Source organism: Balaenoptera musculus, chromosome 11 (assembly GCF_009873245.2).
Source record: "Balaenoptera musculus isolate JJ_BM4_2016_0621 chromosome 11, mBalMus1.pri.v3, whole genome shotgun sequence".
Taxonomy (NCBI): Eukaryota; Metazoa; Chordata; class Mammalia; order Artiodactyla; family Balaenopteridae; genus Balaenoptera; species Balaenoptera musculus.
The window spans coordinates 31,360,889-31,500,230 of record NC_045795.1 but is presented as its reverse complement, the minus strand read 5'-3'; the positions used below and the strand labels follow the sequence as shown (position 1 = coordinate 31,500,230).

Here is a 139,342-nt window from a genome sequence, read left to right as displayed (position 1 = left end):
TCAGCAAGACCCGCATGGCAGTGACTCTATGGTCCCCAGCTTCCCTTGGGCCGGGGTGGCTGGAGGACCGAGTTGTGGCCAGTGGGATAGAAACAGTGTGTGATTTCTGGGAAGTTTCCTTAAAGGGAAGAGTCAGGCTTTCTTCCTCCTTCCCTCTGGCTGGAGCTCCAGTGGCTGAAGTGACCTTGGAAATGGAAATGACACCCAGCAGATCAATAAGCTAGAAGGGGCCTGGATCCATGACAGCACATGGTTGTTGAACCCACCTTCGAGTACAGGAGCAAAAAATGCACGACTGGCTCCTCAAACTTAACTCTAATAGGCCCTTCCTCTGGTGGAATCACCTCAAGACTCATGTGTGCCTGGGGCGGGTGGGACAGATGGCGTGCCTGGGAGAGAGGAGTTGCCCGGGATGTGACATCCCCTCAAGGAGCACTTCCTTCTGCACGAGCTGCATGGCGAGGAGGAGCCCTGTTGGGAGGACCTATCTCCAAGAGGAGCTGGGGATAGATGGGTGGGTGGATAAAAAAAAAAGGAAGGAAGCAAAGAAGGAAGGCAGCAAAGAATCAGGTAAGTGGGTGAGCTGGGGAGAGATATCCAGAAAGAGGGAAATACCCTGGGAAGATGTTTCAGGTGACAGACAGCCAGGCTTGGGATGCGGGGAGAGGAGGATGGCCAGCCTGACCCACTGTTTGTGCCAGATTCTCTGTTTTCCCATCTGTGCTTCGGGAATGGGTCTTACCACCTCACTACTCAAGGGCAACGAGCAGTGATTTTTTTTTTTTTAAGACCAAAGCATCAGTGTGGCATTGCGCCAGTACAGCCCCCAGCCTGGAGCCCCTCTCTGTACTGGGATTCCCCCCGCATTGGAGCCCCCCTCATCCAGGTGTCACGAGGATTCAGGGAGCTGACTCCGCAGTGTGCCTCTCACAGCGCCTGGCGCAATGCAACGCACAGGAAACCCTAGGAGCTCGTTACTGCCGCGCTCCTGAAATCCTACCCTGGGGTGTGAGGAACAGAGTTGCCACCAGGTGACCTGTGGTGTGAGCCTAGGGAGAGACCTGGCTGGGCTCCTCATCCCAGAGCAACAGCCCCAGCCCTAAAGATCAAGGACCGTAAATGCCCTGGGAGAGCCACCCTCCCTCCCCATCAGGACCCCGAGGACGCAGGCGGGCATGGGAGTAGTGGGGAGACCTGGCAGGGTGGGGATGGCTAGGGCATAGCCTGCTGTCCCACTGCAGTGAGACCAGACCCTCGGCAGGTCCATGTTTGGTCACAGGAAGCGGGCGGGAGGCCACGCAGGGCAACAGAGGCCATGAGGAGGGTGAACACAGGCCTGAGCAGAAGGGGAAAGGCATTGGCTTGTCCTGCCTGGGGAGGGGTAGCCTTGGGGTCAACCTCAATGCCAGCTTCTGCAGCTCCATGAGCTATTGCACAGGGATGCCCTTCCTAAAACTCCCCAGAAAAACCCCGGGGGTTATAATATGAGGGAGACCGCTACTCAGGGTACGAAGGGACTTTACCAGGGGAACTGAGGGCTGTCATATCTCCTTGCAGCAGCAAACAAGAAAAAAATGATCTTACCTAAAAGTCACCGTGACTCCAGGTGGCCTAAGGGAGAACTGTGACTGCCCACGAGGTGATGAGCCCTGATGCAGAGGGAGCTCTGGACAGTCAGGAATGAAAGGGTCCCGCACCCTAAGCGGAACCTCCAGCCAGCATCTGAGCCTCCCGGCCTCCGCTCCCACCTCTACAGAACCACACAAGGTAATGATTTGGGGATCACTGGGTTTGGCAATCATACAGAGGTGAGTTTGAAGCCACCTTGGACAAAGTTACTTAATTGCTGTGCCTTTGTTTCTTCTTCAGTTTAAAAATTTTTTAAAAATAAAAAATAAAAACAAAAACAACAACAGAGCTGGGCTCAGAGGGCCACTGGGAGGATTAATTAAGTGGATGCCAGATGAGGGCCAGGGACCCATAAGTATTCTCTAGTGGGCCGCTGCTATTTTTCTCCTGTCTGGGCAGAGATCAGGCTGAAAGTGTCCCTTGGAGTCCTTTTCAAGTCTAGAATTCCTTGATTCCACAATCCTGTGGTTCCCGATTCTGACTCTGGGATCTGAGGACTAAGAATGACACATCTGCACAGCTCTGCCTCATGCAGCCCCAGCCCAGAACCTGACAGTCCAGCCTGCGGCCCGCATCATTTTACTTCCACAAGTGGGCTTCACCCTGCCCATCATGTGCCCCCAGCCTCATGGCAGTCCTGTGACAGCCCCAGGGCCCCAGGTGGCCCTGCCAGTTATCTCTGACCCCCTGCACTGTGCCCTCACCTGGAGTCGGGGCAGCACGAGCCCCTCTGGCTGACTTCCTCACACCTATGGTCCCCTGACAGTGTCACATGCTGTGGAAGTTGGCAGGCCCAGAGGGGCCACGGATGCCAACATAAACACCATTCCTATGGAAGGAGAAGAGCCTGTGGGGGTTATTTTTAACCTGTTGATCAGAAGCCACAGCTCTGGCCCTGGGAGGCCCGGGGCTGTGGGCTCTCAGGGGGAAGTGCGTGGCCAGGCCTCACGTCAATGACCCTCAAGGGCACTGGGCTGTGGGGACCCCAGCTCTCACCCCACTTTGATGGAGAAGGGGAGAGAGAGACGTAGAACAGGACATGCCCTATCTTGTGCACTGGTTTCACCTGGGGTTGAGCTCAGCCAGGAAGAGCAAGGGTATTGTAAATCACAGATTGGTGACCTGGAGATGGGGCCTCTCCCGTCCCCATCCTACAGGTAACTGAGACCTGAGAGAGGAGGCCCAAGGTCACACCACTGGTTAGCACCAGCTCTCTGCCCCCTTGTGCACCTGAAATCTGACATGCACATCTCAATAACTCTCCGAGGCTGCATCCAGGTGGTCACCTTGCCCTTCCCCCTGCCCAGTCTGTTCCACCCTGGTGGACCCAGCCCCTGACAACCCCAAAATGAAGTCCCCAGGCCCTGACTCACCCTGCAAGGACTTCCCAGGTGCCCAAGCAGTGCCCCCTGGAGTCCAGCCGCAGCAGTGGCCAGCGCAGCGGGCAGCGGGCAGTGCCATGGTGGCTGGAGGCCCAGGCGAGGACGTGCGGGCCAGGGCGTGCTTGCGTGGGGGAAGCAGGAGCAGAGCTTCTGCCAAGGGCCCGCTGCCGGCTGCTGGTGAGGCTGTGCTCACCAGAGGGGGGCGGCGGGCAGACAATGGACCCCACAGCCCAGTCTCCCGGCCTTGGCCCCTTGAACTGGGCAGGCGGCTGCCGGCTGAAGCAGCCGCCTCCGCTGGCCCCTTACACAGCCCACGTCCTGCCTGCTGGGTGGCCTTTATCACCGGTACGTGCCAGGAGCCCACATGCCCACACTCTGCGGTGGGGAGAGGACTGGAAGCCCGGGATGGATGGAATCAGTGGGGAGTAAGGCTTTCTGCTCCCCCCTGCCCCCCAAAACTCCCAAGGAGGGGCCTGCACATGCCCAGAGAACCCCTTGGGGAATGTCCCACCCCCAGAGAGACTTAGCCCCATCTTGCCAAGTCCCAACTCTCAACCACTCTTCTTCTCTTGGACTGAGGGGGTTAGGGTGGGGGAGAAGGAAGAGGCCGACATCTTCATGTGATTACTCTGGGTCAGCTCACAAATACCCATTATACCTCCATATAATAAGTACTATTACATTATACACATTTAATACATAGGGAACCAGAGGCACAGAGAGGTTGATAACTTACTCACAGCCACACAGCTGGAAGGGACAGTCAGGATTCAAACCATGCAGGCTGAGTCAAGAGCCAAACCACGTCCAACAGAACGCAGCAGGAGCAGGGATGGGACTGGGCAATGCTCAGCCTCCTACCCTGTGGGAATGAGGGCTTTGGGGTCTGACAGATATGGGCTCAAGGCCAGGAACTGTGTGCTCTAAGCCAAGTGAAGACCCTCTCTGGGCCAATGTTTCCAGGCACGTAAAACAGGCACAGTGATGCAGTGATGAAGTACAGTGGCCTCACACAGAGAAGGTACTACTGCCTTCACCTAGCAGAGCTCTGAGTGTCCTTCCATCGAGTGATTAGAATGTCCTCTAGAATGTCTGGCCAGTTGAAGTGTGCCATCCCAGCCTCCCTCGGGCCAAACCCACAGAGTGGCTCCATTCCCTGGCACTCGGGCTCTGCTGAAAGCCACAAGCATGTCTAGCCAGGCAGCTCCAATGGCATGGCCAGCTCAGCCCGAGCACTGTCACGTAACCCTCCACAGCTATTGGGTTCTCCCTGTCTTCTCCCCAGGGAGACCGTGAGCACCTGCAGGGAGGCTGAGGGCAGAGGCCATGGCTCCCCCATCTGATCAGAGGGTCTGAAGGAAGACAGGAAAGGTGCTCCCTCAGACACAGACACCCCAAGTTGGTGCCCTCCGAGAGCAGAGGCCGAGCAAGCCATGCCATCCAGGCTACTGACCTGGGGAACATGCATAGTCAGGCCCTGCTCCATTTCCAGTCCACCACCTAAGAGCTGTTCCTCAACCTGAGGGTTGAGCATCTGTCCCTCAACCACCTGAGCAGGTCCCTCAACCTTTCCGTTTTCTCACTTGCCAAGTGGAGATTACGTTTCCTGTCTACATCCCAGGCTACTGAAGATGAGATGAAGCCACATGTGTGTGTGTGACACCCTCCCTCCTCATGATCTCTGCGGGTACATTAGGACTACAGTATGTGTGTGTGGGCAGGGTGGGGGCCGTCCTGACTGGGAGGACATGGGAGACAGGCATAGACGTCAGCGAAAGAGGGAAGCAGAGGGATTTCCCCACCGTGATGTGGGGCCTGAGGCTGCTCAGGCAGAGGAAGAAAGGCTGAAGGAGCTGAGTCACCAGCGATGCAGGAGATGCTGGGAATCTGCTGCCTTTCCAGCCACTGAGAGTGAAATGACCACAGGAGGGACCACAGGAGACACCGGGAAGCCAGGGAGGAAGGAGGGAGTGGCCAGAGAGGACAGGAAGGGAACTGCAGCTGACCTGAGTTCCAAGGACCCTGGAGGAAGCAGCCTGAGCTGGAGACTCAGCCCTGACTTCATAGGGACCCCAGGTTGATGGGGACACACAGGTCTGCCCTCAGGAAGCCCCAGTCTGATGGGGAGAGAGAGGAAGTCTGCCTTCAGGGAACTCCCTATCTGATGGGGAAGTTGTACTGACGTCTGCCCCCAGGAGTTACAGTGTGATGGGGAGACTCAGCCTCTGCTCTTAGGGAGCCCCAGCCCTGGGCGTCTATGTCTGAGAGAGCACCTTTCCTTCAGAGCCTCTAATTTGATGGGGCAAATGTGGCCTCTGCCCTCGGGGCACTCTCTACCTTAAGCACTCAGGCTTAAGCGAAAGGTGTGCAGGCACAGGTGAATGCCCTGTGTGGAACCCCCTCGGGGACCACCCGCCTGATGGGAGGAGATAACTCCTCACAGTAGAGAGAGAGAGTCCTCTGTCCGCCCAGGGCTGGGGCATCTTCCCCAGAGGTGCTTCTGAGCACCCGGACCATAGAGGGAGGAGGGAAACAGAAGTGCCGCCACATCTGGTCTTGGGGTGGCTGGGCCCGCTGCCCTGCACAGCTGGCCCACATCTGGCTTCCAGACATCCACCTCTTGCTCGGTGATTCACTCCCACCCCACATGTCTGCAGAAATGGGAGGACGTAGGCTTGGAGTTACACAGGCTCCTCCACACACGTGTGCGGCCCCAGCGCACACAGAGAGGGCAGCGGGGTGGGGGGTGCCCCTTCTTCTCCTACCTCTGGCTCTCTTGTCCCCTCTCACACAGCCACTGCTGTTGGGGCGAGGGGGATCCAGTCCACCCTGGAGTCACCATGACTCACTCTCCCCGCCTGGAACCCTCACACTCAGCTTCACAGGTTTCATGCAGGGACCATCAGCGGGCTTGGAGTCAGCAGGCAGGAGGCGGCAGAGTCAGCCCAGAGTTCCTGATCCCCCTCACACCCCCCCGCCATGCCCTGACCAATCCTTCCTAGGAACGAAAAGCTCCAGGAGAGCAGAGGATGGGGCTGGGGAGGAAAAGTAACACGCCAGGGAGGAAGGAGGGAGCATAAGGCATTTCCCCATCAAGTGGGACATTGATGGCAGGGCTGTGTCTCCCCTCAGACTTGGGCTCCCTGAGGGCAGGGCTTGGTCTCCCCTCAAACTGGGGCTCCCTGAGGGCAGGGCTGTGTCTCCCCTCAGAATGGGGTCCCTGAGGCAGGGCTGTGTCTTTCCCATCAAACTGGATCTTCTTTAGCTCTGTAACAGATGACTCATGCACCACCTACATCACTGGGGTTTTCAGACTGGTTGGAGGGTTGGAGGTGGGAGGGCGCATCTTCCCAACAGAGCCGCATCCTGAGGAAGGCCAATTATACTCACTGGCAGGGGCTCCCCCAGAGAGCAGCCTGCTCGCAGTTCACCCACTCACCTCTCTGGGTGGTCCCTCCCACTTTCTAGCCCCAGTCTCTCATGCTAAATCACCTGCTGGGCAGGGTAGACCCACAGGACATGTGCAGGACGTGGTGGGGGTCCAGCTGAGAGAGCTGGCGTTCTCTGGCATCACATCCAGCAGCCCTCAGCTGGAGGGGTCTGCAGGTCCAGTTCCCCCTAGATCTGCAGTTGAGCATGGGGAGGAGCAGACAAGCCAGTGGGCATCTGTGGCCTGGGGAGGCTGGACTAGGCAGGCTTTTACCTCCATGAGTTCAAATCAGCACAGGAAGTGGCTCTCAACTCCTGTCAGCTCGTCCTTATCCTGCACGCTACCCCGAGAGATTAGAGGAGAGGCCTCCTAGCCCAATGGGTCACTGCAAGGGGGCAGCCCTACCCTGGAGTGGATACTTTTGGTAGTGAAGGAAGCAGGAAATGGGCTGGACGGGCCTGGGAATCCCACCCCACACTCTTAATCTCCGTTCTATACCAGGAATAGGGCTCTCCTCAGCCTTCTACCCCCACTCCTCCTCATCACCTCTTTACCTCCTACACCTCTTTCAGGGAAATGAACCACAAAGCCATGTAGCGCTAGGGCTGGTGAGGTCACACCAGAGGCAAAGACTTCTGGGTGGTGTTGGAGAGTCTGTACTCCCCACCGAGCACTGAGAATTGAGCATCACCATGGCTGGGAGCACCCTGAGCTAGCAACCCACTGTACAGAAGGGGAGACTGAGGCCTGTGACTTTGCAGAGCCAGAGTAGATCCAGCCCTGGAGTGAGCTGGCCAAACCTACGTCTGCCTGTGTCAGGGTGGCCCCTTCCCCAGTGGGACTGTGAGCTCCCTGAGATCAGGGACTGTCTCCAGCTTCCTGAAAAGGGCTTGCTAAATGAGGGCAGACTGAGTGCAGAGCCGGGTTGGCCCTGGGGGGTGGGGGATTCATGCAGGAAGCCTCAAATCAGGGTCCTCTCATCCGTGTCTCCTGTCCTAGAGAACACACAGGAAGCTCAGAAGATTCTCCAGATCCTCTCCCCCTCCCCTTTGCTTTGCACTGCCCCCTCAGCCTGACCAGGTTGGCTGCAGGGCCTCCCCATCTCTGGTCCCCTCCTGGACCACAAGTCCCCCTGCTTGGTTCCTGGCAGAGGCGGGTGAACAGGCAGGCCTGCATCCAGACCAGATTGGGCTACCTGCAGAAGTCCCCAGAGCCTGGTGCAGGAGCCCTCTCCCCCAAGCTGAGAGAAGGGCAGGCAGTAGCCCATGTGCTCCAGCCAGTTGGCCGTGCCTGGTCCAGCTTGGCCAGTGCCCCCCCCACCCCCACCATCCCTCTTTCAAGTACAGTCCTTGCTCCAGCCAGATGCCTGAGCACAGACTTGTCCCGGAGAAATCCATGCCCTACCCTACCAGTTCCTGCTCATCCTGCCCTCTCTCCCTCCTCTCCCCACACAAGCCATCTTCCTGGGGCCACCGGGCTCACCACACTCTCTGCAGAGCTCTTACCCACGTGGAGAGCCAGCCCTTCCCCAGCCCAGGGAAGGGTCTCAGCAGAGGCAGCCGGGAAGGGGCCACGACTCAGCTTCCCCATAACCTCGCATGTCTCTGTATTCCACCCAAACCACTCTCCTCTCTGTCCCTGTTACCAGCCTATGCCATCTTTCAAGGGAGCAAGTTCGTTAGGTCTGTTTCCCATTGTGTGGGCGAGGATGTGGTCTCTCTCTTTTCGGATGCCAAGACTTGCTGCAACCCGACCCTGCAGCAGAAGGAGTTGTCATCAAGCCCAACCCTCAAGTTCATACTCTGTAATCTAGAGAGAGGCTCTCCCAGAACCTGCCGGTTTCCATCCCTAGCCCTACTTTACACAACTTTTTGGTCAGGTAGCTCTTTTTTTAAAAAAAAAAAAAACATTTTTTTAATTGTGACAAAATAAACAGAACATAAAATTCACTATCTTAATCATTTTTAAGCGCACAGTTCAGTGGCATGAAGTAATTCACATTGTGTGCAACCACCTCATCCGTCTCCAGAAGTCTTTTCATCTTCCCCCAACCTCTGTACCCAACAATGACTCCTCATTCTTCCCTCCCCCCAGCCCCTGGCAATCACCACTCCACTTTCTGTTTCTATGAATGTGGTACCTCGTTAAAGTGGAGTCATACAGCATTTATCCTTTTGTGACAGGCTGATTTCACTTCGCATAATGTCCTCAAGGTTTGTCTGCATTGTAGTGTGTGTCAGAATTCCTTCCTTTTAAGACTGAATAATATCCCGTGGTATGTATATATCGCATTTTGTTTCTCCATTTGGGTAGCTTGTTGATTTCTTTTAGAAAATCAAAGTAATATATTCTCAGGGTAAAAAATCTGAGGATTTCACAAGCAGATAAAGGCAAAGTAAAGTTCACCTCAGCCCCACCTTGTTCTGCTCAGATTGAATCCCTGAAATTTCCAAAGCAGGGGGCAGATAGACTTATATCCATTTTTTACACAAATAGTGACATACTACTCACCAGTATTTCCCAAACATGAAGTCAGAATCCTCTAGAGAGCATGTTAAAACAGACTGCTCGGGGGCTTCCCTGGTGGCGCAGTGGTTGAGAATCTGCCTGCCAATGCAGGGAACACGGGTTCGAGCCCTGGTCTGGGAAGATCCCACATGCCGCGGAGCAACTGGGCCCGTGAGCCACAACTACTGAGCCTGCGCGTCTGGAGCCTGTGCTCCGCAACAAGAGAGGCCGCGATAGTGAGAGGCCCGCGCACCCCGATGAAGAGTGGCCCCCCGCTCGCCGCAACTAGAGAAAGCCCTCGCACAGAAACGAAGACCCAACACAGCCAAAAATAAATAAATAAATTAAAAAACAAAACAAAACAGACTGCTCGGCCCCAGCCCCAGGTTCCTGACCCACTTGTTCTGAGCTCCATCCCACCCTCCCCATCCCACCACCCCTGAGGTTCTGGGTCTCTAACAGGCTTCTCAAGATTCAGTGCTGCCCAAAGGTATACCCTTTGTGGACTAGTACCGTCAGAGCAGTCCTGCCACTTGCTTTCCCACTTAGTGAATATCAACCTATAAAGCTGGTCCTCCTTCTTTTTAATCACAGCATGCAACTCTGGTGTCCGGATGCCCCAGAACATAGCTAATCAGTGCCTTACTGATGGACTTGACGCTGCTTCCAGTTTTTTAGATTAGGAAATAAAACGGCAATGAATGCAGTTGTACATAGACTTTAGACACTTGCGACATTTGGGACAGTGTATCTGATAAATTCCTAGATATGGAGCCCCTGAGCCAACAGTTTGAGAATTAATTCTTTCCGGGTAATTGCCAACCCCCCTCTTGGGTGCAGTTGCCTTCCCACCAATTCCGAGGATGCCGGTGTCCACAAAGCGAGGGGACCCCGTCTCAGTTGCTGTCCATCATAAGGGGGAAAGAGAATCTTATCACTTCTTACTTTTGATTTCTTGTATTTTGACTGAGGGTAGGAATTTTCACCTATTTATTAACCATTAGTGTTCCCTTCCTTGTTCATGCGTTTTGCCCCTTTTTCTATTTGCTTCTCTTTTCTTTATTGACTTGTATAAACTCACTTGTCATATAGAGTGAAAATATTTTTTCTCGTTTGTTATTTGCCTTTAGACTTTAAGCTATTACATGTTTATGTAGCCAATTTTAAAAAATCTTTCCCTTTGTGACTCCTATATTTTGTGTCCCACTTTCCCCAATTCAAGAATATACATTTTAAAATTTTTGTTAATGATTTAAATATTTGATCCATCTGGGACTTACTTCAGAATAAGGAATGAAGTGGAGAAGTGGCTTTTTTTTTTTTTTTCTTGAACAGCTAGCCAGTTGTCCAATTTGATTGCATCTTTTCTCCTCTGATCTAAAATGTCACTTTACCATATATTCAATTTCCATTTGTTCATGGGTGTGTGTCTGGGCTCTGTTCTGGTGCTTTGATCTGACAGTCTGTGTGCGGTACCCAGTGTCTTATTACTGAGATTTATACAACATTTTAGTAGCTCTAGTTGCCCCTTATAATGCCTCTTCTCCAGAATTTTCCAAAATCTTTTGCATGTTTATTTTTCCGGATAACTTTTAATATAATTTGTCAAGTTCAGAAGATCGTTTGTTTTTCACCTCTTCTAACAGTGTGATTTTCGGGGTTTCTCAGCCCACAGCCAGAATAGAGACAAGTGGAGAAGAGATGTGGCGGGGGTGGTCTGCCTGAGGCAGTGATGGTGGTAAGTGGCAGCTAATAGAGAGTTGCTAAGTGATAAAGAACCTATGCAAAGTAGTCATAAGAACTATGAAAAAACAGACATACAGGGAAGGGGCCATAGTGTGCGGTCAAAAAGACCTTGGATTTTCACTGTATTACAACCAGGATCGTGAGGGACACTTGTAACCACAACTCTGAGTCATAAGGACTCACATGTTCTATAACGTCTGAATAAGAAGGCAGGAAAGTGTGTAATACCCACTAGTGACTTCCATCCAAAATATCTCTTTTTAAGGTCTCGGATATTAATGTCTGGAAAACTAATGTGAAATGGTTCATTCTTGGATGATGACAGAAGTATGACATGTTACTGGTTTCTCTATAGTTTTCTCAAAACCCACCTCCAAATTCCAAGGAATTCTGGGATTTGAATTCACTCTATCCGTGGAAATTCATCTGAGGGAAATGTTCCCAGCCTTTCAGCCAGTCCACACACAATTTAAAAAAAAAAAAAAAAAAATTTAGCTCTTAGTGAGCATCTGCCTCCAATACATGAAGCATGTTATATGCAGACTACATTTCAATCCTCAACAGCCCCACTAGGTGAAGGCTGTGCTCCCATTAGACAGGAAATTGAGGCTTGGAGAGGTCGTCTGGGCACATGCAACAAAGAACCCTCATCCACCTTCACCCCACATGCCACTAACCAGTCCCTTTCAACTCACTCCCCCCACCCCAACCAACAGGAGGTCCAACAGGCGATCAATCCAATTCAAACACCCCTTTGCAAGGCCCTGCACCTGCCTTGCCCAAGGCTCTCACAGCTGGGAGAGACACATCCCATGCCTCTGAGTGGTAGGGAAGGTGGAGTGAGGTGCCAACCTGGGCCATCTAGGGAAGGAAGGAGCAGCCTCCAAGCCACCCATTTTCCAGCCCCCAGGATCAGGGGCTCAGAAAGTGGGGAGGGTGCCCCGGGGACTCAGAAGACACCTCCAGATGAGTACTGTATACCCCAGGTGGCATGGCCTATCCTGTCCCAGGAGACAGACTCTGTGTTCAGCATACCACAACCTTCGCCACGGGCTGGGCAGAGCCCAGTCCTGTCCTGGACGTCCCAGGGAGTGGGAGTTGTGCAGGTGACATACAGAGGGAGGAGGTGATAGAGGAAAGGCACTCCCTTGGGAGCTCCCCATCCCAGCAGAGATAAGGTCAAAGAACTCATTTGTTTTTCATTGACAGCCACTTGTCTAGGGTTCTAGGGGCCTACCCTGGATCCAGGTACAGAGAGGTCTAAGGGTGAGGGCTCCAGGCTGAGAGCTCCTGAGGCCAAAGGTGGGACTCTAGGGTTGTGAATCTACGTCCCCAAAGGACCAGAGTTTTCAGCCCTCTATGACCCCCAGCCAGGACCCAGCGACTGTAGAGCAGTGACCCAGAGGATGAGGAGGGCGAGCGAATCAATTCATTTCAGCACCCTGTCACCATGAAGCGCCCTACTGCGGGTGAAGACCGAGCGATTCGGGGGATGATGAAAAGGGGCCCTGGGTAAGGTTGGGGTTCGCTGGAAGGTGGACAGAGTGCATGGGAGGCCCCAGAGCAGCGGGGACCCCACCGCCGAGCATCCCCAACCTCAGCGCGCAGAAGAGCCGCGCGCTCCGGGGCTCCGCGCGCGCGTTCGGGGCCGGCGCCGCACGCGCACGCGCACCCGCAGCCACTCCCCCGCCCGCGCGGCTCTGGCTCCCGCGCGCGCGCACTTGAGGCTTCCCTTGTGCGTCTCCTCCATTCGCTACGTGCAGAATGGTCCGTCGGCAGCAGCTGCAGCGCCGGGTGGGAGGGGGAGGAGGAGGGGAGGGGGAGGCGGTGCCCAGGTCTGGAGGAGGGGCCGCGGCGGACCGGGCGGGGGAAAGCTGGGGGAGAGGGCTTCAGGGAGCCTGGGTGGGCGCAACGCTCCCTCCCTTCCCCCTCCCCCCTCGCCGTCGCTCCCTACTTCAAGGCCATTCCGGCCAGCCCCTGTCCCTGCCCGGACGTCCTGGAACCTAGCCGACCAAGAGGGATTTTCTCCGTGTTGTCCCCTCCCCAAAACCCAGAACCCAAACCCAAGAAAGAACCACTCCTGCTGTCCCCTCTCCCCTCTTCCCGTCCCAATCACATTCCCAGGCTTTTGTGTGAGATAACCCAACAGCAAGCCCTTTCCCACTCCGCCTTTCATGGATGGGGTCCCTAAGAAGTACTGTAGCCTCACTCTTCTCTCTCTTACCACTCACCTGGAGGAAGGGGAATGGACAGCATGGACACTAGAGCCTAGCTCCCAGAATTTCCACAAGGGGAAGCCCAGCACCTGACACGCGAACTCGGAAAGGATGGCGGAAAGGGCTGGTGGCCCAGAAGAGCAGGCTGCTGCCCAGGACCCTAAGTCCATGTCCAAAGGAACGAGTGTCAGGAGGGTCCCCCGCTAGATTGGCGTGAATTCACCACAATACGGGGCTGTGTCCTATACACCTGTGTGTAAAGAGCTCCCCAGGAATGTAATGGTGAGAAGCCACCAAGGGGTGGACGGTATATTCCTTGAGGATCCCAAGCAGACCAGCTCCCCTTGCTGCCAGGAATCCAGATGTGGCCCAGATGTCCACAGCAGTCCCTCCCACAGGGTGGGACACCAGCTATTCTATGCAGCCCCTCCCAACTCTTCTCTCAGGGTCAAGGGAGGAGAGCTGGCGACCTCCAGTGCCCCTTCCCCATTCGGGCTACTGGGAGGAGGCAGCTCCCTCATCCTCTCCATCCTGCGCAGGCCACCTGGGTTCACCTCGAAGGCAGCCGCCTGGGTTTAAGCTGTGGTCTAACCTCTAGCCCTCTGCTGACAGGTTAAGTCTAGATCGCCAGGAAGGAAGGCGTCCTGGGTCAGTTTCAATTCACACAAACGAACCCATGAGCCTGGGCTTTGCACAGTGCCTGGATCCGGGGAAGCGGATTCGCTTCCTCCCTGATACCTCCGTCTTTTTGGAGGCGCCCTCTGCTGGCCACTGGGAAATGCAGGAAAAGAACAGAGTCTTGCAGATGCACTCATGGAGGGTCTGGAGAAGGGGACAGAAGTCAAAGAAGCAAATGAAAACCAGGAGCCAGCGAACAGTGGCGCTGGCATGGCCACAAATAAGGGAGGTATGCTGAAGCCTTCCTGAAGGTGGGGAATTTTGAGCCAGCTTTCCCTGGACAGAGAAGGGCAACCATGCTGGCAGATGGGGGTTCAGGACACCCCAGGGGCAGCCCTGCCTGTGTGCAGAGTCCTGCCCCTGCCCTGGATGGCTCACACCCCCGCTGACTCTGATGACTGCTGTGCCCTGCCAGGGGGCCCTCCCTCACTGTCAGCCTCTACTGGGGTGGTGGGCTGGGAGAAACAGCCAGGGCTGGAAGCCCCAAACCTTCTAGTCATGGCCTGGCTCCTCGGGGCTGGGAGAGAAGGTGACCCCAGAGAGAAGTCTACAGTTGACAAATCCACCCCACATACACAGGTCCTTGGCATGGCGGGGCTCAAGGTAGGGTACGGGCCTGAGTCACAGCCTGGTGTGGTACTGCCCAGTCTCAGGAAAGGCCAGCTTGCCAAGAGGTGAGACCCGGCTCAACAGCCCATCACCCTGCCTCTGGCCACTGGCCATCCTCCCCATCACGTCTCACACGTGGGGCCAGGGTGGTGCCAGGGAGGTGTCAGGGCGGTGCATGCCCTGCTAGCGCTGGGGCCTGTGCCTCAGGGCCATGGAGGGCAGGAGGAAAAGAAAGAAGGGGTTCTCACTGCAGCGGGAGGAGCTGGGTTAGAGAGACAAGGGACTGGATGGACCCCCAGGCGTCCAGAGCCTCTCCTGGAGTGTTGGGTGAGGGAGCAGCAGGTGCCACCAAGGACTGGCAGCTTCATGAACCTGCCCCACAAGTCCTCTGAGGAGGGTCGTCCTCAGGGCCTCAGCATCTGCACAGGGCTTCACGACGGTCTTACCTCCAAAGGCATCCCAGGCTCCCAGCCTTCCGAGGCCCCACAGGGGGCCCAATCCCCAGACCCCAAGGAAGGTAGGGGCCCTGGCGGCCCAGACCACTCCCCAGAAGTAAACGGCACTGTGGGCTTCCCCTCCCCCACCCCGCCCAGCTCTACTCACTGATTCATTGATTCCACCTTATTGGCCAGGCTCCCTTCCAGACCAGCCAGAGTGAAGAGGACTCCCAGGGTGGGGATTGAGGCCCAGGAGGGAACAGAAAGCATGGCGATTTAATTAGAGGTAATTGGTTAATTTACTCTGAAAGCAATGGGGTGGGGGGAGGGGAGGGGATAGAGTCTGTGGCCTAATAGGGCTCAGACTCTCAAACTGGTCTCTTTCCGGACCAGAGCTGACCTAAGCAAACTCACCCGCCCAGGACACCCACTCTTTGGCCAGGTCAGAGCAAGGCCCAGAGCGGACTGGGGTGGTCCTGCAGAAAAAAAACCAGGTGCCCTGGGGTGGTGGGAACAGGCCTGTTGAGGTTAGGAAGGTGGGCACTGGCATGAAGAGGACTGGGGAGGTGAAGGGAGTTCTGGGATGGGAACTGGTCCGTCTCCCCTCCTCTCACTATACATTATACATCCAGCCTTCCCAAGGTCATTGCCCCAACCCCACCGCCACCCCCGCCAAGGCCCACCCCCTCCTGTGGTCAATGACCTCCCAGGGCTGCCCATCCTAAGGGAACAGGGCCTGAAAGCTATCTTCACCCCCTCCTGCTTCAGGAAACCATTCCAATAACCAAGGAAAGGGACGCCAGCGGGGAGACCCCTGCCGGGCCCCAGGAGGCGTGTCTCGGCCCGACGCGTCGCCGCCGGCGGCGCGGTGGGGACTTTGGCCGGCAGCCTCCCGCGCCCGGTCCGAAGCAGCTGACCCGCTGGCGGCGGGCCAGGTCGCGGCGGGGCCGGGAGGCAGCAACGTGCGGCGCGGCATGTCGCGGGCGCAGCGGCAGGGAAACGTGGGGGGCGGGGCGGCGCGCCGCCCCCGCCCCCGCCCCACGCTGGCCCATTCATAAAACCCGCAGGCGCTGCCCGGACCTGGCAGCCTCTGTTCCTAATTGCAAATTCATTAAGGAGTTTGCATCTTATTTGCATGGAAATCATTTCCTGGCCCTAAACAGAGAACGCCCCCCTTCCTTTGGCCCCCTCTGCCCTGCTCTACCCATCCACACTCTGGGAGAGGAGAGGGGGCATAGCTCTGCCCCGAGCCCCCTCCCTTGCCGCATCCCCCATCCCCTTGTTGAGGAGTGGGGGAGGGCGGTTAGCAGAGCACCCACCTAGCTGGGAGCCGTGCCTGTGCCCCAGGTGAGCCGGCCCTGCCCCAGTGGGTCCAAGTGAGGGGAGGTGCCCGCCAAGTCATATGCCCCCCGGCCTGGCCAGGCCCAGGGAAGGGAGGAGGCGGGTGGCGGGCAGCCGCAGCAGCTGGTTGTACCTGGCAGGAGTAGGGCTGGTAGGTGAGGCTGTTCGTGCCCAGCCTCACGTACTTGCCCAGCCACAGGCTGTGCCCCCACTCCCACCCCCACACCCCTCACCCCCACAGAACAAGCACCCAGTGACTGCGGAAACAGACACCCAGTCACAGCACACAAAGGCACCCACACTGGGCCAGCCACCATGGCTGCCGCCCTGGCAGCCACCCTGGGGGGCAGCCAGATGTCTTCACAAGCCATGTGGTCCTTTCCAGCACCCAGACAGGGTTGGGGGAAAGGGGGCTTCTCTCAAGACTTCTCTGAGTAAGGGGGGGCTCACTTCTGTACCCCAGATGCAGCCTCTTGCCCCTCCTCTCCTTCAACTCCTATTCATGGAGGCCCCCAAGTGCTGGTCCTGCAGGAGGACCTGCCCAGGCAAGGATGACACAGGGGCCTCCAACCCAGGAAGGGCAGCGGAGGATGAAGCCCCTGAGGAAGGGGCACCTAAGTCGTCCCCCGCCGGACTCTGTCCTTCCTGTCCCAAGTGTGTGTGTTGGAAGGAGTGCTCCCAACTCGGGGCGGGGGCGTGATGTTTTAAACTGTTGGAAACAGAACAGAACTACCTGAAGGACATGAAATCAGATAACTACCTAGGACACAATGTGCTGGTTCTATATGTCCCGGGGCAGTGTAAAAAGTAATCACAAAACTTTCAGCATCAGGGTCTAAAGTAAAAACCTGCTTCTTCTCCAGGTCATCGGAGTCCCTCCCTGACATGGCCCTGCTTGTGCTTCCTGTCTGCCCACTCTCCCGCCCTGCTGTCCCTGAAGTTTCTCCCTTCCATTGCTAGGGCATGAAGGGGTGGGCAAGGATGTTCCAGAACACTGACCATACTTCCATCCTGAGCTGGGTTGGACTGACTCTACCCTCCTGTTTCCTGGAGCAGTTGGGTCTAAAGTGCCGTTGGCGGGGGGTGGAGGGGTTAACAGAGATGCAGGAGGAAAATATTAGGACATCTATTTTTTTTAATCTCATCTTTTTTCATTCAGTGTGAGTGTGTTTTACAAGGTAAACAGTATGAAAACATGCTTATATTACAGGTGCACGCTCAGCAATTGTTTTATTGCTAGGGGGCATGATCAAAAAACTTTGGATCTAGGCTTAAGGTGGGGGGTTGCAGGTGAGGGATGGCCTGTCTTGTCCATCTTAGTACCTGACCTGAGGAGTGGTCAGCTCACAGCCCAGCAGGGCGAAGGAACAGGGTATTGGATGAACAAAGTCTGCCTGTAGAATTGACAGGTGAGGAAACTGAAATAACACTGGGGTGGGAAGTTTGCTCCAAGGAGCACATGTGCAGGTAGTGAGAGCCTCTCGTTGCTGTTGTGTCTGCAGCCTGCCCATGCCCACACCCATCATGCACCCAAACCCCACTTCCACCCACCCCAGTGAGCACAGCTACCTCCCCAGCACACTGGCAGCAGGCCTGTCTGAGCTCCTTGCTAGCTCCTGATTACCAGAGCCAGGCAGGGTTGCCACCTGCCACATCCTCTCCCAGCCTGATGGGAAGCCCATTACAGGTTTCCTGTCCTCTGAGTAACCCGGTATAGGAGAAAGAATTTAGGCTGTAGACAGGCCTCAATCTTGTCCAGCTAGGTGACCTCAGCCCAACACATAATCAGTATGAGCCTCAGTTTCCTCATCTGTAACATGGGACTAATGATCTTACTATACCAGGTTGTTGTGAATACTGAGTGGCCTATGTGCACAGGGTCTGGCACAGAGTAGGTGTTCAGTAAGATTCTTACCCCCCCTTGCTTCCCCCCCACACCCATCCCCCAACCCCCCCACTCCCGTGTGCAGCAGGTGCCCCATAAAGAACCTGTTGACCTGTGATTTGCCATCAGCATGGGAAGGAGAATTCTGAAGGCGGACAATTGAACCTTTGCAGATCACCTTCCTGAGGAAATTAACAGCCACCGCAGCAGCCTCGGGCCCTCTCCAAGTTCACCTACTCCCCGGAAGGGCATCTTCCTCTTCTCCACCCAGCCCCTTTCCCTCCTTCTGCACTGCCTTCACTTCAAGCATGAGCTGAGGGTGACACCTGGTGGCCATTTCTATATCTGCAGGACCCAGACCAGTGACACCTCCTAACAGGAGGTCCGAGGGTGAGGGAGCCATTCTTTCCAGCACTTTCCCTGCACCTCCCAACTCCCTCTCAGGGCCCAGGGAACCTCCAGGATGGCCACTACCCCACTCCACCTGAGAGTAGCTGGAGTTCTGAGGGTTGCACCTGCCTGATGGATGAGATGATGGAGGCCTCTGCCCAGACACTGGCCCCAGGCAGAAGGCAGAAGGACAATGGCCACCCTTCCCCCGCAGTGCTGCTGGGACCTTATAAGCATCATCTCCTTCTATTCTTATCACTAGGGCCTATTATCACCAGGCACAGCAAGGTTAAGCAACTTGTTCAGGGTCACACAGCTCCTAAGTGCCCAAATGATTAAATGAATGGGACACCCGGCAAGCCTCCAGTGGATGGAGGAGGCTGAGAGGAAGTGGCCTGCCATGGGGTTAGAAGCCCCAAGTTCCAACCCAGTCCTGCCCAACTAGTGAAGTTACCTCCCTCAAGGGCTTTCTGCTGGCAGATCAGTCTCCTTGACAGCACCATGGGGCATCAGATAGAGCAGTGATTCTCAAACTGGCTGGACATGAGAATCACCTGGGGAGAATTTTTTAAATGCAGATGCTTGCCCCAGCCCTGGCTGATGAAATCAAAATCAGTAGGTGTGGAACTGAAGTATGGTATTTTTAAAAATCTAGGTGATTCTACATGAAGCCAGGGTTGAGAATGGGGCCCCTGGGAGTTCCTCATCTCTAGACTTCACTGCCCTCTAAAGATCAGCTCCCCAGGGCTCCCCGCTGCCCTGAGGGCTCTCCAGAGAAACCAGCCCTCCCTCCCCAGCATTCCCTGGACATCTTAACTTGTCCGCGCAGACCCCCAGCACAAGCTGCCTCCCCATCCCCCAGACCCCAGGGAGAATTCGGGCCCTTCCCAGAGGGGGCCCAGCAGGCATGAGCCTCCTCAGTCTCTGACCCCAGGCCTGGCCTCTGGGGTGGGGGCAGGGAAGGCCATGGGGAGCTTAACCCCAACAGGATGAAGGCGCCATAATCAGGATCAGGCGGTTGGCTCAGCCTGCGGAAATCCCCAGCTTAGTAGGGATGGAGGGGCTTCAGCCTGGGAGGGGGTACAGGGCAGAAGTGAGGGGGCAGGGGAGCACAGGCACACGGAGATCCCAGGGCCCCTAGCCCCTAGCCACCTCCTGAGAGGGCCCACTAGAAGCTCAACATAGTTCACCCCACACTGGGGCTGCTGACCCCCCGTCGGGGGGAGGGAAGGACTGACCAGCCCCCCAACCCCAGAGGCCCTGCTGCTCCTCCAGGCTGGTTTGTGCCAGGATCATCCCCCTTCCCCGGCCTTTGGCAGAAGGAGGGCACCGATGGGAAAGGGCTACGTGAGCGTTCCCAGGGCAACGCAGACTTCTCTCCAGCCTGTAATCCTCAGGCCTTGAGTGAGGGATCACTTTCCTCTGTGGAATTTAACACCGAGGGGACAAAATGCGGCAGAGGGGACAAAATGCGGCCAGGGCCAGGCCCCAAAAAAGCCCTCCAGGAATTGGCAGCTGCAAAGAGAGGAGGGATCACCCCCACCCCTAGCTCACCCCAGGGTACAAGGTCTTGGGCTGGGCTCTAGCTCCTAGCAGACCCCCACCCAGAGCTCTCACAATGGGGGGCCTGGGTAGTCACCTTTGCTAACCACTCATTTGCAGGGGAGGAAACAGGTTCTGAGAGATTAGAACCAGCTAAGGTCATGCAGCGTCAGAAGCACACGTAGAAGCCCCAGCTTCCCAAGAGACTGCCCAGGTGGGCCAGCAAAGACTGAAACCTGCAGGCTCAGGAGTTCCCACGCTCACCTGGGCCGGAGTCCCTCTGCCTCCACAGCTGGGCACCCCTCCCTCCTGCCCTCCAGGGTCATAGTCTGGGCATGGCAAGCAGAGGGCAGGCGCATGCCAGTTACCGCGAGCCTGTGATGGCTGGGACCGAGGGCCAGCCCGGTGGCTCTCTCGTTGAGATTCAACACTGATTCCTCCAAAAAGCCTTCCAGGCTGATCCACAAAGGGCCAGAAGTCCCCCTCCCCACACCCAGCCGTGACCTCCCAAAGGATGTCCTCCCCCCCCCCGCCCCACCCCTGGCCCATCATGTAGGTCCTGCCTGGGCCTCAGTTCTGCTCACTGTGGGCTTTCCTTGACCCAGGAAACCCTGAGGGCAGGACCGTGTAGGCACAGAAAGTACTGTGCCCAGCACAGCACCAGCTGCAGAGAGGCTTTGGAGTGAGAGGCTCTTGGAAAAAGAGCAGAAGTCGGCTCAGGTCATAGAAACTGGAAAGAACCTGCAGTGGGAAGTGACCTCAAAAATCATCTGGTCCAGCCCCTCATGACCTCCCAGCTGCCTCAGCACCTGCAGAGACAGATGTCTCTTCATTCATTCACTCGGTCAGTCATCCAATGAACCTCACTCAGCCAGCTCTACATCTCAGGGGCCGAGGCAACCCAATCCCTTTTCAAGAGCACGAGCTAAATCCCTAGCAAGTAGAGCCAGGGGTCCATCAACCACTCTTCCTGGACCTGGCACAGCGCTAAGGAGAAATAGAAGATGCTGACCAGCAAGCCCACACACACATCTATGTTGCACGGCGGCGTTTACACACAGCACACCCCGGGTTTCATTTCAGACTCAGCAACCACCCCAGGTGCTGGTGGCCTCCTTGACAAGCAGAAGCTGAGTCTGAGCAGGGGATGACTTTGCAGCCGGAAGAGAAGTACAGCCAGGACTCAGCCTAGGCAGCTGCACTCCCAACCCAGTTCTCACTTTACACACACACACACACACACACACACACACACACACACGCTGGGCCCTCCACCAGCTGGGGTTTCATGTGAAAGACAGGCTTTGCCTGGGGGGAAAGAAAATGTGATTTAAGCTCCTAACTATAAAATAATAACAACGAAGACGGGCCAGAGGCCTGCTGGGTCCCAGACACTGTGCTGTTTGTTAAATGCAGGGGAAGCAAGTAGTGAACCGAGAACTCCCACCACCCCTCCTCTGGGGCCAGGCCGGCGCTGCCCTGGGCTGGCACAGCCGGCACGTGCACACACGCACACATGCACACCCCCAGGTGGCGTGAGTCCCTGCACGTCCCAGGAGACGGGGTGTCCCAGCCCCTTCACTCCCCTCTGATAAGCCAGTGCCTTCCAGCAAGACAGGCACGTACCCCTCAGGCTGGCCACGTCAGGCACATGCCAGACTAGCTGCCAAGGCCCAGTCTCCAGCCCCTCTGGGCCCTAGAGGGCGACCTCCTCCATGGCTGACTCAGCTCAGCCTCAGGAAGCGGGGGCGACAGCCCTGGATGTGAGGCCCAGAGCACCCCCCAAGCCCCACCTCAGCCCCATGTGTGCTTCAGGGCTGGGGCTTAATGAGGAGCCTCAGGCACGCTTTGTAGGCACCCAGCTCCTGGGCACACTCCAGGGAGGTGCAGAGAAGTGAGAAGAGGCTGGGATGGGGAGGGGGCAGATGGGGCGCCACCAGGAAAGGGGGCGACAGAGGGGAAAGCAGGAGTGAGCCTGGGAGAGGCGGAGGTGTCTGTGTGAGGTCGAGGTTTGGAATCGAGACAGACGGAGAGGGCTTGGCCAAGGAACGCTAACAGGGTAGGTGGAATTTAGGAGGGAGGCCCCATGGGGGTGTGGGAGAAGGCGATTAGGAAATGGACTCTGGAGCAGGCGGAGCTGGGCTGGGATCCTTGTCCTGCCACTTATAAGCTGGGTGACCTTGGGCAGGTGGCTCAGTCTCTCTGAGCCCCTCCGTATCACCTGCAAAAAGGGGGTAGTCATCGTACCCACCTTGCAGATTTGTGGGAAGTAAATGAGGTCAGGAGTGTAAAACACCTGCACAGCGCCTGGCCCATGGGACCTGCTCTGTTCACAAGAGTTTTATGAGGAAAGTACAGAAAGGCTCTGAGAGCAAACCCTGGGGCTATTAGCAAGGTGGTTTACAGGGCAGAGAGGCAGTGGAGGGCCTGGGGCCACAGACTCCGGGTGACCTCTGCCCTCAGTTCCCCAACCCTTGAAAGGTGTGGAGGGACCAAGAAGAGGGGAAGATGCCACTGCTGCCATGCTGGCAGCGTTCCCAGAGGGTCTTGGGAGAACTTATCTCCACCCCAAGCTCTCACTGTTCACCGGGGACCGGGGTCCAGAGAGGAAGAGGGACTTGCCCAAGGTCACTCGGAGAGCAAGGACAGAAGGCAGGTCTGCTAACCCCCAAGCAAGCCTCCCTTCCCTGTGAGGCGTACTGGCCCCTGTTCAGAAGGAGAAGCCAGGAGCAATGACCACTCAGTTCCATGAAAGGGAGAGACCTAGAAGGCATGTTCCCTGGAAATGAAGATGAGAGGCTGGGCTCCTGTTCCTGCCCGGGCTTGAGCTAAGACCTTGTTGAGGCCTGGAGAACGCTCCTGCTTCCTCCAAAGCCCGGATCAAAGACACCTCCTCTAGGAAGCCCTCCCTGCCCAGCATTGGCAGTGGTCCAAGACTGCGTCCTGCAATGCCCTCTCTCTGCAGCTTCAGCCCAGCCACCACCCTGGGCAGTGGACATGCTCTTTCCCCGCACTGAGCAGGTGTTTTTGAGGCCACGGGCAGGGTCTTGATCAAGCTGGAGGCCCCAGGTCCAACATAGTGATCAGCCTAGCACTGGTGAGTGTGGAATGAAGGCACCCTGACCAGTTGAGCCCAGAGGCCCTAACCAGGGAACCCAAGGGTTAGGGCCCTGGGGCAGCTGCCATCCTGCCCTGGCCCGTCCCTCCCTCCCCTGTGCCCGAGCCCTGTGCTAAGAGCAAGTTCCTGGTGCAGGTTGTACCCTGTTCCGGATGCCTGGCATTTACCAAAAGGGCAGAGACAGTGAGAAGGGCCTCACCTGTGCCATCCGCTCAGAAAGGAACCGGGAGCAGGCAGGAAGGAGAGGAGTTAGGTTTCAAAGTTCTGGAGGATGACAGAATGATGGCGGATACTCACCATGTCAAAACAGACAAGAGATTAATACCTAGATTAGAGGATACGAGGAACGCCTGCATAGCGACAAGAGGACAGCGGCCCGACCCCAACATGAACAAGCCGGGAAAGGAGACATAGGCCCCCAAAGCTAACAAGCATGAGAAGAGACACAGACAATCACAGACATCACCTCTGGTGGACGGGCAAAAATGAGGTAGCAGGCTGAAGCCCAGCCGTGCAGGGGTGTGGGGACACAGGGACCCTCTTCTCTGTGCCGTGGATGGGGGTCAGCTGTGCTTAATCAAATGAAATACGAGCGTGCCTGGGACCCAGCAGCTCCACTCACGATTACCTCCCAGGAATCTCAGCCCTGTCCCTACCCGGCAGGTAAGCGGGGGGTCATGGCAACTTGTTCATGGTCAGGATGAGCAGAAAATTGTGGGTCTGCACATCTGGGGTACAATGAAGCAATTGGAAGCAACAAGGCTAGACTTTTAAAACAGTGCTGAGTGAAGGAGGTCTATCACACAATGACATTTACCAAAGTAAAAAAAAAAAAAAGTTTCCAAAACAGCAGCACCCATTTGCAGGAAACATACCAACAGAAAGATGGGCATCAAATACTATGAGAGGAGAGGGGAAGAGTGTGGGAAGGGAATGAAAAAGAAGAAGCACACACACAAAACAAGAAGGCCAGTGATGCCCTCGAGCCTGCCGTGAGCAGAGTGAGATGAACTCTGGACCCAAGGTCCGCGAGGGGAACTGTCCCCAAGGCCTGAGGACCCCAGAGGTTGCCCCTGCCCCCGCCCTCCCAAGGCAGCAGAGGGCCTTTGCCAGAGTCAGTCCCCTGCACACTCGAAGCCCCACCCAGCTTGTGCTGCTTTCGTGCCTGGAAACGGAAGCAGAAGGAACCTCAAACCCAGAGCCATGAGGCTCCCCTGAGCTGGATGCAAGGCGGAAATGAATGAGAATCGGGTTCTTGCCTTCACAAATGTCTCCGTAATTAAGGGGTTTTCTTTCTCTGTGGAGGGTCCTTATCTTTAGATACATTCAGAAACATTCGTGAGATACTGTGTCTGAGGTGTGCTTCAGGATGATCTGGGGGTGGGGACAGGGAGAAGGGATGGGGGATTGGCCTTGAGCCTGAGAATGGGTTCATTATGCTTTTTTTAAAACTGTTTATATTGAAGTATAGCTGATTACCAATGTCATTATGCTTTGTTCTCTACGCATGCGTATGTTTGAAAGTTTCTATAATAGAAACTTTAAAAAGAAAAAGTTCCCAGTAAGAAAGTCTCTCATGTGAGGAGACCAGTGCCTGACCTCAGGGACCCGCAGTCTGATGGGGGGAGACACAGCCCTGTGCCCTCTGTGTGGCCAAGGACTCCCTGCATCTCCTCAGCACCCCCGACCCCAGCCAGGGACAGAGGCACAGGCCAAGGGCTGAGCCCCTGGACCTGGCCCTCGTGGCTGAGGCCCAGGGTCAGGCACTGGAACCACATCTAAGCAGATCTGGTTCCAGGTCCAGCTCCACCTGCACGTGGCTCTAGACTTCTCACCTTAGCAGCACCTGCCTGGAACAGAGGGAACACCCAGTGAATCCAGCTATTTTCAGTGGGGAGAAGTTTCCACTAGCCCAGCCCCTCCCTGATGGAGTCTGTCTTGTCTTATTGCAGTTACTCACCTCTTGCTACGGATTAAATGAGGCAGTGTTTCATAAATGTTCATACTGTCACCAGGACCAGGGGAGGGAGCTGGCCAGGGTCACACAGCGAGGTAGTGGCTGAGCTGGCTTAGTCACAGCTGCAGGACACACAGCCAGCTGTCATCCCCCAACCCCCACCATAAGGCTTGCAGGCTGGCAGACAGAATGTCCTCATTCAGAGTCCAGGGCGGTGTCCCTGGGACCATCCCCTCCAGCCCCCAGTCCCCTTCCTAGAGCCTCCCACTCAGGGGAGCCCCAGGAACATTGCAGGGGCAAGATGCAAGCCAGGGGTGGGAAGTGGGGAAAGAGGGAGGCAGAAGCCTTTATCCTGCCCCACAGGAGCACAGAGGAGTCCAAGGTCATCTGTCTGGGAGAGTGCATCCAGACTCAGGGCCTCTATCAGGGGCTGCTGGCTGACTCCTAAGCCAGGAGTCTTAGCCGGGTCTTGACTCACCTTTCACAACAATAGTAATGAGTAATAATATAGCCAACCTTTGTATAGTTCCTACTACATACAAGGCAGTCTTCTATCCTTCTTCTACCTTGCGTGTATTATCTCATTTAATTCTTACAACAATCCTAAGAGACCAATGTTATTATTGTCCCCACTTTATAGATGAGGAAACTGAGGTACTGAGTGGGTAAGTAACTTTCCCAAAGTCACTCAGCTTGTAAACAGAAGAGCTAGGATTTGATCCCAGGCTGTCTGCCTTGGGTCTATGCACTTAATCACCCCCGATACACTCTCAGAGAGCAATTGCCTGGCTTCTCCTGAGCCGGTGCTTCTCGTTTCCCAGGGGTCTGGTAGTTGTTGATACTTGGGGCAGGGCTCAATCACAAAGGGGCACAGGCCATGCCTCTTCCCCCCATGGGTGCCTGGGGTACCTGCTCCCCATCGGCCTCCTGGCAGCTCAGATGGTGGGGAGACCAGGTAAGGCAGTAGCTGGTACCCCATTTGCACCCACATGTGTGGGACGGGGTCTTCACCTGGCCCATGGGCAGGACTTCCACAAATCTCTCGCTCAGGAAAGCAGAGTAGGAGTAAGTGAGCAGAGAATGACAGTATCAGAGGGATGGACTTGAATTCTCTTTCTTTTTTCCTTCTTAATTTGAATCATTCCCACAAGGTTGACCAAGGTCAGTAACAAATTACTTGTGAAACACACTCACAACCAGTCCTTCCTTGAACGGGAGCATCTGGACATCCCCTTCCCCCTCCCCCCAAAGTTTGTCCCTCTGTACGTATTAGTTAACCTCTCTGGGCCTTAGTTTTCTCATCTGTAAAGTGGGGACGATAATAGCATCCCCTCACAGAATTGTTACAAGGTTTAAATGAAGTAAAGTATGTAAAACGCTCAGCTCGGTGTCTGGCACGTAGTAGGTACACAACACTGGCTGCCAGCATTGCTACTGCTGTCAACACCAGCCCCAAGCAAGCTATGGGCTCCACTGGGGAAGGAACTGCATCTTGCTGATCTTTGTCTATCTCGGCATTTTCCAAAGGGCTTGGCACACAGTAGATGCTCCATGTCTTAAGCTGAATTTTCCAGAAGCAGATCCGGAGACGGGATTCCAATTTCCTAAGGGAGTGCTCCCAGGGGACATGAGAGGGACTGGGGAAGCAGGAGGGGAGAGGAAGAGGCCAATAAGGGTGCAGAGGACACCTTCAGTCTGTCCCACATGGGGGACTTTGGAGTGAAGGTTGTCCCCATGCCAGGCAAGGGAGCTGGGTCTTCCCTCCCCCACATCCCAGTCATTGGCTAAGGGTCACCTTGGGGGGATGAGCTTCCAGGCACTTCTGCTGCTCCAGAAGCTGAGGGCAGTCTGCAGAGAGCTCGCAAAGAAGGGAAAACTCACGGAGGGCAGGGGGTGCTCGGAAATGGAAAAGGGGTCCCAGGGGATCTGCTACACCCCATAACTGTCTTCTGGGTTGAATGGAAATGAGCCCCGACCCAGCCTTGAAGGGTCATGGTTCCCTGTAGAGTCCTGGGTGGTCGAGGCAGAGGGCAGCAGCTCTAACTTATCCAGAGTCCCAGCTGGGCAGAGCCAGGAGGGTCCCCCGAGCAGCCAGCATCTCCCCTCACAGAGCAAGGGCGGGCCTGGGGCTGCCTGAGGTGGTCTAAGAGCCCCTACTATATGCCTGACATGGATGCTAAGTTCTTTACCTGGTTCACTCATTTCATCCTCACATCCTCCTTTGGTGTATCCTGATTTGGACATGAGAAAACAGGCATGGAGAGAGTGAGGTACCCACAAGGAGTTAACAGTAAACGTGATTAATGTCATTAGTCATTAGGAAAATGCAAACAAAACCCACAATGAGATACCATTTCACACCCACTAGGACAGCTATAAAAAGGAAAATGACAAGTGTTGGCAAGGAGGTGGAGAAATTGGAACCCTCGTACACTGCTGGTAAGAATGTATAACGGGGCAGCTGCTGTGGAAAACAGTTTGGCTGCTCCTCAGGAAGTTAAACATAGAATTACCATATGACCCAACAATTCCACTCCTAGTAGGGACCAAAAAAAATTGAGAACAGGTGTTCAGACAAAAACTTGGACACGAATATTCATAGCAGCCCTATTCACAATAGCTAAAAGGTAGGAACAACCTAAGTGTCCATCAGCTGATAAATGGATAAACAAAATGTGGTCTATCCATGCAGTGGAATATTATTCAGCCATAAAAAGGAATGACGTTCTGATTCCTGCTACAACGTGGATGAACCTTGAAAACATCATGCTGAGTCACCTGCTAAGCCAGTCACAAAAGGCCACATATTGGGGGTTTGGCTCAGTGTTTAAGAATCCGCCGGCCAATGCAGGGGACACGGGTTCAAGCCCTGGTCCGGGAAGATCCCACATGCCACGGAGCAACTAAGCCCGTGCGCTGCAATTACTGAGCCTGTGCTCTAGAGCCCATGAGTTGCAACTACTGAGCCCACGTGCTACAACTACTGAAGCCTGTGTGCCTAGAGCCCGTGCTCCGCAACAAGAGAAGCCACCGCAATGAGAAGCCCGTGCACTGCAATGAAGACCCAATGCAGCCAAAAACAAATAGGTTAAATAAATAATTTTTTTTTAAAAAAGGCCACATATTGTGTGATTCTGTTTATATGAAATGTCCAGAATAGGCAAATTCATAGAGACAGAAAGCAGATCAGTGGTTTCCAGGGGCTGGGGGAGGAGCAATAGGGGGTGACCACCCAGTGGGTACAGAACTAGATAGTGGGGAGGGTTGTACAGCCCTGGAACGTACTAAATGCTACTGAATTCAATACACTTCAGTGAATCAAACTGTACACTTTTAGGTGGTTAAAATGGTAAATTTTATGTTATATGCATTTTACCACAATTTTTTTTTAAGTTAAAAAAGAAGTGACTGAAAGACAGAGCCTGGACCAGACCAGTTCTTGTCCCTTCCCTTCACAGGCCTGGGGGCGGCCAACACGCTCAGCCGTGGTGTTTCAGTATGGACAGAACAAATAAAAAACAAGTCTGCTGGACACTGTGCTGACACAGATATGGGACCCAAGTGTTTTTGGTTTCTTGTTTTTTGTTTGTTTCTTTGGCCACGCCACGCAGCATGCGGAATCTTAGCTCCCCGACCATGGATCAAACCCGTGCCCCCAGCAGTGGAAGCGCGGAGTCCTAACCACTGGACCACCAGGGAATTCCCCTCAAGTGGTTTTTAAACATTTCTGGGCCTTGGCCTGCTAGAGAAATAACAGCTCCAGGCTTGAGTTCAGATAGACGTGGATATAAACGCTGGCTCCAGCACAGGCTGTGTGACCTTGGACACACCCTGTGTCCTTTCTGGGCTTCAGTTTTCTCATCTAGAAAATGGACAGAAGAAGAAGACGCTCTCCATGTTGTTAGGAGAATTCAGTGAGTTGACACACGTGGGAAAGCCCAGGGGATAGTGCCTGACACATAGTGAGGGCTCAGCAAGCCTGCCCCTTTCCTCCGTCTCCTGTCCCTACATGTGCCCATGACATTTATCCCAACCAGATGTCATCTGGACAAACACGGTCCTGGAGGTCGTCCACACACCCAGCACTTATCCAGCTACCCTGAGAGACCCTGCCCATGGGATATTTGCACTTTCAAAGAGAAAACTAGTTAATCCACAGAAAGTCTAAGTGATATAGAGAAGTGGAGACTTTCTGGATTCATCCAACAAATATTTGGGTTGCGGGAAGCACTCCCTTTTCCCTCCAATCACACCACTTAGGTAGCTACCTGCTTTCACACCTCTATCCTACACACACACACACACACACACACACACAAGCTTACACACATATACATACCCCCAAATCCCCAAGCCAAGAATTCCTTTTTTTAAAAATTTTATTTATTTATTTTTATTTATTTACTTTTGGCTGCGTTGGGTCTTCGCTGCTGTGCGCGGGCTCTCTCTAGTTGTGGCGAGCGGGGGCTACTCTTCGTTGCGGTGCGCGGGCTTCTCATTGAAGTGGCTTCTCTTGTTGCAGAGCACGGGCTCTAGGCGCACGGGCTTCAGTAGTTGTGGAGCGTGGGCTCAGTAGCTGTGGCTCTCGGGCTCTAAAGTGCAGGCTCAGTTGTTGCAGTGCACGGGCTTAGTTGCTCCGCGGCATGTGGGATCTTCCCGGACCAGGGCTCGAACCTGTGTCCCCTGCACTGGCAGGCGGATTCTTAACCACTGTGCCACCAGGGAAGTCCCCTAAGCCAACAATTCTTAAGAGCTGATCCCTGACCAGGTTCTTACCTGCCCACAGCTCAAAATGTCAGCATAAGAATGCCTATCAATCTTCTGGGGAAAGACTATTCTTATTTCTCTTTTTTGGTATTAAAATGTTCATTTTTTTTAGAATGTAAGAATAAGAAAATAATTTTTTAAATTATTCTTACGTCTTTACTTAACAAAATAAGATGCCATCAGCCCTTACATCAGTTCCCAAAATGACTTTTTGAAATTTTATTGTAAATCCTCAAACCCAAGGAGCATGGCTTTCTCTACCCACCCACACTCCCCCACAAGTCTCCCTCATCCAGCAGGGGGTGAATCCCACCTCACTAGCTCAGTGGGTGGGTAGAGGGCAGGGCCCTGAGGTCTGTCCCTGCCTGGGTGGCTCTCTCCAGCCCCTCCCCCGCATCCCCACAGCAGCACACTGATTTCAGGCTGCGTGCCACAGCCCCGAGGGCCAGCCTCTGGATACCAACAGACTGGTTCCTGCTTCCTGGTGCCAGAGGCCATCCTCCAGCAGTGGAGTGGGTGACACAGAGCCATGGCACTGTCCCCTTTACCAGGCCTCTGGTTCAGCTTAAGAAAGGCCAAGCCATGTTCAGGGACCAATTTGCCTGTGAGCCAAATGAGGCTTCATTAGACTGCGTGGACCCCACTCAGCCTGGGCAACTCACAGCCCAAGCTCCCCGACCCGAGAGGGGCTGGTGGGCATCACTGGGACCTCCTGCCCTCTCCAAGTGGTTGAGAATCTGCCTGCCAATGCAGGGGACACGGGTTCGAGCCCTGGTCTGGGAAGATCCCACATGCCGCAGAGCAACTAAGCCCGTGTACCACAACTACTGAGCCTGCGCTCTAGAGCCCGCGAGCCACAACTACTGAAGCCCATGCGCCAGAGCTACTGAAGCCCGCGTGCCTAGAGCCCGTGCTCTGCAATGAGAGAAGCCACCACAATGAGAAGCCCAAGCACTGCAACGAAGAGTAGCCCCCGCTTGCCGCAATTAGAGAAAGCCGCAACAAAGACCCAATGCAGCCAAAAATAAATAAATAAAATAAATAAATTTATAGAAATAAAAAATAAAAAAAAATAAAATCCTGTGTTTGACTTGGAAGCAAAGTAAATGGCAAAGACCTGGGGCCTGCCCGGGACATTCTCATTCTGGGAGACGCCAGGCTCAACCTGACACACATTGGAAATCATCAGGGGCCACGAGGAGCTGTGAAGGGAAAACAGGGGCCAAGAACAAGGATGGGCAGGCAGCAAACACAGACTAAGTGTCCGCTCTGGGCCGGGCACAGTGCTGGGTGCTAAGAAGGCAAACATGAGTGAGACACACACCTGCCCTGAGGGGCTCCCCGTGAGCAGGTGCAACCGGGGGAAGAGGCGAGGCCGGGAGTGACACTTAGCAAGTCTGTTCGTTTCCCATAATCCCAGAGACAAGAGCCCCAGCCTAACAAAGCTGACAACCAAGTCAAAAAGTCAGAAAATTACAGATTGGGGTAAACCCTAGAAGAAAATAAACAGAACGTGAGACAAAACAGAACAGGGGGTGGCGATTTCGAGGGTGGTTGCGCAGGGCTTCTCTGAGGAGGTGACACTGGAGATGAAGTGGAGGAGGATGAGAAGGGAGAATGTTCTAGGTAGAGAGCAGCAGGTGCAAAGCCCGGGGGGCAGGAAAGGACCTGGTGTGTTCAAGGAAGAGCAGGGGGGCCGGTATGGTTGGAGTGTGGGGAGACATGGGGAGAGAGGAAGGAGACAGGACAGGCAAGGCCTTACAGGCTGTGGTGAGGAATTTGGGTTGTGTAATAAGAGCTTTATCCCCATTTAGCAGATACAAAACCCAAGACTCAGAGAGGTTAACTGCCTTGCCCAAAGTCACACAGCTGGTGAGTGGCCAAGCTGAGATTCCCAATCTGATGTCAAAGCCCCTATGTTTTCTTTCCTCTACCCACTAGCAGCACTAGGCTGGCTGTTCCATGACTGGTACATGATTAATGACAACAGATTTAATGACAGGGGCTTTGGGGTGGCCGGTTTGCCAGGGATGTCTTTGTGGAGGAACTGACTACTGAACCAGGCCTTTGAGAGTGAGGAGGACTTTGGGGAGTTCCCTGGTGGTCTAGTGGTTGGGATTCGGTGCTTTAACTGCTGTGGCCCCAGGTTCAGTCCCTGGTTGGGGAACTGAGATCCTGCAAGCCACGCAGTGCAGCCAAAATAAAATTTTAAAAAATTTTTTAAGAAAAGTGAGGAGGACTGTACCAGGTGGAGAAGTGGGAGAAAGAGCATTCAAAGAAAAGAGCACACGGCATGTTTGAGGGCAATTGGGTTGTGGAGCGTAGCAGTTGCGGTGTGAGAAGGCGTTGGGAGCTGGATTATAAGGGACCACAAAAGCCACCGAGGGTGCCCGAATTGACTCACAGGCAATGAGAAGCCAAGGAAGGTTCTTGAACAGGCTAAGCTGTTCTGTCTTTAGGAAGATGACTCTGGTACAGGAGCCAGGAGAGGCTGGGGATGGGGGGAAGGAACAGCTGAAATTAATGAGGGGACAGAGGCTGGGAGACAGGAGAGAGGGAAAAAGGAGGGAAGTGTGAACTGCAGAGGGAGGTGGCGGGCAGGGCAGGGCCCCTCTCACCCCAGAGACAACAGCACTGCTGGTCCCCGCTCCCCCGCCACGGGGGCATATTGATGCTGATCACACATAACCTCCACAACCTGGTTGGTGGGTATGTGGAGAAAGGGGCGCTCAGGCAGTAGATAGAGAGGTATTTTTGCAGACCCCAAGAATGGGGTAGCACAGCCTGGGACCCCACCCTGCTTCACCCCAGGCCTGGCCTAGGTCCATGGTCCATTCCTAGCCAAGAGCCCCTGCTGTCAGTAACCCCCATTGGCCCAGGGCTTTCTGTTCTTTTTTTTTTTTTTTTTTTTTTGGCCATGCGGCTTGCAGGATCCCTATTCCCTGACCAAGGATCGAACCCGGGCCCCAGCACTGAAAACGCGAAGTCCTAGCCACTGGACCGCCAGGGAATTCCCCAGGGCTTTCTGTTCATGCCCCTATGGCCCCCAGGCCCATCATCTTCCTTCAGAGCCCCCAGTCCCTACTCTCTGGGGAGCATGAAGGATGGGGTGCCAGCTTCACAGGGTTGGGTGACCCTCAGATACAGATAACAGCTTAACACTTAACAGCCCTCACTCTGAGAGGGGCCTGTTGTTTCATTTTTACTCATTTCATCCTCACAACATCCCTACAAGGTAGATACAACTGTGCTCCAGAGAAGGGAAACTGAGGCACAAGGGACCTGCCCAAGGAATTCTCTGTGCTTATCGATTCTCCCCTGCGCTGGGTCTTCAGCCCGGCTACACTCTCTCTCCTCGTTGCTTTCATGATGACCCTGCCAGATGCTCCCATTCCTGCCAGGAGCAAGGGCTGTGTGTGGCGAGGTGGCATCTGGGCCTCAGGAACCATCTACCTGTAGCTCACCTGACGTGGGAAGGCCCCCCCTGGGAGCAGGGCAAGCCTGTCTGAACCCTCCCCACCCTGGACCTGGAAGCCAAGCCCACAACCAACCCCAGCCAGCCTTCCCTGTCCCCTCTGCTCCAGTGCCCAGCCAGGCAGCACCCACACCCCAAACCTCCCAGGATGTCCTGTGGCCAGGGTGCTAGCAGTCCTGTGCCCACTAGGTGGCGTGATGCACACAGAAATGCGGGTTTGACTGCTGGGCCGCTCTTCTCACCTGCAGAGGGGCTGAATTTTTCACTAGGCACGCCCTCTGTATTTCTCTCACTTTTATCCTCATTCCTCACCCCCACCCCATAGCCAACCATCTGCGTGTGTGTTCTTGTGAAAACCTGAGCCTGTATTTTCTAGTTTCATACTTAATACATTGTATATATTCTCACTTTGTTCACTCAGCACCGTATTTTTTAAACCCATCCATATTGCGATGGCGGGTGTCCTCCACATCTATTTACCCACTCTGAGGGTGACGGGCACCCACGTCCCCTCCAGCACCCCTCAACAATCCTGCGTGAGCATCCTTGTGCATGACACTCCCTGTGGCCCTGCCTAGGGAGCAGAATTGTCGGGTCACAGGGTATGTGTTGACTTAATTTAATGCAGCACCGCCAGCCAGCTTTCAACTCACCCGGTTCTTGGAAGGTTCCTGGGAAGAGTCTCTCGGCCTCGCAGGACCACACAGCCTGGCATCCTCCCTGTGGGCTGCCCCAAATCCTTTCTGCTTGGGCCTTAGGGCAGTTGGAAGGCTGCTGGTGGGTGGCCTCTGTCAAGAGCACCTTGTGGAATTCCCTGGCGGTCCAGTGGTTAGGACTCTGCGCTTTCACTGCTGAGGGCCCAGGTTCAATTCCTGGTCAGGGAACTAAGATCCCACAAGCCTCGTGGCGTGGCCACACACACACACACAAAAAAACGGAAAACAAAAATAAAAGAGTGCCTTGTGATTTTAAGACCTGAGGTCCTGATGTCTCCCTAGGCCTGCTCTGCCTGCCTCTACCGAGCCCTCACCAAGATCATGCTGGCACATGACACGGCCCCATCCCTGTCTTCAGGAGTCTTTCTGGTGCCAAGGCCCATTCTTTCCCACTTTCCTCTCCCACAGAACTACCCCAGTTTTCTGCGTTTTCCTGAGTTCTCTGCATCAGCCCATCCCTTCCGTGTGATCAGTTCTGCACTTCCTAGCTATGTGTCTATAGGCAACTTATTTAGACTCTCCAAGTATCCTTGTCTGTAATATGGAGATAGTAATATCATTACTGAAAACGGGCACACAGATATGATCCCTCCTGGCCGCTGCACACAGCCCTCTCTGACTCACTGATGCCCTGCTTCCTACACACTCAAGTAGCTGTAACTCCTCCTCCTCCAGGAAGTCACCTCTGATTGAACCAGTTATGGTCCCGAAGCCCTTAACCCAACTGTCACCTAGTCAGAACTCGAATATTTGGGGGGCTGAAATTTAAAATAACAATAATGGCTATGATTCATTGAGCACCTACTATGTGCTAAAAGTTCTTTATCCTACTTCATCTTCATCGGGGTTCAACACCAGAGCGCCAGCCTAGGTGTTTTTTTTTTTGTTTGTTTGTTTGTTTTTTTTTTTATAGCTACTTTATTTATTTATTTATTATTTATTTTTGGCTGTGTTGGGTCTTCGTTTCTGTGCGAGGGCTTTCTCTAGTTGCGGCAAGTGGGGGCCACTCTTCATCGCGGTGCGGGGACCGCTCTTCATCGCGGTGCGCGGGCCTTTCACTATCGCGGCCCCTCCCGTTGCGGGGCACAGGCTCCAGACGCGCAGGCTCAGTAGTTGTGGCTCACGGGCCCAGCTGCTCCGTGGCATGTGGGATCTTCCCAGACCAGGGCTCGAACCCGTGTCCCCTGCATTAGCAGGCAGATTCTCAACCACTGCGCCACCAGGGAAGCCCCCTACTTCATCTTCATGAGAGCCCTGCAAGGCAGACATTATCATTCCCATTTCACAGAAGTTGGAGAGTTAAAGTGACTTGCCCAAGGTCACTGGCAGGTAATTGTCAAGGTCAAGACTGGAATACAGGGATGTCTGACACAAACGTTTGTCCCCTACCCCACCCCACCTCCTTCAGAATCCCTTCCTCCTGCCCTCCTTCCCCCATATACCCAGTGTGTGTGCTGCATTTGAAAATTAGTTTTAAGCATACACATAAAACAGGTATATTGTCCTTATAAAAACATTAAAGCAGTATAGATAGGGCTGTGTCACCTGGGCCCAGGACCTTCTACTCTCCCCAAAGAGCCCCGCTATTAGCAGCATCCTGGATATCATTCAAGTCCATTTACCATGCATTTTTCTACATGTGTAGGAAATAAGTAATATTGTTGAGTGTTTTCGTTTGATTTTACATAAATGATGTATGTGTACATATCACTCTTGAACATGCTTTTTCCCACTCAACAATATGTCTTGGGGAGCTGCACCTGTTTAGAGCTATGCCATCCTTCCTTGGAACTGTCGTGTGCTATTCCGTGGCAAGGATGGGCTTTGCTTCCAGAACCACCCACTACTGATGTCCATTCAGGCTGCTCACAGCTCTCACAATGAAAAATGAGGTTGAGGGAATTCCTTGGCGGTCCAGTGGTTAGGACTCGCGCTTGCACTGCAGGGGGCACGGGTTCAATTCCTGGTAGGGGAACTAGGATCCCACGAGCCGAGCGGCGCGGCCAAAAAAAAGAAAAATGAAGCTGAAATGCCCGTCCACGTACAAACATCCTTGTACACTGTGACGTGTCCCGTGAAGGGTGTGGACAGTCACCCCTTCTCCTCTGTCACACTGCTAACGACACGTGTCATGGGAGTTCTCAACCTGGGAGCCAGTGGAAGCCTCGGGGGGCCTCGAACCCCTGAAATCTCACCCAGAGTTACCTGCGTGTGTGGACTATTCTGGGGAGAGAGTCCATAACCCTCACCGGTTTTGAGGTTTCCAAAGGGCCTTATAAAAGCTAAAAAGTGCTGTCCCATGCTACCTTTCGTGTCTTTACGTAACACCACGTCATGTGCTCACAAGGACAGGGCGGGCGGCATAAAGCCTCTTCCCTCCCAGCGGTTTTGCCAACAAGGATTCCATCTGGTGCTGAAGGGACCTTTAGAGCCAGATCTAGGTCAAAAATTCTGGCTCCAGCCCTTGCTGTGGGCAACTAAGTAACACCTGAGCCTCAGTTTCCACTTTACAAAGTCAGGTGAGTAATACCTGCTTGGTGGGGTTACTGTGAAGAGAGAATGAAATCACCTGTGCCAGGCATCCCGCCCCCCCCCCCACCCCGCACTCCACCCTCCCCCAGGGCCTCTGTCCATCAGACCCCCTGCCCTCCCCTCCAGCAGCATTGCAGAGGCTGAACACCCCAGCGCCACCAGTTCCTGGCCCTGGCACCTCAGACAGGTACCAGGTAATCCTCCAATCCAAGCTTCAGCTCCTGCATCTGTAGCACAGGGCAAAACCCAGTCAGATTGACGGACTCTACCTCCTAGGGCCCTGGGAAGATGAGCTATCAGCGCATGAAGCGATTAGAAGCCGGGCTGGCCGACAGGGAGTGGTCCTCCATGTGCTCACTGTTGCTCTGGCCCCTAGGCAACACCCACAGCATCTGAAGGGCACAAAGACACCGCTGAAGGATCACTGGGTGATCAGGGATGCAGCGGCCAGGGGACGGCACCAAATGATTGCTTGCTCTCCTCATCAAATCATCTTTCAACCTAAGTCAGATGAACCCCCAAATCTGTCCCTCCTGGGGTCTTCACCCAGAGCCCCACCCTCCACCAGGCAGTTTTGTTCCACTCTCCTGTGAGGGGTGGAGGTCGGTTTCCACTGGTCTGGGCGTCACTGGAGGCCTTCAGAGTGAAACACAGACCAAGCTCGTGGGTCTTCTCATGCTGCTAATTGTCGACCTCTTGGTACTCACCTTGCTAGTATCTTCTTACCAAAGACCACTCAAAGCAAGGGGAGAACCCATGTGTCTACAAAGAGTTGCTCAGGTCTCTCCATCCTAAAAAGCTCCTTCGGTCGCCCTCTAGCTACAGCCCACCTCTCCTCTTGAAGAAGTCCCCTTGCCCCATCCCCTCCTCACCCCACTGTGGCCTGCCTCTGACCCAGCTCTCCACCAGTGACAGCTATGTGGTCATTTCTCCGTCCCTCTGCAGACCTCACTACTAAGGGCCCGGTGACACCTGACCAGATCGACCACTTCCTCCTCAAACCTCGCCTCCCTGGCCTCCTGGACTCCACTCCCCAGTCGGCCTCCTCCCTCCCTGGCCGTTTCTTCCAGATCTCCTGCCCAGCTGCCTCCTCCTCCACCCGCCGCCCAAGCATCAGTGTGGTCCCAAGTTCTGCCCTTGGCTCACTGCTCCTCCCTCCCTCTCTCCTTGTGACCTCATGGTTTGAAGTACCATGTACATCCTGATGCCTCTGAAATCTCCCACCCTGTTCTCTCCCCTGACCTTGTGTTGAGTGTAGCCCACTGTCCCCCAACACTTGCAGCTTGACAACCAGAAGATGTCTCCCTTGCTCCTCTCCTCTCCTCTCCTCTGCCAGGATCCCGGACTCCCTGAGGAGCCCTGCAGTGCCCCCCACCCCAGCTGGGAGACCTAGAAGTCTCCCTCGTCTCCTCCCACCTCCGGACATTCACGGTATGCTGCTCATCCCACCTTGGGGCAGCTTGACCGTCGGGTGGCCCAGCAGCCGTAAGACTCAAGGCGCAGGATGCTTGGATGCCTTTATTTCAAGGATGTGGCTCAGAGCAGGGGCAGCTCCGAATGTAAGGGCAGGGCCGAGAAGGGGCACAGGGCAGTGGAGGGTAGCAAGCCCCACGGCTGGAGCCACACGGCAGTCTGACCAGGCCACGCTGTGGACCCCAGGGTGGTCTGCCCCAGCTGGACCAGGGATGTCGCAGCCATCTCCCCCCGCCCACCCAGCTCAGGCCACCACAAGTCACCCCTGAGCTGGCCGAGCATCTCAGCCCCAAGCGGCTCCTCCCTCCCCACCCACCCTCTTTCACTGCTTCCCACCCCACCACACAGTTCCTCTGAATACAGACTTATCCCAAATAGCTTGGTTGTGCTAACTTGAACTTCTGGACCCCTGTCCTGTTTCCCAACATGACTCCTCTATGCCATGCTCCCCGAGCCTGCTAAATGCCTATTTCCCCACCCCCACCCCGCCCCAAATAGTTCTTGATTGCCATCCTCCATCCCTGCCCTGGCCTGGTGTTCTTATCATCTCTTGAACTTACGGATTTCCTGCTGCCCGGCTGGCCCCTTGCACCCTCCCTTAAAGGGGTCCTCTGCACAGCACCGGGCCATCTTGATAATGCACATCTGGGGTGAGGAGGCCCTGGCCGTGTAAAGCAGGGCAGTGACAGGTCTAAGTCTGGGCTCCTGGCCAGGCCCGCCCGCCTCCTCACTCACTGCTGCCCTCTAGGGTCCCCAAACTGCTGGCAGGTCTCTGTACACCCTACTGGGTATCACACTTCTGGCTCCGGCTGGGATGAAAGGTGCTCAGATGAAAGACTGTCGCTTGGCTAACTCTGACCAACCATCCAGCGTCTAGAGATCCCCCCAGGAAGCCTCTCTGAATCTCCCAGGCTAATGGCTGTGTGGCACTTACCATACAATGAACACATCTTGCCACCTCCCGGGAGCTTCTCCAGGACAGGAACCATACTTTGCCCATCTGGGGACGCACAGTAAGTGTTTGCATGGGGCAGGGTCCAAGCAGACAGAGGTGCACATTCCATTAAGATCATTTGAGGGACTTCCTGGTGGCACAGTGGTTGGGAGTCCCTCTGCCAATGCAGGGGACACAGGTTCAATCTCTGGTCTGGGAGGATCCCACGTGCCATGGAGCAACTAGGCCCGTGCACCCCAACTGCTGAGCCTGTGCTCTGGAGCCCGCGAGCCACAACTGCTGAGCCCACGTGCCGCAACTACTGAAGCCCACGCACCTGGGGCCCGTGCTCCGCAACGGGAGAGGCCACCAGGGTGAGAGGCCCGCGCACCGCAGGGAGGAGTGGCCCCCGCTCGCCGCAACTAGAGAAAGCCCGCATGCAGCAACAAGGACCCAATGCGGCCAAAAATAAATAAATAAATAAATAAATTTATTAAAAAGAAAAAAGATCATTTGAGGAGGGTTTGACAAAGTGATGATTTTACAAAGGTGTGGACCAGGGCAGTGGGTACCACAGGCTGTGGCCAATGCCCCCAGGAGGAGAGCTGCCATGAGAAGCTGTGACATATGCCTGAGGGTTGTGGCCAGCCCTGCAGGGAGAAAGCAGGGGTGACGGTGCCAAAGACCCCAAACCCTCTCTTTCCTCTGGTCCTTTGAGCTCCTGCTGGTGCCCCCACTGGCCAAATCCAGCTGGAAATCAGAGGGCCAGGGAGCCCCTGGTCCGTCATTCAGGTCAGCTTCGTGGGCACGGAGCAGGGTGGAAAGGGGCAAGAGGGACTCTGAGGGGCAAGTTAAGATGTCAAGCCCCGGGCAACAAATGTGAGATCAGAATTTCATGGATGAGACGTCTGAGCAGGGCTCCATGGGCTGACTGGCCTCCACTCCAGGAGAAAAGGACATTCTGAGTGAAAGACGTGCACAGCCAGAGCTGTGGGCTCAGCGGGGCATGTGCTGATGGAAAGGCAGGGGTCCAGTGGACGGGGCTGGAGAGACAAAGTGAGGAGCGGTCTCTGGGAGGGACAAACCGCACTTCACGCTGAAGGGATGGGCGAGCAGAGCCTGACCTCTGCAGGGCTGCCTTGGCCTGGGTTTTCCAGCTGAGGGATGGGTTTGGAGAAGCAGAGACAGCCTTTCCTGGGGGTGGGGAAGGACCCACGCTCTCCATCTGGGAGCCCACTAAGGACTGGGTGCCGAGAGCTGCACAGTGAGACAGGGCAACATACCCCAGGCACAACGACCGCAGTGTCACCGTAGAGACTACTTGGAACAGAATGTGTAAAGCGCCTGGTACAATAGTGGCACAAAGTAAGCGCCCAATACATTGCTTTCTCAATACATTAGTGTTTCTTTTCTGCTCCTACTACCACGCGCTACAGACCCCAGGCCTCTAGATGGGATGATGGATGAAGAGATGAGATTTCTACACTGAGAGCGGCCTCCGGTGGGTGGCTGGATTGTGACAGTGGCTAGGCAGCAGCATGCCCAGACTGGTTTGGGGCCCTGGGATGGACGAGGAGGACCACCGTGCTGTAAGAGAGTGGGTAGCACTTTGTGAAAACTAAAAATGGACAGGGAACAGCAGGACAAACCCAAAAGTGACCCTGAAGTTGTGAGATTTGTAAGGTAGGAAGGCTGCCGGTGCCACTGCCAGGACAGTCATGGAGAATGAGCAGGGGCAGAAGCCAAAGTTTTGAGAAAAGTGACTCACCAAGGCAACCCCACAAGCTGCTGAGCTCGACCCCCGGCCCAGAGCCTCTCGTGTGGACCACGTCCCACCATCTGCACTCTGTGAGCCAGATGCCCCAGTGCTCTGATGGCCCTGACTCTATTTTTCAACCCTTTGGCAAGCCACAGCCTTCTAGATTCTCCATCACCTGCTCTACCTCTAAGGCTCAAGTCAGGGCAATGGGCAGATAAATAGCAGTCAAGTGCAGAGTTGCAAGGGTTCCAGTGTGGGTTCCATTCCTATAATTCTACACTGTTACTTAGGAACCAACGGTTCACAATGACTCCCAGGTGTCCTCTGTCCCCTTACACACAAGAGGTCCCACCTAGTCTCACACCAGGGTTTCTCACCCTTGGCACCATCTCCACTTGGGGCCGGTGGTTCTTTGTCGTGGAGGCTGTCCTGTACACTGTAGCACGTCTAGCAGCGTCCCTGGTCTCTAGGCACTAGAAGTCACCCCCAGTTGTGAAAACCAAGTCTCCAGACACTGCCAAGTGTCCCCCGTGGAGAACCATTGCCTTATCCTTTGAACAGCTTTCTTTTTTCCTAAACATGGTGAAGAGTAAAAAATTCAACGTTAATCCATTAGTAAACTTGTTTATTCTACAACCCTCTGGGTGGGGAGAGTGGAGGAAACAAGACAGAGTAAGGTGGAAAAGCTCTGTCAAAAAGAAGCAACCGGCAGCCTGGGCACTGATGAACACTGAGGCCAATTTATGGTGACACTTTGTCATTTTCCATCACGTGCACCGCTTTCTTTTCTCCTCCTACTCCTTTTCTTTCTGTCCCCTGCCTAAGCCTGAGGACTGCTGACTGCTTCCAAGGACATCATTTAACCCAATGAACTTGAGCCAAGGATTGAGCTGTTCATCTTCCCCCTCCCATCCATCCCACAGACATCCACCCACCTGAAGGGGCTGCTGCCCTCTGCACCCCGTAGAAACTATGGCCTTATGAGGTGCTTCATAACTATCTTTTTTATTGTTGCCTGAACATTTGAAGGTATTAAAAATTTTTGTATGACTGAAAGCAAGTTTAGGAATAGAGTAAAGTAGTTTATGTTTGGAAAAGTTAGAAACCAAATTGCAGTTAAAGGCTCCTTGTTCATGCCTGGCTAGTCCTGGCAAGAGATACCCAAGGTACGGCCAAAAGCCACACCTCATCATGGGCTTTCTCCAAGGAAGCACACACTGATTCTCTGAACACAAACGTGAACTCCAGTTTAACAGGGTTATCAGTCCAGACTTGGCATGGGAAGACAGCCTATGAACAGGAAACGCTGGGCATCTGGCCAGTGTGGGTGAAGTCCTCTGGGTAAGGATCTACATGCAGATCTGCAACGCTACCCAGCACTGGTCCTTGGAGATATACCATAAATGTCAATTTCTGCTGACTGCTATACTAGACATCTGTACAGACTCCTAAATTGAGAATCCAAATTTTAACCTTTGAGCTCTCAATATTTTTTTGATAGATAAGAAGTGATTTATTAGAATAGGATGCTGGTGAGGCTTTCAAGCAGGCAGGCAAGCGTTGCGCTGCCCCGACTACTTAGTGGGTTACATTTTCATAATCAGAGGAAGACAGGGGAGGGGGAGAAGACCTTCTACATCTTTCTTGAATAGACATCACGTTTCCATCATCGGCTCCTCCTCCAGGTTGGGCACAGGAGTTTTCTTGTCCCTACATGGTCAGGCCAGGACTGTCATGGCACTTTGGAAAAATTATTTCAGGTCTCAGTACAATGAGGGTCTTTCACTTTGAAATGTCACCTTTCCATAAATGATTGTTTTCTGTGTGTGCGCAGAGCATGTGCTGGGGGTCATTAACTTGATGACACCACTGGGCAGGTTATAGGCCTTATTCTCCAATGTGTTTTATTGTCTTTAGGGCATTGTGCAAAGAGCAGGTCCTAGGGGTCAAAGAGCAGGTTTGGGGGGTCATTAACTTACTGGAGCTCTCTATTTTTTGTGCATTTACTGAGCATGGGGGAGACAGCCATGAACAAGACGGACACTGTTCCGGAGCCCATGGGGATTATCAATTACAAAGAGGTGTGAAAAGCACTATGCCTGGCGGGGGGGCTGGGTACCAGGCATAGCAAGCATAGAGTAACAAGAACGCTGGGCTCAATTCCACCGCACACTTACTCAGTTTTCCGTCTATAAAACGGGGACCTCAGCCCTACCTACCACCCAGCTCGAGGAAGCCTTAGCAGTAGGCATGAGGTGAGATCACAAAGATGGGGGCATCTGTACAGCAAAAGGGCTCTGCAGAGGTAGAGGTTTGCTCACAGCAGTGCTCAGAGACCACAAGGATCCCAGTGAGGAAGCACCTTGCTAATCAGGAGGAGTAAGAGAGGGCTGTGAGGTGCTCTGAAGCCCTTGGACCCAGTGGGGGACCTAAAGGGTCAGAGGGGAGGTTTCAGACACAGCATCACAAACCTGCTTCCTCCCAATCCCATCACCGCTGCACACCCAACAGCCTGGTCACCACACCTTGGGAAATATGCTCACCAGGGAGCCCCGATCCTGCCAGCTGCTCACAAGCAATGCTGCTTCCTACCCCTACCGGCTGGGTACATATGGCCCCATCCAAATGTATTTTTCAGAAAGTTCCTCATGTTTTTATTTATTTTTTATTCTTTTTTTCATCGTGTTTTTAAACTCAGTGGTGAAAGAAAGTGCTCAGTGACGCTGTAGAAAAGAACAGGACTAGGCACCAGAAAACCCAAGGACTGATTGAATCCGCTACTTTCCTCTGTGGAATTCGGAGGGCTCCTCAGCCCCCAAGTCTACACAGTCATAGTGAAAGATTCAAACCACGTGGGTGAGAGTTCCCCCAGTTTTGTTTTGAAATGAACTCAAGCCACAGGTGGGTTAGCTATGACATGCCCTTGGCGAGAGAGGTGCCCTTGGCGAGAGAGGTGCCCTTGGTGAGAGAGGTACCCTATGCCTTCCCCAAAACAAAGTACACATCGACTAACAGTGTTACTTAGGAAGCTCAAAGTTCTCCTCACCTTTAAAAACTCACCACAAACTTGAACAGAGGAAATCTATTAGTTTGACATTTACCGCACACCTACTATGTGCCAGGTGTTGGGAACACAGAGTTAAAAGAAACAATATAGCCATGTTCCTATAGAATACAACCCAAGCCCTGGCCCAGAAGTGGGGAGGGTGGTGAGAACGGCCAGGTCAGAAGCTGGTGCGTGGAGAGCAGTGAGTGGACTTGACAGCCCTGGCTCCTGCTGCCTGAACCATCCCGTCCCCATCGGCCAGCGCACAGCCACAGATCTGGGGGCCAGCCAGCGCCCCGGCCAACGCAAACACGTTTCACACACAGGTTTGGTCTTATCATCAGAATTTTTTTTTGTGGGAGGAGGTGAGAGCCACATCCTTCTATTCTGCCATCTTGATTCCTCCTCCCAGAATTTATTTTTAAAAAAGCAGTCATTCCTTTTTATTACTTTTATTACTAACATGTTGAAAATGTCAGACCTTTGAAAAGTTGAAAAAATAGTATAACCTCCATACACTCATTTAGATGTATCAATTGGTAATTTCTTGCAGATATCATGACACTTCACTCCCTAAGTGCTTTTTAGCACCAGACTTTTTAAAACCATAAATACATCTTATAAACAAAGGGAATGGGTAAGACTAAAATTAATTTTTTTATTTTACAGAAGAAAAAATATATATAGGTGGACTGTCTCTCTGCAAGCAGTTACCTACTAGAAAGCAATTTAATTAATTACAAAGGGAAGCCTATGGGACAGCATATCTGCAGCAAACACTGTTCAAATAAATGGAGAACCATGTAAGTAATTCTTAATCGTTTGTCTATTGTAGGGACCCAACCTGGAGAAACGAAATCCACAGACAAATCTAAAATCTCTTTTGAAGCAAGGGTTTCATTCTTCTTCGCTAGCGAACCTTTAACCAGAGCTAGCAGCAAACCGATGAGTTAATGTAACTGGGTAAGGACAGTGCCAGTGAGGTATATGAACAAACGAAAGCTCTGCTCTGTGCCAGCCAGGAAGGGCACTGGGTTAGCCCATGGGGATGGGTCAGTACCGCCCACTCCCAGCCCCGGAAACCATGGGAGGCCAGGCATGGCATCCCTTGAAAAGGCCAGCACTGGGAGAGAAGGTCTCTCTTTCTCTCCTCTTCCAGCCCTAGGAGGTGGTACAAACCACCAGGGAGCCCAGAGCAGGGGGCGGGCAGGATGGCTCTGATCCCACACCAGATCATCAGTCTCGATTGACCGAGAGCTGCATCTATTTGTCATATAAATATTTGGCCTAAAATCAACTGCCAAGCAGTTTCATAATATCCAGGGGTATCCCAATTATTCAAGGGTTCTTATGAAATTCTCAAAATAAGTTTAAATTCATTTTCATTTAAAAAAAAGAAAAAGCATGGACTTCCCTGGTGGTCCAGTGGTTAAACATCCTCCTGCCAGTGCAGGGGACACGGGTTCGATCCCTGGTCCGGGAAGATCCCACATGCCGTGGGGCAACTAAGCCCATGTGCCACAACTACTGAGCCCGCACTCCAGAGCCCACACACTGCAACTACTGAGCCCACGCGCCACAACTACTGAAGCCCGCGCCCTCTGGGGCCCGCATGCTGCAACTACTGAAGCCCGCGTGCCTAGAGCCCATGCTCCACAACAAGAGAAGCCACCGCAATGAGAAGCCTGTGCACCGCAACGAGGAGTAGCCCCTGCTCACCGCAACTAGAGAAAGCCCACGCGCAGCAACGAAGACCCAGCGCAGCCAAAAAAAAGAAAGAAAAAGCTTGTGGTATGTCTTACAAGATAGCCTGTCATGATATCAAGCAAGTGACAACAGGTTATCACCGAATCTGGCTGGAAACCACTGGATTTAAAAAATCATAATGAAACTGGCTTGATGCTGAAAATTGAGACGCAAACTCATTTTCACTTTGAGCCTAGGAAGTCCACCTAATTTGGAAAATTACCTAATATTTGGCAAAACAATTCAGCAAGTGTCCAAAATACTGAGGGAAACTGAACTGTGATCCATCCGCCAGGTGGGAAAGAATAAAATGAAATCCTGAAATTTTTTGTTAAAAGATTGAATCACAAGACTAGGGGAAGGAAAGAAATGCAGCTGCTGGGACAGATTTGAATTTCAGGTAAGCATTTGATTCCAATATCATGCAATTTTCGTCAAAAACAAGAATTCTCAGCAACTGAGAAAGAACAAGAGAGAACAAGCGGCCAAGAGAGGCAATGGGAAGATGGAGCAGGGAAGCTAAGGAGGCTGTGCCCCGGTGAGGCCCAGCCATGCCCCGCGGGGGCCTCCTCCTCACTCTGATTCCGGAGGAACCAGGCCTCTGGGGCATCCTGCCCACCAGGGGGCACCCCCCTCCCTTCTGCCCCCACCCTGCGCCTCACTAAAGCAGGGCTGGGCTTGAGGGTTCCAGCAGGGAACTGCCTGCTACGCGAGCAGTGATGGAGCCTCGCCACCACGACGGGAGGTGGTTGGCTTCTGGCTATTTTTCCAGGAGTATTGATGGTGACAGGGTGATCCCTGTATTCTTTGGCCAGGTCCCCATCTGCAGCCAGGGGCACACCCTCCAAGGTCGCTGGGGCAAGGGTGCAGTCAGAGCCATGTCTGGTGACCCTGGAGGCATGCCCACCAGTGGAGGCACCAAGCCCCCAAGGGGTGAGCTCCCCAGCTCCCCAGGCGGTGACTCGCCCAGGGTCACATAGCTAGTTAGCACAGGCCCAACTGGAACCCAGGTCTCCCAACCACAACCCCCAATGCACAGCTTTCCACGTTTCTTCAGCAGTGGGGCAGCAGAGGGAGTCAACCTGTGGGTGGAGCCGGCCGCTGCAGCAGACACTTGGATGAGGTCTATGAACCCAGAGAGATGAGGCTCTTTGACTTGTCTTAAGGGCATAGAAGGGAAAAAAACAAAAGCAAGTTTATACTCATAGGGAAACATAATCTGTGATTATAAATATTTCATGAGCAAAGAAAGCGGTACTGACTGAGAGACTGGGGCGGGGAGGGTGGACAGCAAATTAGATTCCAGTTTGCAAAGTGATAGGGCAGCTGGGAAAGCAGCAGAGCTGAGGCTATTCTGGGCTGTGTGCTGCCAGGGCCTGCGTCACGGTCGGGGAGCGGTCTCTGGCCCCCAGCCCCTGGAAACCACAGCCTTCCAGCGGTCAGCACAGAACACCTTGGGAAGAGTGTTTAAGCCCATGGAAGACGTGAGCTGAGAAGGGATGGCAGGACAGTCATTTGAAAGACTCGGGCAAACCTCAACAGGAGGGAGGCGGGAGTGGGGCTGGAGCAGGGCACCTGGTGCCCTGTAGACCCGTGAAAGGATGGACGCATGTCCTGCTGACTGAGGACAGGGGAAGAAGTGAGCCCGACCCTAGATAGCGAGTGCCCTTCAAAGCTAGAGGGCAGCTTTGGTCAAGCTGCCCTGGTCAGAGCAAAGGCCATGCCCTGAGCAGGTGGTGCCAGGCTGAGAATGACAATCCCGCCCTTCCTTTCCCTCAGGACAGGGGTCTCTTCCTCCCCCAGCCTTCGGGAAGCAGCCCAGAAAGCAGAGGAATTAAGAACTTGCTGAGTAGCAGCTGCTGCAGCTGGGGAGACACTCCCCCCTGGCAAAGCAGGCCCCGGTGCAGACGATTCCTCCTCCATGGCGAGCGTCAGCTGCTGCAGCAGAGCAGCTCAGCCAGCGTCTGCCAGCCCTTCCAGAGGGCCCGGCGAAGAGGGCTGCTGGCTCCTAAAATACCCAGAGGCACCTTGAATCAGCCTTTAATCAGAGCAGCCCTGGGGAGCGGTGCATGCCTTGACTAGGAAGATGGAAAACGAAGAGCCTTCGCTTCCCAGCAGTCAAGGCTGAGCTGATGAGGCTCCAAGTGTACCCACTGAATTCGGGAAAACCAGATTATTATCCTCTAGACTCACAGCTAGTGAGAATCAGCTCAAGATGGCAAGAACTCATCAACTGCAAAAGTAAGACCCCCGGACATTGTGGGAAGACCCCTGCGTTGAAGTCATAGGATCTGGCTTTGAGACCAGCTTGACCATCTGTTAGTTGCAGAAAAATCACGTTACCTCTGAAACTCAGTGTCCTCATGTAAAACACGGGACCAGTGGCCGCCAAATCGAAGGACTGTGAGGAACACCAAGAACGCACGTACACATAAATGCTTTCAAAATAGACACTAAGTGCTATTCCAATTTAAGAGATTATTTACATCCAGCTACCTACTTGACACCTCTTGGACATCTCAGAGGTGCCTCCATTCAGACGCCATTCAGCTGTTCGTCCTCCCCCACCCTCCGGCCTCTCCCAGAGCACCCAGCTCGGTGTTCTGCAAGACCAACCATCCAGGCACGGAAGCTGGACACCTGAGACACATCCTTGGCCCTTCCCCATCATCCTAACGCATTGCCAAGCCCAGTCAACTGCACCCGCTAAAGGCTTCTGCTCCCCTCCTTCACCACCGCCCTAGGCCAGCAGGTCATCATCATGCAAAGCCTACACTCATTCACTCTGGACTCCCTCAGCCCCACTCCACAGTCAACCCAACTGTATCTCCCCTCCCACCACCCTGACCCTCCTTGCTGAATACCCTCCAACAGCGTCCCAACGCCCTCAGGATAAGCAAGGCTTCCCAGGCTTGGCTGGCCCTGCTTCTCCAGCCCCATCCCACACCACAATCCCTCCTGCTCGCCCTGCTCCAGCCACATCGGCTTTTCCTTTGAGTCCCTGGGACTCACCCCATTCCCTTCTGCCACAGGGTTTTTGCATATGCTCTTCCCTCTGCCTGGAACACTTTCCCCTCCTCTATCACCTAGCTAATGCCTGTCCATTTATTTTTACTAAGGTATAAAGTACAGTGCACTGAAGTATATATAGCTCAATAATTATTTAGATGTATACACTCACGTGACTCCCACCCAGATCTAGATTTAGAACATTTCCAAAACCCGTAAGTTTCCCTTGTGACCTCTGTGGTCTATGCTCGTCCCCACCCCCACAGGTAGCCACTATTCTGACTTCTATCACAATGCCTATTCATTCTTCAAAAGGCAGCCGATGCAACCTTTTCTCAGGGAAGCCACCTCCTGTCCCACGGAAAAAGTCTAACCTCTCCGTCAAAGGCACTTGTTACACTTGGGGATCTGCATGTGTTGGAGTCATTAGGTGATCTGTGTCAATTTGCCCAGGAGAGCACGGACATGTACTTATCCTCACCTCTGTTTCCCAGCGCTGGCAGCTGCAGAGCAATGATGACAGAAAACAGCTGATGCCTATCAAGTGCTTATTATCACCAGGTACTCATAGGCACGAACTCATTTCTTAATCCACCATATCAAGCAGGTACCATTATCATATCCCCATTTTACAGGTGAGGAAACAGAAGGTGTAAGAAGCAAAATAACCTGCCCAAAGGCATTATGTGTAAGTGGTGGAGTCAGGATTGGAACCCAGGCAGTCTGGCTACAGAGCGTGTGTTCTTAATCATCATGCCACTCTGCCTCTCAGAGGCCACTGGAATGTTTAATGAGAAGTGCCCAGGACAGTTTGAATGAATAAAGGAGTGACTTTAGAAATGAGTTGATGAGATTCCATTTAAAGAAACTACGGGAGCACCCCAGAACCTCCCCAAGGAGACCAACAAACAAATGGGAGGTAAACTGTCACTGAATCCCCTGCACAGGCCCACGATTTGGTGCTCTGCAAACACCGGAGCTAGTGTACTTCCCCAGGAGTCAAGGCAGGAAGCTGTCTGCTCTGGGCACAGAGAAGCAGCCGGTGCCTAGCAGAGGGCACCCCATGGTGGAGGAAGGATCACGGTGTGGGTTCTCTCGGAGGGTGGAGGCCACGCTGTGCTGGAGGAAACGGTCCCCCGGCTCCATGCACGCTGACCCAGCAACCCAGTCACCTTCATACCCATTTAGCACCTCCGGCCCTCTGACACAGGAAGACGACACTCTGGAAGGCAAATAAACAGTTTGCCTGGCTAGAAAGTGAGATTCCATTGCGTATCTACAAATTGGCATTTGGCTTGTACCCCAGTTTTCCAGAGCCTGATAATCCTGGGTGAGCTCACAGGCTACTGCAGGCAAAGACCACCATCTCATGTGGCACCTTTTAACTGTTTCAGTACCGTTGACCCCATGGCCACACCCAGACAACTCAGGAAGAAACGTACAGGAAAACATTTATTTTCTCACAGCACACTGCGCCCCAGGCTCCCTCTCAGCAGAGGCACAGCTCTCAGAACGGCTCCATCCATGAGCCCCCAGGCAGCCGGTGCCTGGGCTCTGCTCACACAAAGTTCTGGGCAATGGCCAGCACCTTGGAAAACTCGCCTTCCCTCTGGCGTAGGCTGGTGGGGATGGGTGTCTTGATTCGGGTCCCTACAGGGTTCCCGTTGTCCTCGATGAGGACCACGTTGTTAGAGTCGAACCTGGGGGTCATCCTGGGACCAGGCATACGATGCCCCACAATAAGCGCCTTTTTCTTCTGCCCCTTGATGGCCAGCAGGATCCGGTCGCCCACTTTGCCCACCCCGTTCTTGTTATAGACGTGGATGCAGCGAGGAGGGCGATGGTACGGGGTGTTTCCCAGGGCACTGTTGTCCACCACACGTACCCGCGTCATCTTCTGAATTGCACCAAGGCTCCCAGTGGTGCTGGCGGAAGAGGAAAAGAGTCTGAGGTCTGCATCTCTGCTGGTCAGGGCGCAGAGGCCTCTGCCAGACCAGGCTTGGCAGCGTGCACATTAGCAGGGCCCTGACAGAGGCGGTGCCTGGGAAGGCTTCTCTGTGCCCAAGGCAGTGCCCTCACAGTTCTTTGCAGCTTCTGCTGCCGGGTCAGGACCTCGATCTGGATGGGTTTTAAAGAGGACCTGATATTCTGTTACAACAAACTGCATGGCAGACTTAACTTAAAGCCTTTGGTTTCCAAAAGGCCTCTGAGGATTAAGGGAATACCTTATGGCCCAGGCCTCGCCCACTGCCTAGCCTGCAAAACCTGCTCCCCCAGAATACACTGATTACCAAATGTCCCATCTACACGTTGCTGAGAACCAGAAGGTACAAGTGAGTATGTCTGCTAAGGGAGTCCTTTGACACAACATAGCAGAAACTGAAAATAAGTCAAGGTAACAATCTTTTGTTTTAATGTATTTTTCCCCACTAGAAAGAGTACCTATTAAAGGCAAATAAGCTATTATTAAGCCATCTGATGACAGTGGGAATTCTAGTTTGCTGCCGCTAGGACCCTAGTGCTGGTGTTCTCCCGGGTGACCCGGGGTCCTCTTCTCTCATTCCACATGCCTACCCTGGGCAATGTTCTCTATCCCCGTTGTTTCCAGCTAGTAAATTCCATCTCCAGCCCCACTTCTCTCCTATCTTTTGGTCCTATTATTTCCACTCCAACTCCTCACATGTCCTACAGATGCTGCAAACTCAGTAGGTCCTACAGTGACTTCATCGCCTCCCCCTGCAAACCTCCTCCCACTGCTGTGTTTCCTGCCTAGATGATGGCTTCTACAGAAAATTCAGCTCCTGAGCCATAAACCTCTCTCCATCACCATCCACTAGCTACCCCATTCTACTGACACCACCTCCTAAACACCTCTGTCCTTTCCCTCCACCCCCGTCGACACTTCCTTCATCCAGCAGCTCACTCTCTTACACCAAGACTATTACGTTAGTGTCCTAACCAGCTCCCTGCGCACGTCACTCCGCCAACCAAGAGCTCTTTTTAGAATATAAAACGGAGGCCACTCCCCTGCTCAGGACTGGTCAGTGGTTCCCCACCGTATACACTGTCAACAACCTGGCCTCTATGTACCTGCCTTCTGAGGTCCTCTATCCTGCCACTCACACATTCACTCTGAGCCCCGATGGCCGGGAACGCCTAGAGCTCTCCAAGCGTGCCTGGCCTCTTGGCCCTCCCTGGGGGCCTGGACAGGACCTGCCCCCATTTGCCTTCTGGGAAGGCAGCTGCCATCCTCCTCTTTTCCTCCTCCGCCTCCTGCTCCTCCTCCTCCGTTAGCAGCCCCTGCCTCAAGCCTTCCAAAGAACTGTACAAGCCTCTATTATTATACTGGTCACATTTTCTTAGAGTTATTTGTTTCCAACTTTGCTCCCGTGGCCAACTGTGAGAACTCTTCCAGGGCAGGAAGCAATTCTTATTCATCTCTCTATGACCAACCCTGGGCACAGGGCTCAGTAAACACTTGCGGAATGAGTGCACGAACGGGGCCAAAAGGCATGTTTGCCAACAGGAATGCAACCTGTGCTCTCCGCCCTGGCTTAGCATCTAAACGGGGAGGGGAGAGGTTGTCAAACTTCCATCATGCTTGAGTTTATGGTAATAAGTATGTGATTTAAAAATATATATATATATTCCATTTTTAAGAGAGAAGGGTTTCCCCCCTTTTATTTATATGTTTTTTTAAAATGAAGTATTATAGTTGATTTACAATGTTCTGTTAGTTTCAGGTGTATGGCAATGTGACTAAGAATGAGTATATATACTCATATATATATAAAGTATATAGATATATACTTTATATATATATAAAATGTATATATATGCATATATATGTATATAGAGTATATCTGTGTATATATATGCATATATGTATATAGAGTATATATTTATATATACACATATATGTATATATAGAGAGTATATATGTGTATATATGTGTGTGTATATATATAAAGTGTATATAAAATGTATATGTATACACATTTTCTTAAAAGAGAAGGTTTTAATGCACTGGAGAAATGATAGGGTCGAGAGACATCGGATTCACTATAAGAGTCTGGCAAGGATGGAGGTTTCATCATTCTCCATATCCATTCCCAATCCCGTCCTCAACAGCAATATCGCCTCCTTACCTATCCCCCTCACCTGGCCTGACCAAACTCCAGTTCCATCTATGCCTTTAGATTTCCCTGACCCCAAGCCCACCTCCCTGAGTTTCCACTCCCACTCTAGTCACCAATACCCCACCCTGATGGGAGGCTTACTCAAAGACACAGCTTTAAGAACTTAATAGGAAAAGTTACCTGAAACGGCGTTGGCTCAGTGCTCTGCTCACGTGGGCGAAGGGGCCCCAGAGCCCAGTAAAGAAAGCCATGGGATCCCAAGATGGCAAATCCTGCAGGGAAAAAGGGGGAAAAAGGATTTATTTCTAAGTCAGTGTCCACACTCACAGCCAGTAGTTTTTGGTGTTTGGTGTGTGTGTTTTTTTTTTTTAAGACTTTTGGGGACTTGTGTGGGAGATGGCACTTCGAGCACAAGATCATTAGTCACTAAATATAAACCTTAGTGGTTAAAAGGTACGCAGATGATTAGATGGAACTCCAGCTGCAATTTTGCTGATTCATATTCTAACTGGGGTCAGAGAGCTGGAATGGCCCACCACAGTTCTCGCTGTAGGTAACACAACAGCACAGAGAATGCCTTCATAATTATATCACTTCCACAGCACGAATCCTCTGGGACACACCCAGGCAGGAACCACTTCCCACATCCTCCACAGAGGAAAACCTGCACACTGGCCCCTTGTTGACACTCGTGTGCCTCCTGAAACCAGAACTTTTACTCCCTGGAGGAAAGTAGATTATCTGAGCAGCTGCCCAGGTTGTCGGTCACCACATCACCTTTCTCCCAAATGTAAAAGACAGAACACCTGGACAGCTCAAGGTTAGCAAAGTAGTGCCAAAGGATGCCCTTGCCAAGTCACTGACCAAGGCCTCTATTTGGGTCGGTCTCCCAAATGACAATGTAACACAGAAAAACTACCTACTCGCTGTACAGCAGAAACTAACACAATATTGTAAAGCAACTATACCCCAATTAAAAAAAAAATAAAAAAGAAAGAAAGAAAAACTACCTACCCCACACTGCAGCTGAAAGTGGGCTTTGGGAGAGAAAGCTGGAGACAAAAGAGCAAACGCCAACCCAACACTGGTGACTGCAGCTTGCAGAACCTCAACCCTGTGCTCCCTAGCACCAACAAATATGGCCATCCCCAGGTTCCTGAAACACCTGGGCACCAGTGAGGGAAATATTTAAGAAAAACCTACAGCCAGCTGGTAATTCCAGCTGCAAGACATGCCTGTTTTCCACCCACATGTTTGGCTACAGAGGGCCTCATTCAAGAGCTCTGCTGAGAAAGCCTCTACCACTGTAGTATTTACACATAGCTTTGCCTGGCATAAGTTCAAAGCACCTTAGATAAGATTTTATTTAATAATGGTGGGGGAAAACTCACTATTTACTTTCAGAGAAATACCTAAACACTCCAGAAATGCTTATTAACTACAATTTAGCCTCAAACCTCAAGCTTATTCGCCAGTGTTTTCCTTAAGACAACCCAGGAAGCGTTGGCCAAAATGTAAATATGAATAGAAACTTATATGCAAAAGAAGGTGGCCTACTTACAGAACTACTAACATCTGACACACAGAATCAAAGACTATCAGATGAGGCCAGCTTTACCTTCACAGCTCGGTAGCCCTGGAGAAGGAACTATGAGCTTCAGCTTCCCTAACTGTAACGTGGGGTTTCCCCACCTGTAACACCTACTCACAAGACGGTCGTGAGGTAAGCCAGGCAAAGCACAGAGCATGATGCCCGCACTCAATACCTATTAGCCCTCTCCATCATCATCGTCATCATATCACGTCCCGTTTCGAAGATTAGGAAACTGAGATAGAGAGAGAGGAAGGCACTTGCATAAAGCCCCATAACTAGCCAAGGGCAGAAGCAGAACCAGAAGTGGCCTCAGCTTAGGTCCAAGGGTCTTCCCTCCACACCCTATGGCCTCACTCTGCCGTACAAAGCCCACTTCACACAGGAGCTCAGGGTGAGAAGCAGCTTTGAGGGTCACCTGGTCTTCTTCTGCTTTCTTTCTTTATGAAAATGTATCGACTAGTTATAATGTGTCTAAGTGCTTTACATTATCATCTCATTTAAGCCTCAAAAAAACTACGGAATGGACACTATGATTAGCCCCATTTTATACAGGAGGAAATGAGGCCCAGAGAGGTTAGATAATCTGCCCAAGTCGCACAGCTAGGAGTGACAAAGCTGAAATCTGAACCCCAGTAGTCGGCTTCCTGAACCCACCCTCTTAATCAGCAGAGTTAACATGGTAATGTTAATTAAATATTAATATTTTTCCAACTGTTAAATCATCCTTGTTCCATCAAGAATACTGATGTCACATGAACATTTTACTCAGACCTAACTCAGTGCTTGCTGAATCAACTGAAATGTAGACAAACACCAGGTGAAAGTCATTCACTTTCATCCAATTTAGGTTTTGAATACAATTTGTAGTGTAGGTGGCAAGAAGAGCCACACTCTGAGCAATAATGGAAAATTGGCTTTAAAAAAAAGGAATAAAAAAAGTAGCTCTGAAAAGCAGTCCTTCTGGTCCAGGCTGCAGTTACGTCCAATCTCAGCCAAGCCTTCCCATCTGATGCTGGCGGGCCCCTACTCTCACTCCCTGGGGGAAAAGAGGCTCCTCGGCTCCTCCACAGAACCCTCCAGGTTAGTCCAGCGCCACCCACATTCCCTCTCCTGAGAATTGCAACATCCAGCCTCTCCACACTGCATCACTTCCTCCAGAGCATTTATGTGACTCCAAGAAGTGCAGAAGTGCCTGGAGGCTTCCCAGAACTTTCCCAACTTGGGCATAACAAACCCCACCATTCAAGGCACCTCCCTAAAATCTACAGGGCAGCCTGTGCACAAACCACACCCAGGCCTCCTCTCTGTGCCTTGCTGAGAAGCCACCACCACAACCTGGGTCCACCTCTGCCCAACCAAACTGCCCTGGCCCCAAATACACCTCCTGCGAGCAGCTCTGTGTAAGGCTGCAGCATCTGCTGTCACCCCTCCTGCACACCAAGGACATCTGGGTGTCCTGTGCCAAAGGAACTCTCACCGTTCCAACTTTCACTATCCAAACTCAGACATGGAATAAATCTGGTTTTGTTTTTTTTTTTTTTTTTTGGAGTTAAGGCTGATAGCCCCTAACATTCTAGTTCTTGCTACTCACTATCCACAGAAACCACAGAGATCTTGACAACATGGCATCTGAACTCACTATAGGAACTCAGGAATCACACAGACTCCGGATTATTTGTACTACCCTCAAACACAAAAGTAATACATTCACGTCTGCAGGGAGCACCTCCATTTTCACAAGAAAAGACCAAATTCAAAGACTTTTCACTAGCTCTTTGGTGGATCTGATAGAGACCTCCAGACCCAAAGGACTTAAAGACATCAAATGGGCAGCAGTAAGCATTCCTATGAACTTGAAAGCATAAAAGAAGCAAATATACTTGTATATTTGTATACAAAAAAATCTGTGGTCCCCTCCACTGTCACCCCAGCAAAAGCTCCCAGCAGGTCCTGATAGAGTGCGAGTAAAATAAATACTTGCTGAATAAAATAAATGAGGTAGCCAACAGAAAGACAGATTCCCCCACCCACGGCTCGACACAGGGAAATCCAGACACTGTAGAGATCTCATCTGTATATCGGGAACCAGCACATCACATGCAAACATGCTTTAGGAGAACCATGGTGCTGGTCATGAGAGGATTAGCTCATGCTATGTCTACAGGTCCCCGGAATCATCTCCTGGGTCTGGTGCTTACACTGCCCACTGTGAAAAAACACCATCGCACCACTAAACAACTGGCTCAGATGAGGTAAGAGTAATGAGGGCTGCAATTTATTTCAAAGCAACTGACTGAGCTTGATGTTATTTCCTAGGATAAATCCATCCTGTAGACATAGGCCCTGATTAACTTCAGATCAGTCTGTATAGAGTGCTTTGTCTCACAAGCAATGTTATTCTGAGTCCTGTGTTTGCACAGGAAGCTAACTCCAATGATATTTCCTCCTCTACTCTCACTCAGAGGAGGCCAGGTATTCGGAAGACTCCAGTGCCAGAGATGGCTTTTCATGCCACTTCCTGGTCAGCACTAGTACTGCCATCCCGGTTTAGAGTGTGAATCATAACCTCTGGGGGTGGGGGGATGGGGAGGGCAAGAGAAGGAAGGCAAGAGAGAGTGAGAGGGACAGGGAGAGAAATTACTTAATACAATCCAAGAGCCGTGCTTATTTCAAATCTTAGTTTAACTTTAAGATCTCCCTTCAGTTCTGGAGGCCAGGGAGGACTGTAGATTTTAGGGACACACAGGTGAGTTTTTCACTTGGCATCACCTTATAGGTCCCATTGGAAGAACATTGCTCCGTGAGAGCAGGGACCGTGCCTGCCCCGTCCAGTGCTGCATGCTCAGGACCTAGAACAGTGCCTGGCACACAAATGGAGCTCAGTGATTATCTGTTAAATGTATAAAGTTTATCTGCAATTGCAATTCATCCTCCAGCTCCAGAGAGGCTCCATGTTGGTGGGTTGGCGATCTTTCTTGTGCCCTTCACCCAGGCTCCCAGTAACTTGGGGGAGCTTCCTAGACACTGAGAGCTCATTTTTAGCTAACTGTAATACATAGAGACTGAACTAGAAAAGCAGACAGAAAGAGCCTGATGCTTTGTGAAAAGCTAGAAAGTACCATTACTTGAACTTTAGAAATCAGCAAAATGTTGTACTTAGTATCACAGATCCACATATATTTATACATTGTTTCTACCTGAACAATTTCCATCTTTAAGTGCCTGGCACATTTCATAAATTTTAAAGGCCTTTCAAGAGAAACAGGTTCTAAAGAAAAGAGACAAAACAAAAAGTTCAGCCCAACTGCAAAAGAGTGTTTAAAGGAGATTCTGTTAGTAAGTGACAGAAGTGAAAAGAAACACTAGGAGAAATCAAGTGCAAAGCCCAGCCACAAAACGGACAAACTCTGCCTAGTGTAAGGATATAAATGTCCTTCTTAATTAAGCAGGAAAAAGCAGAGGCCTGGCAGCTTCGAGGAAACAAAAAACAAAAGGGAACTCCCTGGACCCTCTGCCCTGTCATGCTGACAGCCCTTCCCATCTCCTGCAGGTTTCGCCCCAATCATTCTGGACCAAAAAGTACTCTTATTTGTTGCTTAAATACTCATTACTGATTTGTCCCAGAAGGATTCTCTTTCAGGAAGTTCTGTGAATTGGTTTTTGGTTTTTTTTTAAACATCTTTTGTGAGTTTTTTTAATCTCACATAAGTATACACCTTACAGTTCTCAAAGTACTTTCACACAGATCACTTTCTTGGTTGATTTCATTCTTGAGCACCCAGTGGAAACAGAAAGATAAATAACAATGAGCAACAGTTTGGCGAGGGTTGATTCCTAAGGATTTTGAACAGTTCTGAAGGTTCAACAGAGTAAGTGCCATTTCGCAGGTGAAGAAATTAAGTCAGAATTGCTAAGCGACTTGTCGGCTTGTCCTAGGAAGGGAAGACGGGTAGAAGGCTGTTTCTACTACACCCTGCACAATACTTGCCCGGCTAAGGTGCTGCTTTAACCACTAATAAACTTCACAGAAACAAAAACACCCCACACAGTGCAAGTATTCTTTCTCCTCTCTTAAAGCTGCCACATAATCTTTTAAAACTCAGAAATTTAAAAGCTGCTTTTTCAATAGATATCTGCACCACAAACAGCACAGCCTGGGACCAACGCTGAAGCTGATTCTGATACATTTGCAAAGGTGTGAGTTTTCACAGCGTTACTATCAAGAAGCAACAGCAATCCCTCATTAGCACCATGGGCTGTTTCTACCATGGCTACCAGTGAGGACCCCAGTTCTCAATGTGGTTCACAAAGAAAAAAACATTTCCAGGGTTCTTGTCTCTATCTGTTGGTTAACTATACGTGTTTATTTACCTGTATATTTGTTTGCTCCACCTTGTTACAGATTTAAAATCGTGGTTCTTAAAAATATCTGACAGTTCTCCATTATTCAAGTTGGTTTTTCAATGTGTAGATTTTATCTATTTCTAGCTTTGCTCCCCTGCCATCCTCACCTCACAGGTGTGCAAACACCTATAGTTCCAGAAATAAGTTTATAACATTCTTGGTATGGTCTAACTCAGAAAAACTGCACAAGGCAAAGGTAAATTCTACTTAATCACATACATATTTCTTTCCTATTAGTACCTCTACCAAGCCAGTGGCAAGGAACCAGGTTTATAGAGATGTCAGGTGGGCAGGCAGGGGGATGGGGGTGGGATGAAAAGCCCAAAGAAAGGGTATCTCCTCCACCCCTCCTCCCCTCCTCTCCTGCCAACTCTGTTTCCTTGGAATCCACTACTCCAGGCCTCAGTGACTCTGTCAAGCAAGGGTCATTGGTAAGAGCAAAGAGGCAAGGAAATGAACATGTTTTAGCTTCACTCACGTAAGGGATGGTTTTTCAAGTGGGAGAACCCCTCTCTGAATTAACCAGTAGGGCCCAGGTCTGCAGCATAAGCAGTTTGTTTCCCAGATTCTGACCAGGGAGAATAGTCTCACTCCCTGATTCTCAGGGCAGCACTATGGGTGTCTCTTTAAGATCACTCAGTCCTGAAAGTGTTTTTCAGCTTAAAGTAGACTAGAAAAAGTACTCCCTCTTTTCTAAAGACATAGATGATTTTTTTTTTTTTTTTAAGTTTTCGACAAGGAGACTTTCTCACTCTGAGTTGCGTTTCACTGGTGAATAATAAGCTACCTGGCACTTTTCTTAATAAGAGAGCATATTACCTGACCCAGAGCAACATTTCTGGGATCTGAATCATAGCCCTCTCGTACAAGTTGGTTGTCATTGTTAATACACATGTAAAATCACACCAGGGTGAGCCAGAACAAACCACTGGCCTCTAAAAAGGATCAGTTGTAACCTGATTTTTGAGACCCTCCCAAGTTCCCACATGGCCATAAGAACTATCCAAGTAACGAAAACAATAGGAAAATCCATCTTATGTGGGTCGAGGTGTCATAATCCCCCAAGACAGGAGTGGGATAAGACAGGCTTCAAATAACTCTTGCATCATGTAAGATTCTAGATGATGAGGAGAGTCTAAATAATTATGTTCAGTGCTCAACAGAGCACCTAAAAAATGGACTCCAGGGAAGGTTTTTACCCTTCATATTCAGGGGCACTAATAAAACGTTTTGGCCATTGTTCCTTCATGGATTTCACCGTGTACTTCATTCAGTTCTCATTTCGGTCTTTCTGAAATGTTTCCTCTTCTCTCTGTCTGTTAATATGTAGTGACCCTAATTAGGCACAAGCAGAAATAGATCTGGAATCCACCACATGTTAACACGCCTACCTGTATTATTAAAAAGATAATAATACATGAGAAATGCCTCCCAGTGATCCTCAGGGGTCCCAAACCCAGGTAACTACGGACTCCCATTTCCATTTTCCACATATCCATTACAAGGGCTACTTGGCAATGGATCACACCAGATTTACAACCATACAATCAACACAACATGTAAAAAGTTCCATAGAAAATATACATCCAAAAAGCTCTAAGGGCACAATGGACAATTCCATAAAAGGGAAAAACAACAACACAAATAGGACAGATTCCTTTTCATCTAAACGTCTTGCTCCTACCCAAAACAGCTCCCAGAATTCAAACCTACAAAGACTCCTCTCACCAGGCAGTCTACCATACACAGCTTAACCCCACCTCCCTTTCTGGCCTTCTTAGGAAGGCAACCTACTTCCTACCCCAACAAAATCCTTGCTCTTCCATTGTACGTATTTCCATGAGTGAAGGGTAAACTGTCTTCTAGCATAGTAACCTCCCTGAAAAAAGAGACCCACTCTGTTCTTTATTCTATATCCCTGGTGTGCTAACTGCATCCTCGTGGACAATTTTAAATGACTCTAAACGCAGGCTGATGAAGGCAAGAGCGCAAACAGGAGAACACAGGAAACCAATGTGTTTCGAACTTTTCTGTGACACACAGAAACGCATTGCATAACACTTCCTAATACACTCACACACACTCACCTCGTGTGTATACCTGAAGCAAGTGTCCAGAAACAATACTTAACCCTTACTAAGTACAATGCTCTCTGATATTTTCTATTCTACTTCATTTTTTCTTAAATGATGGCCATGATCCACTAAACTGATTTCCAACTAACCGATGGGACTCAGTTTGAATGGGAATTCAGTTTGAACTGCATCAAAACCTTACAGCTGCATTCCACAAGCTACTAATGAACCCTTGAAAAAGCCAGCAGACAGCAGAGACACTGACCAGCCACAAGAACCAGACACACCCAGGTAGGCAGTGCCCTTCCTCTGTCCAGCAGCCCAAGTTCAAGTATCTCCCAACTTCCCAGCTTTTCCCTAGTAACCCGAGGTGACTCTGTCATGTGCTCTTTTGTTAACCTCTTTATAAATTCAGTCCATCAATCTCTTTGGGTAGCAAAGTTCATTTACCGCCCACCTGAAAAGCAATACTTCCTTTCTGTCTCCAGACCATCCCCCATCAAGCCTGAAGGGAAGAGAGCCTTCCAGGAACCCACAATTAAATGGAAAAGTTGGTATTCTGTGTGCCTCTGTGATCTATTTTGTGGGTAACATACAGGAGTTATGCACACGCGCAGACACACACACACAGACACACACCTCTCTCTCCTTCCCCTCTCTCTCTTCTTTCCAGTCTTAATCCCTGGCAGGTGCAGCCTCTGATGAAATGAGAAACCAAGGAAACCCCTGGAGCCGGGATAGCCACTCATTGGCATGACAGTGAAAGCGGTGGACTCACTCTCCACACCACAGAAGCGCCTGGCAAACGAGTCACAAAGTCATCTCAAGGCCCAGGTTGGGAAAGGAAAGGGAGAAAGAGAGAAGCAGATAAACCCGAGGAGCCGCGCCAGAGTGACCGGCCGAGGCCACCTCGTGAGACCTAGCGGCAGCCCGCCCAGTCCCCGGGAAGGCAGGTGAGCGCGGGCCGGGGGCACGGGGTCGCAGTGGCCACCGGAGCCCTCGCCGCCCTTGGGGGATGGGAGGGAGGAGGGTCCGGGTCAGAGGCCTCCATCCCCGTCGGGACCCTCCCACTGCCCCTCGGCCCCCAGAGGGCCGACGATCCTCGCACTCCGGCCCTTCCTCACCCATCCCGGAGTGTGCGCCACCCCTCCTGCGGGGAAGCAAGGGAGAGAGGAAGCAGAGAGTTAGGAGAGTGACGTCCCCTCCCCGCCCCCCCCCCCGACTCCATACCGCCTTCGCCGCCCTGGAATATCCCGCCGCAGGCCCCCACAGGCCCAGGGCCGCCTTCCCGCTACGCGGCCTCTCGCCCTGCGCCTGCGCGTCGGGCCCAGTTGGGCGGACGGCGATCTGAGAGTGCGCCCGCTCCTTGCGTGTGCCGGCGTGGGGGGAGGGACCTGCGCGGCCCCGCCCCCTCATCCTCCCCCTCCCTCCTCCCGCTCCCCCTCCCCCAGACACTGCCGCGGCCGCCGCAGGAGCCCGGAGCTCCAGCCGCCCAGCGACTCCCCCTCCCCCTCCCCCAGCCCCGCCCCGCCCCAACCCGGGGCTCCGAGCCGGAGCTGAGTCTGCGCCTGGGGGTGAGTACGAGACCCTTCCCCAGCCCCCTCTCTTTTCTTTGAGGATCCCACCACCACCCAAAGAAAAACCCCGGTCTCAGCTGCGCGTCCCCTCCCTTCAACCTCCTGCGGGACCCAGAGGTGCCCGGGCCCCGCGGGACCGGTGGTGCCGCGCGCTGCCCCCAACCCCGTCCTGATCCTATCATGTGAGTGCTCCGACCCCTGCCGGGGGTCCAGAGGTACACCTACCTCTGTCCCCACCCCTCGAGAGATCCGAGGGGTGGGACCCCCGCCCCCGGCCCCCGACCCCCGGCCCCCTAGCGCCACTCTTCTCCCACCTGCCTGGTCCAGGTGCGCGTCCCCTCCGCGGTTCCAGCAGCGCCCCATCAGCCCGCCGCCGCTGTGGGGAATCTGCCGCCCCCGCCCCCGAGTTTTGAATTCCAGGGTCTCCAAGTCCAATGCCCTCGGTGTCTTTTATCTTTTCTCCTGCTCCAGGGGCCGAGTACCCCAGAAGCCGGCCCGGGGTAGGGGTTCGGGCTCGGGCAAGGGCAGGGTTTGCGAGGCCGGCCGCTGCCCCCGGTCCGTCTGGGGACTGGTCGGAGGGCTGGGGAGGCGACTGGCCCCGGGAGCGTGTCCTCTCCTTGCGCCCCACACAGTACAGTTCATTCATGAGCCGCCCGGGCCTGCGTTGGAGGGTGCGGTGGGGAAAGGATTCGGACTCGGAACCGGAGTGGGGCAAAGGCCCTGTTGGGGGGAAGGGGGGGCGGTGTGCTTTGTCCCTCCTGACCTGCTGGACCACCTAGGGAGGACAGTCCCAAAGCTTTGGCGCCTTCTTCCCCAGAAGAGAAGGACGCTTGGGAAGTGGAGAGGAGAGGTCAGAGGGGCCGGCTGTCCTTGGGGCTCTGCTGCCTCCTGCCTGGGTCCCCTGGGTGGAGGTCTGGCTGCTCAACACTCCACTTTCCTGGAGGCGGGGAGGGGGGCGCACAGGCGGTAGGGCCAGGACTTCTGTACCCAATACTACTCTCTAGCCTCTCCCTGGGTCTGCAGCAGCCCAGGAAGAGTGAGGCCACCCTACCCCTCCTGAGGAGGGGCCCCCAGACCTGCCTCCCAGGAACATGTGAGGAGGGGAGTGACAGTGTCTGTCAGGCTTCCAGCGGGGGGCTGGGGGGATGGGGTGCTGGCAGCATGACTGTCCTCCAGGGTACCAGAGGGTCCAGGCCCTGGCATGCCCCAGGTGGCACATGCTGGGGCCTGCTGTTGGCTCACCCGGTTGGGTCTTGGCCTATGGGTGGGTGGGTAGGGATGTGTCAAGGCATAAGGCAGGTGGTGAGTAGCTAACAATCCCCTTTTGGACATCCTACAAGTTCCCTCCAATTAAAACAGTTTTGGAGACCTGGATTCAAATTCCAGCTCTGCCATTCTTTAGCTGTGCGACCTTGACAAGTTACTTAACTTGTCTGAACCTTAGTGTCAGTTAAAAAGTATGTTTACTACCATCTCCTTACGAGATTACTCACGGGCATCAAACTAGGTAGTACAGGTAAAGAGCCTGGCACCCTGCCTGGTAGTGGATCAATAAGAGTTCTCTTCCCTGAACTTCTGACCCATCCTGGCATAGCACCACCCTCCCATGCCCCCACTTCCCAGCCTGCTACAGATGGATCAGTTTGTTTGAAGAGTTTGGAAACATTCTCTGCCACTCGGTGGCAGAGTCCTGAAAGCAGTGTAAGCCCTTAGGTATAGACAAGAAGCCCATCCAGACTGAGGGGTTCTAGCATATTAAATTCTGTTTAATTTTGCTTTTTACCAGTTCTCCTTCATTAAACCAACCCCTTTTATTCCACACTTTATTGATAAGAGTAGCTAAGTTTTTTAGAATCCATTTGTACCTTGAACTGTATTAAGAGCTTTACCTAAATCATCATGTTTAATCCTCAAAACAACCACACGACTGAATTATTATCCCCATTTACAGACGAAGGAACTGAGGGCCAGGGTGGTGAGGTAGTGTCGCCAGGTCAGAAGCCACATCTGTCTCATCCTAGAGCCTGTACTCTTAACCACCAGGCTCTGTTGCTGGTCCCCTACACCTGCCTCAGAACCTGAAATCACAAACCCAGGGTGGAAGGTCTGGGAGCTAGAAGCAAGAGGGAAGGCAAACAGGTAGAAATGGGTGTGGCATTTCTCCAGAGCTGTAGCTGGCAACCCCCAGCCCCCAACCCCCAGCTTCCTGATGGAAGTGGCTCCTCTGTTGGCTGAGGCCGAAAAGTGCGGTGGTTAAAAGCATGGGCTTGAGCCAGGTTGCCTAGGTCCATGCCCAGATCTATCACAGACTAGCTGTGTGCCATTGAGCAGGTGATGTACGCTCTCTGTACCTCAGTGTCCTCCTAGGGTTGTGATGGGGACTAAACAAGATAACATTTGTAAAGCACTTAGAACAGTGCCTGGCACAAAATACGAGTTAAATAGGTATTTGATAAATGCATTCTTTTCCTACCACTTTTATCCTCATTTGTGGATACATTTTTGCCCATCTCTCTGAAGTTGGTAGGGATGGAGCATTAGTATATCTTTGTTACACATTGAAAGACTGAGGCCCAGGTTACATAGTAACAGAACTAGCCTCCATCTTCATCTCCTCCCAACAGACCACACTGCCTTCCTATGATCCCAAGCCCTAAATTAAATCTTCCCTAGTAACTCTTTAAGAAAAAAACTTTTAATTTATAGCTCCCTCCCCACCCCACCCCCACCATGCAAACACTTCTTGATGATAAAGTAACCATCAGTTAGCTAGAAATAAAATCCTCCATCACTTTCCCTGCACACTTCCAGCTAAAGCCTCAGTGTCAGGCTAGAGAAATTCTGGGATACCACTGACTCAGGCAACCCTGTGGAGTGGATAAACTGCCCCTCCCTTCCCCAAACATTCTGCCTCAGTCTCTTCCCTTCTCTCATCTGCTCTCAGTGAAGGCTTTGAGAGCAGCTGCCCTGGGTGAAATTGAGCCCAGCAACCCCGCCTCCACAATTAAGAGCTTGGAGTACCCGGTCAGCAAGCCGAGCCACCAGCCCTGGCTCCACCCTTTCCTGCCCTGTGACCTCCCTGTGAGTGGCTTCTCCACCCCGGGTCCCTGCTTCCTGCCCTGTCAAATGGGGAGTGTGCCCTGCCTTCCTGTTGGTGCAGGTGGGAAGAGCAGTGCAGTTGCGGAGGGGAGAGTGCTTTGTGACTGTAAAGAGGGAGGCAGCAGATGGACCTGGTGACTTCAGTTACTAAGCACATACCTGGACCCTCACCTACTCTACTGGGTCCCCTTATGTAGGAGCTCCCAGAATGTTCCACCTTCCTTGGAGTGGAGAGCATAGAATGGAAGGGGGATGCTGCTCCAGGAGTTTGTACCCATTACATTCTGGCCTGGTGGAGCCTTGGAGTTTTGGAGAGAAACAGGCAAGGAGTGGGTATGGGCTGGATCGATTTCTGGAGTGCATTAGAGTTGGGACTTAAGGGAGGGGGGACTTGTGTAGAGGCCCCCCAATTACCACAGCAAGATACCTATACCTACCTTTAACTTTTCCTGGTGCACCTTATGTTTACATACCCAGGCTCCCAGACACACCCACATACACACCCCCACTTAGAGACCAACGACTCTCTTCATTTCCGTGGACTGCCATGTAGTCACCCAGCTCCCCACCTCCCACCCCACACACACACAGATACACATATCAACACAAGTTTACACACCTCAACACACACATTCTCACAGTGCTGTGGTGTTCTCTAGCCAGAGAACACGTAATGAGTGTTCATGAAGCTTCTGTGGTCTGCAGAGTCTTGTTCTAGGCACATCAGAAAAGCATCAAGGTGCCCTGAAAAGTGTTAAAGCTTTAGAAAGTAGTTGACCTAAGTTTGATCCCCAGGTCCATTATTTTATGAGCAGTGTGACTTTGGGAACTTCTCTGAGCCCCGTGCCCTCATCTTAAAATGGCAATGACATCCAACTCTGGAGTGTCAATGATTAAATGAAAAATGTATATATTCTTGAAACAGTGGGCGCTCCATACATGGCACCTGCTACAATTACTAAGTTAATGGGGTTTTTTTAAAGGCAACTTAGGCTGGAAAAGAAGAGGGAGGCATAACACACAGGGCAGTTATTCCCTTAGCCTTCCTAACCCAGGCTTTTCAGAGACTCCCTGGGACCAAGTGAGACAACCCCGTCTTCCCTTCCATCTGAGAGCTGGTGCCTCTTGCCCTGCAGTTGAAATGTTAGGAAGAGGCAGGGGAAAATCTGGGATTGGTGGGCAGGAGAAACCCTCCGAACCACCCCAGGGGGCTGGGGGACGCTTGCTTCCAGAGTTGTAGTCACCGATTCTAGGTTTGTTGTTCTCTCTCTTTGCCTGGTTTCCTTTCTTCCCTGGGGACCACCCCCCCCACCCCCCCACCCCCCCCACACACACACAAGGCAGAGCTTCAGTGTTGTCAGCAGAAGGGGCCCCCAGGGGCCCTCCAGTAGGATGGGGGTGGGGCAGTGGTGCCACGGCCACACTTCTCCTCCGCCCCAGGAGCCTCCCCAGAACCGGGCTCAGCTCGGTCCCCAGGCACTTCCAGAACCCAGGCATCCAGGCTGGCTGCCCCTTTCCTCCTCCTCCCTACCCATCCACCGAACCGTAGAGGGCTGGACAACCTGACAGTGGCAGGGAACCAGGCCGGAGGGCACTACCCTGGCTGCAGGGGGCTTGGGCCAGCTGAGAGGCCCCCACCCAGTCTCCCTTCCTTTGCCAATGGAAAAGCTCGCTGCAGGGCATGGCATTCCCAGCCTGCCCTGCTCCAGGGGCAGGAGCAGGGCACTCTGGGAGTTGTAGTCCTCACAACTCAGGTGCAAAGAAAATTGGAAAGAGGTGAGGAAGCTGGAAGGGGGAAAGGTGTAGTTGCTGCCGTGGCCCAGGAAAAAGAATGAGGGTAAACAGGTGTAGCTGGGGCGAGTGAGGCAGGTCACACAAACCCAGAAGTCCTGCTTTTTTTTTTTTAATCTCTCAGAGATTACTTTTTTAAATAAATTTATTTATTTATTTTGGGCTGCATTGTGTCTTGGCTGCTGCGCACAGGCTTCCTCTAATTGCGGCGAGCGGGGGCTACTCTTCGTTGCGGTGTGTGTGCTTCTCATTGCGGTGGCTTCTCTTGTTGCGGAGCACGGGCTCTAGGCGTGCGGACTTCAGTAGTTGTGGTGAGGGGGCTCAGTAGTTGTGGCTCCCGGGCTCTAGAGCACAGGCTCAGTAGTTGCAGTGCACGGGCCTAGTTGCTCGCAGCATGTGGGATGTTTCCGGACCAGGGCTCGAACCCGTGTCCCCTGCATTGGCAGGAGGATTCTCAACCACTGCGCCACCAGAGAAGCCCCAGAAGTCCTGCTTTTTAATGGACTTCCCACTCTGACTCCATCCTCAGACCCCTACTCTGAGGACAGAGGGACAACTCTAAAGCTGAACGTCTTATTTTGAAGCCAATTATATTGGGAAGGTGATTAACAGAGTTGAAAACTGAACAAATGAAACCATGCCATTTTTCTAATAGGGGTAGAAAGAAAAGATCAGGATTAGGTAACTGCCTCCTGACCCATCCTCCTCTGGCCTAGAGACCCCTCCACTTAGACCTAAGAACCCTCCCCATCTTCCCTCGGGCTCAGCTCTGCCCCCTGCCTGAGACAGACAGAGACAGAGGCAGAGAGTTTGTGTTGGGAAAGAGAGAGAGAGAGGGAGGGAGAGGCAATGTGTGTGTATGGAGGTGGTAGGAGGTAAATGCTAGAGACTCACAGACAGCATCCAGCTTAGAAAAACCAGTCTCCCTAGTCCAGACCTGGGCCAAGTTCCCTAGATCCAGGGTGGGGTTGCATCCCGAGAGCCAGTGAAGGTAAATCCATGTGACTCAACCCTCCCCTCCCCAGGCCCTTATCTCCAGAGGCCACAGCTTCCACCCACCCAGGCAGCCCGGGGATCTGCCCTCACTGTCCCCTGCCCACGCCCATCCTGCCGGAGCCATGAACAGAACCGTGAGGGGGACAGGGGCCGAGCCCAGCTGACTGCTCTGCCCTCTTCCCAGGAGGACCATGCGGCAGTAGCAGTCATGCTGCCCTTCCTGCTGGCCACACTGGGCACCACAGCCCTCAACAACAGCAACCCCAAGGACTACTGCTACAGTGCCCGCATCCGCAGCACCGTCCTGCAGGGCCTGCCGTTCGGGGGCGTCCCCACCGTGCTGGCTCTGGACTTCATGTGCTTCCTTGTGAGTGCCCACATGCCACCCTCCACCCTTGGCACTCACACCCTGTACATAGCTGGCCAACACCTGCAGCGCTAACCGCTCTCCCACCTGCCCCTGACTACCCAGGCATGACTGCAGGAGGGAATGCCCATCACCCAGCCCAAGCCTAGCCTCTGACCATTCACCCCAGCCAGAGTCATCCCTTTCTAAGACAAAAATTCTGCCCCTCTGCCCTGCCGTCCCGGCTAGTCCAGGGGGTGAACGGCCTCTCCTCCCACCAACCACCCTCTCCTTCCTCAGGCACTGCTGTTCTTGTTCTCTATCCTCCGGAAGGTGGCCTGGGACTATGGGCGGCTGGCCTTGGTGACAGATGCAGACAGGTAAGGCTCCGGGACCCGCCCCTACCCCTACACACAGGCTTGCGTGTGCACACACATGCACACACAACACACGTGCACCCACACATCTCGTCCACACTCCTCGGGGATAGGAGGAGAGCCAGCCCGTTCTCATCCTCTTTGGTGGGGGGATGAAGAGGGACTGGTCCCAGAGCGGGCATGGGGGCATGAGGGCCCACAGCTGGGCCCTTGTCCCTTGCCAGTCCCTGGAGACCCACCCCTGCCCCCGCTAACCCTGTCTGTTCTCTGTCCCCAGGCGCCAGCGGCAGGAGAGGGACCGAGTGGAACAGGAATAGTATGTGGGGCAGCAGCCCCCTCATCCCCACTAAACCAGCTTTCCCTTTTCTTCTCTTTCATGCTTCTCTTCTCTTCCTGCCACGTTGCCGGTTTCTCTTTTCAGCTTTCTCCTCTGCAGGCTCATGTTCGGATTAACGCAGGTGGTGTGCTTTGCAGAGCAGGGGGCTCCCCAGCTTGTCTCTGCCGCACTCCCCCATCTCTCCCTCCGGCCCCCAGCCTGGGAGAAATCCCTCCCCATGTGCCCCATACACGCAGGCCTCAGCAGTCCTGGTTGGCTGGGGTGGAGGAGCCATCCTCCCGAGAACCCACAGTATAGTCATCCTGTTGGTTGCAGAGACAAGATTGGGTGTCTCCAGTGGCTTCTCACCCCCTAACAGCTAGTTCTTCCGATTCCAGGGTTCCCTGCTCACCCCTTCTGGAGGCCTGGGAGGGGGGCTGCCAGAGAAGCTCTGAGTCTGGCCTTCTGTGTCCATCACCGTCTCTGTCTATAGGCCTGGCATTGGAGTTGCAGCAGCTGCTGGGGTCAGGGAACATGGAGGGTGGAGGACACCACCCCCCAGCCCCCCTCACCCCCGGCCCTTCTAGGGCTCTCCTGGTCCAGCCTGTCCTTCACCACACCCCCTCCACTGCCCTGTGCCCCATGTGGGCTCTGCTCCCCCATCCCCCACTGGTCAGCTCCGGAACTGCAGGGCCAGCTCCATTCTTCCTTCAACCTCCACGGGGTGCTGATGAAGACTACCCCCTCCCTTCACCCCCATGCCCTGCGTCAGTGCCCCCCAGGTCCCCCGGGTCCCCTGAAGGGAAGGGGCAGGTTTAAGGGAGGCAGGGAGAGGGCAGTCACTCATCCCTGCTTCTGCCTCTGTGCTTTCTGTGCCTTGTCTGGACCCTGGAGCTCTGGAGTGGAAGCCCACCCACTTCACCTGGCTCCCCAGGGACTCGGACTCACCAGCTCTCTGATCTCTCATCTCCCCACCCCCAGTGTGGCCTCAGCTATGCACGGGGACAGTCATGACCGGTATGAGCGTCTCACGTCTGTCTCCAGCTCCGTCGACTTTGACCAAAGAGACAATGTGAGTGCCCTCCCCCCAACTTCTTATCACCCCCTCCTCCAGGGCAGGTGGGCTCAGCAGCCTGTAGCTTCCAGTGTTACAGAGTCAGGGGCCTATGGAGTGTGGCCTTTTCCTCAGCAAGGGTAATGCTTCTCCGAGAGCCACGGGGTAGCCCCTGGACCCAGAACTCCTGGCTCTGTCTTCCATGGCAGCCTCCAAACCAGCATAGGTTGAACATCTGTGATTTCTAAACGTCATTTGCCCCGACACAGTTCCGTGCCCGCCTCCAGTGATCAATGCTAAGGATGACTTTTTTCTTAGATGTGGTTCTAGAAGTAATAATGAGCCTTCCAGACCCACCTAGCAAAACACACAGAATCCATTGTGGTGCTCAGAGGTTGCAGGCTGGCAGCCCCTGGCTGCCTGGGGCCAGCTGACCTGCTTGTAGATTGGCGCTGAGGAGCAGGGGCCCCTGTAGACAAGGCATGTACTTGGTGATGCAAGGGGACCCCAGACCCCTTTCAGGTCAGACACCACACTCCGACATTACCTGCCTGGCCCTCTGTCATTCTGCCGGGGTCAGAACTCTAATCCTGGTCAGAACTCTAATCCTCAGGCCCTAGGGTGGCACTGATCAGTCCAGCTTAGGCTGTGGGCCCTGGGGGTGGCAGCTCCTGTAGCTGCCATAGCAGAAGAAGCCTGTCAGCTTCCTGAGTTGGACTCATACTGGTAAGTGGCAAAGCAAAGCTATCACCCCTGCCAGCCAGAGGTGTCCAGATGATCCCCAGACTCAGGTGATGTTGGCAACAGGTAGCACAGTCCTGCATCTTAGCTGGAGGGCACCTCTCTCCCTCATCCCGTGTTATGCCTGTACCTTCTCCCGGTAGGAAGTTGGGGGAGGGTCTCTCTGTCCAGTCCTGCCCCGCGTATCCCCACTCTGCCCTGAGTGGGGTCTCTGTCTGAAGACAAGCCTGGGGGCTTGAGAGCAGGAGATTGCAGCTCACAGTGACCCTGGGTTGGTCCCTCTGGGGCATCCTGGAAGGTAGGTGCAGGACCTTGGGCAGCGTGGCCCACCGCTCTGCTGTTGGCAGCCACGTTGCAAACTCTCCGTGTTAGCTGCAGGCCTGAGGTCCCTTCCTAGAACCCTGAACCCCACCCATCCCCACCCTGGCCCACACAACTGCAGGACTTTCTCCAGTTCTGCTGCCCCCTTGGGTGTTTGTGGGGATCTGCACTCTGGGCACGAGGGTCCGCCGATGACCCCCTTTGGCCTTGTTCCTTTTTCTTCTCTGAGAGCTGGCACCTTTCCTGTCCCCTTCTCTGGGGATGAGCTAGTTTCTGTGGGGACTGTGGGAGCTGTGACAGGTGAGCCACAGCCTGCAGGTGGTTACGAGGTTGGGGTTGGGTGGAGGGGAGGCTTGAGGGGGAGGGGAGGCTCGGGCTGGTGGGGTGAGGACTCTAGCCGATAGCCCTCTGTCCCCGCAGGGTTTCTGTTCCTGGCTGACAGCCATCTTCAGGATAAAGTAAGTGAACGGTCCTGAGGCTCTAAAGAAAGAGAGAAACAGAGAGAAACTTCAGACCTGTCATCTCCCTACAAAGTCCAGAGACCAGCAGCTTTGAGGGCCTTAGCGCTCCTAGCCAGCCCAGCACCCTCCTCCCTGCTCCAGGGAGCCAGGCCCCTGCTGTTCCTCCAAGCCGGCCTCACTTTACCCCCCGACAGTCTCCTGTGCACCCCCCTGCCTGGGGTCCCGCTCTGCCCTCAGCTCTCCCCGCCCCTGCCAGCCCATGAGAGCAGGGGCTCACGCCGCCACCTCAGAGGCTCGGGCAGCTAGCGGGTGGGGGCATCAGGCAGGCCGGGAGCAGCCAGCCAGCAGCAGGCAGGAGCCAGTATCCCGCAGGCAGAAGTCAGGAGATGGAGCCAGAGTGCGGCAGGCAGGCAGTGAGCCCTGAGAGAGGCAGGAAGCCCAGACAGGTCAGCACCACCACCGCCCTCGCCCCTGGGCCCCTGGGCCCCTAGGGCCCCTCCCCAAGTCTAAAGGGCTTCGCCAGCACCCCTAAAGCGCCACTGCTTTCCAGACCTCCCTCCTCCCTCCTGCCTCTGCCTCTTCCTGCCACCATCCTTGTCCTCCCTTTCCAGATTATCCTCTTACTTCCTTTTCTCCCCATTCCTCACTGTTCTTCCTCTCTGCAGTCTTCCTTCTTCTTTTCCTTCTTTCTTTCTCCCCTTCTTTTTCTTTCTTCCCCCCTCATCCCTCTCCTCCTCCTCTATTTTCCCTTTCCCTCCCCTTCTCTCTGCATCCTTCCTTTTTCTCCCTCCCCTTCCCTTTCTCTCTTTCCTCCCTCCCCTCCCAGAACATGGGGGACCCAGAGCCCCCCCCTTTCAACCCCGTCCTGCTGCCAGACTGGCACGGGCTAGGGCGGACGTGGGCTGGGGTGGGCAAGGGCAGGCGAGCCAAGCGGCCCCTCTTTTGCCCTGGTCCTCACCGCATCCCTCTGTCCCCGGCGCCTGCAGGGATGACGAGATCCGGGATAAATGTGGTGGCGACGCTGTGCACTACCTGTCCTTCCAGCGACACATCATTGGGCTGCTGGTGGTCGTGGGCGTCCTCTCCGTAGGCATCGTGCTGCCCGTCAACTTCTCAGGGGACCTGCTGGGTCAGTGAGGGCCAGGATGGGCGGGGCGGGGAGAGGAGGGGGCAGGAGGGGACGTGCCCTGACCCCACCGTCGTCCTCTCCCTCCTCCCACCCCCACAGAGAACAATGCCTACAGCTTCGGGAGAACCACCATTGCCAACTTGAAATCAGGGTAAGGGTGGGAAGCTGGTCAGTGAGGCCTGGGTCTGCGGCCAGAGTCTGGGTGGGAACAGGGAGGAGAGGAAAAAGGGAGTGTTCAGGGGAGAGATGCTGAGGCTGCTGAGATGGCTGTGGGTCCCTGAGGGCTTGGGATGGAAACAGAAGGAGCAGATCCCAGGGATGGCCAGATAAAGAAGAGCCGTGTGCAACCCCGGGCCAAGGAGGGCTGGCTGGCGGTGGTTGGAGGGCAGTATAGCCAGCAGGTAGGGCATGAAGAGATGACTTCTTGGGGACATTTCAGTTGGAATGGAACAATCCTGGGATCTAGAGGATGTGGGGTGTGGGGCCCGCCTTGGGAGGGGGTCAGAAGTGCTCTAGAGGGGCCCTGTACCAGGGTTTAATTAACAGTGGGAGGTTGGGGGTGTCTGAGAGTGTTCCCAACCCCGGTGGCTCCATGCACCCCTCTGCCCGCCAGGAACAACCTGCTCTGGCTGCACACCTCCTTCGCCTTCCTGTACCTGCTGCTCACCGTCTACAGCATGCGCAGACACACCTCCAAGATGCGCTACAAGGAGGACGACCTGGTGAGTGGAGCAGAGCCCAGGTCCTCGCCCAATCCCAGCCCCTCCCCTTCCCTCCAGGCCTCTCCTGCCGGAGTCCTAAGGAGTATCGGCTCCGGCTCCGGGTGAGGCCAGCTGGCTTTGAATCCTGGCTCAGCAGCTCAGGATTCCTCCGCCCCACCATCCTGCCAGTTAAGTTACCTCTCCCAGCCTGTTTCCTCATCTGTGAAATGAGAGAACAGTCCCTCTCCCAAGGTAGGTGGGGGGTGAGGTGAGGCCTTGCATGGAAGGCACCGGGGCAGGAAATATCTGCGGTGGATATTACGGGAGTGGTTGTCCCTCTCCTTCAATATTCACTCCCAAAACCAGTACTGAATGCCCACTCCATGCCACCCTCTGTGCTGGGGCCTCACAGCCTGAGGATCTGAGATTAGAACCCCCTCTTCCTACTCTGTAACCCCTCAGGGAGCAAGGGGCCCAGGGCTTTCACTCTGTTCACTGCCTGATTTCTATTAGAAACACTCCCCCTGCTTTCCCTGGGCCTGGCTTCTCCCAAGGCCTCCTCCTACTCCTGTCTGCTCCTCTCTGCTCACCCGTTCCCCACCCCTCCCTGCATTCTCCCGGATCGGAGCCTCAGGAAGGCCAACCTGCCCCGTCTCACCCCAGGTGAAGCGGACTCTCTTCATCAACGGAATCTCCAAATATGCAGAGTCAGAGAAGATCAAGAAGCATTTTGAGTGAGTAGCTCCTCCACCCCCACCCCGAGGACCTGTGGACCCTTCTTTGCTTTCCATCTCCAGGAGCATCCTCACACGCCTCTCTCTCGGGGGGGTCAGGGGCTGCAGTGAGGGGTGGAGGTTAGGCTAAGGAAGAATCCTCTGACTCCAGGGCAGTCTAGCACTCGGGCTGGACTTCAGACCCCTCAAAGAGCAGGAGAAATACTTGAAAAATGAGTCCCCTGGGCCTCTCCTCCTGGCTCTAACAGGGTCATGGATTGTCGACCGCAGGTCCACAGGCCCTTGGGGGGTGTGGCTGTCTCACAATTGTGCGTGGCATTCCAGAGCTTGTGTGCAGACTAGCAGGGAGAAGCTCCTCGGCTTTCAGTGGATCCTCAGGGAGCCCAGGAGAGCCTGGACTGTATGTTCTCCGAGACACTTTTTAGCTGGAAGTCTGTCTTAGTGAGGGGGTGGATATACACCTCCAGGTGGCCAGAACAGTCTGTGTACAGGATTAGGGATCCTATCACACATCCATCTGTCCATTCAGCAAACGTTCTCAGGTGCTGTTGAGGTCACTGTGATGGCCTGGGGACTATAAAAATGAGTACGAGACCATCAAGCTCTCGGGGGTTTGCAATGCAGAGGCCAGCTTTAGGGGCCAGTCCAGGGGCTGCTCAGGGATTGGTCTGGGGTCAGTATTAGGAGTTGTCCAGTGGTTCTGATTAGAGACATTGGTGGTCTGGATCAGGGCTCCGTCTCTGGCCAGGATCAGGATTTAGTGAGGTCTGGATGAGAAGTCAGTAGTCGTCCTAGATCAGGACTGGATTGGGGTCGGACTCCAGGCTCCTGTATTACAGGAGAAGGACTGGTTTGTGACAGGCATTTGTGGGTGAATACTCTTTCATTCAACATGCATTTATTGGTCACCTTCTGTGCGCCAGGCATAAATCAATTAGAAACAAGTCCTGCCCTCATACAGTTTATAGAACAGCAGCCGAAATTAGATCATCAATCATTGGTCAGTGTGAGAGAATGATTTGGGGTCCCATCTGGGGTTCAAGCTGTGCTCAGCATTAGGGGGCAGGCTGGGTCAGGATAAAGGACAGTGTGTGCTGAGAATTAGGCGACATCTTAATGTTACCATCCACGTGGAATCAGCCGTCAGCTTGTACAGACAAGTCCTTTACTAACAGGGATCCTTTGAGCACCTGCTATGTGCCTGCACTGGAACAGGAGTTTGGGGATATGGCAGGAAACAAAGAAAAAGCCCCTGCCCTCATCTGCTTACATTCTAGTGGGGCGAGGCAGATAGCAAAGAAATGAACTAGTCAAGTAGGGGTAGGTGCTAAGAAGAAAACCAAAGCAGGGAGAGGGGCAGGGTGAGCAGGGTCAGGGAGGGTTGCAGTTTCCGATGGTGTGGGCAGCAGGGGTTCTGACGGGGTGATGTTAGAGCAGAGCCCTGAGTGCAGTGAGGGAGTGAACCCTGTGAGTCAAGCATCCATTGATCCAGTACACTGTTCATTGTACACTTACTATGTGCTTCATCCCAGGGAGACAAAGAAGAGCCAGGCTTGATCGGTGGGGAGCTCACTGTCCAAGTTGTCTGTTTCAGGGGTCGGTGGGTGATTTTGTTTAGGAAACAGTCTGATTAAAATTAGCGGTCAGCCTATGAGCAGGGGTTGGGGAGACTGCAGTCCTAACTGGAGTTTTTAGGATTAGTACGGTGAGCATTATGGAAGAGCCATTTCATGGACCCGTTCATTCCACAGCACAGTGGGTATTTACTGAGCACCTACTATGTGCAGGCTGTTGGCCCAGGCCTGGGTATATGGTGCTGAGCAGGAGGCAGCCCTTGTCCTCGCGGAGCCCCTGGCTAGCTGTCAGCATCAGGCAGGGTGTGGGGTCCAGGTCTGCAGTCTGTCTGGGTTGGAGGACTGACCCAGCACAATCAGGGGTTATCCTGTGTACAAAATCAGGGAACCTGTGTGGTGGGGATTAGGGGATTAGAGATTAGTCGGGTGAAAATGAGGTCTCAGCCTGCCACAGGGCTAAAGGCCCTTCCAAAGAGGAACCCTAAAATGGTTTGAGCAATAGCGGTGTCTGGGGAAAAGTCTGAAGCCTCCTGGGAAGTGCTTTTCAAGGACCCCATCCCAGATTTAAGTTTCCAAATTCTCGTGGGTTTGGTCCATCTTGTTCCTTTAGAACCATGTCTCCTGAATCTTTAACACTTGGTATTTCCTTCTTTAAAAATTAAAAAAAAAAAGAAAGAAAGAAAAAGACAGGGACGCAGTTTAGATTAGGGATTAGGATCAAGGAGCCCTGTGTGATCAGGATGAAAAAGGAAGTGCTCCTCCACTTGGCCTGCAAGCATCACTCGAGCCCTGCCAGGTACCAGGCACTGAGAGTCTATCTGGTCAGTGTTCAGTCAAGGTGGGGTCAATCTCGGGTCAGGATTAGAGGGTCAGTATTGGGTCTGGGTTATGGATCAGTTTGGGTCAGGGTAAAGGATCAGTCTCCGGCCAGGGTTAGAGGTCAGTCTCAGGTCAGGTTTCAGGATCAACCTCTGGTCGGTCTTGGGCCAGAGATCATTCTGTAGCCCAGGGTTGTGGGTTGGTTGGGGTCAGCTGATGGTCAAGGTTAAGTATTGGACTGTAATCAGGTCTTCTAGGAGCAGGGTTAAGAGAACAACCATACTAGAAACAGTTTCTCTCAACTTAAAGTTCACAGCCCCAGACAAGAATCAGACCACAGCCGTGGTGTCCCCAGCGCCCCGTAGGTACACGCTCGCGTCTGGGTCCATGCCCACGCCTGTGTGCGTACCCTCCCCCCACTCAGATAAGCATGATAGGAATTTCAAAGTTTTATTCTCGGGAAGTGTCAATTTTGCAGACTCAGAAAGAGGGAGCTTGCACTGGGGCTGTGTGTCTTGAAGGTGCCGGGGTCACAGGGGAAAGTTGGGGGCGGGTGGGCAGGCTCCCTGCAGAGGATGATGGTGGACTGTGTTTCAGGGAGGCCTACCCCAACTGCACGGTTCTGGAAGCCCGCCCATGTTACAACGTGGCTCGCCTGATGTTCCTTGATGCAGAGAGGTAATGGGGCTGGGGGCGGGGGCAACACCCGAGGGCCCCCTGCCCGTTGTGGAGGGCATCTTGGCTGCCACTCAGGAGCCTGGCTCCCCTTCCAGGTGTTTCCCTGAACATTTGATTTTCCATGCCTCATGGCATGCAGGATCTTAGTTCCCCAACCAGGGATCGAACCCGTGCCCCCTGCAGTGGAAGCGCAGAGTCTTAACCACTGGACGGCCAGGGAATTCCCAAGGGGCGTTTGATTTTAATTCACCCCCTGGAGTGCCTGTCAGTTCAGCTCTGGAAAGAGCAAGGCCTGGAGGTTAGAGGAAAGGGGCCCACTGTCCCCACCCCATTTGAGGACATTCCCTTCCTCAGCTACAGTGTGCGAAACTTAGGCCAGACTATAGGAAGAACTTCTGCCCTTCAAGGGATGGTGGGGAGACACTGGGCTGGGGACATGTCTGAACCATGCATCCTAATCAAACCAAAGAGTAAGGTGGCCCCTGTCCTTGGGGAGTGGACTGCATGACCCCGAAGCTGGGCTACCTACCCATCCTCCAGCCAGACCCAGCTGGGCAGTAGGTGACCGGGCACCCGGGTCCCACAGGAAGAAGGCCGAGCGGGGAAAGCTTTACTTCACAAACCTCCAAAGCAAGGACAACGTCCCCACCATGATCAACCCCAAGCCCTGCGGCCACCTCTGCTGCTGTGTGGTGCAAGGCTGCGAGCAGGTACGGGGCGTCCTGGCCTCGGCTCAGGCCTCAGGGCCCCCAGACTCCTGATGGGTGAGGGGGGGAGTTGGAAGGTCCCGGGGAGACAGGGCACAGTGAAGATGGATGCACCCCACGGTGGGGCCCGTCCCACATCCCCAGGAACACACACACACACGCACACGCATGCATGCACGCACGCACGCCTTGCACACCAATACCCCAAGGTGAAGAGACTCCCGAAGGAAGCAAAGCTGGGGTGCGGACCACAAGCAGGTCCCCATCTGTTCCTGGAAGCCCTAGTCCCATTGTTGGGTTTGCCCCCTTATCCCTACAGTGACCAAGTTTTCAACCCCCAAATCAGAAGAGGTCAGCCAAGAGGACAGCTTGCTGTATTTACTAGCTCTGTGGCTTTAGGCAAGTTTCTGGACTGCTCCATGCCTCAGTTTCCTCGTCTGTAGGACAGAGCTACTTGTACCCACCTCCCAGTGTAGTTGTGAGGATAAGCGAGTGGACAGAGAGCTTAAAGCAGTGCCTGGGCTGCAGTCAGCTCTGGGCAGTGCCCGCTGGGTGCTGCAGGGACCGGCGGCTCTGACCGGGGCCCTGCCTCGCCCGCCCCGGCAGGTGGAGGCCATTGAGTACTACACGAAGCTGGAGCAGAAGCTGAAGGAGGACTACAAGCGGGAGAAGGAGAAAGTGAACGAGAAGCCTCTCGGCATGGCCTTTGTCACCTTCCACAATGAGACCATCACCGCCATGTGAGCTCCACCCACCCGCCCCGGCCCCTAGGGACTAGCTGGGGCTCCAGGTCCCAGGTAACCGTGCCCCCCTCCCCCAGCATCCTGAAGGACTTCAACGTGTGTAAGTGCCAGGGCTGCACCTGCCGCGGGGAGCCCCGCTCCTCCTCCTGCAGCGAGTCCCTGCACATCTCCAACTGGACCGTGTCTTACGCCCCTGACCCCCAGAACATCTACTGGTGAGCAAAGGGGGATTGCGGGGTGGCTTCGTGGGGCCGGCGTGGGCTCCAGTGGGGAGAGGGAGGAGAGGCAGGCCCTAGGTGTCGCTGGGGACGGATCAGGCGTCCAGCCCTGGAGTGATGCCTCCGGACCTTCCCAGGGAGCACCTCTCCATCCGTGGCTTCATCTGGTGGCTGCGCTGCCTGGTCATCAATGTCGTCCTCTTCATCCTCCTCTTCTTCCTCACCACCCCGGCCATCATCATCACCACCATGGACAAGTTCAACGTCACCAAGCCCGTGGAGTACCTCAATGTAAGGCCCACACCCCGATCCTCCACACTGTGTCCCCAAACGCAGATACCAGGCCCCACATCCCTCCGGGCAGCGGCAGGCGGGGGGTGGACCACATGCCCTCCAGTCCAGATCCTGTTCCGCTTTTCTAGCCCAGCCCCACTAAGAAGGTCCCACATGACCGTGGGCTGCAAACCCCTCTGTGCACTTCCCTCGGGCTCCCTGCCACCTTCCCCCTAGGAGAGGCCTCCCTTGAGTTTACACACGCCTAGAGGGCCTCTGAGGGAAGAGAGAGCCTGGGTCCATTCCAAACTGATCATGTGACCTTGAACAAGGTCCTTCTCCAAATCCCTCGGTCTCTCCAACCAAAGAGTGAAGGGTCAGACCAGATCCTTGACTTCCAAACTTGGATTCTGATGGCCTTCATCAAAAGGAATCTTACATGAAACCCAATGTAGGAAAGCGAGGTCGCTCAGATGGCAATGGGTGTGGGGGCATTTCTGCTGCTCTCCCCTCACCTCTTTGCAACCTCCTTGGAACCTCAAAATTCATGAGAAGGCACTTTGAAAATCGTTGAGTGATGATAGCATAATAGATAAGACCCAGGCTGCCTGGGTTCAAATCTCCCCCACCCACTGCTTACTAGCTAGATAATTTATTGACTCTCATTTTGCCTCAGTTTACTCATCTGTAAAATGGGGTAATATCATTAATGTAAGAATTAATACATGAAAAGTACATGATCAGTAGGTGTTCAGAGATGCTAACTACTAATACTATTCATGCTGGGATTGTACATATGGCCCTGGCCCCCAGATGTTCTGGACTTCTGACATGAGGCCCTAAGAGCTGGGGGGCCCAGGGCTCACTGGGGGAGGGGGCAGGTAAGCAAAGCAAGCTGGGCCCACTAGACTGCCCCCACCTGACACATTCCGCCCCCCTCTGCCTTCTGCAGAACCCCATCATCACCCAGTTCTTCCCCACCCTGCTGTTGTGGTGCTTCTCGGCCCTGCTCCCCACCATCGTCTACTACTCTGCCTTCTTTGAAGCCCACTGGACACGGTGAGACACCCCCTACACACACACCACGCCTCACTGTGGTCCTCCTGGGCGCACACGCTCTGCCCTCAGGCTCCGTGCCCTGGGCAGTCCCAGAGCTGGCAAGGGAGGGATGGTGACCAGCATCCTCACCTTGGGAAGCCCCCCTCCTTCCCAGGAAACCCTCCTGGGACACCATACGAGCTGGGGGAGCAGGCATGGGGGCTGGCTCATCTGACCTCTGCCCCCCCATGTCCCCCACCCCAGCTCTGGGGAGAACAGGACCACCATGCACAAGTGCTACACCTTCCTCATCTTCATGGTGCTGCTCCTGCCCTCGCTGGGACTGAGCAGGTGGGTTTCGGAGGAGGGGATGGGAGCTGGGGTCCAGAATTGCCTGAGGGGGAGGGGGAGCTCAGGCTCCCACCTCCTCTACAGAGCCAGGGGCCCCATGTCTGGGGGGCATCCCCAGAGCTTGTGGATGGGCCTCCCCCTCCCCTGGTGTTCTGGGCCATTCCAACTCCCCCACACACCCCCTCTCCTCTCTTCCCCTCCCTTCTCCTCTCCTTTCCTCTCCTCTCCTCTCCTCTCCAGCCTGGACCTCTTCTTCCGCTGGCTCTTTGACAAGAAATTCTTGGCTGAGGCAGCTATTCGGTTTGAGTGAGTGACCGGGGTCCCCAGGGAAGGAGACCAGATGGTGGGGGTGGGTATTCCCCCATGGGATGGTGCAACAAAGCTCCCACCGCTGCAGCGGGGAGGAGGAGGGGGCTTATATCACAGTCAGGGTCATCCCAAAGGTTGCCCCACAGGCTGTCTTGGGTGTATACATGGGATGTCCCGGGGTCTGTGTTGGGAACCTCTCTGGATTCTGAGGTCACCCCCGAGGTGTATTTGGGGCTTTGGGACCCACACTTGGGGGGTTTCTATGGTGGGCTTTGGGGCTTGTATCCTGGGACTAACCATGGGAGTCTGGAGCTTCACTCGGGAGGTTTGGAGAGGTCTATAGTGGGATCTTGGTTGTACTGTGGGAGTGACATGGGGGTTCCTAGAGGTATCCCTGAAGGTCTCTGGAGCCACACCTTTGAGTATCTATGGAAGGCTCTTGGGCTCACACCTAAGAGTGCCTATGGGGGACTCTGGGGCTCACACTTTGGGGTGTTTCTGGGGCACAAGTTCTGGGAACACCTCTGAAGTCTCGGGCTGTCATCCAGAGTTGTGACTCTGCAGTTCTCTGGGAATCGCACCTTCCCTGGGAATCCCTGTGAGGGGGTCCTGGGGGACACAAACCTTGGCTCTTTATGTGGGCACCAGCTCTAGGGGTCTTGCTCTAGGCCATCTGTGGTAATCTTGGGCTCACACTTGGGGTGTCATGGGTACTGGGCTTCCCCCTCTGAAGATCTCTGGGCTTCCCCCTCTGAAGATCTCTGGGGGAGGGTCTCTGGAGCTTGAGTTCTGGAGGTGTCCAAGGCTCATACTCCAGAGGTGACTCTGGGTTAAGTTAAGGTCTAAGGCAGGGAGCCTTCTGGGTATTGCTGGGGCTCACACCCTTGGGGGTCTTTGGGGTCACAGGGGGTTGGGGGCAACCTCTGGCATCACACCCTGGACACTGGTGGCCTTAGGGGTCTCAAGCACTCTCTCCGGGGGTCTTTATGGGGCACAAGTTCTAGTGGTGCCTCTGGGCTCACTCACGCTGAGAGGGTCTGGGGCTTACTTTGGAGGCATCTGTGGACACTCTGGCATCTGCCTCTGGGGTTCACACTCGGGGGACTGGGACACAGGTGCTTTGAGGGCTGACCTTAAGGGTCCACGTGGAAGAAGGCACGTTGGGGGTGCTGGCACGTTGGCAGTGGGCAGGGGGCCACCGGGTCCCCCAAGGGTGCAGAGCTGGAGCACCCGGTGCCCCCAGGTGCGTGTTCCTGCCGGACAACGGCGCCTTCTTCGTGAACTACGTCATTGCCTCAGCCTTTATCGGCAACGCCATGGACCTGCTGCGCATCCCGGGCCTGCTCATGTATATGATCCGGCTCTGCCTGGCGCGCTCGGCCGCCGAGAGGCGCAACGTGAAGCGGGTAGGGCCGCCCGGGGCAGCCGCGGTCTGCACAGCGCCCCCTAGCGGGCCCAACCAGAAACAGTGGCCGCCGTGCTAGAGTGTGGGGGCACCCGGGGTGCTGAGACTTGGGGAGCGAGTTCCGTGGCCCTGGGTTACCCTCTTCCCGTCTGGGCCCTCAGTTTTCCCATGTGTACAGTGACAGCTTGACACAGCTAACCCTGAAGGCCCCCGCCAGTTCTGACAGTCTAGTGTTCTGTGATGGGGGTTGGGGGAGGTCTGGGTCTAGACCTAGGGTCCCTCTGCCCTAACCCCACACGAGGGCTCTGGGCATCCCATTCCCAAGCCCACCAACCTGCCAGCCCCTCATGCCTCGAAGGCCCCTCCTGATGCCCCATCACTGTGCCCACCCTGGCCTCCGTCTCAGCCACAGCCCCTCTCTCCATCGGCTTTGCCCTGCCCTGCCCTGGACATTGGGTTCCTTTTCCCCCTGGCTTCTTTCCTGGCCCCCTCCCACTTCCCACCTGCCCTGAGCCCCTCCAGTCCGCCTCGCCCTGCCCCGCCCCTCCCCGCCCCTCCCCTCCCCGAGCTACCCTCCTGCCCATCTCCCCCCCAGCATCAGGCCTACGAGTTCCAGTTTGGCGCAGCCTACGCTTGGATGATGTGCGTCTTCACGGTGGTCATGACCTACAGTATCACCTGCCCCATCATCGTGCCCTTCGGTAGGCACCGCCGCGCCGGGACCTGGGCCCTGCTCGGGGGGACCCAGGACCTCTCCCGCTCCACTCTAGCAAGGCAGGCCACCCGAGTGGACAGGGCCCCGGCTGGGAGACCCGCCCCTCGGGCCTCCCGCCCGGTCCCTGTCTCAGTCTGGGGCTCAGCCAGGGGAGAGGAGGGGAAAAGCCATCTCAGCTCAGGCTGGACTCAGCTCTTGTGCTGGGCCCCTGGGCCAAGTCTCCCCAACACAGCCATGTTTGCTCACACCAGTGCCTTCACTCAGGTGGATATACTTGGACACACATCCCATGCCCACTGAGGTGTACACACACACACACAGTCCTACACAGAATCCATGGGCACACTCGTACACAGCCCCATAAACTCGGGAAAGACCTTTGGGTTTCAGCGTGGTCCTTACTACTCATGGAAATACCCTGCTGTAGCTGTACCATGTGACCTGGGCAAGTCCCTCTTCCTTCTGAAAAAATTTAGCAAAGTTTCTCTTCACCCCAGTTATCGCCCCCACTGGTGACCTCTCCTTTCCCCCCACTAACATCCTAACCCCTCGCCACCCTCCCTGGGTATTGAAGGCTTCAAACTCCCAAGCTAACCTTGTCCTCATTTGAAATTTCCCATCCCGTCAACCTCCAGGAAAATAGAACTTACCACCTAATTTATACTCATCTGTTTAAGGGCAGAGATAGGAAGAACGATATGGGTTTTAAGAGGATGCTTGCTGACCCAAACAAATGGATTTCTAATAGTAGAATTCCTAAGGAGGGGCTGCAGAGTGAAGGGGTTGAAGCAGTGGAAGTTGAGGTTCTGTGGTCCGGCGAGGGGCTTGGGGCTCTATTGTCTACTGGGCCTGGGGCAGAAGAAGGGGGACCAGCCCTTCAGTGACCTCAAAAGGCCCAGGACAACCCGTGACAGACACGCAAAGGTCCGGCAGCTCGAGGTCAGGGCCCCTGTGCCTTCCCCCAGGGCTCATGTACATGCTGCTGAAGCACCTGGTAGACAGGTACAATCTCTACTACGCCTACCTGCCGGCCAAGCTGGACAAGAAGATCCACTCAGGGGCTGTGAACCAGGTGGTCGCTGCGCCCATCCTGTGCCTCTTCTGGCTGCTCTTCTTCTCCACCATGCGCACGGGTGAGGGCCGCCCCCCATCCTCGGGGACTGGGGTGGGTGGTGGGCAGAGGAGACTCCCGCCAGAGTCGAGGCAGAGCAGGCCACGGGAGGCCACGAGGGCCGGGGGTCGCAGGCCCGGGGCCTGGGAAAGGCCGCAGCATATGCGAGTGTGGGAGTGCGTTCAGAGGGAGCAAAGGCCTGTGGGACAGGGGCCCGGAGGAGAGGTAACGGCCCTTTCTCTGCCCACCCCGATGCCAGGGTTTCTAGCCCCGACGTCCATGTTCACATTCGTGGTCCTGGTCATCACCATCGTCATCTGTCTCTGCCACGTCTGCTTCGGACACTTCAAATACCTCAGTGCCCACAACTACAAGGTGTGGGGCAAGGGGGGCAGGGAGGTGGCCGAGGGCAGAATCTCAGCAGGGTGAGGGTGGGGGATTGGGAGCTGAGGGCAGGGGTGCCGAGAGAGTGGAGTTGTGATTATGGCTGAGGGCCAGGGCATTCCCCCCATTGCTTGACTCATTCTGGGCCCGTCAAGATTGAGCACACGGAGACAGATACCGTGGACCCCAGAAGCAATGGACGGCCCCCCAGTGCTGCCGCTGTCCCCAAATCTGCGGTGAGTGCCCTGCTCCATGGCCAAGTGTGGGGAAGAGCCTCTGGTGGAGATCCAGCCCCAAAGCTGGGTGTCCCATTAGTCATCCAGAAAGGGAAGCCTGTTCCAGGCCCCGGGGCGGTGTTGAGCAGGGGCAGGGAGGGATCTGGCTTCACCAGCTGGGGGCTGCCCCACCTCGCCCTAGGAAGAGGGTCACCGCCCCTACCCTCACAGGCCATGAGGTCCCCCCTCACCCCTTCCCCACGAGGGGCAGCTGTCCACCCTCACCCCCACCCTTCTCCCCCTTCAGAAATACATTGCTCAGGTGCTGCAGGACTCAGAAGTTGACGGGGATGGGGATGGGGGTCCCGGGAGCTCAGGGGACGAGCCCCCGTCATCCTCATCCCAAGATGAGGACCTGCTGATGCCGCCTGACGGCCTCACGGACACAGACTTCCAGTCTTGTGAGGACAGCCTCATAGAGAATGAGATTCACCAGTAAGGGGAGGGAGGGCCCTGGAGGCCACGCCCTGCCCCCACCCACCCCGCCCCCCACGGACACTAAAATGCTAATAATTTATTAGATCTAAAGCCCCTTCCTTCCCCATCCCCTGCTTTCATTAAGGTATTTAAACCTGGGGATTTCACCGCTCTCCCCCACCATGGAGGGAGGGAGGGAACCCCCCAACCTCAGTGAGGAGAGCCCCGAGCCGGCCCCGGGGCAAAGAGGGGTGTGGACAGGGTTCCCCCCAGATCAGTGCCCCCCTGGGCTAGTAGTGTGATCAGGAAAGGGTTAATAAGAGCCAAGGGGGGTACTGGCTGGAGACCTGCTGGGGGCAGGTGGATCAGGGGCTGCTCCCCCAGTTCTTACCTCCCCCCCCCCAAGTCCCCCTGGGATGTAGCACTCCAGGGAAGTAGAGCCTCCAGCCCCTACGGGGTTGCATGAGAGGGGAGGGGGTGCTGAGCGGGAGGAAGAGTCAGGCCCCAAGCCAGGGGGGGGTGACCTTGGGGTGGGGGGTGGGCGTGGCTGACACTGGAAAATGGGGTTTTGCACTGTTGTTTTTTTTTTTTTCCTTTAAAATAAAAATGGAAAGAAAAACTCCAAGGCAGGTGTCTGATTTGCGCTGCTGACCTGGACACATGGCTGGCGTCCAACCACCCTTCTTTTGGTCTGGAGGACCTGTGAGGTCAGCATCCCCATGTGACCTGGGCAAGAGACTTCTTGTGTGGAGCCTCAGTTTCTCCATCAGGGAGAGGAGAGAGTAGCAGGAGGGGCCTGTTATATTCACAATGCCAGCCTCTCCACCACCCTCCCCCGGCATCCCTGTCACCTCTGCCTCTACCCCCTGCCCTGAGGAAATTGTGGGACCACTCAGAATGAGGAACAGGGACATGGGCACACACTCTGAATTGCTGAGACCCACACAAATGGGACAGAGATTCAGGGGAGAAAGGCTGTGCAGAGCCACAAGTTCCACACTGGTCCAGGAAGGCTTCCCGGAGGAGGAAGATCCCAGGACAGCTGCTTCCAGAAAGGGACTTTTAGTGGGCTGCTCTGGAGGGGGAGAGGCAAAAAAATAGGGCCACAGTAGTCGACCAAATACTGTCATTATTATTTGTTGTCATTGTTGATGCAATTTATTGAGTGGTTATTATGTGCCTGGACTTACACTAAGTGACTTCTATGCTTGTTAAAGCATTTACTCCTCAGAGCTGGCTGTGAGGTCAGGCGTGGGTTTGCTGTGAGAGTTACATGAGATAATGTATGTCTAGTGCTCACTTGGCCCAGTGCCCAGCACATGGTAAACACCCCATAAATGTCAACTGTAATTAATACTATGCTCATTAATAGTACCTACAAAGCAGGTGTGGTTTTCCTCTTTTTATGAGTGAGGACACAGGCTCAGGGAGGGTATGGGGTTTGCCCAGGTATACTGGGCTGGGAGGGATCTTGGAGAGGTTCTCCTGAGGGAGACTGGAGAGGGAGGGTCTCCAGACCCTCCAGTTCAAGTCTGATCCATCCTCTAACATCCAACTCAAATTCACCTTCTAAGAAATTTCCTGTGACCATTGTAGCCCGCCCTCCAGAGGCCCACAGAGTATACAGCGTGTATAACAGGAGCCAGACGACCTGGACTCCCGTCCTGGTTCTGCCACTCACTTGCTGTGCATCCCCAGGGGAGGCACCTCTCCTCCTTGGTCCTGTTTCCGTATCAGTAAACTCAGGGAGCATGACCAGGTGACCCCTAAGGCCCTGGAGCATCCTCCTGCCCACCTGCCACCCACCGCCCACTGCAGAAAACAAGAAAAGGAGTCAAAGAACTCCCAGAAAGGAGGGGAGACTCAGAGGAGGCGGAGAAGGAGGAAGAAGCAGGTACCCCAAAGGCCTGCAGACTGTCAGCAAGAAACGGCCAACAGTGGGGACAGCAAACAGAGAAAAGCCTGATAAAAATCGCCCGGGTGTCCTGTATGTCAGATCCACAGTCTTGGGAAATGTGGACCCCAGGGGGCATCCCAAAGTCCCAGGGCTGGAGTCGCTGCCGGGCCAAGGGCAGGGGAACAGAGAGCCAGCCGGTGGATGGGCAGAAATTGGCTGAGTTTCCAGCAGGGAGCACACACAGCAGTCCCCGGAGGCCACAAACAGCAGTCTCACCCTTTATCCCTCCATCAAACCGTCCTGAGGACCTACTGTGCACCGGTGACACTGAGGAGCAAGGCTGCCTCCTGGGCACCCACAGCCGAGGGCACGACCAGCCAGACAGAGATGGGAGTGCTCGCTAGGGCCAGCACTGTTCTTAGCACTTTCTATGTGTGAACTACAGGCAGACCGCAGAGATACTGGGGTTTCCATTCCAGGCCACCACAATAAAGCAAATATCGCAATAAAGCAAGTCAGACGAATTTTGGGGGTTCCCAGCGCACATAAAAGTTACATTTACACTGTAGTCTATTAATGTGCAATAGCATTATGTCTAAAAAAGTGTACAGGGCTTCCCTGGTGGCGCAGTGGTTGAGAATCTGCCTGCCAATGCAGGGGACACGGGTTCGAGCCCTGGTCTGGGAAGATCCCACATGCCGCGGAGCGACTAGGCCCGTGAGCCACAATAGCTGAGCCTGCGCGTCTGGAGCCTGTGCTCCGCAACAAGAGAGGCCGCGATAGCGAAGAGGCCCGCGCACCGCGATGAAGAGTGGCCCCCGCTCACCGCAACTAGAGAAAACCCTCGCACAGAAATGAAGACCCAACACAGCCATCAATCAATCAATAAATAAATAAAATTACGAAAAAAAATGTACATACCTTAATTTAAAAATACTTTATTGCAAAATATGCTAGCCATCATGTGAGCCTTCAGCAAGTTGTAATCTTTTTGCTGGTGGTAAGTTCTAAATACTAAAGTGTGACCCAAAGACACAAGGTGAGCAAATGCTGTTGGAAATATGGCCCCGGTAGACTTGCTTGACGGACACAGAGTTGCCACAAACCTTCAATTTGTAAAAAATGCAATATCTTCGAAGCACAATAAAATGAGATGGGCCTGTAACTGAGTCCTCAGAGGTGCCCTATTCCAAATTTATAGATGAGAAGCGTGAGGCCCGTGGCCGAGATGTCACTTGCCCCAGCTAACACAACCTGTACACAGTGGAGCTAGGACAGGGTGAAAAAATCTTAGGATGTTATGGGAGCTTAAAGGCAGGACATCTTGCCTCATTCAAACATTTTAGTGTTCAGCTGAGAAAACTGACATGGAGAGTGATGACTCAAGGACCCACAATTAGGCCAAAATGACTGGCGTGGTACCAGACACCTTCCCCTGAGGTCATGGAGTTAAGCCAGAAACACCCCCATCATCCGCTCTGAGGCATGCCAGTGGCCTAACCATGCCAAGAAGAATGTTATGGGTTGAATTGCATCCCCCAAAAAGATTTGTTGAAGTCCTAATCCCCAATACCTCAGCATGTGACTTCGTTTGGAAATAGGGTCATTGCAGAAGTAATTAGATAAGATAGGGTCATGCTGATCCCACTACTGGGCATATACCCAGAGAAAACCATAATTCAAAAAGACACATGCACCCCAATGTTCATTGCAGCACTATTTACAATAGCCAGGTCATGGAATCAACCTAAACGCCCATCGACAGACGAATGGATAAAGAAGATGTATATATATATATACAGTGGAATATTAGCCATAAAAAGGAACAAAATTGGGTCATTTGTAGAGACATGGATGGATCTAGATACTGTCATACAGAGTGCTGTCAGTCAGAAAGAGAAAAACAAATATATATTAACGCATTTATGTGGAACCTAGAAAAATGGTACAGATGAACCGGTTTGCAGGGCAGAAATTGAGACACAGATGTAGAGAACAAACGTATGGACACCAAGGGGGGAAAGCCGTGGGGGGGGTGGGGGGGTGGTGTGATGAATTGGGCGATTGGGATTGACATATAAACACTAATATGTATAAAATGGATAACTAATAAGAACCTGCTGTATAAAAAATAAATAAAATTAAATTTTTTTAAAAAGACAGGGTCATGCTGGAAAAGGGTGGGTCCCTAATCCAATACAACTGGTGTCTTTATAAGAATAGGAGAGAGACACAGAGAAGGCCATGTGAAGGCACAGAGATGCACAGGGAGAACGCCATGTCAGTGGCTTCTGGAAACGAGGAGGCTTTCAAGATAAAGAGGTCTGGTTGGAGTGTCAGGGACAGCCCCTTCCTGGCAGTCTTGGGCGGAAGAAGAGGGTCTCAGACTTATCCTGACGGGATGATGCAGTGAGGACAGCCAGCCTCGTGGTGACTTCCAGAGTGCGGGTGCTGGGTCTCCTGTCCCCACAGGGAGATGGCCCTTGGACTGGTGGGTGGGGACCAGGCAGATGGAAGGGGCCAGGTTAGCGACAGCACCAGCTTGTAGGGGGACAAGTGGGAAGGAGGCAGCTATTAAAAACGTGCCACTGGACTTCCCTGGTGGCGCAGTGGTTAAGAATCCGCCTGCCAATGCAGGGGACACGGGTTCGAGCCCTGGTCCGGGAAGATCCCACACGCCGCGGAGCAACTAAGCCCGTGCGCCACAACTACTGAGCCTGCACCCTAGAGCCCACGTGCCACAACTACTGAAGCCCGTGTGCCTAGAGCCCGTGCTCCGCAACAAGAGAAGCCACTGCAGCGAGAAGCCCGCGCACCGCAGCGAAGAGTAGCCCCCGCTCGCCACAACTAGAGAAAGCCCACGCACAGCAACGAAGACCCAACGCAGCCAAAAATAATAAAAAAAAAAAACGTGCCACTGACCTAGGAATCCCACTGCAGTTGGAGAGTTCTGGGTGGGGGTGGGAGTCCTCCGTCCCCTCCCCCCAGAACCTTCAACTGTCAAGCACCATGCGAGCCACCAGCAGGCCGCACTCCCCAGGTAGGCGTTGATGGGGTTTGTCCCACTCCTGTCCCTGGCAGACTAGGGCCTCCCCCCAGGGAAGGGGCTGTGTCCCCTTGAGGGTGACTCCTCCATCAGACTGGGTGCTCCTGAGGCACAGGAGCCAGGCCTCTTCCTCAGCTGGTTTGGGAAAGAACGGGCCACGGATGGTCAGACCTGCAGGAGCCCAACCTCGTTGTCACCACTGAGAGTTTGGAGTCGGGGAGAGGAGAGGGACCGGCCACCGCGCTGTCACAGCCACCTGGGAAACAGGCTTGTGTGAGGGAAGCCCCCGTGGCCATGGCCGTGGCTGTTAGAGAAATAAGGGGCACCCCAGACCCAGCCTCCAGGCTTCTTGGGAAGTGCAGGCCGAAGGGGAGACCCCAAGCCCAGTCTAGACAACATCTTCGTTTGCTCTCTGCTCTGGAAATTAAGCTGTCCCTAAATCTACAGGTCCCCAGTCTGATGGGGGAAGACAAGACATGCCCTGTCTTGTCCAAAAATCGTCCTATACATTCACGCCTTGTTTTCACATATTGCTCTGGCAATCTGCCTGTCCTTCCCACAGACAGCCTTGTCTGTCTGTCTGTCTCAGCTTGCCCATGGCCCTGGCCCTGAGACATTCTGGGAGATAACTGTGGTGAAGTGTGTGTGTGTGTGTGTGTGTGTGTGAGTCCTCCCTGCCAGCCACTGAGTCAGGAGTGCAGGCCCGGCCGACAGAGTATGCAGGACCTTAGGCAGGTTTGGAGTCAGGACAGTGACTCCTCGGCTGGGTGATGGTCCGGGGACGGAGGGCTCCCGGGAGATGAGGGAGGTGACATTTAACCCTCATCGCCTTGGTCTGCCCTCGGATGTTCTCCAATTTTCTTAGACACCAGCACCTTCTGTGGTCCTTCCAGACCCCCTGGAGAGCTCGGCATGTTCACTCCTGGGGGCAGCCGGGCAGAGGGCAGCCCCATGGTGGAAGGGCACGGAAGGTTCCCTCACCGTGCGGGGTCTTGGGCCATTCACTTAGCCCAGGTTTCTCACCCTCCACACTCTTGACATTGGGGGCAGGATAATTCTTTGTTGTAAGGTCTGTCCTGTGCACTGTGGGATGTTGAGCAGCACCCCGGCCTCTACCCACTGGATGCCAGTAGCTCCCACACCCCAGTCCCCTGTTAGGACAATGAAAAATGTCTCTAGACATCGCCAAGTGTTCCCTGGGGATGTGATCACCCCCCACCCCTCGGTGAGAACCGCTGACTTACCTTCTCTGGGCGGACCCTGGGTTCACCCACCCAGGTCGGCTGGCAACATGGGGTAAGGACCCAGCAGTGAAACAAAACAAGTTCTGGATTCTCTTCTCTCTTAGGGATGTTCTTTGTCCTTCCTCTCAGGACCCTGTCCTTATGATCATTAAGTCCTGTGACAGAGGGATATGCAGGAGGCTATGTGATCCTGCTAGGAGCTCAATAAATACTAACTAGTTGACCAGCCAGATCAGTGGGGAGAAGACAACTAACATTGTCTGAGCACCTGTGGAACACCTGTCTTTTTCATGTATGTTGCATTATTTAATCCTGATACATACTTCAAGATAGGGTATAGCAATCTCTTCATGCAAATGAGGAAACCGAGGCTCAGAGATGTAAAACAACTTGCCCAAGGTCACACAGCTACCCACTCTGGCTTGGTGCAGCCCAGGGCACTAGCTCTGCTAAAGAGAAATAAGCTACCTCCCGACCCCTTTTCCAACATCATCCTCAACCTCTCCTCCCAGCCCAGGGAAGGAGCTTAAGAAAGGCCACCTAGAGGCTGTAGTAAGATGGAAGAAGGGATGTCCCCAGACCTGCTGACCATTTGTCCTTCTCTCCAGCACAGCCTCTGCCCCTCCACCGAGGCTCCCTCCCTGAAAGGCAGTAAGGGTAGTGGGTGAGAGCATGGACCAGCCTGCCTAGGTGTGACCCTGACTCTGCTGCCAGCCAGGTGTGCAGCCTTGAGGAAGTTCAGCCTGTGTGCCTCAGTTTCTCCCTCTGAAGCAGGGAGACGATAATAATAAACCTAACTAACAGGGCTGTTGGGAGGATTCAATGAGTTAATGCACATAAAGTGTTTAGAGCCATGCAGGCATGCGCTGAGTCCTCAAACTCTGTTAACTATTATTACTTTTATAAATGCTGTGTAAGTGCTAGTTACTTTCATAACTGAGGGAGGATTCCTACTATCTTCTCATCACAAGCCACAGGCTTTATGGAAGAAGCAAAGGACAGGATTCCAAGTCTTTCTTCAGCAAACTCACCCTAATCCTTACAGCCAATGAAATTTTCTTAGTGGGAGCCAGAAGCCTCCAGGCCTCAGGGACCCCAAGGGACCCCAGAGAGACCTCTCTGCTGTAGCCAAGACCTTTGTCATTCCCTGCACCAACACTCTGGCTTTCCTGGGCTGAGCTGAGCCCTTTCTGGTCCCCAGCCCAGGCATGGCCTGTGGACGGTGCTGGACTGGAGTCTGCAGGTCCCACCATTTACTGGGCACCTGCTAGGGGGCTCTCCCTAATGGATGGGGGGTCCCAGGGATGAACCACACGCCCACCCATTCCCTTCACAGATTCTTATTGGGCCCTCTTCCTGTGGGAGAAACTGAGATACACCGACCTTCTCCCTACAGAAGCTGCCAAGAACATCCTTCAAAATATTTATTGATCACCTACTATGTACACAATACAGCAGCAGGAATACAGCAGCAAACAAAACAGACCAAAATCCCTGCCTGCGTGAGCATTCATTCTATGAGGGAGGCAACCAATAAACAGAATACATGTGGAGCTAGAGTGGAACAGGGAGTTGGGGAGCGCGGCAGGAGAGAGAAAACATAAATTTGCAAACATAGATGAAAAATTACTACTGTCTGCAGACAGTCACTCATTCATCCCCTGAAAACATTTCTGAGCCCCTGCTGGGTCAGGTGCAGTGTAAGACTGAGGCAACCCAGCAGTGGACAGGGGAGCCCACCTCTACCCTTGAGAGCTCATCACCTGGTGGGGGGGGGCGGGCAGACAGACCAGGCAGGGATGGGTGTCATAATAAAGGAGATTGCTGGACACCAGGGCATCCCCGACTCTGTACAGGCGTCAGGGGAGGCTTCACCAAGCAGGTGGCATTGAGCCAGGACTTCCCCAGTGGACAGATGTGTGTGTGGGACGAGGAATGATTCCAAGCAGAGGCACCGAGGCAGGAACAGTCGATGCAGCTGAAGAACAAAGGCAGCCTGTGCTCCAAGGCACTGGGCTGGTGGGTGGCAACCTGTGTGGATTTGTCAGGCTAATAAGTGGAGGGAACGGGAGTCATTCCTGGACCCAGGGAAGTCCCAGGAGACGCTGGTGAGGGACGGGAGAATGGGTTTGCTTGCTTGGGTAATGGGAAGAGTAAGGGGGTATCAGATAAGTTCAGCCACAAATGGCCCGTGACCTCCTTAGTTGACTAGGATGGGGAGATGGCTCTGGGTCCCCAGGCCTTCCCACGGGGGAGAGCCACCTCCTTCCAGGGCAGCGTAGGGTGAAGGTCACAAGCCCAGTCTGGGGTCTGCGGTCAGGCTTAGTCCACCCCAGCCCTCACTCTGTGACCTTCGACCCACTACCGACCTCCGAGCTCTGGCTTCCTGTTCCGGTACCCTGGGCACCGCGTGGCCCTCTCTCGGGGCCCTGCACAGGGCAGGCGCTCAGGACCGTCAGCTCCGCTGTTCTAACTCTTCTTGCCCGTCAGCTGGAGGGAGGAAGCGTAGCTGAGACCCCCTGCTCCCCGCTCTGAGGAAGGCAGCCCTCCCTGGGCCCAATCCGGTCTCACCTCTGGACAGCCCAGGACCCCCCTTCCCCCCCTGCAGCTGCCCCCTTCTTTTCCTCACTCTGGATTCCTCCCACACCCCGGCCCCAACTGGGCCCTGTTTAACTTAGACCACATCCTTCCTCCCTTCCCCCAAGCGCTTCCTTATTCCAGAGGCAGCTGAGAATGTGGGGAGATGGGGGGTGGGGCGCAGGCCCCGGGTGCCTGGGTGGGGTAGGACTGGAGATTCAGAGTGGACCTCGGCTCCTCTCGCCCCTCCTCCACGCTCTCCTCCTGGGTCCCCTGCTGGTGGCAGGGGGGAGTCAGTCCCACGGAGGGCGGACGGGTGTGGGCGGGCATACTCAGGAAGGGTGTAAGAGGTTGCAATCCCTCTGGGGGAGGAGGGATCCTGGGTCCCCAGCCACCAGCTGGCTCAGGACCTGTCAGCCGGCCTGACTTTGCCTCTCAGAGACCCAGCCACCCCACCCACTGGGCCATTCCCTAACTGGACACTCCCCCACGAGCAGCCCCTTCCCCTCTGCCCTCCTGCCCGCTGCACTCCATTATTTCCACTCTCCCCAAAAGGCAGTGTCTGTTTGCATGGTCTGGAGGTCATTTTTTTTAAACAGCTTTATTGAGCTATGACTCACATACCATACAATTCACTCATTTAAAGTGTACAATCAGTGGTTTTCAGTACATTCACGGAGTTGTGCAACCATCACCACAATCAATTTTAGAAGCTTTTCATTCTCCCGCAAAAGAAACCCCATACCCTTTAGCCATCAACTTCCAATCCCCCAACCCTCTAAGCGCTAGGCAACCATGATTATACTTCCTGTCTCTATATAGATTGGCCTGTTTGGGGCATTTTACATAATTGAAACCATACAATACGTGATCCTTTGTGACTGCTGTCTTCACTTAGCATAATGTTTTCAAGGTTCGTCCATGTCGTAACATGTCTCAGTACTTCATTTCTTTTTATTGTTGAGTAATATTCCACTGTACGTGTATTCCTCATTTTGTTTGTCCATTCATCAGCTGATGGACATTTGGGTTTTTCCCCACTTTTTGGCTATTGTGAGTGTTGCTGCTGCTATAAACATTTGTGCAGAAGTTTTTGTGTGGACATATATTTTCATTTCTCTTGAGTATATATACCTAGAGGTGAAATTGCTGAATCATATGGTAATTCTGTGTTTAACTGACGGACTGCCAGACTGTTTTCCAAAGTGGCTGCACCCTTTTACATCCCCACCAGCAGTGTCCGAGGGCTCCAATTTCTCCACACCCTCACCAACACTTGTTATTACCAGTCTTTTGGATTAGAGCCATCCTAGCGGATGTGAAGTAGTATCTCATTGTGACCTTGATTCGCATTTGTCTGTTGACGAAGGATGTTGAGCAGTTTTTCATGTGATTATTAGTCATTTGTGTATCTTCTTCAGAAAAACACCTATTCAGATCCTTTGTCCATTTTTTGATTGGGTTATTTGTCTTTTTATTATTAAGCGGAGCCCGTTTTCACCAACAAGGGGATGGCGGCTCACATAAGCCAGAACCGACTCAAGGCCAAGGGCATGGGCCAGCACCACAACGCCCAGAACTACAACAACCAGAGCTTTGAGGAGCTGCGAGCACTCTGCCTGCGGAAGGGGGAGCTGTTCAAGGACCCCTTTTTCCCCGCTGAACCCAGTTCACTGGGCTTCAAGGAACTGGGTCCCAACTCCAAACACGTGCAGAACATCAGCTGGCAGCGGCCCAGTGTGGGCACTGGGAAGGGAGGCATGGACTCATGGGGGGTGGGGGTAGTCGTGACGTCCCAGTCACTTGGATAATCTCCAATCCCCCACCGCCCTATCTTGGCTCTGTACTAGACTCCATTTCCATCAAGGCAGGGTCCGGTTCGGGACATGCTTAAGTAAAACCTCTCAGAAAACCCCTGGGAAGGTCACTCATTGACCTTTGCCATCACAGCCTACAATTAGGCCAAGTTCCCCCTGCCGCCCCCCATCCATGTTTCCCCTAGAACCCCAAGAGACAGCAACATTCCCCAGGGAAGTGGGAGGGAGCTTGGGAGGGGGGTGTCCTGGGCTCTCTGAAACCTTTATTCCTTCTTTGCAGCAAATCACAAGCAATCCTCAATTCATTGTGAATGGGGTTAGCCCGACGGACATCTGCCAGGGAGTGCTCGGTGAGTGGGGGGCAGGAAAGCTGGGGGCAGGGGGTGAATTGGGGAAGAGTGCCGGGGTGTCTCCTGAGGCTGGGGGACTGGGATCCCTGGGTTCAGACAGATCTTCTGTGTCCCTGCTCCTCCCCTAATCCGGATTCCACCCCTACCTGCTGCCATCTGGGTCTGGGAGTAAGCAGGGTGCTATATTAGTTATCAGTTGCTCCAAGAGTCAGTGACTGAAAGCAACAACAAACATCTATCATCTCACAGTTTCTCCGGGGCAGGAATTAGGAAGTAGCATAGCCGGGTTGGTCTGGCTCAGGGTTTCTCATGAGGTTCCACAGGACCTAGAGGATCCCCTTCCAAGATGGTGCACTCACGTGGCAGGAGGCCCCAGGTCCTGGCCGCATAAGCTTCTCCGTAGGACGCTTGAGTGTCCACACATGGTAGCTGGCCTCCCCCTGAGTGAGCGGCCCAAGAGAGAGAACAAGGAGGAAGCCCGAATGCCTTCACCACCTGGTCTCAGGAGAAGCAGGCGGTAACCTCCCCCATGTTCTGCTGTTAAAAGCAAGCTTGCAATCCGGCCTAAGCTCAAGGAGAGGTCAATTAGGCTTCCGCTAACCACTGCAAGTGACACGACTTCCTCAGTCTGGGGTATCAGGTAAAGGAGCGGCCACTCTCCCGCAGGTTCCCACGGACAGCCCCCAGAGAGAGCTTCCTCCCTACGCCTGGTCCTATCCCCCGGTTTTCTCCAAACCCCTCATTGCATCTTAAGGAAGAAGGCCAGGGTGGGCTTCCTCTAGGGCTGAACTCTGTCCCATTTGTGGCAGAGAAGAGGGCAGGGTGTGGGTAGGGCAGAGGCCAAGGAGACAGCAGGTCCCACAGCTGCCGCTGGGGCTCACTGGGCTGGAGGGCCCAGGGTTACCGGAGGAAAAATTGCTTCTCCCTAAGTGCCCTTTCCACGATGGTGACTAGAGTATCCTTAACATTCCTCTCCCCACTTCTGCCCCCATCCAAGGGTTCCTCAGGCAGCCAGAAGGCCTTGGTAATCACAGAAGCTTTGCCAGTGCCCTCAGCCTCAGCCTGGCCCACGTCCCCCCACAGGGCACCACCCTGCCCCAAGCCCCACCCGTGGTCTGAGATTCCCCAGGAGAGATGGCTACAGATAACCTCAGCCCAAGAATCCTGCCCCTGTGTCCCAGCGAGGGTACAGACTGAGCCCCTTGGGTCTCTAGTATTACAGGGCTGACAACAAGGAGAGCCGTCTTGATCACCACACCACTGTAATCATGGGGTAGAGGCGGGGGGCCATGGGGAAGGGGACTGGCCTTGTTCAAGGGACAGGAGACGACTGGCTGTCCCCCAAAGATGGCAGGTCCCAGAGGGAGGAGTAAGACCAAGGCCAAAAACACCTTCTCCCCAAATCCCAGAACAAAAACATCCGGCTCTGATTTGTGAGTCTCTCACCTAATAGAAAAGGTGGAGAACTCACCCCCAGAGCTGGCCCTTCTGCAGCTTCTCCCTGCTTGCTTCCTCCCTGAAGACTCCTCAGTGGGAGGGCATCTCTGTCGGAGAGGGGGCCACAGGGCAGCTCCTGCTCCTCTGGGGCTTGAACTCTGGGACCCACACACATGGGAGTGCTCAAGCTGGGAGCCCTTCTGTCTTCCCAGGGGACTGCTGGCTGCTGGCTGCCATCGGCTCCCTTACTGCGTACCCCAAACTGCTGTACCGCGTGGTGCCCAGGGGGCAGAGCTTCAAGAAAAACTATGCTGGCATCTTCCATTTTCAGGTGAAGGGCGATTTGAAAGCCAGAGTTGATTTGTGTATGAGGGGTGTGTGTGTGTGTGTGTGTGTGTGTGTGTGTGAGAGAGACAGAGAGAAAGAGAAAGAATTAGTACATGCTTTGAAGTTTACCTTTTTTCTTTCCTTTTTGAAAAAAACGACATTTATTAGGGTGGATTTTTGTCTAATTATCAGAGAAATATCCGCTCACTAAAGAAATTGTGTAAGCTAATTTTTTAAAGCCCCCAAAGGAAATAGTTGTTATCAGTTTGTGATTCATTCTCCTCCTCCTCTTCCTCCTGCTTCTCTCTCTCTCTGTCTCTCTTTCTCTCGGTAGATACACTCACATATGTATATGCACGTATACGTGTGTGTATGTGCATGTGTGCATATGACATTGGGAGTTTCTGTCATGTAATTTTTGTAATCTGCTCTTCAAATTATTCAACATGTGGACACATTCCTCATGTCATAAAAATATTTCTGAAAGTCACAAGAGTTTTTAAGACCTCAGAAGTCCTAAAGTCCAGCCAAGGTCAAAAGGTGGGTGGGTCCCTCTGGAGGCCATGGCAGAACCTGGAGGTGAGGCTGGGGGGAGGTTCAGGCCTTTCACTGCCTTTCTTTGGCGGCGGCGGAGGGGTGGGGGGGGCCCCTCTGTTACTGGTGTGTCACTGAACCTGACACCAGGAGGCGCTCGTGTAACAGAGTCTTCATGCAAGAAAGGGAGGGGAAAATGTGCGCTCGCGCGCGCATGCGCGCATGTATGTGTGTATGAGCTCGGAAGGGGGCCTGGGGCATACAGATGCCCCACGCCCCGCTGAGACCCACCTTGCCGCCCGCAGATTTGGCAGTTTGGGCAGTGGGTGGACGTGGTGGTGGATGACCGGCTGCCCACAAAGAATGGCAAGCTGGTGTTCGTGCACTCAGCCGAGTGCACCGAGTTCTGGAGTGCCCTGCTGGAGAAGGCGTACGCCAAGTGAGTGCCCCAGCCTGGCGATTCGCCTGGCCTCCAAGCTTGCCCTGACAGTTGGCAGTGACGGGGGGTAGGGGAGCAACTGGAATCAGGGGAAGAGGCAGGGGGATGGCAGGGCATCCCTCCCTTCCCTCACCGCACCCTCTGAGGTCCAAGCTCACAACTGCATCCCAGAGCCCAGACGGTGCCCTCTCTGTGCCCACAGGCTGAACGGATCCTATGAAGCCCTGTCTGGGGGCAACACGGTGGAGGGCTTTGAGGACTTCACGGGGGGCGTGACCCAGAGCCTCCAACTCCAGAAGCCCCCTCCGAACCTGCTGAGGATGCTTAGAAAGGCCATAGAGCGGTCCTCCCTCATGGGGTGCTCCATCGAAGTAAGCCATGCTTGGTCCTGCTTCAGGGCCTTTGCACCTGCTGTTGCTTTCACCTAGAAAGTTCTCTCTCCAAATACCTGCATAACTAGCTCCTTCTCATTCATTTTTTAGTTCAAATGGCCCTTCCTCAGGCTAGCCTTCCCCGCTTCCCAATCTAAATTAGCCACTCCTGCCCCCCATTTCCTCTCTACTTTGTTTTGATTTTCTCCCCAACATTTATCATGATCAGAAACTGTCTTACTTATCGACGTGTATATTCACAACCAATCTTCTCCAGACAGTTTTCATATTCCATGAAGACAGTGACTTTATTTGTCTCATTCACTGCTGGGTCCTGGGACTTAAGATGGTACTTGGCATGCAATAGATACCCAACACATATTTGTTCAAATAAATAAATGAACCCAGAGTGCTACTGTAAGACCCAGCAATTGTATTCTCGGGCATTTATCCCAGAGAAGTGAAGACTTATGTCCACACAAAAGCCTGTACCCAAGTGTTCAAAGCAGCTCTATTCATAATAAACAGAACTTGGAAACAACTTAGATGTCTTTCAAAGGGTGACTAGTTTAACAGGTGCATACATACCAGGGGATACTACTCAGCAATAAGAAGAGATGAACTATTGACACACAAAACAACTTGGATGAATCTCAAGGAAATTATGCTGAATGGAAAAAGCCAATCCCAAAAGATTCCATACTGTATGATTCCGTTTATATGACAGTCTTGAAATGACAAAATTTTTTAAAATGGAGAACAGATTAGGAGTTGTCAGAGGTTAGGGAAGAGGGTCATAAGAGGTGGATGTTGGTTGTAAAAGGGCAACACGAGGGATGGTACTGGTGATGGAAATGTTCTATATTGTGACGATGGTGGTGGATACAGAAAACTACACATATGATAACAATGCGTAAAACATACACAAATGAGTACTAGTAAACGTGGAGACATCTGTATAAGACTGACTAACTGTGTCAACATCTTCATCCTGGTTTTGATATTGTGCTATAGGGAATTCCCTGGCAGTCCAGTGGTTAGGACTCTGCGCTTCCACTGCAGGGGGCAAGGGTTCGATCCCTCGTTGGGAATCTAAGATCCTGCATGCTGCGTGGCACGGCCAAAAAAAGAAAAAACATGATATTGTGCTATAGTTTTGCAAGATGTTACCACTGGGGGATACTGGATATGGGGTGCACGGATCTCTCTGTATTATTTCTTAAAACTGCATGTGAGGGAGTTCCCTGGTGGTCCAGTGGGTGAGACTCCGGGCTCCCAAGGCAGGGGCCCGGGCTCAACCCCTGGTCAGGGAACCTGCCTGCTGCAACTAAAAGATCCCCCATGCCACAACTGAAAAAACAAAAAAAAACCCAAAAAACAAAGAAACCTGCATGTGAGTCTACAATCATTTGAAAATACAAAGTTTAATTAAAAAAAAAATGAACCCAGAGAGTTGTCACCTCTCTTCAGGTGCCCCCATCCCTCTGACCAGACCTTGAGTTCCTTTCCTTCCTCTCTGTTCTGTGTAGATCAACAGCCAAAGTGACTTGGAGTCGTTGACGCAGAGGATGCTGGTGAGAGGACATGCTTACTCAGTGACCGGCCTTCAGGATGTGAGTCTGACGACTACACCCCACCCAGAGGGACAGGAGAAGGAGAACTTCTGTGACCCTACACTCCTAACCTTTGCCCACAACCCACCCAGGTCCTGTACCGCGGCAGGATGGAAACACTGATTCGGGTCCGGAATCCCTGGGGCCGGATTGAGTGGAATGGAGCCTGGAGTGACAAGTAGGTGCCCCGACCAGCACTCTGGGGGGAGGGGCAGAGCACAGAGCAGGCCCACGAGCAAGGCCATGCCACAGAGGGACCGACTGGCCTCCGGTCACCTGCGCCCAGTGTGAGCCCTTCCCCTCTAGATTCTCCATCTAACCAGGACCCCCAGTAGGCAGACGTTCAGGGATAAGGGCATCCCTGGGGGAGGACCGAGGTGCCTCCCGACCCCCTGCCCCTCTACTGCCTGTCTCTGCTCCAGTGCCAAGGAGTGGGAAGAGGTGGCCCCAGACGTCCAGAGGCAGCTGCTGCACAGGAAGGAGGACGGGGAGTTCTGGTCAGCGCCGCTTGAGAAGGACCACCTTCTGTCCCCACACCCAGTCCCTTCATCTCTCCTGCCACTTCCCGCCTGTGCCTTGGATGGGGAGGCTCTGGCGGAGCGCCTACAGGTGTGGGTGTGCTGCTGATGGGCTCTGGCCACCCCTCCACCACAGGATGTCCTACCAAGATTTCCTGGACAACTTCACCCTCCTGGAAATCTGCAACCTGATACCCGACACGCTTTGTGGGGACTACAAGAGGTGTTGGCACACCACCTTCTACGAGGGCAGCTGGAGGAGGGGCAGCACTGCAGGGGGCTGCCGGAGCTACACTGGTGGGCGAGGGGACCCAGGGGAGCAGGGAGCAAGGGATGGGCCACTGACTCACCGCACACCTGGGCCCCATTGAGGAGGGGGGCACTTGGCTGGGAAGCCCGTCCACCGTGGGAAGGGCAGGGCCAACCTGACCTGCTTCCTCCACAGACACATTCTGGACCAACCCACAGTTTAAGATCTCTCTCCCCGAGGAAGATGATGCCCCAGAGGACGACGAAGCCGTCTGCACCTGCCTGGTGGCCCTGATGCAGAAGAACTGGAGGCGGGCACGGCCCCAGGGAGCCCAGCTGCAGACCATCGGCTTTGTCATCTACTCTGTGCGTGCCCAGCTGGTCCCCCAGCCACTCTTGCTCTCCCCATGGCCTCACCCCTGGGACCACTGCCCACCCCACCCCACCACCTGCCCCGGGACCAGGACACCCTCCAACCGCCTCCACACCCCTGGCTCTTTCTTTTTTCCTTTTTTTTTTAATTGGAATATAGTTGATTTACAAGGTTTATCAGTTGTACTTATACATATATCCGCTTTTTTTTTTTAAGATTCTTTTCCCGTATAGGTCATTACAGAGTATTGAGTAGTTTTCCCTGTGCTATACAGTAGGTCCTTATTAGTTATCTATTTTTTTAATTTTTTTTTAAGATTTGTTTATTTATTTATTTTTGGCTGCATTGGGTCTTTGTTGCTGCACACTGGCTTTCTCTAGTTGCAGTGAGCAGGGGCTACTCCTCGTTGCGGTGCACAGGCTTCTCATTGCGGTGGCTTCTCTTGTTGTGGAGCACGGGCTCTAGGCGCGCGGGCTTCAGTAGTTGTGGCACGCAGGCTCAGTAGTTGTGGCTTGCGGGATCTAGAGCACGGGCTCAATAGTTGTGGCACACGGGCTTAGTTGCTCCACGGCGTGTGGGATCTTCCCGGACCAGGGCTCGAACCCGTGTCCCCTGCATTGGCAGGCAGATTCTTAACCACTGTGCCACCAGGGAAGTCCTAGTTATCTATTTTATATATAGTAGTGTGTATATGTCAATCCCAATCTCCCAATTTAATCCTCACCGCCCATCTCGGCCCTGTCTCTTTCTGGAGTGGTGCTTTGCGCTTTTGAGGCAGGGCTGGCAGTTTTCTTTTCAGATTTTTAAAATCTAAAACACTTAGGGAGCACTTCCTTTGTGCCAGGCATTGTTCCAAAGGCATTTTGAATAGTAACGCCTTTAATGAAGAGGAAGGCGATTGGGAGCCAGAGAGGTGAGGTCACTTGTCCAAACTCACACCAGTTCCCACACACTCGGAGATTTCTCCACGGCCCCCAAGCCTCCCCACAGCTGCCCCACCAAGAGCATGGACTCCGGCTGAGAGAAACCCCTGACAAGCATTTCCCAAACGGTGCTTTGCAAAATCCTAGAAATGCCCGTTTGTCCATTCATTCACATAGTCAGTGATATTCATGGAGCACCTACTGCAAGCCAGGCCCCAGTCAGTCTCCAGAGGTTCAATCGTGAACAAAAGCAGACACGAGCCTTGCCCTCCTCTTAGGCTGTCAGTCCCCCAGGTTAACAGACACACCTGAAGCCATTTCCAAGGTTAGACACAGCCCTGCCAGGAAAGGCTGTATTCTCTACCCCAACCCAGAGCTCCATGGGACCATCAGTATATTAAAGGTTCTGGTCATCCCTGGAGGAGAGCAACCTATTTATCTTGGTTTATCTCACCTTTTTTACAAACTTCTATGTGCTCATTCCTCGGTTTCAATAATCCCCTATTAACTTCCTGCAAGACATGAGCGCTCCATGGAAAATGCTCTCTTAGTTTTTTATCCCAGCTCTTCAACTGTTCAGCAGTGTGAGATTGGGCAAGTTATCTCACCTCTGGGGGATTCTGTTTCCCATCCTTAACCTGCAGTGGTAAAAATCTCCCCTTGGCAAAACTTTGTGTAAACCGTACTTTGCCATCCAAAGCAGAAGGGTTATTTTTTTTTTATTGGGGTGTAGTTGTTTTACAATGTTGTGTTAGTTTCTACTGTACAGCAAAGTGGAGTTCCCTGTGCTATACAGTACGTTCTCATTAGTTATCTGTTTTATACATATTAGTGTATATATGTCAATCCCAATCTCCCAATTCATCCCACCCCCTTTCCCCCCTTGGTGTCCATACATTTGTTCTCTACGTCTGTGTCTCTATTTCTGCCTTGCAAACTGGTTCATCTGTACCATTTTTCTAGATTCAAAGCGGAAGTGTTATTAATGCTGGGACTTTTAGCTCTTAGAGCCCACGCCCCTCCCCACCACCAGCGTCCCAGTGCCCTTAGCACCCCCCAACACACACACACCTAGCTTCCACAGGCCTGAGCCCCTTCACCATCCTGGGGATCTGACCCTCCTCTCTCTTCCCTTCCCAGGTCCCAAAGGAGGTACAGAAGACGTGGGGCTTGATCCTGGGCAGACATCCACCCTGCTCCTGGCATGTGGATGGGCAAGGGGTGGAATTCGGCGAAGGGTTCTGGGGCCCACCGGGTCAGGGTTCCGGCCCCCTTGGGCCCTGAGTGAGAGTCAGGGAAGGAAACGACCACACTGGGGTTACCTGCCAGATGGACAGGGTCCAGGCCCTCCCTAGCCCTGCCCAGCCGGGCATCACCGTGGGGGTCCCTCCCTCCGTGCCCTCCCCTGTGGGCCCTGTACCCACCTCCAGGGCACGTACAGTTTCAGAACCTCCAGGACGTCCACTTGAAAAAGGACTTCTTCGTGAAGTATCAGGACCTGGGCTTCTCAGAGATCTTCACCCACTCGCGGGAGGTGAGCAGCCACCTCCGGCTGCCTCCGGGGGAATACATCATCATTCCCTCCACATTAGAGCCGCACAAGGATGCGGACTTCCTGCTCCGGGTCTTCACGGAGAAGCACAGCGAGTCCTGGTGAGGGGCCCCACCTCACTGCTCCAAGGCCACCTGCCCCAGAGCTGTAAGATTCAAGCTCAGGGTGCAGTCAGCTGGTTCCCCCCACCCCCGTCCCTATTTTACAGTCAGGGAAACTTAGGCATGAGGCAGGGAAGTCCCAGGTAGTAGCAGAGCCAGAATCAGAAGCCAGATCCCACGGAGCCTGTTCCGTATTGCTGCAGACACATGACATGACCTCCCTGACCATCCCACTGGAATCCCCGTCTCCCTGACCCCTGCTCACTCCGAGCCTTCATCCACCTCTGCCCAGGGAACTGGATGAAGCCAACTTCGCTGAGCTTCTCCAAGAGGTGAGGGGAGGCTGTGTGGGGTGGGATTTGGGGGCAGCATGTAGGGGTGTGGAAGAACTTTCTGGACTGTGTCCCTCTCCCACTCCTTTCCCTCCAGGAGAACATCTCTGAGAATGACATAGACCAGGACTTCATACGTTTGTTTCACATAGTGGCCGGTGGAGAGGTGAGAGGCAGAGCGCTGGGAGATTGAAAGGAGGTGGTTTGGGGCTGAAGGGGCCAGAGCGGGGGTTTATGGTCCCCCTTCCTAGGACAAGGAGGTAGGCATGTATGAGCTACAGAAGCTCCTCAACAAGGTGGTCTCCAAAGGTGAGTCTTCCATCCCCCACTCACAACCCTTCCCACCAACCTTAATCACCCCCACCCCTCCCCCCAACCCCGACCACACCCTGCTCATCCCTCCCCTTCTTCCTGCCCCTTCCCTCCCTCACAGTCAAAAACCTCAAAACCAAGGGTTTCAGCCTGGACGTGTGCCGCTGTATGGTCAACCTCTTGGATGTATCTTCCTGTCCAGTGGGCAGTCCTGTCCAGTGCTCTCCTGCCCCAGCCCCCTACCCCTGAGCCTGGCCCCAAGGTGGCCACCTCTCTGACCAGCCATGCCCTCCTTCCGGATGGGGATTAGGCGCTGGGGTAACAAAAGATGCCAGTTCTTCCGGCTGTTACCATGGTTACCATACAGGCCCCTTCTGTCTTGTGCCCTACCTCGGTGAGTCCCTCTGATTCCCAGCCCCCAGGATGCCCTCCCCACCCTCTCCTCTTATATCCTTGACTACCTCCCAGAAAGATGGCTCTGGCAAACTGGGGCTTCAGGAGTTCCAGATCCTGTGGAGAAAAATCAAGAAATGGACGGTAAAGGGCACTGAGGGGGCAGTTTATGGAGGTAAGAAAGAGAGGTCCTCCAGAGGGATGAGGACTAGTAAGGACGGAGCTGGAACAGGAGCCCCTGACTAGACACACACACACACACACACACACACACACACACACACACACACACACACACACACACACACACACACACACACCCCAGGATGGAGCCGTTGATGTGTTGGCGTATTAACTAGTCAAAATATTCAATAATCAGCACAGTCCAGGTATCAGCCATCGTAAAGGATACAGGCAGAGAGCCCTGGGCAGGGTGCCAGGAACTAACCCCACAGTCACCAGGTGATAGGAATACTGGAGCTCAGGGGGTGGGCCAGCGTAGGGGGCCCCTGGGGTCTTGGGTAGCAGTCGTGAAGCATTTCATCACTTCAGCCACCGTGCCATGCACACGGCCCTACCACATGTGTCTTGTCCCTTCAGGACATCTTCCGAGAGTGTGACCAGGACCACTCAGGCACCTTGAACTCCTATGAGATGCGCTTGGCAATTGAGAAAGCAGGTGGCCAGGGGCAGGAGAGGGCTTTGGGGCAGGGAGGGGGGAGGCAGCAGCAGCCAGAGGGCTGGACTCTCCCCCTCCACACTCCTCTCTCTCCCAGGCATCAAACTGAATAACAAGGTGACACAGGTGTTGGTGGCAAGGTATGCAAATGACGAAATGATCATGGATTTTGACAGCTTCATCAGCTGTTTCCTGAGGCTGAAGGCCATGTTCAGTGAGTCAGGCACCTGCCCACTCCCCACCCTGGGCCAGGGGACTGCCGGCCTTCTCCCACATACCCACACAAACAGCACTGCTCCAGAACCACTCCCCTCCACCGGGCACAGATGATCTGGGTTCAAATCCCAGCTCCACCACTTGCTGGCTCTGTTGCCTGAAGCAAGTCACTTTCTCTCTCTGTGCCTCTGTTGCCTTACCTATAAATATAGATAACAGTACAGCCTGCATAGAATGGAGGCAGAGATTAAATGAGATAGTATTTGGATAGTACTCAGAACAGGCCCTGGTTCAGAGCAAGGCTGTAGGAGTCCTTACCATTAATTCCCTGCTGGGCTGGGGGTTTGGCTGGGAAGAGGGAAGGAACAGCTCCTTACACCCTTTCTGACATCCTCCCTAGTCGGGAAGGGGTCTTGCAGACCACTGACTCAGCTCCCAACCCTTCTCCCTTGCCTCCTCCTCGAAACAGCGTACTTTCTAACCATGGACCCTAACAATACTGGCCAGATTTGCTTGAACCTGAACCAGGTACATGGAAAGGATCCTCAGGCACGGGCCCCCACCCCCACCCCCCGCCGTGGCTCCACTGGCCCTTCCCTTTCCCCAGACATCATGCCCCACCACCACCTCGCCCATCCTCTGATGTTCTTCTTGCCCCACAGTGGCTGCAGATAACCATGTGGGGTTAGTCACTGCGGGAGCCCGGCTTCCTACCGCCATCAGCACCGCCCCCCGCCCCGCCCCGCCCCGCCCCACCCCCCGCCGGGTTCTGGCCTGGGGGGCGGGGTGCACCTTGTGGCGCTCAACTCTGCGGTCTCTGCTGATGGAAGGGCCGAGATGCTTATTCCAGCAGCAGGACCTCCAGACCCACCCTCCCAGCGCAAAGTGTTTTTCTTTTACCCCAGCCAGGCTTCTGGTGGCTGGATTTACCCCACAGTCTCCCTCCCTCTCTGAGTACATTTCACTAAAGATTAAGTGACACTTCTGCGGTGTCCCCGGCTGGGGAGGCTGTCCACGTTTCCTACCCTGCTCGCGCTGGCCTGTTTCATGGCTCCTCCCTTCTCCCCCTCACTCAAGGGCATTATTATAATGAACAACACATGCCACAGGCTTCTGTGTCTCTGTGTTTCTATGTCAGGAAAAGACTGGCAGGGGTGTAAGTCATTTCCTCAGTACCAAAGAGGGGGGGACCCAGGAGCTCTCAGTTGGGGTGATACCACCCCCTGTCCAGGGAGCATTTGGAAATGTGTGGTTGTCACAGAAGCTAGAGGGCGCTGTTGTCATTTATGGGCAGCGGCTGGGATGCTAAAGGCATGAGTCCCTGTCTGTGAACTGTACACAGCATCCGAGGGGAGGGCTGAGCCGCAGGACCCAGAACCGCCCCTCCCATCTCCTTCCTCAAACTGGAGTCTCCAAAGGTGACACTGCTGGTCTCTCAAAAGTCAAAAATCCTGCACTGGCAGGAGTCAGCCAGTCATAGAAAGGAACTGACCCTCTTGGATGCGTGACTGGGAGGGGTGGGGGACAGTGGCCGCAGGCGAGTTCATTCCTGCCTTAAAGGTGTTCAGATTCAAATCATTCTTACTGTTAAAAAACTGCTGACTGCCAGGCTATTGTCCTCACCGGAAGGGTGGAGGGATCCTTGGTTCACCAGTCCTTGACCTTGGACTCTCTGCCTCAGACGCCCCCTGCTTCCAGCCCCCAGCCCCCAGCCTCCTGCTGCAGTGGGAAGACTGAGACCACCAGCAGTGCCCCCCAACTGCACTTCTCCTGTCCTTCCAGATCGCTCTGTGGCTTACCCCTCTGGGGAACTGTGCCTGTGAGCTTTTCAGCCTCTTGCATACAGACCGCCTCCAAATTCCCTTAGATTAGGGTCGAATGAATCTAAACCCCAAAAGAATTGGAATCCTTCCTGGGTCTGTGTACTTTCAGCTTCCCAGGGTGGCTAGCTTCGTTTCCTCCTGCAGTAAGGACTCAAAGACTTCCTTCTATTTGCACTAAACACGCCCATTCCTCTTATGCTTGGGGGGTGGGGGGCTTCCAGTCTTCCTGGATCTGGTGACTGATTCCCTGCACCAGCCCTGCCCCCTGCCTCCTCTGTGACAACTGCCCATCACTGTCACTCCATTGCCTCCCCCACCACCTCCTGAGGAATCATTTCCAGCCCTGCCACTCTCTTCTCCCATCCTCTCCCCTCTGCAGTCTTGTCTGAGAGAGGAGGTCACACTCTGTTAATGAGGGTCTTAAGACTGATTCCTCCACCCTTGTTTTCTACCACCACCTTTTCTCCTCAGAGCAGCGAAGGAGCAAAGGTCCCTGGGTGGGTCAGGGATCCTTTGGGAGAGGCCGGAAAACTAGCAGGTCCTTTGAGTTTTGAGAGAACCTGGCAGTGCCCAGTTGGTTCTGGGGAGCCCAGCAAGATGCTGACCCCACCCCATCCTTGTCCCTTGCCCTAGCGGAAGATGCTGCCAACTTCTGGCTGGATGGCCTTGGGCAAATTATTTTATTTCTCTAACAGAGTTTCCTTTTTCTCATCTGTCAGTTGGGGGTGACAGGGAATTCCCTGGTGGCCTAGAGGTTAGGATTCTGGGCTTTCACTACCATGGCCCAGGTTCAAGCCCTGGTCGGGGAACTGAGATGTCCCGCAAGCCGTGTGGCTCGGCCAAAAAAAAATGGGGGTGACAGTGCCTGTCTCAGAGGGCTGCTGTATGGACGACTGAGGTTATGAGGGTGAAGTACTGTGCTTCCCACAGATGGTAAACTCATTGCTGTTACCTAAAAATTGGGTTCCCCTCTTGGTGGGTGTCAAGCCAAAAGACACAACTAAGCCGAAGAGCAGGAGAAGGAAGGATTTATTACTTGCAGCAAGTAAGGAGAACACTGGAGATCTTTCCCAAAGCAGTGTCTCCCCAACAGCCAAATTGGGGACGTTCTAAACTAAGGGTACATGCATATTCATGACGGGGCTTGAGCAGAGGAGAATTCAGCATGGAATTGGGGCAAAAGTCAACAGAGGCCAAGCTTCAGTTGACTGAAGTCACAAGGGCCAGAAAAGGTCAACATCACCATCTCTTAGGTTCCAGTCAAGCTGGTGGTTGAGCACTTCAGGCTAATCTTTACCACTGAACCAGAATTGGGAGTCTTTACAACTGATTTATTATCTTTGCCATTCTTACTTCTCTTGCCTAAGTCATTTCGTTCTTCTGTTCCCTTACGATCATTATTATTGAGACCTGTTCAAGGGCAAGCATTGTGGCCAGGCTTAGATCACAAAACGGTTTAGGCTTAAATGGCTTCTCTTATGTCAAAAAACTATATCTGGGGACTTCCCTGGTGGTCCGGTGGTTAAGACTCTGCGCTCCCAATGCAGGGGGCCTGGGTTCGATCCCTGGTCGGGGAACTAGATCCTGCACGCATGCTGCAACTGGGAGTCCGCATGCCGCAACTAAGAAGTCTGCACGCTGCAACTAAAAGGTCCCGCGTGCCAAAATAAGATCCTGCGCAGCCAAAATAAATAAATAAATGCATAAAAATAAAATATTAAAAAATAAATAAATATATATATATATCTGGATCCCCCTACCCTTTCTGCTTATATCGTCACCACACTTAGCAGAGCCCCATATATAGTTTGTGCTCTGAACTAAAAGTGGCATCATTCACCCAGATTATGGTGTGAGGGGCATCCCCAGAATTTTAGCACATGACTGCCCTGTATTGGAAAAGTGAGATGAACTAGCACACATTTAATAAACATATCTAATTCATGCACGCATCCAACATGTATGCAAACATGCCTACATCACACTCCTCCACATCCAAACTCTAAAACAAAAGTTCCCCCCAGCTACAGCCAGGCCTGGCTGCTCCTTCCTCCTGCCTGTCAAGCCTGCTCTCTGCACACACACCCTCACCAGCCCCTTCTGACTCAATCTTGTTCAACTCCACTTGCCTCCTTCCCCAGCCTAATGCTTGGGAGACCTTTCCCACCTCCCAGTGGTGTGTAGCCACATTTTCTGCTCTTCTCTTCTGGTCCTCAGCATGCGGCACTTCCTCTGTTCACAGAGGTGGGGTTTTGCTTGGGAAGGGCACTAGACCATGCTGCCTGCACCCTGCACAACACAAGCTGGGTGCCCTTGACTGAGGTCACATGGTAATCTAGAGTTCACCTCTGGATGACTCACTGCCACTCTCCCCAGCAGCTGCCCCCGTTTCCTTTAGACCCCTCTCTACACCCTCCAACTGCACTGCAAAGATGAGGCCACATCAGGGAAGAGGTCCCTTGGAATAGATAGCTCCAGAGCTTCTTCGTCCTCTGGTCTCTGAGAAAGTGGGGTCAAAATGTGCCAGAAATCTTGCCATTTGCAACAAGATGGATGGACCTTGAGGGCACTATGCTAAATGAAATAACTCAGACAGAGAAAGACAAACACTCTATGATCTCACAAGTGGAATCTAAAAAAAAATTTTTGATAATTTAAAAACAACTCATAGATACAGAGAACAGATTGGTGGTTGCCAGAGGTGGCGGTGAGGGCTTAGTAGAATATGTGAAAGTGGTAAAAAGGAACAAACTTCCAGTGATAAGTCATGGGGGGAATTCCCTGGCAGTCCAGTGGTTAGAATTTCGTGCATCCACTGCCGTGGGCCTGGGTTCAATCCCTGCTCAAGGAACTAAGATCCCACAAGCTGCATGGTGTGGCCAAAAACAACAACAAAAAAAAGAAGTCACGGGGATGTAATGTATGGCACAGTTGACTATAGTTAATAATACTGTGTTGCATATTTGAAAGTGGCTAAGGCTGTAGATCTTAAAAGTTCTCATCACAAGAAAAATGAGAAGGAAATGTCTGAATCTAGGACTGGGGCAAGAAATATACAGAATGAACCTGGAGCATCTTGTAGTGCCAGAGAGTACGGAAATGCTAAAAAAAAAAAAAAAAGAAAGCAAAAACAAAACGCACTATGAGAGTATGTCAAAGGTGGAGTGTAATTCCCCATCGCTTAAGTGTGGGTAGCACATAGTGACTTCCTTCCAAAGAGGACAGTGTGGAAATCGAGAGAAAAGAGTAGCTTCAAGACAGAGAAACCTGGGAATTCCCTGGTGGTCCAGTGCTTAGGACTCCGCAAGCAGTGAAACCTGAGGGCCCGAGTCCAATCCCTGGTCAGGGAACTAAGGTCCTACAAGCTGCGCGGTGTGGCCAAAAAAAAAAAAAAGCAGAGAAACCTGACAAACACAACTTCAGGCAGGTGATCAAGGTTAACACAACAGAGATAAACCGTGTGGATAGACTATACCCTTGATATGATGTGATGAGAATGGCATTTTACTTCTGTGGTTTCCTTCCCCAAAACCCCAAACTCCAGTCTATTCATAAGAAAAACATCAGACAAATCCCACTTGAGGGACATTATACAAAACTCCTGACCAATACTCCTCAAAACTGTCAAGGTCATCAAAAACAAGGAAAGTCTGAAAAACTGTCACAGCCAAGAGGAGCCTAAGGAGGTAAGACAACTAAGTGTAATGTGGTGTTCTGGATGGGATCCTGGAACAGAAAAAGGGACATTAGGTAAAAACTAAGGAAATCTGAATAAATGTGGGTTTTAGGTAATACTATTATATCCATATTGGTTCCTTAATTGTAACAAATATACTGTACTAAGATTTGATATTAATTACAGGGGAAATTGGGTGTGGGTATACAGAAATTCTCTGGACTATCTTCACAATTTTCTGTAAATTTAAAACTATTTGAAAATAAATAGTTTATTTTAAAAAGTAATTAAAAGCAACCCAAGTGCCGATCAATAGATGAATGGATAAAGAAGATGTGACATATATATACATATGTGTGTATATATATATATGTGTGTGTGTGTGTGTACACACACACACAGTGGAATATTACTCAGCCATAAAAAAGAATGAAATCTGGCCATTTGCGACAACATGGATGAACTTAGAGGGTATTATGCTAAGTGCAGTAAGTCACACAGAGAAAGACAAATACTGCATGAGTTCACTTATACGTGGAATCTAAAAAATAAAACAAATGAACAAACATAACAAAACAGAAACAGATTTATAGATACAGAGAACAAACAGGTGGTTGCTAGAGGGGAGGAGATACATACCTTGGAGATATTTTTCTATTAGTATACAGGGAGCTTCCTTATGATTTGTTATAGCTGCAGAGTATTCCACTGCAGCAAAGTCTCGACATTTATTTATCAGCTCTTTATTGAGTTGTTTCCAGTCTTTCACTACTATAAGCAATGCTACAGTGAATAACACTGCACATATGTCATCTCATATAGTGGAAATATTTCTATAGGATAAATTTCTAAAAGTGGGATATTGAGCTAAAGAGTATATACATCAGTAATTCGGATACATATTAAATTCCCCTCCATAAAGGTAATCCCAATTTACGCTCCCACTAGCAATATAAGAGTGTCTATTTCCCCATCAAGGCAGTGTGTGGTCAAACTTTTGCATATTTATCATGTGATAGAAGAAAAATGGTTTCTGACTGTCCTTGTAATTTGCATTTCTTTTTTTGCAATTGAAGCTGAGCAAATATTCATGTTTTCCTTTCATTTCATTTTCTGTGAGCGCTTCATATTCTTTGCTCATTTTTATACTGGGCTTTTGTGTTTTTTCCTCATAAAATTCTAGGAGCTATTTATATTTTAGGAAGACTTGACCTTTCTCTGCATAGGGGCTGCAAATATTTTCCTTTGTCATCTGTGTTTCCACTAGGTTTTTAACGCTTGCCCATAGACTCTGCCCTTTGCTCCAGCAGAACCTCCCTCTCCAGGCCACCTGCCCCCTCTCACAACCACATCCCAAAGCCCCTTTAGTTCCTCACTCTTCCTGGTGACATTAGACCTCTTGGTGACATCTGACTCTATACTGAAGACTCCTCTTGTGTGTAAATAACATTTATTCTGTCCTTTATCGACTTTAGGGGTTACACATTCTCAGTAGAACGTAGAAAACACAGAAAAGCGCACAGAAGAAAAGCAAAACTCACCTTATATTCCACCTCTTAGGATAACCACTTCCTGTTTATCAAGGCCTATGCATGTTTTTAATTGCGTATAGGTTTATTTATTTACAAAATAAATTTCTTACATTTACCCAGTTCCTTTGGGAGTGTATAACTGCACTTTCCTCCCTCTTGGATATCTCCTTGCCCCTATTCTGTCTCCACAAGGAGGTAAGCTCGAGGAGCTGACGTGGGGGGAAATTTTCCCTCCTGCCCATCCCCACAGCAGCCTCACTCTCTCTCCTGGACCCCTGGCCACGTTTCTCCTGCCCCATCCCCACCCCCTCCAAGCTTAACCACTGCCCTCACTCCTGCCAGAGACGTCAAATTCCTGGTCTCATCGGGTCTTCAGAACCACCTTGGTGGAAACCTCGGATCATCAATCCATCACCCCAAAAGATGCTAGTTTCCCTCCTTCTGCTGGTGCAACCAGCCAAGAGGAACGTCCAAGACTCACCCAAGCATTGTTTCCGGCCCACGTCTTGTCTTGCGTGCACCAAACATTTCCCGAATTCGTCCTGCTCTGCTTGGTCTCCTGTCTTTATTCATGCTCTTCCTCACTGTCCCCTTCCTGCAGCAGGTCTCCCCATGACCTGTTCGTCACGTTCTGCCCATCCTCTGCCCCAGCGCAGCCCCGCCTTCCCTTCCCTCCTGAGTCTCCCACTGCAGTCCTCCCCCTTCCCTGGCTCTGTGTTCCAGGAGGCCTCCTCTGAGAAGCTGCTGGCCGGGTGCCCCGGACTCCCAAGGTGCCAGTCACTTCCCCTGGCAGACCATTTATCTCTCTGTATTGTCATTTCCTGTTTATTCCTCTGTCTCCCTATTGACCATACACTGGGGGCAGGACTGTCATTTTCATTGACGCATTTCGAATGCCTGCACGTATGAACATTAAATAAGTTTGTTGACCAAGGAAAGGAATGGCTCCCCCAGCTAATGTGACCGCTCCCGCATTGAAACTTCAAAGCTCTCCAACCAGGATGCCTCCTGGAGGGCCAACGTGGCCCAGCTGGAATTGGCATCCTCTTAGGTCTGATGTGCAAACTCCTTCATCTCGACTGATAGTCTTCCTATCACCCTTTTCTGACTGTCACCGAGGCCCTCTCTGAACCTCAGTTTACTTATCTGTCTAGAGAAGAGAACACTCGGGAAAACTGTGAGGACCAAGTGAATGACGTACTTTGTAAATGGCAATGTGATGAATGAATACGAGGTGTGGGTACATCATAAAAAAGAGTGCTACCATTCATTCAGCATGTTTTCTATACCAGGCACTGTTCTAACATCTAACTATTAATGCCTTTCATCCAAACAAATCAGATCCCCTTTCATAGAAAAGTATACTGAGGCACAGAGCAGTTAATGACTTACTTGCCTAGGATTCCACACTGGCAGTAGAGGAGCTGGGATTTGAATCCAGACCACATAGCTCCACTTGCTTAACCACCACCCTATATTGTCCGTCTATTAAATAATAGTATTATTTGGTCTGACACCTGCCCTATTCAATTAATTAATTAATTGGGTTTTGTGACCCAATCATACAACCACGTTCTCCCAGCATGATTCTAACTCCAATGGTAAATCTGTAGGTAGATTTTTGTGTAGATAATCACTTATCTCCCAAGGATGGAGACATGTTCAAAATGTAGCTCTTTAAAAAGCACCATGTCCAGGGGCTTCTCTGGCAGTTCAGTGGTTAAGACTCCGTACTTCCACTGCAAGGGGCGTGGGTTCGATCCCTGGTTGGGGAACTCCCACATGTTGCACGGTGCTGCCAAAAAAAAAAGAATCATGCCCATATTTTTTGTTCTTTGACATTTGTATTATCAGATTCAAATAGAATAAATACTCATCGGCTGAATTAAACACAGAGAAGTTTAAAGGCATCTGTTTTGTCATACTTGACATGGACTTACCTTCAGTGGTACTGACATATATATATCCCCAATCCCACCATTCCAGGCCCTCCAAGCATTCTGAGGATGAGATTTCCATTCCCTTCCCTCGTTTTCAGAATCTCCTCACCAAGAGAGAGATGGGGATGAAGAAGGGGAGGGAAGAGGCCACCCTGGGCACAGGAGAAGAGAGATAGGAGAGTTTTGGTGGATCCTTCTGTGTCTGTGGCTCAGGGGACAGGCTCTGCTCCCCTGGACTGCCTTGCGGGGGGGCATAGCAAGGTCACTTCCATGTATGTAGTTTCCCTGGCCCTTCTCCTTTGCCTGTCCTGTTCCCACTCCCCTGATGCCGGCCTCATCCTTGACACAAAGCACTATGGGGGCCAGAGAAAGGAGAGGGAGCAGAAAGAGCCCAGCGCTGGATACCCAAGGAGAGACCGAGGACAGAAAAGAGGATGCCTGCCCCCAGGGGACAGCTAGAAGCAAGAGACCTGCCTCCTGGCACCATGCCCCCTAACTGCCAAGACGCACAGCCTTTACTTCTGGGGGGCCAGAACTTGTGGGAGGTTGGGAGGGAAAGAGAGTGCAAAAGATGGAAGAGACTAGAGAGGTCCAGAGAAAAAGGGTAGAGGTGAAGGGGACCAATGTATGTTCCATTATTAAATGATAGATATGGAGAATAAAAAAAGATGCAGAGGACAGCAATTCTGTAGTGTAACGGAATACATCCATGTATTCACCACCAAGATTAGACAGTGTTAACATTTTGCCATATTTCCTTTAGTTTTCTTCATTTTTAAATTTTTGTTTGTTTATTTAGTTATTGGCCGCAGTGTGCAGCATGCAGGATCTTAGTTTCCTGACCTGGGATCGAACCCATGCCCCCTGCAGTGGAAGCGAAGAGTATCAACCACTGGACCGCCACGGAAGTCCCTAGTTTTCTTCATTTTTTTTAAAAAGGGATAATACATTAGAGACACTGCTATAATCCCCTCCCCACACCTGTAAACCATCATTTCCTGCCCCTTCTCCCTTAGAGGGAGCTATTCCTCTGGAGTCCTGTCTCTCCCATCTATGTTTTTACTTTTACTACATGGGCATACGTAGGTATGTATCCACAAGAATATATCCTATTGCTCATGTGTCCTGCATTTTTACATACCTGGTATGATTTGACCTATATTCTTTTGCCACTTGGTTTTACCTTAACATCACATTTTTGAAACTTATCCCTGTTGATACATGAGTTAGTGCATTCATTTTATCTGCTGTATAGTATTCCACTTTGATTACATTTGCATTTCTGTTCTCCTGTAGGTAGACATTGAAGTTGTTTCCAGTTTTTGTTGTTGTTATTACAAAAACCATGAATGGACATCCTCATACATGTCTCCCTGTGCACATCTGTGAGAATTCCACTAGAGTCACACCTAGAAGTAGAATTGCCGAGTTCCAAAGGAAATGTGTGTTTCCAGCTTTACCAGATATTGCCAAATTGCCCTCTAAAACAATTGTGTCCAATACTCCATGAATTTCTGCTTCTGAGGGGTGTGAAATGAGAGCTCTTTCTGGATAAAATTTGTACTTCCCCATGAGCTAATGTGGATAAGTAGCTTTTCACATTTATGGACCACTCATGTTTCCTCTTCAGGAAATGACCTGCCCATATCTTCCGTTCACTTTTCTGTGGGGGGTGTGTGTGTGTGTGTGTGTGTGTGTCCTTTTCTTACTGATTATAAAAGTACTTTATTTATGATTGATACTAAATCTTTTTCAGTTATGTGGATTGCAAATCTCTTCTCCCAGTCTGTGGGGGACTGTCTTTCACTCTGCGGTGTCTTTTGTTATTTAAAAGTTTTTAATTATTACTGAAGCTGGGTGATTGATACATGGGGGTTCATTATACTGTTATCTCTATTTTTGTGTAATTTTGAAAATTACCCTAACAAAAAGATTTGTAAAAATCTATAGAACAAATAATTCTCTATCATCCCAAATTCCTAAAGATCATCTCCTATATTTCATAGTTTTACTTTCCACATTCAGGTCTCTAATGCCACTGGAATTTATTTTTGTAATTGGTGTGCCAGAGGATCAAATATTATCTTTCCCTCATAGATGGCCAACTGTCCCAGTTCTATTTCTGATCCTGTCTGTCCCTTCTCCTCTGACCAGAAATTTCTCCTCTGCACCATATATCCTTAGGTCTGTTTCTATGCTCTCTATTCTGTTCCTTAGTCACTGTGTCTATTCTTACATTTTGCCACAGTTTTAATTCCCATATTACCAGATTGGCCAGAGTAGTACCTCTCAGACCAAAATGGTATCCCTTCTTCTTTTTCTTCTTCAGATCACGTGGCTCTTCTTGGCTCTTTTTCTTCCCATATAAATTTTATGATCAGCTTACCCAATTCCAGAAAGGAAAAACCCAACACTGTTGGGTTAGTTGGAATCGTGTTGAATTTCTAGATTCATCTGGGGGAGAACCAACATCTTTCTAACACAATACCTTCCCTACCATTACCTTGGCATGTCTATGTACGAGGTCTTCTTTTTTGGTCCCTAAGTAAGAATTTGTATTTGTTTTCTCCATGAGGGCCTTGCTCAGTCTTTGTTAGATTTGTTCCTGGGGCCTGGGGGGTTTACTGCTCTCCCCCTACCCCGTGCCCACATCAGCTATGCCAGGCGCATCTGTCCTTACCCCCTACCCCTGCCCCTTGGTCCACGCCCTCCCCTCCCACTGTCTAGGGGGCAGCTGTCCTGCTCCAACAGCTGACTAGTCCTGTGAGGGCTTGCAGAGTGGACACGGCTCCCACCTCCCACCTCGGGGCCCGTCAGCTGAGTCTGGGGCAAGGCACAGTTGTTTCCCTGGGGACAATGAGCTGCATTCTGTACGGGCCCCTCTCTGGGCCTCCCTCTCCCCAACCAGAGCAACTGTTCTTGTGGGTAAGGAAGGGCCCCACCTGTCAGCTCTAGTTACTCTCTCAGGCAACGTCCAACTCCCTGACCCCTTTTCTTTGTGTCTTATGAGCCTGTCTAGTGTGTGTCTTATGGCCCAATTGCCTGTTCATGGGTCTGTCATTGCCTGGAACTGGTGGGCAGGGGAATGGTGGACATGGAAAGGGACCGTCCCTCTCTAACCTCAGAGGACCTGCCGTTCCCACAGTTTTCTCTTAGTTGTCGCCACGTTCAGGCCTCAAATCCTAAAATTGCCCCACTCAGGTAGATTAATGTCTACAGTCCCAGGCAGAGAGGTGTTGTGATAGGGGACAGGGCTGGAACTCTGCCCTTCCCCACTGACACGTTCCATACCTGGCTGGCCTCGGCACCTGCTGTCCTCGGCACTGCCTGCCCTGGGTGAGGCCTCCCTGGCCTCTTCTCAGAATCCTTGTTTGGGGGTCAGCCCTGCCCTCAACCTCCCACAACAGGGAAGGGCTGCAGGCCAGTGCTGATCCCCGAGGCGTGAATGACAGGGCACTGGAACATGGCAGAGCCAGAACGCAGACCTCCATTGCTTCTTCAGGCGTTAACTGAGCCCCAGCGCCCACTCTCAGTAGCTGTTCATGAGTGTCAGGGTGCCTCATAGCAGGTCTTCAAGGAGCAGCCAGTAGGGCTGGCCTCAGACATAGGATGTGCTGGGAGGGACAACCCAAAAATATGGAAGGAAAGAAACTTTTTTTTGTAAATTTTAAAAAAATCATTGGGATTTCCCTGGTGGTCCAGTGGTTAAGACCCCACGCTTCCAATGCAGGGGGTGTGAGTTCGATCCCTGGTTGGGGAACTAAGATCCCACATCTTAGTGTGGCAAAAAAAAAAAAAAAAAAATTATGGAAATATAGTTGATTTACATTGTGTTAATTTCTGCTGTACAGCAAAGCGATTCAGCTATACAGTACATATATATATATTCTTTTTCATATTCTTTTCCATTATGGTTTATCACAGGACATTGACTATAGTTCCCTGTGCTATACAGTAGGACCTTGTTGTTTATCCATCCTATATATAATAGTTTGCATCTGCTAATCCCAAACTCCCAATCAGGAAGGAAACTGTTGTTTATTGAGCACCTTCTAGAAGCCAAGCTCTGGACTTGGTAATCTCCCATCTCTTGATCCTGTCAGAGGCAGGTTCTATGATGATTCGCATTTTAGGCAGGAGGCCCGCTGCACAGCACAACTCCAGGGGGGTCACTCCTGCCCCCAGTTGCACAGCGTGCAGTCTGCTCCGGCATCCAGAGTAGCCCGGAGAGGGTCCCAGAGCTGGCATGTGAATCCAGATTGGAGTGACCATCAGAAGCACTCTTCACCTCCCTGTTTGGGTCCAAGCAGAGTGAGTGGCTGTGCGGTACAATGGTTTGAACCCCTGGATGGAGACAGCAGAAAGGGGTGGGAGAAGTGGAAGGCCCAGTGCTCACAGGTCTCGCGAGAACCCATTAGCTCTATTAACAGCTCTCACCACCTCATCCTCAGTTTGCCCATCTGTTTGTCTGTCACGCTGCTGACTGCTACTGTGTGAGTCCTGTGTCCTCGTCACCAGGTACACACTTGTTGTTGACATGAATGGCCCAATTAAATGATGTCTATGTGTGGAGAGGGGGGGTCCCCAGGACACCTCTGTGTGGCCCTGAGGATCTGGGGAGAGGACCACGAAGGAGGACCTCAGGGGTCACTTACTGCTCAGCCCACAGGCCTCAGCTTCCCAAGTTGGCACCCAAACACATTTTTTGTTTTTTAATTGCCTTTGAGGAACAGGAGGTTTGACGAATTTCCTCCCTGGCCAGCAGAGTGTTGGAGGCAGGGGTCAGAAGCGTGCGTGAAAGATCCATTACACAAGACTAAATCAGGAACTAGAAGGAACTGCTCTCTGGTAGCTTTGTTGCCGGAAGGAATGGTTATCTTTCCAGGAAAGACTGAGGAAATCCTTTTCTGCCTTGGGGCAGGCCGGGGGATGGGATTAATCCCAGGTGAAGGTGGGAAGGAGATGAAGAAGTGAGTTAATCCCAGGGGGGGACGAGGGGTAGAGAATAAACTAAAACCAGATCCAGGCCCTGGACACAGCGGCTGCCCCTCCCCCACCTCCCTTCCCAACCCCCTCTGGGGTTTCCTATTGTTACCAGAGACGACGTCCTGTTTCCTTTACCTGCCTCACTGTCCCAGGCCCCTGGAGCCCCCTACTGTCTCAGGGAGCAGGGATGGGACAGAAGTCTGGCCCCAGACCCAGGGTCCAAGGATCTCACAGCTGGAAGATCTCACAGCAGTGGAAACTGACCTGGGAGGTATGGGGTGCAATTTACCCAAGGTCACAGCATTGCAGATCTGCGTCAGCACTTGGGCGGGCCTCCACGGTTCTCTCAGTTCTCTCGAGATTACATACTTTGAAGGTTCCCAGAGGGAACCTGACTTCCCCTCCCTTAGGCTCAGCGTGGTCAGTTCCTCCCCTCCAAATGCCTCTCTCCAGCTGACTGTGGCCCGCAGGACTCACACACATCCTAGGAATGTGTTTGGATCCATGGAGTTCTGGGGCTCAGTAGCACAGGCTCCAGGACAAGCAGGCCTGGGTTTGGATCCCATCACAGAACCTTTATTTATTTATTTATTCTAGCAAGAAATGTTTATTGCTGAGCACTAGGGACACAGCAGCAGACAAAGTAGACATAAGTCCCTACTCTCATGGAGTTTACATTCTAGTGAGGGAGGCAGATAATCAGCAAGATAAGGAGGGAAGATACATAGCCTGTCAGAAGGATTTGCTGAGGAGATAAATAAAGCAGAGGAGGGGATGGAGAGAAGGCAGCAGGAGATGGGGTGGAGGGAATGTACTGTTAAATAGGATGGATGGGTAACATCTGGGCAAAGACTTAAAGGCGGTGAGAGGTGGAGCCACGTGGATACCTGGAGAAAGAGCCTTGTAGGCAGGAGCAATAGTACGCGCAAAGGCCCTGAGGCGGAAACATGTCTGGCACAGTTAAGAGCAGCAGGAGGCCAGTGGGGCAGGCAGAGTGAGAGAGAAAAGGGCTAGAAGTTGAATCAGGAAGCCAGGGGGAGGTCAGACACCCAGGGCCTTACAGGTCACAATTAAAGCCTTTGGCTTTAACTCTGAATGAAAAGGGAGCCAAAAGGACAGGATCTGACTCATGTTTTAGAAAGGTCATTCTGGTCACTGTGTGGAAAAGAGAAACAGGAAAACCAGTTAGGAGGCTACTACAATAATTCAGGAGAAAGATGACAAATGCTCAGACGAGGGTAGTCAGGGCAGCACTGGTGAGAAGTGGGGAGATTCTGAGTTTTTTTTTTTTTTAATTAATTTATTTATTTTTGGCTGTGTTGGGTCTTCGTTTCTGTGCGAGGGCTTTCTCTAGTTGCGGCGAGCGGGGGCCACTCTTCATTGGGGTGCGCGGGCCTCTCACTATCGCGGCCTCTCTTGTTGAGGAGCACAGGTTCCAGACGCGCAGGCTCAGTAGTTGTGGCTCACGGGTCCAGTTGCTCCGCGGCATGTGGGATCTTCCCAGACCAGGGCTCGAACCCGTGTCCCTTGCATCAGCAGGCAGATTCTGGGAAGCCCGATTCCGAATATTTTGAAAGCAGAGCCAACAGGATTTACGAATGTGGGTAGTGAACTGTGATAAGAAGAGAGAGGTCAAGGATAAATTCTAGGATTTTGGCCAGAAGTAACTAGAAAGACGCAGTTGCCACTTACAGATAAGGGGAAAGCCTGAGGGAGGGGCAGGTCTGAGGGGGAGACTTGGCCACTTATCTGCTGTAATTCTGGGTAAGTTGCTTAACCCCTCTAAACCTCAGTTTCCTTATCTGTACAAAGGTCATAATAATCATTCCCCTGCAGAGCCGATGGTAAGAATTGAGTGAGATCATGAACTCACAGGCGTGACGCACATACATACTCAATACACGTTCCACCCACAGCCCAGGGATGACACTGACCATCACAGCTCCTCAGGAAGGGACAGGAGGGAGAGGAAGACCATACCTACACATCTGTACTTTAGCTCCTCTCCCGGCCCAACTTCCTCCAGGAAGAAGGGGGACAGACCTTTTCGACAAAATTGGAAGTTTTCTTTCTTCAAGGTCTTTGATGGTTTTGGAGATGGTGATGATGTTAATGGGGGATGGCGGTGGATTGATGATAAACGATCATATTCCCATGTCCTTATTCTTAGAAAACCCTTTCACGGCCATTATCTCATCTGAGTCCATCAAGGCAGAAATTATACCCATTCTATGAGGTAGAAGAATGAGGGGGTGGTTAAGACTCTGCGCTTCCAATGCGGGGGGTGCAGGTTTGATCCCTGGTCGGGGAACTTGGATCCCACATGCTGGGTGGCCAAAAAAAAAAAAAAAGAGGTATTTTTAAAATTTTTATATTATATTGGAGTATAGTTGATAAACAATGTTGTGTTAGTTTCAGGTGTACAGCAAAGTGATTCAGTTATACGTATACATGTATCCATTCTTTTTCAAATTCTTTTCCCATTTAGGTTATTACAGAATATTGAGCAGAGTTCCCTGTGCTATACAGTAGGTCCTTGCTGGTTATCTATTTTATTTTGTTTTATTTTAAAATATTGATTGATTGATTGATGTACTGTGTGGCATGTGGGATCTTTGTTCCCCAACCAGGGATCGAACCCGTGCCCCCTGTATTGGAAACGCAGGGTCTTAACCACTAGACCGCCAGGGAAGTCCCTGGTTATCTATTTTAAATATAGCAGTGTGTACATGTCAGAATGAGGTATTTAAAAACAAAATAAAACAAACCCGGACCATCTCTACCTCACTCTCTCATGGAACTCCATTTAATCTTTGGGGGAAAACGTGGGTGAAGAGGGTCCTGACGTGGGTATCCCTCTTCCCATCCCTGAGTGGGAGTGCTGCCCAGCTGTGTCCAGCTATGATATGGACTGTACCTCACGCCTCTATCCCAGGAGAGGGCCCACAATGCCTGCCCCGGTCCATTCTCCATCTCGGCCACTCTGAGCATGCCCGTTGTGTGGGTTGCAACCTTACTGCTTCTGAGGTTTGGGTCAGTGGGTCTCATACATTGTTCCATTCCAGTTACTCCTCCCAATTACTGAGGTGACAGACGAGGGGACTGGAACCCAGAAGAATCAACGTGCCTCAGATCACACCATTAGAAAGTGCAGTGCAGACGCTGAGGTCTGCACCCAGCAGGAGGAATTCCTGCATCACTTCTTCCAGCCCAGCTGCCCCCTCCCCTCCACATACCAGGTGCCAGAACACAGCTGTCTCTTCCTTGCTCCCCCAGCCCAGGCAAGCTGTCCTGGGTGGGGTTGAGCTGGGTGGGGCCGCCCTGGGTAGTGTCCAGTGAGGCTGTAGCCCCTGCAGGCAAATTCAGCTGGACACTGATGCTAAACGGCAGTCCCTACTGGTGAGAACTGGGCTGCTGCCCATTGGTGGGCGGTGGGGGACTGGGAGGGTACGAAGTGTCAGGTCTGGGTGGATCAAGGTCCCTGAAAAGAAAACTTGGAATTGCCCAGGGAAGAACTCCTGTTGGACTGAGGGAGAGGGGTTAGGGAATGCCAGGTGACTGAGAGTGCACAGGAGGAGGGGGTGACTAGAGGAAGGGAGGGTTCAGGGGACAGTAAGAGCCCCTGGAGGCTGGGAATGGCGAGCTGTAGGTCCCAGCCCCGAATTTACTCTTGCCTTGGCTGTTTGTCTCCATCTGTGCTATGGTGAGTATCCTCCTGCCCCAGCCACCCTTCCTAAAGAAAGGGCATCTGGAAAGCAAAAATGACCCTTGAATTGAGATCTGGGGGCAGGAGGGTATAAACTGAAGCAGGGGTTAAATCCTGCCCACCTCATGTCTTTGCCAGGTGAGGAGGGAGCAGGAAAGGCAAGCCTAGAGACTAGATCGCCTTGGAAGTCACTGGCCATGCCCACTCTGCTGCTCCCGCTGCTGCTACGGACACTGCTGGCCCGCCTGCTGCTGCCTGCTGCCCGCCTGGCCCGCCGGCACTTCCTGCCCCTGCTGCGCCGGCTGGCCCACCGCCTGGGCTCTCAGGATATGCGAGAGGCTTTGCTGGGCTGTCTGTTGTTTGTCCTCAGCCAGAGACACCCGCCGGATGCTGGGGAGGCCTCCAGAGTGGCCCGCCTGGAGAGGAGGGACAGGCTAGCCTCCCAAAAATGAGGCCATGAATCCTGGTAGCAGCTGTATCCGCTGAAACGCTTTCTTTTGGAGTAAGACAGTCCTGGCCCCATCACTGACTGCAGCCTGCCCAGTGGGCAGAAGACATGGTGGGGGACTGAGCATGAGAGGGGTCCGGCCAGGACATGCCTCCCCATTCCCCCACTCCCAGCAGAGACGATTGGAAGGATGCTCTGCATTTAGCAGAAAACCCATCATTATCCCTCCCTCCCTGCCCCTGCATTCTTCCCAAGAACTTTTCTTTTCTTTTTTTCTTTTTCTTTTTTTTTGGCCGCACAGCATGTGGGATCTTAGTTTCCCGACCAGGGATCGAATCTGCGCCCCCTGCATTGGAAGTGCAGAGTCTTAACCACTGGACTGCCAGGGAAGTCCCATCTTTTTAAATTTTTTTTCCAAGAACTTTTCTAATTACCTCTGGCCTGTGAGGGGAGAGGAACTGACTGTCCTCCCTCTGCCACCCCCACCCACAGGCAAATGGGGACATGAGGTCCAATGAGGGACAATGGACAATTTAGCTAATCCAGACTCTCTGTCTTTGACTCGTGATTTACCAAGTAGTAAGACCTTGGTTCCCTAGGGAGTCAGTCCTGCCTCCAAAGCCCAGCATGCAGCAGGTGCTCAATAAATATTTGTTGCTTTGAATGCCTGGGATGTCTTTGACAGTCTTTGTCACACTCCTGCACTGCATGACAGTTGAACCTGTCCAGAGGGTAGGGGTGGGGAAACAAGTCAAGGCTTCCTTTTGCTACCTATTCCATTGTCCCTCTCGGTTTGTACATTCTCTTGCCTTATTTGAGTATATTACACTGTAAACCAGCAGTCTTGGATCTGCCTGGCCAGCTCAGGGTAAGGAGGTAAACATCCTCCAGCAAGCGTGGACACTCTTCGCAGCTAGTGATGTGGGAAGAGGGAGATTTGTTTGCTGAGGGACCCTGTGGGCAGCCGCCCAGAGGAGCAGTGTAGAAATGCATACCCCTGAGGGGTCCTCTGCTCAGGATGGGATCTAAGGGGTAGGGGGTGGGTGGGGTGTGATCTGAGGAATTCACCTATTTCCCCTCCCCAGTGGGAGGCCCCTCGGGAATCAAATAAGAGCTGTCAGAGGCATTTGCATGCCAGCCTCCGGATAATTTGCTTACGGTTCCCATGCAATACTCCTCTCTCCCACCCTCCTCCAGCGAGTCCTGGGCTCTCGGTTCAAAGGGGGAAAGTGAGGAGTACAGGCTCCTTTCAGGACCCTCACCCCGTTAGCATACCCCTCAGAAGGTTGGCCTGGGGGAAGAACCGAGACCAGAGCTGTGGGCCCCTAAGCCGGCCCTGCGGGCCTTTCCGCCAGACCCCCGCCTCCCCACACCGCGGCACCATCTGCTTCCTCCCGGAGTCCTCAAAAGCCAGTACACGTGCTCGGCCCCCTCGGGAAGGTGGCCCAGGGGAGGGGCGGGGTGAAGGGGATTCGAACTCCTGGTCCCCTCCAGGGCCACGGGCACCTTTATTTATTTCGCCCGCTCCGGGCCTCCCCTCCCGCCGGCCTTCCGGAGCGCTCCTCACTCCCGAGCGGCGCCGGCGGGACCGAGCCGGCCGCGGGGCGCGGGGCTGGCGCCGGGATCGCCCGTTGCAGCCCCTTTGCCACCCGGCGGCATAGACCGGTCAAACCCGCCGCGGACTGCGGTTTCCGGCCACGACGACGGCCCCAGTCCCGAAGTGAGGAGGCCAAACGGCGACCAGGGGCCGACTGGCCTGTGAATTTCCGTCCGCGCTCCCCGACTCCGGATGTCCCCTAAGAAGTCCCTGCAGGTGCGCGTGGAGCAGAGGCGGGACCGCGGCGAGGGGGCGGGGTCTGCGCGGGTTGGGCGGGGCGGAGAGCGGAGCGTGCGGGGCTCGTGGGGCGGGGGAAATCAACGGAGTGTGCATCTGCGGTTTTTGGCGGAGGAGATCCTTTTCCCAGACTTTGGAGGCCGTGGTGAGATGACTGCCCTACCCTAACCACATTCAGTTATCTCCAAGGTCGGAGACCTTCCCAGAGCAGAGGATAGGGGCAGAGGTCTGAGAAATGAAGCTGGAAAACCAACCCCAGTCTTCTTGAACCCTGATCTCCATACACACCCACAAGAAAGGTGAGGGACTTGAGGTGTCTGACCCTAAGAGGGCCGGATTCTGTCTTTAGTTTAGTTGATGTTTTGTTCATCATGGATTTTGGTTTTTTTTTTTTTGCATTAACTTTGATTTTTAAAAAAATATTGCCTTTAAACATTATTTATCTGGATTCTGGAATATTTGGGCGCCCCCTTAAATATTGCGACTCAGGCAAGTTGCCTCTCTGGCCTCTCCCTAGTCCCAGCCTGCCACAGGGCCACGGAGATAGTCGCAAACAGGACTAAGAACATAACTGTCATGAGACGCGTTGGTGACAAACTGCGGAGCCAAGCAAACCCACTTCCAGCAAACACAGATGGAGGCAGGGCTGGGGAAGGATAGGACTGGCTGTGTGAGGTGATGAGGAAGGCTTGGGGCCTGGAAGGGGGAGGAGGGAATCAGGGCAAGCCACAGGCTCAAATAGGTGGGGGATCCGGTGGGGGTGGGGTGCAGGTGGATCAGCCCTTCACACCCTACCCCTGTACCTGGGACCTGAGGGAGCCAAAAGATTGGGCAGAGGGTGACGAGGACTGGCTGGGCCTGGAGGGCACAGGCCACTGTGAATCGGGCTCCGAGGCTGTCCAGCAGAGGGCCCTGGCACTCAGCAACCATCTCTGCGTAGGGAGGTGGCTCTGGAGGGGTGTGGGTGCTGGCTGGGGGCCCAGGCAGGGAGAGTGCCAGACAGGCTTCTGTCCAGCAATAACAGCCCTGGCTGTTGCCATCTAGTGAGCAGGCTGAGCTTCAGCGGGGGTGGGGAGGGAAACCAGCCTTCCGCTGTCTGGCCTGTGACCCTCACCACTTCCCTCCAGTTTCTTTCCACTTCCAGCCCCCTTTGCACACAACTGCAGCCAATGGCCACCAGCCTGGGGGATCCATTTGACCACTAAGGCCTGCCACCTCCACAGACTTAGAGCCGGGAAATGAGGATGGGGAGAGAGACAGGGGCCGAGCAAAAGGGGAGAAGAGGGCCAGGAGAGGAAGAGAGGGGCTGGACAAACACAGGGTAGGAATGGGGGGAGGGAGACCCAGACATGAAGCTGCCCTCAAGGCATGGGGCAGTGCCTAGAAAAATACCACTCATACCCCTCTTCCTGCCCTCTGTTTGGTTAAGACCAGGAGATGTTGGTGTGTCATGTCTCTGTGCGGCCCTGAGCCAGTAGGCTGGGAACAGCCCTTCTGAGTATCTTGGGGTGTGTCCACTGATCAATCCTAAGTAGAAAAACTACCCTTCCCCTCAGAGCCCAGTGTGTTCTCTGGGGAGAAGGCGTGACTCTGCCTTATCCCTACGATGTTAGTACTGCTAATTGTTAATTAGTGTCTGTGGCTTCTCCAGGGTACAGGCCTCTTGGGTAACTGGGGCAAGGGTCTGGGAGGTGGATTGGATTTTCTGTCCTCAGCATCTCTCTAGCCTTTGGATTGTCCTCCTATAGTGAGGGCTGCTGTAGGGGCAGTGATCCCCCTGTCCCCCAAATTTACTGACCAACGAAAAAGGAGGGAATCCTTCCCCCTCCCTTGGAGGTACAAGAAGGACTGATCATCCCTCAGCATGCTCACCCCCTTCCTCCTCAGCCAGGGAGGATGTGGGGCTCAGCAAGGCTTCCACTTCTGAGTATCAGGACCATAGGATTCACTCAGGCTGTAAGGCTATTCCGGGCTTTTTCCCTTCCCATTGCCAGCTGTGCCTCAGCTTTTCCAATGTTCTGGATTTAGAAAGGGTGAATCACGAGAGGGCTACAGGGCTGTGGCTCCCCCCACCACGCCACACACATCCCTCTCTAAGTCAAAGTTGTGGGTGAGCGGATCTGTGTGGGAAAACCCAGGTCACACATCATACTGATTCTGTCGGAGGGATCCCCCGGCATGGGGGCTGGGGAGAGGAAAGGATAGTCTGAATTGAAGAAAGTGGCACTGAAAAGGGAAGGGGGCGCTGGAAAGGAAAAAGGTGCAGTGTGAAAGAGAGTGGTGTGGGAGGGGGCTTGGGGAGCCATAACGGAACGTCTGAGATGGTGTATGGGCGACAGGGGGCCGTCCGGATCTGTCTGAGCAGGTTTGTCGCTGCGAGAGTCCCGAGACAGCTGTGTAGGAGTTTGTGTAACCCCAGCGCGGGGACCAGGGGTACCCAGTGTGCGGCTATACCGTCCAGCCCCACGTGCTCCATGATGGGGCAGGGTTTGGCGTGGCAGGGCCCCCAGAGGTCCTATCTACAGAAATAGTGCAAGGTGTAGGCCAGGCGGCGGAGGGTCGGGTCGGGGGTCCCTCTGAGCCAGCAGCCGGCGTGCGGGGGGCGGGGCGGGGGCGGGGCCGCGGCGGACGCCGGAGAGCGGCCGCGGGCCGGGGCGCGCCGGGGCGGGGCGAACGGAGGGCGGGTTTGAATGTGCTCAGGCGGGCGCGGGAAGTGGCAGGGAGAGCGCGCAAACCTCCACGCGGGAGGACTCTTTCCCAGCAGGTGCTACCCGGGGACTGGGAGCCGGGGAACCGGGGGCCGGGGGTCACCGGGGTGGAAGGCGCCGCTTGCCGCCTGCCACGAGAGCAGGGAGGCCGGGCCTGGCAGCTGCGCGGCCGGGAGAGGGGACGCGGGGTGGGCCCCACCCGGGGTGGGCCCCGGGGTGGGCCCCACCCCGCCCCCGCGCTGAGCGTGCGGAGCCGCGCAGCACGTGGCGTGCGGAGGCCCGGGCGCAGGGGCACCTTGCGGGGACCCGGACCCGAGCGGGCGTGGACAACCTGGCTCCCGGGCCTGAAACCGGCTGTCGCCGAGCTGACCTCTGCAAGGGGCGGGCGAGTTGAAGGTTAATCTCGATCAATTCTTGTCGTTGGTACTGGGGAGGGGCCGCACCGTTAACTGCGCTGGGTTCAGGGAATGGGGAAGAGGGCACGCGGAATGGAGGTGGAGGAGCTGTCTCTTTAACCCCCGCCTTCTATTGGCCGAACTCGTGTACCTGGCCTCCCTTCCTGGGCGCGTCCTCATTTATTCCCGGAGAGAGGACCCTTGCTTCACTCAGAGAAAGAACAAAGACATACCCCAGATTTTCTTCCCAGGGGAGAGCTGTGGTGGATGAGGGCTGGTCCCACGCCTGCCCCTCACCCCTCTTGGGGCTGCTCCTTTGCCCATTCCTCTCGATCACCTCCAGACCTTCCTGCCTTGTCCTCCTGCCTGTGTGAGCTCTCCTTGCCAGGATGTGTGTGTAATGGGGTGGGGGAGTGCCTTACAACTGACACTTAGTTCAGGCTGGAGGTGACCTCGACCACTACCTTATTTTTAACCCCTTAGTTGGAGTAGAGTTACCCTATCTCCCAGTATAGGAGGCTGGCTGGGAAGCAGCCTTTATACCTCCCTCCCCACCCCGGAAGGAGCCTAGAGTAAGCTGCACATTGAGTTTGAATTCCAGCTCACCCATTCACTAGCTCTGTTACCTTTGGCAAATGACTCAACCTCTCTGAACTTCAGCTGTCCTCATCTGTTGTAGTGGAGGCAGTTTTGTACTAGCTTATGGTGGTTGCGAGGGCAACCAAGGGCAGGAGAAGGTATCTGCAGGTAGTGGCTGGCCCCATGTGGGATCCAAGGAAGTGGTGAATTTGATGCTACCGCAGGGGTGTCTCTAGAAGCTGCGGTGCATGAGAGGTGTTTGGGGCCTGGGGTTGGGGAGGTTTGGTGGCTGCTTTCAAGGCCTCATCTCGGCAGGCCAAGGCATGGCTGAGGAACACCAGATGCTCTGAGCTGGTATCAAATCCCTGATTGCTGCTGGGCAAAGGCAGACAAAAACAAAATACCTGGGCTGGTTGGCTGAACGTCAGGATGTGGGCAGGGGGAGTGGGCTGCCCCTGGAGTTGAATTGTGCCCAGGACTGGGGTGGGGGCAGTTGAGAGCAGAGAGCAGGGTTGTAGCTGGGGCAGGGGGGAAGGCAGAAAGAAATACTCCTCTGAGCCTAAGAGAGATTTTACTGAGGAAGGGGAGATACTCTATTGTCCGCCCCCCCCCTCCCCCAGTCTCCCGCCTGCGTTGAAGCTACACCACACCCCAGGGTAGAGCCCTCTCGCCCCCATCCTTCTAGAAAATGTATAAACTGTCATTCACCACTGTCCCAAGTGCCTAGAACAGTGCCTGGCTGGCATGCAGAGGTCTTCGGTAAATATTTGTGGAAAGGAAGAGTGCCTCCATCTGGAGCTATGTGGGTCTGCTCCTCCCCTCCCTGTCCTATGGCCCAGATGTGGGCTGGGGGGCTGAGGAAGGCCTTGGAGAGGCTGGAGTTTACCCAGGGAGGGGTTGAGAGGAATTATTGTGGGGGGGGGTGGGTAGAAAGGCCCATCAAGGTCCTTTCTTGGCGTCCCCAGGGCTGTGGTCTCAGGCTGGGGCCTGGAGCACTGGCTGCACCTGTGAGTTGACCCACCCCCTCAGCTCCCTGCTGAGACTGCTGGCTGTCTTATCTCCCAAGCTACAGGGCTGGGTTTTATCTCCCTAGTTGTGCTTGTGCGGAGGCTTCTCAGAATGGGGCTGCTCCCTCCCACAGTGAGGCCTGGGGGGTTCTCTCCTGATATGCCCTGTGCTACTGCCTTCATTCTGGACCCTTACTCAGGAGGAGCCCATGGACAAGGCCTGCTGCCTGAGCCTGAGCTAGGACCACCTCCCGCGGACTGCCCGAGCCCCCTCTGCCCCCACCCTTCTGCTGGCTAGTCTGAGCAAGTGTGAGTGCTGGTCCAGGTGGGCAAGGAAGCCAGTCGTCGCCCAAAACGGTAGAGCTGGCTCCAGAGCTAGGCCCACACATTGGGGACACGCCAGCACACGCCTGCCTGGCTTTCTATGCCATCCGAGGGAAAGCTGTTTCCTCTGCTGGTGCCAGGGAGCCTCTCCCTGCCCGAGCAGGGAAGGGATACTGAGTGAGGGGTCTGGGTGCCTGGGGACTAAGCAGCCTCTGCTCCCATCCCTCCAGTCTTCCCTCCAACTTTGTTCTGAGAAAGGGGAAGGGGAAGAGGACAGGGGCCTGGGAGTGAGTCAGTCAGAGAGGAATCCAGGGGGGATGGGATGACCCTGTGGCCAGGACTGGGGGTCAGGGGAGAGGCTGGGTCCCCACACTCATCCTGAAGTATGTTCCTGGAAGACTGGCCAGGAACCAGGGAGCCTCTGGGCAGTGGCTGGAAAGGATGGTTAGGGTGCCACCAGCAGAGAGGCTGGAGTCTGTGGTGCCCCCAGGAGGGGAAAGGCTCTCCAAAGCCCACCCTAGCCATGAGCCCAGGGGCTCCCTGGGAGTGCAGAGAGGTCAGACTTGCAGAGAGAGCTGGGGAGGGAGGCCTCGCTGGTTTGGCCTCGGTCATCACCCCTGAGGCTGCTGCTCCTGCAGATCTGTTTGTTTTGTGTCCTCCCTCCTCCCTCCCCCTCCCGCTACCCTCTCGCTCTTATCTCCTTTCTGTTTCCCTTCTTCTGTCCCCACTTCCATTGTCATCACTGTCCCTGACCCCTCTCGCTGTTTCCCCTGCCTTTAACTGTTTTTCTCTTCCTCTCAACCATACCTCCTCCTCTTTCCCTCCTGCTCTCCACCCTCCTGTTTTCCCTGCTTACAAACTGCTTCAACTGCTGGATAAAAATAGCAGTGGCAGTGGCCAGGCCAGGCCGGGAGCCAGGTAGAGCCTGAGCAGGCAGGGGGGCCCGGCAGGCCAGGCCCAAAGGGTCAGAGGGAGCAGTCCTGAGAGGCAGGGCTGGGAGTGGGGCCTTCTGGACTCTTCAGCCTGCCCGTTCTGTCTGTCCTGCCCTCCTCACCCCCACACCAAGAGGCAGAAGAGGCCTGTGGGGAAGCAGGGCCAAGACAGGACCTCACACTGCTTCTGCCCCCAGCAAGCACCGGAGGGAGGAAGCTATCAGCCAGGCATAACCAAGAACGCCATCACCATGACAACCAGTCACCAGCCTCAGGACAGGTACTGGGGAACCTGGGCTGTGAATCCAGGGGAGTGGAAATGGGTCTCCAGGAGGCGGGGTGCCGTATCCTTTGGAATTTGGGGTTGCCACCGCTGACGGGCCTTCCAGCTGTGTGGTAGCTGTGAGTCAGGTCTGCATCAGGGGTGGGGGCCCTTCGTGCTGTGGCTGGGTGCCGATGGGGGTGTCTCCGGTGAGGCCCAGGGTGGTGGGCAGCAGCCCCTCCCTGGCCTGTCAGAGTTTCCAGTGTTGCTCTTCAGCAGCTTCCAGCTCCTGCCACCACCGTGGGGAGACATCTGGCAGCACACCTCGTATCCGAGCTGGCCGGCTGGCAGGGCTGGCCTCTGCCTCAGATGACTCTGGCTCACCTTGATCTTCACTCTGACCTCCCTTTCACTTCCCCACCTCCGGAGCCTAGGAGTTCCCTCCAGTTAGACCTGCATCCATGATCACGCATGTGTGTTTTGGGGGAAGAGGTTGTAGCTGGATTCAAGTTCTCCCAGGAGTCTAGGCCCCAAGAAAGTTGATGAAGCCATGCCTGGGGTCCAAAACAGCCTTCCACCCAGGCCCCCCAATCCCATCACCGCTCCCCTGCCCATCCTGTCCCCCTGTGCCAAAGGCCATGGAACTAGGCCACTTCTAGCTGTGGGACCTTGGGCACTTAGCTTTATCTCTCTGAGACCATCTCCCACCTATAAAATAGATGTGAGGTTTACTTGGGTAATTTAAGGACACATAGTAAGTACAGGCCCCAAGCTGTTTGGTTGGTTCCCTCCGCTGTGTCTTTTGTTCCCAGGCTGCCTGCCACCCTATCCTGGCACCCCCATCTGGTGGCAGCTCTCTGAACCCCTTCCCCTTCTCCATAGGCCTTGTGGCACTCACCCAGCCCCACTCTGGGACCTCTGTCCTGTGGGACCTCGGCTGGGAATTCTCCCTTCCTTTGGGCCTCTCGATCAAGGCCTCACCTCTCTTCCTCAAGGTGGGGAATACATGAGGGAGATGGGGGGGCTGCACTTGTCAGGGCTCAGACCTGCCGACTTGGGGTGCTTACCCAGGCCTCCACCCGGTGCGGCCAGGCCCTGCGCTCTGGCTAGACCCGTCTCCTCATTGCCTTGGGCTTGTCCCTGCCAGCTCTGTGAAGAAAGCAGGTGTGGGCTCTGGGGAACGTATGGCAGACACATCTGGAGACCACAGTGGGAGGGCCCAGGGCTGCCTGGGGGAAGCTGTCCCATCCCAGACAGGCCCTGAGGTGTAGGGCTTGGGGCAGTGACCTGGCCCAGGCTGGGTGGCGCTTATTTATACTCTGGGGCCCAGATGATGTCCAGTGGCCTGGTCCCTCCTGGCCTCCCCTATGTGGTGCAACCTACAAAGCTGGTTCTGTCTAGGCCAGGAAAAAACAACTCCCTCACTTCCCAGATGTCCCAAGGCTCCCTGCCTGCCTGCCCTCCTAGATCCAGAATGGTCTGGGAGTTTCCTGACCTCAGAATCCTCTTTGGAGAGCCACACAGCCCTGCCCTGACAGTGTAATCACTTCCAGCCTGCCTGGCGGGGATAGAAGACTTGTGTTTGCTTTCTCACTCACCCTTCCACCCCCAGCCTTTAGCAAGATTTCCAAAACCACCTCCGGATGTGTGGGTCACACTGGTTCCCAAGCCTGCAGCATCCCCTGAGTCTTTGGGGCTGAGAATGGTCCTTTTGGCCATGCCCTTCGGTCCTATGTCCCTGGTCCCCTTTCCCCTCGGGACTCATCTGTGCCCTCTCCCCCATTCCAGGCCACCTCTCCCTCCACATACACAAATAGGAGAACACATGCCCTGTGCCCTGGGTCAGCTGGAGAGATAGAAGGGGAGGGGGCTGCCCCAGGTTTGATTTGGGAAGGAGGGTGGGATGGTGAGTCACCTGGCCTCACTTTCCTCTCCCATCCCAGGTACAAAGCCGTCTGGCTTATCTTCTTCATGCTGGGTCTGGGGACGCTGCTGCCCTGGAATTTTTTCATGACAGCCACTGCGGTGAGATGTGGGGATGGGCTCCCGGGGGCATGTCCACTGGGCACGTAGGGCCTGGATCTGTGCTGTGGGCACAGGAAGAGAGGTTCTAACACTCCTCTGTGCAACCCTCACAGTATTTCACAAACCGCCTGGACATGTCCCAAAATGCGTCCTTGGTCCCTGCTGAACCGAGCAAGGACATCCAGGCCTCGGCCAGCCCCTCAGCACCCTCGCCAGAGCGGAACTATCTCAGCGCCATCTTCAACAACGTCATGACCTTATGTGCCATGCTGCCCCTACTGCTGTTCACCTGCCTCAACTCCTTCCTGCATCAGAGGTGAGTGCCCGGGCCTCCACCCTGACCCCTCACTGCCTCCTGCCCTCCCAGGGCTGAGCCCCTGGCTTTACCACCCGTCTCTGCCGTCGTGGCTTCTCTGGCAGGATCCCCCAGTCTGTGCGGATCCTGGGCAGCCTGGTGGCCATCCTGTTGGTGTTCCTGGTCACTGCCATCCTGGTGAAGGTGCCCCTGGATGCTCCGCCCTTCTTTGTCATCACCATGATCAAGATCATGTTCATTAACTGTAAGCGGGGCTGGGTGGGGACCTGGGGCAGAGATCTTCCCACATACCTGCCCCTTTCTTTCACACCCACAGTTGGCCAGAGAGAAATCTCTTCCTCCCTCTGGGTGGTCAGGATTCAGAAGCCTGAGCGGGCATGGACCAGGTGTGGGAGAGGGTGCCCTGGGAGTGGGGAGAAAAGGGCCGCTCAGCGTCAAGACTTACTGGGAGTAAAGCAGGAATTACAGGGGCCCCGGCCACCCACCCTGCTCTTCCCTCCCCTGCTGATGCCCACCCTGTTTCCCAGCGTTCGGTGCCATCCTGCAGGGCAGCCTGTTTGGCCTGGCCGGCCTCCTGCCCGCCAGCTACACAGCCCCCATCATGAGTGGTCAGGGCCTGGCAGGCTTCTTTGCCTCTGTGGCCATGATCTGCGCCATCGCCAGTAAGTCTTGCCATCTGTCCGCCTGTCGCCCTGGTTGTTGTGGGGAGAAGGGGACGGGGCCTGTCTCTGATCGCTGACACCCTCCACCCCAGGTGGCTCGGAGCTGTCGGAAAGTGCCTTCGGCTATTTTATCACAGCCTGTGGGGTTATCATTTTGACGATCGCCTGTTATCTGGGCCTGCCGAGGCTGGTGAGCTCTTGGAGAACACCGGGTTTGGGGTCTGGGGTGGGTCCAGGACTCCAGATCAAGGATGTTCTGAGTATGAAACCTGGGGGAGGTGGAAATTCTGGAGATTCTGCTTCTGAATCCACCTTCCTGGTCTCCCTCACTTGATAGGAATTCTACCGCTATTACCAGCAACTCAAGCTCGAAGGGCCTGGGGAGCAGGAGACCAAGCTGGACCTCATTAGCAAAGGTCTGAAGAGCCTGAGGAAGCTGGGGTGGAGATAGTCTGCCCAGCAGGGAGGCAGCATGAGCTGAGGGCAAGAATGAGCGTGCTGCAGTGATGCCAGAGGCGAGAGGGACCAGGGATGGGGTGAGGGGTAACAATAGTAAATAGGGGCTGGGATAGAGAAGCTGTGGGGAGATCCTGGGTGGCCTTGAATGCCTGAGGACAGTGGGAAGCAATTTCAGATTCTTGGACAGGGCGTAAACTGACCTGAGGCTCCTGGAAGAGGTCAGGGGACTTGCACAGTGGGAGTTCGGAGGCCGTCTGGGCTAAGTGTCAGGGCGCGGCTGTGCACTGGTTAAGGGAATGTCCACCCCCACTTGACCCCGGCCCTTTTGGGGATTGTGTCATCCGTTGCTCTGTCCTCCCCACAACTTGAAGATCCTTCCACAACCTGTCACCCCCCAGGAGAGGAGTCAAAAGCAGGCCAAGAGGAGGCTGGAGTTTCAGCCCCCAACTCTCAGCCCGCCAACGAAAGCCACTCTGTCTGCGCCATCCTCAGAAATGTATGTGGGGCTTGGGCATCCTGCCTTCTACCCCTCACCCTCTTTCTCTCCTTTTGTTCCTTTCCCCACCCCACCCTCCCCCTTCCCGGCGCTGCCCATCCTCTTCCTTTTTTTTTTTTTTTTTTATTATTATTTACTTATTTATTTTGGCTGCTCCGGGTCTTAGCTGCAGCACATGGGATCTTTGTTGCAGCATGCAGGCTTCTTAGTTGCATCATGCATGCGGGATCTAGTTCCCCAACCAAGGATGGAACCCGGGCCCCCTGCATTGGGAGCGCGGAGTCTTACCCACTGGACCACCGGGGAAGACCCCATCCCTTCCCTTTCTGACTGGAGACTGGCCACTTTCCTGGATTCTTGTGTGTGTGTGTGTGTGTGTGTGTGTGTTGGGGAATCTTGGTTCTTTAATGATGCACAACCGCCATGAAGACACAGACCTGAGTCCCTTTCCTCCAGATCTTAGTCCCGGCTCTCTCCGTCTGCTTCGTCTTCACCATCACCATTGGGATGTTTCCTGCCGTGGCTGCTGAGGTCAAGTCCAGCATTGCGGGCACCAGCGCCTGGAGTGAGGACCCCATGGGTTCCCAGGATGGGGAAGGACAGAGGCTCCAGCAGGGCTAGGACTCCAGGGGAGGGGAGCCTGGACTGCTGTCTCCCCAGCCAGACTCTCCTGGTCCATTTGCCCTTCCCTGGGCTGGAAGCATCTTCTCCATTTTATAGCTGGGAGAACCGAGTCCCAGTGAGGGTCAGGGTTGTAGATTCTGCCTCTCTTGGACCTGCTAACCGTTCCCTAATCTACTCTTTCTCTTCCAGGAGACTACTTCATTCCTGTGTCCTGTTTCTTGACTTTCAATATCTTTGACTGGCTGGGCCGGAGCCTCACAGCCTTCACCATGTGGGTAAGTGAAGGAAGGGGGCACCAAGACCCTGTGAGAGGGGGGAGTCCAGCCTGAGACCCAGAGAGGGAACCAAGAAAGTATGGTGGAAAGGCAACCATGCTTTTTTAAAAACCAAGACACAATCTATGTATAGTAAGGCGTACAAGTTGTAGGTGTACAGCTTAATGACTGTATATACACACACAAGTAAACATACACACCCCCCTGATAAGCACCGCCCAGGTCAAGATATAGAACATGGCCAGCACTCCAGAAGACTCTATCATGCCCCCTCCCAATCAGTACCTCTGAAGGGTAACTGGGCTTTGAGATTTCAATTCAGATCCTGAGGGACCCCAAATGGAGCTCTGGGGGCCTTGGTTGGAGCCCTGGGGGCCTGGGTGTGCCCTGGGGGCTGGCGCAGCCTGACTGAGACACTGCCTGGTCCCCGCAGCCTGGGAAGGACAGCCGCTGGCTGCCAATCCTGGTGCTGGCCCGGCTGGCCTTTGTGCCCCTGCTGCTGCTGTGTAACGTCCATCCCCGCCACAACCTGGCTGTGGTCTTTGAGCACGATGCCTGGTTCATCTTCTTCATGGCTGCCTTCGCCTTCTCCAACGGCTATCTCGCCAGTCTCTGCATGTGCTTTGGGCCCAAGTGAGTGGGGAGTGTGGTGGTCTCAGGAGGGGGCTAGTGCTCCAGTGGGGGACACTCTAATAGAGGGAGAGAGGGCAAAAGAAGATTCCTGATCCTGGAGCTCAGGGTTCCCAGGCTGAGAGAGGAGCCCGCTGGCCCTAGGGTCCCAGGCAGTGGTGGGTGGGAGAGGGGTAGGGTGAGGGAGGGGCTCCCAGGGAAAGGTAGAGACAGCCCCAGTACACATCCCCCCAAGAGGGGAAGTATGACAGGTGGGTAAGCAGAATTAGATGCTCTGGGTAGAGCTGGGGTACGGGCCATCCTAAGGTAGGCTTGCCCTCCCTCCTTTAGGAAAGTGAAGCCAGCCGAGGCAGAGACAGCTGGAGCCATCATGGCCTTCTTTCTGTCTCTGGGCCTGGCGCTGGGGGCTATCTTCTCCTTCCTGTTCCGGGCAATCGTGTGACCGAGGATGGACGGAAGGATGGCACCGGCCGCCTGCTCCTGCCTGCCTTCTCCTTCAGAGATGGGCTGGGGTCCTCTGGAGGTTTTCTCTTCTAGCTGACTTCTGCTGTCTCACAGCCTGTGCTGGGCCCAGCATCCAGACCTGGAGGAGAGAGCCTCTGAGGATGGATGGTGGGGACATTGTGGGCCTGAGGGTCAGTTGAGGGAGGGGACACGGCCTCTGTGTCTGCTCATGTCCCCCCACCCCCCACCTGGCTATGAGAGCAGCAGAGGCTCCTAGTCTCAGAGAGTGTGTGTCATGTGTCTACCTGTTTGCCTGTACCAGGGGTGGCTAGGGGCCAGGACTGCTTGTTCTGAAGTCTTATCTGATATTTCTGCCCCCTTCTCCCCATGTGCCTCTTCCCCCTACCTCTCCATGTTCTTGCCCATCATGAACCCTGTACAGTTGCCATTTTACTGCCTGTTTTTTAATACTCAAACCAGGTGCCTTCAAAGGCTCTCTGATTAAATAAACTTTTTTTTTTTTTTTTTTTTTCCCTCCCTCCATGGCTCCCTGTGTGCTCCAGCCATGGCTTCATGCCCTGGAGAGGCTGGAGGGATGGCAGCCTGAGTCTGGGGGGATGAGTATGACCCAGATGGGCCTTGGCCAGCACTGGGCTGGGGTCCAAGACGGGGGGTGGGGGTGGGTGTTGGTCCTCTTAGTCTCAGAGTGACTACAGTACCTCCTGCTGGGGCCACAGAGGAGGGACAGGCCTGGAGCCAGGA

The 139,342-nt window shown here is 53.5% G+C and overlaps 5 protein-coding genes across 19 annotated transcripts; 4 read left to right on the top strand and 1 right to left on the bottom strand.

The window, feature by feature from the left end:
- Positions 1–49,759: 49,759 nt before the first annotated feature.
- MRPL14 (mitochondrial ribosomal protein L14) lies at positions 49,760–61,910 on the bottom strand. Of its 2 annotated transcripts, none has more exons than XM_036868840.1 (3): positions 61,768–61,910; positions 52,645–52,736; positions 49,760–50,250 (listed from the first exon to the last, which is right to left on the bottom strand). In XM_036868840.1, exons 2-3 carry the CDS (start codon positions 52,713–52,715, stop codon positions 49,884–49,886), a joined length of 438 nt encoding a protein of 145 aa, XP_036724735.1. In that variant the 5' UTR covers positions 52,716–52,736; positions 61,768–61,910; the 3' UTR covers positions 49,760–49,883. The 2 variants fall into 2 exon arrangements, with proteins under 2 accessions (XP_036724735.1, XP_036724734.1); XM_036868839.1 differs by lacking the exon at positions 61,768–61,910 and adding an exon at positions 61,177–61,330.
- Positions 61,390–85,811, top strand: TMEM63B (transmembrane protein 63B). 8 transcript variants are annotated; one of them, XM_036868833.1, is made up of 25 exons: positions 61,989–62,111; positions 67,534–67,605; positions 68,185–68,367; positions 68,647–68,726; positions 69,001–69,039; positions 70,021–70,111; positions 71,576–71,613; positions 72,603–72,745; positions 72,845–72,896; positions 73,359–73,467; positions 74,110–74,180; positions 77,171–77,251; positions 77,838–77,961; positions 78,565–78,698; positions 78,779–78,916; positions 79,057–79,210; positions 80,145–80,251; positions 80,495–80,581; positions 80,822–80,887; positions 82,134–82,296; positions 82,891–82,996; positions 83,976–84,143; positions 84,381–84,496; positions 84,661–84,741; positions 85,028–85,811. In XM_036868833.1, the coding sequence occupies exons 3-25, from the start codon at positions 68,209–68,211 to the stop codon at positions 85,217–85,219; spliced, it is 2,499 nt and encodes an 832-aa protein (XP_036724728.1). In that variant the 5' UTR covers positions 61,989–62,111; positions 67,534–67,605; positions 68,185–68,208; the 3' UTR covers positions 85,220–85,811. The 8 variants fall into 8 exon arrangements, with proteins under 8 accessions (XP_036724730.1, XP_036724732.1, XP_036724728.1 ...); XM_036868832.1 differs by having other exon boundaries at positions 67,451–67,605; XM_036868834.1 differs by lacking the exon at positions 67,534–67,605 and adding an exon at positions 65,059–65,195.
- A 9,661-nt stretch (positions 85,812–95,472) lies between these two features.
- Positions 95,473–109,017, top strand: CAPN11 (calpain 11). The gene is made up of 21 exons (XM_036870141.1): positions 95,473–95,700; positions 96,059–96,128; positions 97,778–97,930; positions 98,712–98,865; positions 99,068–99,236; positions 100,766–100,849; positions 100,942–101,027; positions 101,272–101,346; positions 101,504–101,664; positions 101,813–101,982; positions 104,053–104,064; positions 104,354–104,565; positions 104,858–104,897; positions 104,995–105,063; positions 105,149–105,206; positions 105,331–105,395; positions 105,678–105,746; positions 106,203–106,281; positions 106,379–106,495; positions 106,967–107,025; positions 107,160–109,017. The coding sequence occupies exons 1-21, from the start codon at positions 95,473–95,475 to the stop codon at positions 107,184–107,186; spliced, it is 2,157 nt and encodes a 718-aa protein (XP_036726036.1). The 3' UTR covers positions 107,187–109,017.
- Positions 109,018–124,357: 15,340 nt separating this feature from the next.
- MYMX (myomixer, myoblast fusion factor) lies at positions 124,358–124,612 on the top strand. Its single transcript, XM_036867905.1, has one exon. It carries the CDS (start codon positions 124,358–124,360, stop codon positions 124,610–124,612), a length of 255 nt encoding a protein of 84 aa, XP_036723800.1.
- Positions 124,613–126,402: 1,790 nt separating this feature from the next.
- On the top strand, positions 126,403–139,107 carry SLC29A1 (solute carrier family 29 member 1 (Augustine blood group)). Of its 7 annotated transcripts, none has more exons than XM_036869388.1 (13): positions 126,403–126,421; positions 132,585–132,667; positions 134,593–134,674; positions 134,788–134,990; positions 135,095–135,234; positions 135,518–135,652; positions 135,745–135,842; positions 135,990–136,068; positions 136,510–136,607; positions 137,064–137,172; positions 137,421–137,506; positions 137,940–138,139; positions 138,467–139,107. In XM_036869388.1, exons 2-13 carry the CDS (start codon positions 132,639–132,641, stop codon positions 138,576–138,578), a joined length of 1,371 nt encoding a protein of 456 aa, XP_036725283.1. In that variant the 5' UTR covers positions 126,403–126,421; positions 132,585–132,638; the 3' UTR covers positions 138,579–139,107. The 7 variants fall into 7 exon arrangements, with proteins under 7 accessions (XP_036725283.1, XP_036725282.1, XP_036725286.1 ...); XM_036869387.1 differs by having other exon boundaries at positions 136,483–136,607; XM_036869391.1 differs by lacking the exon at positions 126,403–126,421 and adding an exon at positions 126,630–126,741 and having other exon boundaries at positions 136,483–136,607.
- The last annotated feature ends 235 nt before the right edge of the window (positions 139,108–139,342 follow it).

Bases quoted from the DNA above. Each gene is read 5' to 3' on its own strand.
- MRPL14 (XM_036868840.1), bottom strand. From the start codon at position 52,715: ATGGCTTTCTTTACTGGGCTCTGGGGCCCCTTCGCCCACGTGAGCAGA. The intron at 50,251-52,644 runs GTAACTTTTCCT...CTCTTCCGCCAG, and splicing joins CTGAGCCAACGCCGTTTCAG to CACCACTGGGAGCCTTGGTG.
- TMEM63B (XM_036868835.1), top strand. From the start codon at position 68,209: ATGCTGCCCTTCCTGCTGGCCACACTGGGCACCACAGCCCTCAACAAC. The intron at 74,181-77,170 runs GTGAGTAGCTCC...ACTGTGTTTCAG, and splicing joins AAGATCAAGAAGCATTTTGA to GGAGGCCTACCCCAACTGCA. The intron at 80,582-80,821 runs GTGGGTTTCGGA...TCTCCTCTCCAG, and splicing joins CCCTCGCTGGGACTGAGCAG to CCTGGACCTCTTCTTCCGCT.
- CAPN11 (XM_036870141.1), top strand. From the start codon at position 95,473: ATGGCGGCTCACATAAGCCAGAACCGACTCAAGGCCAAGGGCATGGGC. The intron at 101,028-101,271 runs GTAGGTGCCCCG...TCTCTGCTCCAG, and splicing joins AATGGAGCCTGGAGTGACAA to TGCCAAGGAGTGGGAAGAGG. The intron at 105,207-105,330 runs GTGAGTCTTCCA...CCTCCCTCACAG, and splicing joins CAACAAGGTGGTCTCCAAAG to TCAAAAACCTCAAAACCAAG.
- MYMX (XM_036867905.1), top strand. From the start codon at position 124,358: ATGCCCACTCTGCTGCTCCCGCTGCTGCTACGGACACTGCTGGCCCGC.
- SLC29A1 (XM_036869387.1), top strand. From the start codon at position 132,639: ATGACAACCAGTCACCAGCCTCAGGACAG. The intron at 135,235-135,517 runs GTAAGCGGGGCT...CCTGTTTCCCAG, and splicing joins CAAGATCATGTTCATTAACT to CGTTCGGTGCCATCCTGCAG. The intron at 135,843-135,989 runs GTGAGCTCTTGG...CTCACTTGATAG, and splicing joins ATCTGGGCCTGCCGAGGCTG to GAATTCTACCGCTATTACCA.